The following is a 139202-nucleotide window of genomic DNA, read 5'->3' on the forward strand; positions in this document are numbered from 1 at the left end:
TATTTTTATTAAAAAAGATACAAATAGTAAAAGGAATGTAATTTTCTTTAATAATAAGTGTATTTTGAAGAAAGGAAAAACGTTTTTTCATGAAAATCTGTTCCTCAAAAATATTTTTAAATTTCATCACATTACAGATGTTAAGGGGGCACTTAAGCCGGATAATTATTTCAGATGTATGGGATTGGACGAGGAGGAAGTATCAGTTATTCAAGAAATATTTGCACATACCCCCAGAGAATGGAAAGACAGATTAAGAAGGAATACTTCAGTGGACGGCTTGAATATTGAATTTGTCTTTTATGAGAAAAAAATTCAATTCGACTCGGTTACTTCCAAAAATCTATATAGAGGGTGTATAAAACAAATTGCTGAACAACCAGTCAGTTTTCATAACTTAGCATTATTATATAATCTGTCAAATAAAGAAATTGAGAAAACATTTTATCGTCCTAGATTTAGTACGTTGGATAACAAATTGAGAGAATTTCAATTTAAAATGTTATACAATATCATCTTTCTGAATCATCACTTATACAGGTTTCATTTTATAGCAAGTGATAAATGTTCCTTCTGTAGAAAATACGAAGAAACATATAAGCATTTATTTTTTGAATGTGAAAAAGTAGGAGATTTGTGGGTACGGAGTAGTAATTTGTTTGGCCTTCCAATTCTAAAAAAACTAAGCTGGATGGAAATCCATATTGGTCTCGAGGAAACAACCGAAAACATACAATTACTTAATCATATCATTTTGCTAATCAAATATTTAATATATCAAGGGAGAGGGAAGGGTAAACCACCAACTCCTGAAGAGATAAAGGAAAAGTTACTTATTAGCAAAGAAGAAGAAAAGAAAATTGCATTAGAGCGTAATACGTTAACGCGACACTATAAAAAATGGGAATATTTAAAGGTTTTATAAACATTAACCAAAATAAAAAGGATGGGGAAGGGAGGGGTGCCCCTCGTCTGCCCGTGCATGGAATCGATCGATCACTGTCGCTGTAAACTGACCTCTGTCCTGTCTGTTATTGGTTCGTGTGTGTTTTTTTTTTTTTTTTTTTTTTTTTTTTTTTTTTTTTTTTTTTTAATCCTTTTAATTGTTCCTGTCCTGTCCTTTGCTTTTTTTTTTTTTTTTTTTTTTTTTTTTTTTTCTCTCTCTCCGTTATGTGTATGGTGGTTTTTTTTTCTGTCTTTTTCTCCCGTTTCTTGTTGTTGGTGTGTTTGGTCAGCTTTGGGGTCTGATAGGGGGGGGGGGCTCATGGGACGGGAGAATGCTCATATACATTCATTCTTTAAATTTGCGTAGTTGTTACGTCTTTGTTTTATTATTTGCTTTATAGCTGCATACATAAGTTGTTGAAATGTTATTTTTGCACGAGTTCGGATTATGTCTCTTTTCTGATACAATTTGCCTGCTATGTTTATTACACTGTTATTTAATTTGTGTATTGCACTGCTGCAATTATCATTTTGTTCTATATTTTCTTGATTATGTATGTATGAAATTTATTTGAATGAATAATAAAGATCACTACAAAACAAAAAAAAAAAGGTACCGCGATGTCTATGCCTTTTTCGGACCATGTTGGTGCTATGAATTTGCTTTTTTTTACAGTTTAAATGAATTTTACGTAAGTTTTAAGTGGTTTCACATGATAAATTAGATATTAAGGAATATTTTGATATCATTCTCTCGACAACAAACACATTTTGAAATTCTTGTTGTCCTGCCTACTATAGCCTAGAAGGTTATTGTTACATGTGGCAGCCTTTGCTATGGTTACCTTCTGGGATAGCTAGGGCCCAAGGTTAGGCCGAGCTGAGCCGACCGTGTGGGGCCGGGGAGGTGCCAAAGAGTTTCGCTGGCACTAACCTAGGGCTAGGCTACGGCTACGCAGTGCTCCACGCGCACGTATCAGTACACGGCCCGGTCCAACTCGGTCCAACTCGGTCCAACTCGAACTCATTCCAACCAAGCTTCTCCCTCTCTCAGTCTGCTTCTCTTAATTAAGAAAATATGAAACCTCTTACCTGCAGATACTCTAGAATCTCAACAATTTTATTAGCATTCTCCTTGCTGTTCAAAACATCTTTTGCTTTATGTTTGATGCTTGATACCAGTTCCTTCCTCGCTGCGCGGTTCGCCAGTGGTCCCACACGTGTTTGATCTGTGAGGGCTGCCATCTTGGTTTTATTATCTCGATCTCGTGAGGACAAGGCCCTATTTTTTTTTAGGAGGGCTAGCGCCATCTAACGTTACATGTACTACAACGCAGAGCGAGCGCCTGGCAGTATGAGATGAAATTATCATAAACCAAATATTTCATGGAATTTATTGGCATTTCCCGGACATTTTCTGAAATCCTCATTTTATCAACAATGGTGGCAAAATTATACAGCAAACCTAACTCAGGAATTTTGATTAGGCATCAAAAGGCCTTTGATTTTTTTGTTCTGAATGATTATCATAACAAAGAACTCTCAAAAAATGAAAATAATAGAAGGCTAAATTCTCCCCACAGTGTTGACAATAATACTGTAAAAAAGCAGTAATTATTACTGGCAACTGGGACTCAAAAATGCAAAAATACTGGATAACTAAAAAAAATTAACACCATTGTGGCCGTTAATTTACAAATACGAACACTATTTATACAATAGATGCACTGCATGCAATTAACGTAAAAGCATGATAGTTCGTTGGTATTTTTACTAAGATTATTATATATAGTTTACTTTGTTTCACATTAAACTTTTAATTCTACGTTACATATCACAGCTTAAATACTTTTGATTTGTTAAATCATTGTCTGTTTTAAAAGGTAAACATCTTGTAACTATTTACGATTTTTCTTTGTAAAATTGACTAGTATTTTTACAGTGCAGCCTAATTTACATAACCTTTATTCTGAGGTGAGCAGTGCTCACTCAAGCATAAACAGTTATCTATCTTTTTTTATTTCATTTGAAAGTTGAGTCAAAGATAATACTTTGGTTGAGTGTATTGACTTTCATGATAATAGTAAGCCCCGCCTTTTATAGCAACCATTACAAAAGCGTTTAGTTTATTTTTGTTGTTTGAGAAGCAATGTACAACTTGAGCTCTATAATGGGCCAGATTTTATTTATTGATTTATGTTTACATGCAGTGCCACATATTGATAGGAATCAATTCAGAATGCACTCGCCCATCAATAATCCATTTTTTCCAGCTAGGAAAGTGAAAAGGCATATTATATACATGTTTACAGCGTATTTCCTTGTTAGCGTGATCATTTTACAATCGCTTATTCATTATACAAGGGTAACAAAATCAATATATTTGTCAGTATATTTTTTATAACGGTTCTGACCAGATATTTTTTTTGGGGGGGGGTGCTGTTGATATATTATCCGATGGGATCATGGGAACCTCGCATCATAATGCGAAATGATTTCTAGAAACATCGGAATCATTAAGGCATCATCTATTTTCTCCCGCACTATTTCACGCGTTAAATTCCATTATTTATCGTTTCCACCTCGGTCAATTCATGTAAAAAATCAAGTTCCCACAATATTATTGTCAGTATTTTCCGCAAAACTTGAATGCATGAATACACTAAAGGGACACGATTGCCCATGGGGACAACGAATTGAATTTGAATCCCGCGGGATTTAAAAGCAGGGAGGCGCGAGTCATTTTGTATACAATGTCCCTGATGTTTAGTATATATATTTCAATTTCCCTTTGCCTTTTATAGTTAATGCCAAAATGGTCGGCATGCAGGTGGATATTTTTGCTAAACTAAGTAAATTTTCATGAAAGAATCAGTATTTCATAGCAATTGCTTATATAGTCCAAAATATAAAGCCCGCATGTAGCATGGTTCAAATCCTACTTGTCGAATCGACATCAAGTAGTGGCTTTTCACGATATTCGTTCCAAAATTATGCCTATAACGTGTGGAGTTCCACAGCCACTGGGAAGTATTTTAGGCCCAATTCTATTTTCAACTTATATCAATGACATGTCTATTTGTATAAAAGTTGACTGTAAATTATTATTGTATGCAGATGATAGCGTACTACTTTGTTCAAATCCCAACCCAAAATTTGTTAAGGAAAAACTTAGCGAACAGCTGTCTACATGTGTCGATTGGATGACTGATAATAGATTATCGTTACACTTGGGCAAAACCGCGAGAGCATTCTGTTTTGTTCTAAAAGTAATTATAAAACTTCATTTGAATTTGAAGTATCATACAATAATAAGATAATTCAGAGGAAAGAATCTGAAAAGTATTAAGGCGTTGAGTTGACTATATCTCCCTCTCATTTTCATCTTTAGTATATAGAATCAATCGTGAAAAAGGCGAATGCCCGTTTGAAATTTCTGTACAGGTATCAAAGTTGTATGGATAAAAAAGCAAGGCGTATTCTCTGTTTTGCTCTTATTCAGAATTTATTTGACTATGCTAACCCTGCTTGGTTTAGTGGCATAAGCGAACTCGATAAAAAGAAGTTGAAAATTATACAGAATAAAATGATTAGATTCATTAACTGTTCTGGTCCCAGAACCCATGTTGGCTACACCGAACTCTTTGGAGCAGGTTTTCTTGAAGTCAACAAAAGATCAAAACAGCTTATTTTGCACCACGTGCATAAAATCTATCACAATAGATCGAATCATTACATTGGATCAAACATTACATAACTATATTATACAAGAAACAGCCATTTCAACTTTTGCTTATACCAGAAAGGGTAGGACTTTATAGTATTGGTAACTCCTTTTATTATATTGCTATAAAACCTTGGAATTCCCTTCCCAATGATATAAAGGAAATAGGAAACTTTTTGCATTTTAAGAGGAAATTGAAAGAATATCTTTCACTTGAGAGTCAAAGAGAAGATGCAAATGATATGTTATACGGTTGATTTAGCCTGAATACTGACCACGTTCTTTTCTCTTCTCTATATACCAGGTATTATTATTTATTTTACATAGTTTGATTGAATTTAAGCTTCGATATGTCCTTTCTTGTATTCTTTCTATTTCTTTTATCTCTTCCTTCTATTCTCCTCTTCGTGTTGTTATTGTTGTCGCCGTTTTTGCTGTTGTTCTTCTTATTATTTTTCTTCCTCATCCTTTTCTTCCGTCTCCTTCTCCTCCTTCTCCTAGCTCCTCCTACCCTTTCTTCTTCTATTCCTCCTTCTTCTCCTTCTTTTCTTCTTCTTCTTCGTTATATTCTTGTAAATATTATCTATGTATCTTATTTATTGGTAATAGTAAATTCTGATTTTTTTTCCTTCATTTTTTTAATATGTAAATAGTATAATTTTACCATTTTATTATCTTAATTCTGTATGTCGAGGACCCCACTGGAAATAAGCTTTCGAGCTTTCGTGGGTCATCCTGTGCAAGCCTGTTGTTTTAATGCTACTGTATATAATTTATGTTATGGTGACTTGCCAAATAAAATAAATAAATAAATCAATCAAAAGCATCGACAATGCACCTATTCAAAGGACTTGTACTACACCCCAACAAAAAGTTGATTTGAATAAAAAGATATACAATCATAACACTGAAAACTTTATCAAAATCGGATGTAAAATAAGAAAGTTAATACATTTTAAAGTTTTGCTATTTCACGAAATAGTTCACATCTGTATATGATTGCAAAAATTAATGTGGAAAATTATGATCATCCACTCACTATTTCTTTTGTATTTCATTACATGGAATATGAATATTTTCTCCTCATTATCATGTGAAACAAAGTTTAATTCCCATGAACATATGTACACTCTTAAAAATGTTGGGCAACATACTGTCTACACAACAATCAGTTTAAAACTTTATCCAATTCTAAACCAATAATGTGTGCTTTGGGTGAACACTACACAGTATTGATTGAAAACTATACCCAGAGTTGGATAAATTTCCATAAATTTTTATAACCAATTGCTGTGTGGACAGTATATATGTTGCCCAACATTTTAAGAGTGTAGGCCTAATTATTATTGTTTCAACATTCTGTGGTTCAAGCAACAGGGTCCATATCTTCAATTCTGTAAAAATCGAAATATTGTACAATTCGATCAATAAAAAACGAAAAAAATGGTGAGTGAGGGACATTTATCATCAACTCTCACTGAGTGTATATCTGAGTTGTGCATAATAACTGTTTTGTAAATAAGCGAAACTTTGAAATGCCATAATATTCTTATTTTACATCCGATTTTGATGAATATTTTCAGTATTATGCTTCTTTGATTTTTCTCTTTATATTCGAATCAACTTTTTTTCTGGGGTGGACTTGACCTTTAAAAGAAATCTCTCATAAATAACAAATCATATAATATTCAGTTATAGGCCCATAAATTACAGGGGCACGTTTATATGCAGTTGGTTCTCCCCGTCCCTTGAATTCTCTCTTTAAAAAATAAAAAATAAAACCCTGTCATTTAATTATTGCAATTAATGTGTCTGTTAATTAGCTTGTCCACATAATACTAGTTAAGCATAATTATGATGATCATTGCAAATATGAAAAAGGAAAAAAAAAGAATGATCTTTGACTTTAATAGGGGAAAATATTTTTTTTGAAACCAATGTCACGGAAGGACAAAATGCTCGCTATCTCCATGGAGATAGTTCCAGATCTCTCTTTTTTATCCATGTCATCAGGTTATGTGAATTTGTCGCAGTGTTATGATGACTCATAATGGTGCTCCTGCCCTTCACATATGCCCACCATCACCCCATGTAATACCATAATGTTGATGCGCGCGGGATGATGCGATCCAGCTATATTGGCAATGTTGGAGCGAGTACCGTAGTGATACTTTAGGAGCGAGCGGTAAGCTTTCTCTCGGATTTTTCCTTCTGATCAACCATGACTTCAAAAAATGGTAGGTATTATTTCTGAACTGATATATAATCGACCATTATTTGTTTTAAATAGTGGCCGCCAATGCAATGCAATAAAAATGCATTGTAAAAAAATGTAAGCTAGCAGCCAGCTGCACTCTGGCTCTGCAGCTTGCAACTGGCAGCTACAGCGTTATCGAGTAATCGGCCCATAGCATAGCCGGAACGGCCGGGTGGCAGAGCACGAGTTTCCTGTTCACAATGGGTTGAGTGACCAACCCATTTCTTGAACATGTTGAATCGGCGATTTCTCCCTCTTATCAACCGCCTAATTTTCACAGCCACGTATCTGCGAAAATATTAATGAACATAATTATTATCTTACATTTTTTTGAGGAAAATCATGAAAATGCGGCAGATTAAAATCCCACGCTCGGACTTCATTACATCATTAGACAGGAATAACCGTAGTTTCTGGGGATTTATTTAATCTTTTGGTCTAAGACTACATTCATGTACATGTAGTCACTAGCCAGGATCTAGATTTAATGTTAAACTTGGTTATACAGTGCGAGTCAGAAAAAATGTAACACTTTTTAAATTAAGTATTTTATGTGATTCAGAGAGAATTACTAGCATGTATGGATAGAGTAAATATTCCTTTGTCACTTGGTAATATTTGTTTCAGTTGTTATGGTTGAGTGCACAACAGCCATTGTTTGAAAAAGTGTCGAAACCCATTTGCGCCAAGTCAGGTGATACAGCTCTAGACAAAAGCATTCACACAAACAATGAGCGTAAATTTTATGTGTATGTTTATTAATCAAGAAAAATAAGAACCAGTAAATCAATCAATTATCTTCTCTGAAAATCAATGTTCCTTTCATTGTCGTTTTGGCCACAACTTGGACAAGCTTCCCGCCTTCAATCTTCCACATGTTGTCCATTTCTCTCGATGCACTTCTGAGCTCCATGGAGCATTGCTGCCATGGCCCTGAAAAGTGATCTGCCTGTCTTCGTCTGGGGGTACCTGAAGTCAAAAGTGTACAGCACCCCACCTGCAGATCTGGATGACTTCCAGCAGCGTATTATCAGAGCAACATGGGGAAGATTGAAGGCGGGAAGCTTGTCAAAGTTGTGGCCAAAATGGCAACGAAAAGGAACTTTTCAGTGAAGATAATTTATTCATTTACTGGTTGTCTTGTTTATTTTTCTTGATAAATAAACATTCACATAAACTTTACGCTCATTGTTTATGTGATTGCTTTTGTCTGTTTCAGCATGTAATCACCCGACTTGGCGCAAATTAGCCTCTTGTCGAGGCCCTGTCGGCTGCTTTCCGAGTGAACTTGGCGAAGCAGAGCGCCGCGAGACAGGGCCTCTTGACATCTGGGCCGAATTTCACCGACTTTCTTTTGTTATTTTATTGTTTTTACCAATATACCGACCAAAAACTGGTCGGTGAAAATCATCCAATGAGAGCGCGGGCTGCTATGACGTCATATTGAATATTCATGACTCATCTTGAATGGCGACCCGTGGATTCTTGGCGAAGAGTGACGACGAAAGTATCAAAGAGCATTGAATATGCCTCTAAAATGCTATATATTGACCGATTTAAGGATTTGCAAGTCGATAAAATTAAATCTGCACTGAAGGACGAGATGTTTTTGTAAATCTACCCACAGGATATGGAAAAAATGTTATCTTTCATGCGATTCCACTATGTGTCGATTATCGTTCTCCAGGGTGCAGTGAGGGAATGCTGGATTAGAGTTGTTTCCCCCTGACTGAGTCTGACCAGCGGCTGACCAGTATCTCCCGGGAAGTTTCGGGGCGGTGATTGGTCTTTTACGGCCAGTACTAGTAGTAGTAGTAGTAGTACCACTGCTTGTAGCATTTTGCTGGTTATATCCCCTGTAGTGTCCCGCAATTAATTGAATCCCCTGCAGAATAGTGGACTACTATAGTATTCCGAACCCCGGACGAAACAGCTTTGACATTTCATTGGTTTACTAGGTGACCGGTGATATTACAACTCATGTATATTCATTAGGAAGACGTTCCTCATGAATATATAATTCAGCCCAGATGTCAAGAGGCACTGGCTTGCGCCAGGCCTAATTCGCTTCGCGAATTAGGAAATCCCTCGCTTCGCTCAGGAAGCAGCCGCCAGGGCCTCGACAAGAGGCTAGGCGCAAATGGGTTTTGGCACTTTTTCAAACAATGGCTGTTGTGCACTCAACCGTAACAACAACACTGAAACAAATTTTACCAAGTGACAAAGGAATATTTACTCAATCCATACATGCTAGAAATTCTCTCAGAATCCCACATTTCTTTAAAAATACTTGATTTAAAAAGTGTAACATTTTTTCTAACTCGCACTGTAGATCTAGATCTATATCTAATCCGATATCGGCAACGACCAACATTCACATTTCACTCTCGGTCCATTTCACTTTTTAATCTGAATTCTTGTCATGGCACGGTAGATCTATAGTGAATATACCGGTTTACCCGAATCTTCTTAATCAATTCTATGTTAAAGTGAGATAAGAGCTGCTTGCAGTGAGATTAGAGCTGTTTGCAGTGAGATTAGCATACCACATGCAATTAAATCTAGTTATGAATAGAAAACGTAAAGTTAGACAGGTTTGAAAACCATCTCATTCTCATATATGGGTAGTATTATGAAAAGGGATCTAACCAAGCCTGGATCTAACTATGATATGAACAGCTGTTTTGAAGTGGGGTTCAGATAGGATTACTGTAATTTTAATAGATTAGAACTGTGAATTTCCTTCTTTTTCTTTTCTATCGTCATGATCGTGTAATTAATTCTTATCGTCCTTGTAGTTGTAGGTTTTAATAACTGTACTCTCCCATGTTTAGCATTAACAATATATGCAATGATCCGTTGGCAAATAGTGTGCAAAAGGTGGCCAGTTTTAGATTCAATACATAGTGGATCCATTATTTATACAGTGTTGAAATCAGGTGTTGGTGTTGTTTTGGCAAGTGACTGGCAACTAAAATATGCTGAATTTTGAAATTTCACAACCTTATTTTGCATCCAATTTTGAATTTTGATGAAAAAATCATTTGATGATATGAAACAAAGTGTAAGGATAATCATAGGATTTCTTGTATCTAGATCAGGTCTCCAAAATTCCATATGGGATTAAGTTTGCTTCATGTTGGCATAGTATTCAAGCCCTTGGTTATGAAGATCATTCCTTTTGTGGTATTCTTTCTATGTGTATTACATGTGCTTCCCAAATGAACACTATTCCTGCAATATTTCAGGGGAAGAAAGAGAGAGAGAGGGGGGGGGGGGGGTGGAAGAGAGTGGATCGAAAAGTAAATACCACTGACGGTTTATTATGTTTACAGAATCACATTTAGCTTGCTCACTTATGCATACCTGCCAACCATTCCGATTTTGGCGGAATTATACCGATTTTTATACCTCCATTCCGAATTCCGAATTTTAAAACCAAAATTCCGATTTTGGGGTTAATCAATATAGTGTTGAAATTATTGAAACGGCTGTATGATGCGACTAACGCATGCACGGCTCATATCAAGATGCGACTAACGCATAAACAACTGGAGCGCACGGCTATGCAAATGCGCTAGTTTTGCACAGAGCTAGAGAGCGACGTTAAACGGCGCGCAAACACTGCTAAGTGCGCAGTTCCATTGTAAATGCATGTGAAAATAACGAGCGTACACGCTACGACCGCACTTAGCGTTGACTTCCGGAAAAAAATGGCGGCTGACATCGGCTCGCGAAAGTGCCAGTTTTTAGTGAGGACATGTTTTCATAATCCACGAACATCGGAAAAACCGTGAAAAATACACTTTTTTAGACCCCTTGTTTCCTAACTACGATGTTAAAAATTACCGGTGGTGATATTTTTGACGCGAAATATGGTGATTTAGGTAAGAAAATTTCACCTTTTATTTGAGGTTTTGCCCATGTCGCCGGAAGATTTTGTAGTGAGGGAGTGAGTTAGTGAATGTGCAGTGTATGTCTAGTGTGTTTGGTGATTTCAGTGGTATATTTCTGAGCATCTGCGCTGCCTGCATGCTGCAGCTGCTGCCGAACGGCTGCACACCATACCCCCGCGCCGCCCGGCCAGCCGCGCACCGACGCTACTCTAAGTTAGATCTATCCCAACGCAATTTTAACATTGATCTGTACTTTATTTTTTGAATAGTTGTCAAATTTTTGAGGAAGAAAAGAGATTATCAAATTTCGATCTCAAGTTGAGCCTTCGGAGCCGAACGCCAAATCTACTTGCTTCGCTTGCCTAAGCTCCCGGCGCCCGCCGAGTTGCTGCGCCTCAGCCTCCCCGTCTTAGCTCACCGGCGCACAGCAAGTGCGCATTGCGGGTCGGGCGCATTTTTGTCATGGCTGAAAATCGAAAATCTGCTCTCTTATACCAACAAGCACTTATCCAATTTAGGTTTTGTCCTTAGTCAGTAACCCCTGTGCGGTGAAATAACATGAATATGATTGTCAATGTTTGGCTTATTTTCCCTTGATATAGGCTGGATAAATGTTTGATTTTTTGGCACGTCAGTTTTTCATACAGTAAGTTAGGCCCAACTTAGATCTAAATTCATCATAAAAATAGGCCTATGCCTTGGCCCATAACTCAATTGAATTATTGAAATTAATTTTTTCTAATTAAAAAGAGAATCTGTGGAGATGAAGATCTGCATCAATCTCACTTTCCACCAATAGAGGGCTCTCAAAAATATATTCAAAATTAAAGTTTTTGAGAGCTCTGGTGAACATGAAAAATTCATAGATTTAAATGAAAACAAATCACACCTGCATGAAACTGGGTGTTTTTTGTCACAAAAGTGATATTTAAAGACCTCCTTTTAATTGACAAATGATATTAAATTACATAAAGGTAGATTATGTGGGTATATTTGCTTTAAAAAGTGTAGGGAAATGCGCTACTCTTACATGCTGAAAATGCAAAGAGCCCCTAGGCCTACCGTTAAAACGGGCCGGACACCCACTCGGTGCCCTCGTAGTATTGATACTGATTTTTTATTATCAAAGGTTGGCAGGTATGCTTATGATACCTGGGGAGTGTTCCATCAATATTTCTGTCCCACAAGTTGTCAGATCTGACAACTTTCGTTGATTCTGATTGGCTGAGAGACACTGTTACTATGGTAACTGTCGGATAAATTGGGACTTGTAATACATTTTATCCGACAAGTCCCAACTTATCTGACAGTTACCATAGGAAGTTAGGAACAGTGCCTCTCAGTCAATACACATCAGGGAAAGATGTCAGATCTGACAACTTGTAGGATGAAAATGTTGATGAAACACTCCCCAGGCATGAGGTGGAGGGGGGGGGGGGGGGAGGGGGTAGAATGAAGTAACTGGTATACCTTATGAATCTATCATTAGTATTGACTTTGGAACATAATTATGATTGAATGCCCAAGGTGATACTTTGACGTTTATTTTGTACTGTTATCAAATCACCAAATCACCACCTTCCAGTGGAAATGCAGGCAGTTGATTGATATGGCGCAACGTAAAGGCTTTCCCTTCAATGCTTACAATGCACACAACTACATTGTGCACAGCAGGTAATGTTAGTTCCTGAAAACGGACCACGGAATGGGTGGGGGGGGGGGGGTCGGAGTCTGAAAAATATTTTTCAATAAAAACCTTAGAAAGGCCATCAGATTGTGTTTTATCAGGTATTAAGGCTTGAACAGGTTATTGTATTAGTTATTTGTGATTGAGTGGGTCTGGAAGGTTTATTTCCAATTCGTCTAATGCCAATTCGTCCAATTGCCAACTTGTCTACTGTCATTTGATCCATCAGTGCATCCACTCACCACATGGTCTACTCTCAGTTTGTCTAATGCCATTCCGTCTAATAACCAGTTAGTCCAATAGTCATTTCATCCATATACCATTTGGTCTAATTAAACGAAAGTGTTTATTGTGCAAAATGAATGAAAACAAAATGGGTATTAGACCAACTGGTTATTAGACGAAATAGTAATAGACGAACTGGTTATTAGACAAAATGATGATGCGATGCGACCAAATGGTTGTTAGACGAAATGTTGATGGATGGATGGCATTAGACTATGAAATGAAGGTAGACCATGTGGTGAGTGGACGAATTGGCAATTTACCGTCTGAAAGCACCTGCTTCGTGGTAATAAAACAAGTATTAAATTGTCACCCTTGCCTTTTCATGTTGCTTCTTCATGGATTACTGGTAGTAATAATTGAGTTAAAAAAAAATATATATTGTTTATAGCAAATTTTGACCCAAAAGTCATGAAAAAATCTCATACAGGTCTCCTGTAAACACATCTGAATTCTAAGTAAAATTTTACAAATAAATTATGCTGCTTTCCATCTGGTTTGCATTTCTGGTAGTATTACCACAGTATGATCAAAATAAATGTTAGATTTTAGCATCTCACTCATGTTCTTCTGTTTGTTCATCTCCCAGTAGATATACCAGATGGTAGTCCCATATGTGCCTTGTGCTGTAAGAGAATCACCGATGCAGAATATGTGCAGGCGTTGGAGAGAGACTGGCATTCATTATGCTTCACGTGAGTTCCCTCAGTACACATATTTTAATGGGTTATTGGGAGACATTTACCCTTAAAAGAGATAAACTAGAAAGGGAAAGGAGATGGAGGGAGGAGAGGGGAGGGAAGAGAAGAGAAGGAAAGAGAAAGGAAGGGGGGGGGGGTGAATGAAAATGTGTTTTCCTAATTAACGAGCGCCATTACAAGATGAATTCTGTACGCAGTTCAATGACAGTCAATTCAATTTTGTTCCTGTTTTTATAAAATTATTCATTTGAAATGTGCATGATTTATATGTGTCAAATTAATCACATTGATATGATTCTGCCTAGACATATCGCATTTCCATTGTCATCAAAGTTCACAATAATGTTATCTTCGCTTTAATAGCACATTAGACCAGGGTGAATATGTTTGATATCTGTAGATCTTTCCATTTGGGTCCTGATGGGTAGTCCATGTCTGATACTGTCTCCGTTTTATGGCTTTTTTTTTTTAATTGTAGGCCTACCTGGCAACCTTCTCACCGATGCAGCTGTTTTTATTTATAAAATATTTGTGTCACTTTGCAAGGCTCCACATTAACTTTTTTTGGTGGTGGCCCGTTCGGGCCACCAAAACTATCAAATAATTTTTTTTGGTGGCCCGATATTAAAGTTTGGTGGCCCGAAAAATATAAAGAAACACATTAAAAATTAATAAAACAAACTTCTAAAATATTAATTCTGCAGCCACTACCACTAAGTACTTTCACTTTATCATCTTGTATGTAAACCTTGTTTGCTGTTATTTTACTATAAATTGTTTCTATCGTAAAAATGAAATGATTGAAAGAGAATAAATGAATTTTATTGTTCGCAGGTTGTGTGGACTTTTTTTTTTAATCTCCGTATAGACACACACTCATAATGGTAAAGTAAATAAATAGTGCATAGCAAACTCAGATAGATGTACAAAACAAAAATGGTTTTTCATTTCTTCCTCTTTGAATCCTAAAACCTAGATTATGCAGGCCCCAAATCCAGTTTATTTCCGTTTTCTCTTTTGCAGCATATTATAGCAGGAGAAAATCACAGAAAATGCTGCAAAATTAGAACAATGCATAAAAGTGGGAAACAAATGAAAATAATTTTCAAAAAGTATATTACAAAAAGAAAACAAAAATAATAAAAGAAATAAGTGAAATAAAACAAAAGAAAGAAAATGAAGAAAGAAAAAACAAAGAACGGGGAAAAAAAGAAAAGAAAAACTTTAGAGAGAAAAAAAAAGAAAGTGAAAGAAAAATGAATAAAACAAAATTAATATAAACATGGGGAAAAGGGTAAAATTAAGCCATTACGAATATTTTTTTAACAGCTGTGGCAACAGTCTTTTCTGACTGGAATATAATTAAAAGCCAAGCAAATAATTTTCACTTACCTTCTGGGAATGGCACATTTCTATTTTTATATCCTTTAGTTTGTATTATTTTATTTTCAGTAGAAACATATTTTTTAATCAGGCATATTCAATGGGAAGGGGTATAAATGGTTTAACCACTGTAAAAAAAATGAAAGAAAAAAAATAAGAAGAAAACGACAAAAGTTATATCTGGAAAAAAAGTGTGAGAAAAGTCCTTCCCTATATTTGCCAAAATGTTGGAAAAATTCACATTTCTTATCAATGAAATGCCTTCCCAAAGTATTTACTTTCTCAAGAGTGGTTTAAGAAGTCATTTATAAACAAGAAAGAAAGAAACTGTCTGTTTATTTTTGGCTAGAAAAGACACAGCTTCGAAAGAAACAAAGTATCAACATACATACAAATGCACACGTGGGACTGTGATGTACTTGCCTATGTGTTTTTATGTGTATCAATTCATTTGGAAATCGGTCTTTTGTAGTCAAAAGAGAGGTCATAATTCCTCTTCTTAATGCTTGCAAATAATCAGGGTACACCAAATATTCGTAATATAGACTGTAGAATGTCATTTCATTGGTGTAAAATGTGACTTTGACTCAGATTTTCAAAGTTCTGTGGAAGATTTCTTAGCAGCAACATTTTTTATCGCAGCTCCCAGAGTCTGAATAGGCTGAGCTACATCTAGAGCACATGCAGTGGCTTCATGCAAAGCTCACGCCAGCCAGCCGGCCGGCGCGGCTGGCTGGATATTAGCTACTGTATGCTATAGCTGTAGGCCTAATATGCAAACTGTGTGTGTGTGTATTTGTGTGTAGATCAACAAAAAGGGCGCATGACGAACTGGGTTGCAATTTGAACTGTAGAAAGTTGATAAATGCATGCAAAATCGGGAGAAAAATTGCGCTACTTTTAAAATTATTGGTTGCCCGATTCGGGCCACCAAAACTTAACATTTTATCAATAATGGTTGCCCGAGGTGAATTTCTGGTGGCCCCGGGCCACCGGGCCACCGCTAATGTCGAGCCTTGCACTTTGTGTAATCATGCAAAACCAAACATTTAGTTTTCTAGATGTATGTCATAAAATTGAAAAAAAAAACATTGTGATAAGCTGCCCTAATTAATTGTATTCAATTTTCTTGATTCATTTATAAGTGCCATCAAATACTTTTTTTGTAACAGGATATATTAGTACTCAGTGAATTCTCTTGACTCAATAATTAAACATATATGTTCAACAGAGTAAATGAGAAATTATCTCTACATATTGCTTTAAAAAAAAACTCTTACAAACTATTCAAATAATGTACTTATGTCTATTTTTTATTGCATTGTTTTGTAAGTGGGTAACAAAATATTACAAAGTTTTATTTTTCAAGTGGGGATAAGAATGAAGTCTAAAAAGGAATTGCAAAATGATCCATAAGATGATCTTTTCATAGAAGGTACTAATACTTCACTCAATAATGTATTACATTCTATTACAAGTGGATGCAAATTGCAAATTTCAATTTTTCAAGTGGGCATTGGAGTCTTCATAAATAAGGTGTAGGCTATGTATGTTCACTATGTTGGTGTGAAATTCTAGAGCAAGAGTTGTGAATATAGAAACAATTAAGAAGATTGGTGTGGCTAGGTCCGTCTGGCCCAACACTTGGAGCATAATTAGGCAGATGAGACTCTGCATCTGGGGACAATGGAGTATCATAACAGCTAGATGTTTAATGAGAAAAATCCACCGTCTGCTGAAAGTGACACCTCATGAGAGGCACATGAAGTGTTTGCCATTTTGAGATTCTCCGGGAAGTTGGAGGATACATGCCTGCCATCAAGAAAGAGCACATTATGCATGGCATACATGTATCAAGGATGGGGGGGGGGGGGGAGTCATTTGAGAGTGATAAAGATGACTATATAAAATGTCCAGAGAGCGTGGCGGGGGGGGGGGGGTTGATGAAGTATAACAGAAGGGGTGCAAAAGAAAATGTAAGAAATTTTCAGGGGGCAGAACAGCAGGTTGAAGTCTCAGAAAAAGGGTGCAAAAGATGGCTACAGTCTCAGGGTGTATGACTTTTTTCAAGCGGTAAGGGGGGGGGGGTCTAATTGCTAAAGATGACTGAATGAATTGTTCAGGGAACAGAGTTGGGGAGGGCGTGAAGCCCCCAAATTGGAGACATTCATGCACAATTTAAAGGGATTACTGTATTACAGTGGTCTAAACTTTTGTAATCATTTTGGAAAACCATTTAAATCGTGATAGAAAAGCCATGATAATTAAGATTGTTATTAATTGATCAGCATAAAAATTTTGCTATATTTTTGGTGTTAAGACAATTAAGAAAATATTCTATTGTCGTTGGATCACTTTGCTGGTTGATAGCTAAACAGAGAGATCTAAGATGAAAAAAAATGAAACAATGTGCCAAAATAAATTCACCTATTTGACATGAATAGTTATGACATTTTTATACGCTCGTGTTACGGGTCGTACTATGGTATCATACTCGGTATCCGTCTGTCTGTCCGTATGTTAACTTTTTCAGTTTCACTTAACCTGAGCTCATATAATTTGGTGTGTATGATACTTGCATGGATACCAGGAAGCCTATTGGTATTGAGGTCAAAAGGTAAAAGGTCAAGGTCACACTGACATGTTTTCATCTTACCCTTCAGCAGTCCTTGTAAACATGATAACTTCAGTTTAACTTAATCTAGGCTAATATAAATCCGTGTGTATGATACTAGCATGGATCCCAGGCCAGGAAGCCTATTTATTTTGAGGTCAAAAGGTCAAAGTTCAAGGTCACAGTGACATGTTTTCATCTTACCCTTCTTGAGTCGTTGTAAATGCGATAACTTCAGTTTAACCTAACCTAGGCTCATGTAATGTGGTGTGTATGATACTAGCATGGATCCCAGGAAGCCTATCGATTTTGAGGTCAAAAGGTCAAAGGTCAACTCAAGGTCACATTTACATGTTTTCATCTTACCCTTCTTGAGTCGTTGTTACTGTGATAACTTAAGTTTTACTCAACCTAGGCTCATAAAATTTGGTGTGTATGATACTAGCATGGATCTCAGAAAGCCTATTGATATTGAGGTCAAAAGGTCAAAGGTCAAGATCACAGTGACATGTTTTCATCTTACCCTTCTGAAGTCCTTGTTAATGTGATAACTTTAGTTTTACTAAACCTAGGCTCATTATATTTGGTGTGTATGATACTAGCATAGATTCCAGGAATTCTAGTATTGACTTTGAGGTCAGAAGGTCAAAGGTGAAGTCACCACCTTCCACTTTTCTTGCTTGACCAATAACTCCATTTTCCCGCTACAGGCGGGCATATTATGTGCTCGCCTTATCAACACTCTTGTTATTTATGTTTTTAGATTTGTATCTTTGGATTGTCAATCGTCTAGTATTTTTATAATGATAAAAACTCTTTCTTTGGTTTATAATGCATATATATGCGGTAATGCATCTTTTCAGGAACTATAATGATATGAAATTTGCAAAATGGCAATTCTTTATCAAAACTAACTACTAAACTAACTAACTCTTGGTGAAAACTAATGCTGCTGGAAGAATATGATTAATTAGGTATTAGAATAGGTAATTTCTGTATAAAGATTTTCGTGAATATTAAATGAAGATATTTTTTTCTGTAAATGAGAAATATGTTCACTAAAGATGACAGCAATGGTCTGTATCAGTAATAAAGTAGAATTGATACTGAATTTGATGTACAATATTGTGATTTAGTTTATTGTTTACACTATGATATTGACATTACTGGTATATGTGGCTAACCTCGATTATCATCTTCCTATTATATTAGTTCCCATTAATATAGCAAATGTTTTCATTCTATATTGTGATGTACAATTTAATGTAATTGTACCTGACAGTGAGGTTTAATAATAAATTAAATTAAATTCAATCTGATGTATTTTTAATGTTTCTCATATATTCAAAACAGATTCTTTGGTAGGTTTGAGTCTACAGTTTTAAAGTTATCTTTATTTCAGATTAAGAAAACACATTCAAGGTTTCACCAAAAGGAGAGGAAGCATACATGTAGGCTTGCAAATGGGTGGCTGTGCTGAATTTCATATTGATCCTGGTTTCCAGTTGAGAAATGAAACAACTAGCTCTGATCAAGTTTTAATCACTATCAAGCAAGCTATTAATTTCTGCAATAATGGATATAAATTATAAGCTGTAAATTGTATTGATTACAGACATTGGTTGACATTACACAGATCATTTAAAAAATCATGAACTTTGATGTGCGTTGTATTGTTTGTGCAGTTCGTATTGAAGAAAAAATGCCCAGGAAAAAAAAATCAAATACCGGTATATGCACACATTTTCAAGATATCTGTATTTATAAAAAAACCCTGAAAACTCATGCACTAGGGACAATGATTGACCCCGTTCTCATTACCGCCCTAAAACTAGTTTACTGGAAACTACATGTAGTTTAACGTGTAATGAGAACGGTTAAAGCGGCCTTGGAAGCGATCTTCCAAACCAGTTTGGAAAACCACCTCGCGATGTAGTTTTTAAGATCGCTATGCCTCTTAAAACTGGTTTTGGTGTAAGTGAGGACACAACCGTTCTTCGGGAAGCGACCTTCGCACATTTTTAGAGCGCTACTCCACAAACTGTGTAGAACGTCTACGCTGCGGTTTTGAATTTCGCGTGAAACATGTCACCCGACTGAGAGCATTCCCATGGCAAGGCCACTTCATGTAAAGTGGTTTGTAAAAACCACCTTCGGCTTAATATCAAATGGGAACACTACCAAAGCGATCTTCCAAACTGGTTTCCTGAACCGAGTAAACATGATCATGGAATAAGATTAGGATGGTCCCTTTTAAAGTTTTTATGTTCTGAAACACTGAATGTTTTTCAAGGTGTAATTTTTTAGGGTTTCATTTTTTGCACAAAAAAGTAGGCACTGGTAACAGCTCTTATTTGTGAAAGCCAAATCAGCTGATTTAACCTTGCAGAAAACTTTCCCAAGTAGCCCAAAATGAATCTGACATCAAGGTTTTGTTCGCACTTTCATAAGTGCTGTAAAGAAAAGCATACATGTACAGCGCTTGATGACACACATGTTAAGGTAATCAGTGGTTAACATTAAAGACCAATTAAAGTAGAGGGTGATGATGGTTATGGAACTATAGGCAACTACATTGCTGTTTTCTCAACAAACAGTACATGTCGGAAGAAAATTAAAATGCATGGAGATGCGGTCCATGATTAAAAATGTCGCCTGGAAAACTCTCCATGTACCCAGTAGGTCCATGGTCAGATCGAGACTGGAAATCAGTCAGTTTGGGAATGATGGTTACATCATAGAGCTATTACAGATCTGCAAGTGAATGTTTTATATGAACTGGAATAAGTATTTGATAATTCTCGGTCAGTTTCAGAAACCAGCATACATGTATGATCAGTAATTTCAGGGTTATTGCTTGCCTCCGATGTAATATGGAAGTACAACTTTCTAAAGTTGGCAACATGGTTTGTAGGCTTTGCTATACCAACTTCACTCCAAGAAAAGGTGGATTTGAATAAAAGGATAGAAATCAAACAAGCATAATACTGAGAGTTGAATAGAAATTGGATGTAAAGTAAGAAAGTTATAAAACATTAAAAATTTTGCTTATAGTCACAAAACAGTTCATGTGCGCAACTTAATGATTTTTTAGCAAATGATTTGATGATGTCACTCACTATTTCTTTTGTAGGCCTATTTTATGATATTAAATATAGAATTTAACATTTTAATTTTTGCAGCTTTGACAGAAAGGGAACATCTTTATGAATCACTGGGTTGCAAGAAATGTCAATCCCACATTTTCATTCCCCTCCCTTTAATGAAACCTTGTTTCACAAATAATATGAATTGGAAAAATTAAGATATTTCATACTAAAATGCAAAAGAAACGTTATTGTATTGGGTGATGTCATTCATTTCGTCCTTTGCATACTGCCCAGGATGTGCATTATAAACTGTTTTGTGAAATTAAGCAAAACTGTGAGTTGGAGAAATAACCAGTTGTCTCACGATGAATCAAACGCGATGTTTCGTCTGCAAGCTGCTAGACTACGTCATGAGCAAAGACATTGCTGTGCACGGGTTATATAGCGTCGGCCTAGCCAACGTGCACATGATATAATTTGCTGCATTTATACTGTATTGACAAATACACAAGAGCCATCCAAAGATGGTGGTGACGCGTCTTATACCACACTAGGAATGAAAGTGACATTTTTAGTCACACTTCATTCTCTGTGAAACACCTTTTCTCTCTTTGTTACATTTTTAATTGAACCAAATATCTATTATCTGTATAACTTACAGGGCTCTTTTCAAAATAAAGAGAGTTCACAGCTCTTTGGCATAATCTGGATCAGCGTAGGGAATACATGAGGGTGACGGGCGATTTCGCCCTCATGACAGCCCAAATAGCCCCTAAAATTCCCCCAAAATGCATACTTTGGGAGGACCATTCTTTCTAGAGTCGCCCCAAGATCTGTCACAAAAAATATTCAAGATTATTAAAAATAAATATTTAAACTATGGCAGAATAATGATATTTGCTGTTGTACTGCATAATTACTTGTCACCCCTAGAGAGTAGCCCTTAAATAGTAAAAATGAAAGAAATGGCCCCCAAAATTCTGCAATCGCCCCAAATGTGGAAAAAAAAGATAGACCCTAAAAATAAAAAATTATTTCCTACCCTGACCTGGATTTGTTTTTGAACTTGGGGAAAAATATTGCAAGTTCCATCAGATTCATGCGCAGTAAAAATTTATATTTCTGATTCATTATAACTTTCCTTAATGGCAAATATTGTACATATTTGTATGGCAAATATGCAATATGGTACTTTAACTTTTTAGTCCTTATATAAATACCTAATCTGGTTTCGTTGTCTGCCACATTCTACTACATGTGTACATAATGCAGGTCATTATGACTATTAAAACTTGACATAAACATGCAGCCAGAAACTAAATCTGTTTCTATTCTTTGTGTCCTTATCGTCAAGAGATAAAAGATGTGATGGATTTGCAATAAAAAAACCGCCCTATATCAACCTTAGTTTTGTTTGATTAGTAAACTTAGTAGGTTCACTATGTAAGTACCTGTACTGCAATGCATGTTTACATAAAGTTGTGTTTGTAAGGTCTTTATAGCATACAAGCAATCAGCAAATCATCGTTCTTCTTCCTCGTATTGGACTTTATAAACAAGTCCTTTTCTGCAGATTCTTGGACCGACCGATATAGAAATCATAAATTTTAAGAGTTTGAAGATTGCATTAAGAGGGGAAATAGTCTGATAATTATCATTTTCTTCCATTGTTTGGAAATTACTTCCTTGGATAAATTATTCTCTGGGTAGGAATTAAAATGTGATTCATATGGAATTGAGTTTTGTCTGTAAAATGCAACGGTTGACTTGGAAGTTTGTGTCGTCTGATGGAGTACTGTGTTGCAAATGGATCATAAAAGTGTTATGCCAATGAAGTAGGTGGAGAATGGAATCTGTCGGACTTCTTGCATCGTGTGAATGTGGCTTGTCCATAGACACTGAAAGGTAGTGTGTGAACAAAATGAATGAGAAGAATGAACTGAATGGATTTTGGATCTGCTTTTATCATTTTTCTTCAATTGGTCATTCTTATTTAAATCTACTCTCCAATTTGAAACTAAAATTTGCTGGTCAATAAGCTAGTAAGGCTCCATCATACATTTTTACATTGTGATGCAATTTGCAAGCAGTTCCTTTAAAAGAATAGATATAGAAATATTTTTCTTTGATAAAGAAGAGGCTATGAAATGATATGTGTGGTGATATGATATATCCCCACACTATTATGAAATCACTAAAAATTTTGTGATAAAATTGTATTTTTTAAATTTTGTATCACACAACATATGGAGGAGCTGCTCATCTGGGACATAGAAATAGAAATTTTTAAATTCATAACTTTGTTATTCTTTGACAAATTTTAATCAAATCTTCATCAATATATTTTTTTTAATTTGCTTTTATTACATCTAACTTATTGTCACAGTGAACTTACCTTGTAATGTTCCTGAACAGGGCAAACACAATAACAGGAATGGTCAACATGTATATTGCCTGCTTTTCTTAATTTGATTCTACTACATATTAAATTATAACTAAATATTTTTACTCATTTGTTTCTATTCAGGATTACTATATTAAAGCATGGTTATATTTTTACCTTTTCATTATGCAGTTGCAGCCAGTGCAAGCAGCGTCTTTCTTCTTGGTACTTTGAGAGAGATAAAAAGCTCTACTGTCAGAAGGACTATTGGGCCCAGTTTGGAGAGTCCTGCCAAGGATGTGCACAACTCATTGCTGGACCTGTAATGGTGAGCAATTAGTCCCGTAACACAAAGGTTAGCGATTGATCGTACGCTTGATTTTCACGATTGATTGTACATTGTAGTCAATGCAATCAATCGTAGAAAAATGTTCTACGATCATTGCTAAGCTTTGTGTTACGGGCCCATACAAGTCACTGAAATCCAATTCATATTAGTGTTGTAAAATTGTTGATTGAACAAAAAAGCTTCATGGGCACTTTGAATGATTAATTCAATTTTGGAGATACTTTTAAGATTGGACACATTTCTTTGCTAGGCCAGCTACATTGTATATAGGTCCTTTTAATACCAGCCGTTGTACTTCTGCTTTCACTTGTATTAGGTAAGATGCTCGGAGATGAATGCAAATTGTTATTTGGAGTATGTGCAAAAATGGAAGTTCAATTGCACTTTGTAGCGAGGTACAAGTTTGCTGCTCTGTGTTCTATTTCAGATTGATTTTGAACATGAATGCCAGTTGTGATAGTGTTCTGAGACTGATTTCAAACTATAAAATTACAACCAAGTGATGGCTTGAGATAATTATAGTTTCACTTTCTCTGACTGTGACTACAGATTACCAGAAAAATTAGGGTTGAGTCAAGTCTGTAACATTTGCTGTTGGTGTCTAATGTCGCTTTGTTGATCGCAACCAATATTTCAAGAAGTGGATGTCTACACAAGGAAGAAATCGTGGATCTTCTTGCGATCTCAAGCTGGTTATGAAGATCTCATATATGTTATATAAAGAAGCTTTCAGAACTTCAACCATTCTATGATTTGGTATGTTTATAGGTCAAATATTATAGGAGCCTTCAAAGTACGTCAAAATACCCTTTCTTGCTACTTGGAGGTTTTTCCACATGGTAAACAGTAACATTTCAACTTGCCGTAAGTTCAAAGGTTCTCGCAGCAAGCCATTTTTCTGCTGAAGTGATTTTTCTGAAGCCTGGTATCAGTTTCAAAGTGATTCAATAATTGGTGAATTACAGTATGAATGGTTTCTGTTTAATACTAATAAGATACTATGTCCATCATGTAGTCGATCAAAGAAAGATGAGATCCTTACAAACATTCAGTTAATATTTGGCAATGTTTATTTTCGCACACTTCTAATTGATATCCCCTCAATTTCTGATTCACAATTTTGCTTGTGCATGTTTCCACATTTTTTGTTGTTGCTGTATTTTTGCATTTGAAAATACATGTAGTATAAAATTACAAAGTTGAGGTTGCTCGTGAAATGCATTACAACAGCAAACAGTTGCCAAGGTGATTTTCTGGTGCAGGCGTTTTAAACACTTATATTCTTGCATTCTATTTTAATAGCAGATGCAGATTTGTTGTTGGTTTCGACCATGGGGTCAAAGGAAAGCAGATTGATTCCAAACACCTACCTCCCTGTCTAGATTGTACAGAGCCCTATAAAGTTTTTATTACAAGTTGTTATTAATGTTAATAATGGTATTGTGATTTGGGTTTTACTCTCATCCTGTGTAGTTATGGTTATTCTCTGACATTCTTCACCGCTAATTAATTAATTAACATAGAAATAAATGAACAAAACCAAAAGGAATCAATGACGTTTGTATTATTTGTACATAACGTTATATTGTTGCTAATACTATTAGCAATAGGATTTTTGCTCTCTTGCAATTTATGAGTTCTGATAGATACTCAGGCATGGCGAAGTTATTTTTCTTTGAGGCCGAGGTTTTTTTATCCCATTTTTGTATCATGTTTCATTTTAGTTTCAAGTACATGTGCTGTGCTATTAGTCTGTTGAGAGTAATGTGAGACGTCATTCACCCTAATGGCCTTGAACATTTTGTAAGCCTTTTTGTGATCTTGTCTGGATGCATACCCATTCACATTTAAAGTCAAAATTGCAAAACATGCATTTTGTGTGAAGTTCCCAGAACAGTGTGATACAAATGCTTGAAGTTGTCAAATGTTTCCAAATATTCATACAGAGTCCATGAATAAAAAGTATGGTCTTTATAAAAGAACTGCCCTATTGACGGTTCTAGGACAACTTCCAAGGTAACTTAATAGAATTGTTTTCAAAGGAGTTGCCTTTTTGGTATTAATGAGCTCTATGGAGGCAAATACTTGGGTACGGGGGGGGGGGGGGGTCCACTAATTATTTTTGTTATGCATTCTACAAGAAAACGTTTTTTTGGTATATTGTAGAATGGTCATCATCTTAAGCCTCCTGACGCCATGGAGAAGGAGACAGGCCCAATACTCTGGCGAAGTAGAGAAGATGAAATATCATTGACTGAAACAATTTGACTCACATTTATGATTTCATTTTGATATGCAACCATCAGTATGGCATGCATGGTTATGTTCTTAAGCAAGTATTATTAATATTGGGATTAATGGGATAATGACTCAAGTAGACTGCTCACTGATCAATCAAGCTTGGCGACAATCTATAAGCTGATATCTGATCTTGTATCTCTGCTCTCAAGTTTTTGGCCAACCTCTTTGCTCTTTTCTCTTTTATAATATTTCTTAATCTACTTTGAATTTAATCATTTTTGTTGGAATTGATGACAATTTTTTAGAACTGATTTTGCTGTTTTTATCACTTTGTAATGTTTTTTTTTTACTTGTTACTGAAGAGAACAGAACTTATATTCTTTTACCCTGAAGGATACAGAATTCCCTTTTCAGCAGTCAGGAATAAATACTTACCCACCTATTCGCCAGTTTGTAAAAGCGAAGGACACATGCGAACAGTAAGCCTGTAACATGCTGTTAACTTTTTCAGATACCATAGGCTATGCAGGCAGCAGAGAGAACAAACGTTAGACAAATGGCACCAAGGCGACATTTAAAAGGGCATGAAATGAATTATTTAAAACACTAGTTGTTAGAAAGATCATGACCAAAATAATGAAGGAAACAATATAAAGTGGACTCAACTTTTAATCTGAAGGGAGAGGGCATTGCAGTCAGTAGGTTGAAAATTGTGGAAAGGGTGGAAGAGAGATCTATGGCATTTTCTACCCTTTAAAAATGCTGTTTTTCTTGGCCCTTTCAAGGGGTGATATTATCAGCTTCAACCCTCTCAAACTAATTTTTAGCATGTAAAGCTTTGTCTAGACAGGATATCTGTGAATGATTTATTGAATGTGTTAGGATCTCATGATGATGTTCGAATCTTGGCCAAGGCAAGAAAAAGAACTTGTTTCTTTGGTAAAAAAAGGTAATCTTATGAGTGAAGGCCTAGATAGTTCACCATAAATGCCATGGATTAAAAAGAAGTCCAAGGCCCCGTATTCACAAGGGTTAGTGATTCATCACTAATTTGAAAGAGCGATTCTGATTGGTTCCTAGTCGGTCTACTGAGTAAAATGTGCATGCAATGGTGATCTTGATTGGCCATTTCATTTAACGGTTAATCGCTAACCTTTGTGTTTGATACGGGGCCCTGATTGGCTCTGGTTTGTAACCTGCTGTTGTGGCTTTTGCATCCGTTGATTCTCTATAAAAACTTTCATTTTAAATTATATCTAGCATCCTCTCTCTCTCTCTCTCTTTAATATTTATGGCCTTTTGACCACTTTCAGTCCTTTCTTTGCATGAGAGGTGGTTTGATATCAAAATAGATAAAATATGCAGATAATTAATCTTGTGTGGGCAACTGGGCACCCAATCCAGATGATAAATTGTCCATTAAAACAACATTTTTATTTCATATCCTCCTGATCAAAACTGTTTATAGGAGGCATACATTTTGTAATAAAATAACTTTAAATTGTCCATAAAGGAAATTCCTTTTTTCACTGGTTTACACACATGTAGATACAATACACAGAACAAAACAAAAAATGGTGATAACATATCAACAAATGAAATTATTTTAACTCAGGTATACATGATTCATGCAAAATTTAGTGATTTACAATACAAAAGGATTCGAATAACAGGTCAAAGTTAAAGTATGATTTAAGAATTATTCATATTTTAAACTACTTTATATATCTGTTTTTTTTTATCGACCTTTGTATACTACATCTATTGGATATGTGACATGCACTGAACAGAGGACCAAAATTTCAAAATAATCTGGATTAAATTCAAATGTAAACACAAAATTGATTTCAGTGTAACTCTCAAGAGGTCCCAGGCATCATGCTGGTGGAAGTTTATTCCCCCTCCTAAAAATAGGTAGCCCCATCCTCTCTTCAGTCAGGAAGCAAGATGTGATTATTTATTCCGTTGAGGGATGTGAAGGGGTGCAGGGTCCTGTTTTGTAGGCTTGCTACACCAGGAGTTTTGTCAATAGTTTGGCTGAATTAATTTCTTTATAGTCTTTGATGAAGCATCTTTCACTGTACATGTACAGTAGTTTTACAAGTAGATTCAAGAAAATATGTAGTCCGCATTTTTTCATGATATAGAAAGCAGAAAATTTTCACAGAATTCATGGAATTGCATGAAAAAGGCAGTTTTTTTAGTCACCCCAAATTTAAAAATATTGTTAAAAATCATGAAAATCAAATCAAAATTCCACTTAAAAACATGCATTTAGCATCATATATCCATGTATGTTTACCAAGCCTTTTGTCTGCTGGACACTTAGGCCGATAGATGTTTTTCTCAAATTTTGACTATTTACGATTGATTTTTGAATAATCCACCAAAGAACACAATATGTTTTTAATAGAACACCAAATAACATGGCATATGCATTTTATAACACCCAGGACTTGGGTCTCTAAAATGGTGAAATGCACAATTGATTTAACTGTACCAACAAAGTGTTTTCCAAATCAGATAAAAAAAAGAAGGGCAACCAAGAAAATATACAAAATCAATAAATTACATAACCGTTTGAGAATATCCCAATTTAGCAATGTTAATAGAACAGTTTAAGGGGTTCTTTATTGTGTTTTATGGTTTTTTTTTGTGTGTGTTTGCAACATGGTACTCAAAATGTTTTGAAATCACTTTCTGTATAACATTTGTCCTCCTAAACTTGTACTACTAAGTATCTCTATTGGGGTTGATAACAAAAAGAAAAAGAATCTTGGTTTGAGTCAGGAAGCTTCAATCTCCTTGATAGAACTCAAATTGAAGCTCTGCTCTATTGATAACCTGACTTGAGGTGATAATCATAAATGATAATTAACTCTGTATTATACAGTATCCTGGGGGTTGGTTGGCCTCTACATGTATATATCACAATTTATTATTTCATTATTTACTGTAATGTATTAACAACTGGTGACGAAGCCTAATCAACCTTGGACTGTAAAAATCCAGGCATTTTGAAAATTGTTCACGAATATGATTACTAGCTTTACACACTGATCTAAAAATACTCCCCCTTCGTACGAGGATAGCCCCTTGCACACGTAAACACAAGACTATCAGTCTTATCATCATTCTTCAGGATAGTCCGTCAGTGTGAGTAACTGCAGTATGGGGGCTCTCTCCCAACCCTGACTCGAATCATAGGATAAAACATTGGATTATTCACCATACAGGAAATACATACGTTGCATACAATTTTGCAGTAAGGCTTGTTGCCTAAAGTTTGCCTCTCTTGCTATGTGTTGGGATAGCGGCCATGTTTTTTATGTCGTGCTGCTATTTTTTCTGGAAGCAGGTAAGGTGTTTGAGAAATATTTTCTTTACTAAAATATTTTTTTTTTTGGAATGTGCTTTTCTGCTCACCTGTAATTCTGAAAGGAGCTAGAGTACTAGTACTTGCTCACAAGCTTAACACTCACAGTAAGCCTGAGTGGAATCAATGTTTGTTCGATTGATGGCATCGAGTGCCGGTGCAGATTTTAAAAAGCTGGTGTATTGATAAACATTGAGTGACAATGTGGAGAAAAGAAATACAACCATTCGTTAAAAATGCAGTGATGTCTAGCAACCACTTAATTGGAATTATATTCCCGAAATTTGTAGAAACCTCTTGTGTTTTCCCAAGATAATTTATACCTGACATATCTATCTGAATTCATGAATGGAAATCATCGCCATGGATCACACTTGTGCACTATGTTTCTTTTGTATCAGACAATAATGGCAAAAAAGGAAAATGACAAGACTAACACTTCCATGTAAACATAACACAGCATATTATATTCATGATATTTGCTGTGATGACTATTGCTCCTATTAAAAAATCAGCATTTAAACCAAACTAAAACTTTAACCCTAAACCTTATATACCGGTATACTAACAGTTTCATCACATTATTCTTGACCAAATACCCCATGACAACCCAAACCCTGACCATTATATCTGAATAAATGGAATAAAAGGCACTGAGCAGAATGCTGAGATGTTATCAAACTCTGATAACATTGAAGTTAATGAAATTTAAAATTTGGCAATATTTTGTGAAACAGGCCTACAATACATGTATGAACGTTGTCATGAGTTGGTATTCAATAGGTGGCTGATGATTTCATGTCCCCACTTTGCTTTTTCTACTGTTTTTACTTGAAATCAGAATTTTGTCATGTTTTGATAAATGTGTATATATGATAATTCACTTATTACAGAATAAGTTTAATACGGCAATGTATATCTTACACAGTTAATCAATTGTCAGTCCATTTTTTTCATTCCTGGTGGACAAAATTTGAATGAATATAATTTCATCTAATAAAACACAAAAGAATAAATGGGGATATGACACCATCAGCTTGCTCATGTATATTTGTAGAACTGTTTCACTGAAATAATGTTTAACTTTAACTTTGTTATTGTCTGATTTTGATGAAACTATTTCACTTAAATAATGCTTAACTTTAACTATGTTATTGTCTGATTTTGATGATTTTTCAGTGTTTTGTTTGGCTGATTTTACTTTATAATCTATTCAATTCATATTATTTACAGCCTGGAGTAACCCTTAAAATTATCATGTATGCCGTTGAGATTTGCTTTGCCTTTTTTTGGCCTTTATATTTTTCGCATAAATGTGATGTAATATGGAAAAGGTACCCTTGCAAAAAAAAAGTGACCATGCCCTTCAAATATTGATATTCAAACCGTGATTTGTTTGTTAAAATGATGAAGAAGGTATCCCTTTTCTATTTGATGTACATTACAAAGCACATTTTGGAAGGAATTCACTACAAGCAAATGTGAGTGATTCACTATTAGTCTGCAAAACACATAGTACAGCTGCATACTAGTATGCAACATTTGTATTGTCTGAGTCTGAGAGGTTAAAACTGGACTCCTCCCCTTTGATGCCATTCACTGATCAGATGCAATCACTCAGGTTTTGGAACTGATTCAATTTCCGGCCAGAGATATACATGTACCCTTTATGCACCAGCAAGCTTACAATATTTTCCTTTTTTTATCATATTCTTAAAGTTTCTTTAAAAAATATTCTGTTTTCTGATGAAACAAAAATGAATTAGACAAATTTAAATATTGAGAAATTAGACCTTTGCAGTACTGACTTCAGTATGGATAAATATGGCACAGAGGTTACAAAGGGATCCTAACCATGTCATGGGAAACCCTAATGAGTAGACAGCTCATAGATCATTGACCGTTTATGCTTTCCGTTCTCATTACTTCCCACTCTCTTAATCTCTCGCTTTCTATTAATCATCATCAACCTTGTGAATGAAAGAATTAGTTTTTTGCTGCACAGTTACTAAAAGTGAAGGTTGTGAGAATTCAAATTTTCTGTGTTATCATTGAACTTGATTGGTGGTTATAGCGACCTACAGTAGATCCGTGTGGTACCTGCTTGTTTTCCTCTCATTCAATCTAAATTGTATAGGCCAAGGGCAGGAAGTAAATACTGTAAAGCAAAAGGTCTAAAGAACTGACTACAAAGTGTAAAATACAAGGTCATGAGATGTGATCTCCATACATTAGGCAGAGTGAAATACAGGGTCTATGGAACGGAACTGATCATAAAGTAAAAACAAAAAAGTACTTTGATAATGCTGCACTTTTGGAGTAGAGCTGAACAGCTTCTGAGTGAAACTTAGTATCTAGACTCTAGAGATTAGTAAAAAGGGTTCTAAAAAAATAAAAGGGATCCGGTCGTCAAAGATACCTTTACCAAAATAAATATGAATGCCCCCTTCCCTAGGGTACGAAGTACATGTAGTTATCTACATACATGTATTCCCACTTTACAGAAATTATGTCTAACCTGGGAGATATCTAATCCATAAAATTATAATTGTAATGTCAATATTTTATTACTTGGTGATGTCATTTATGATTTAATTGTTATCGTGTATGCAGGGCCATTGCTATGGAATTCCCTCACACAGAGATCCATGATAGCCAGTCTGTCATAACAGTTAAGATTAAACTAAAAACTTACCTATAATTCTTTTTATCGATGATTTGAGTACAGTATTTCTGTGTTCATTTTTTTGGCGCCATGTGTGCCTTGATGAGCATCTCCATGGCTCCTTATAAATTTCATTTTTTATTATTATTATTAGTGGTGGTGGTGTTGTTGTTGTTATGATTATTGTAATTATCATTAGAGATTAAAATCAAGAGATATGAATGCAGGAGTTTCATTGAGGTAGTCATAAACCTTCATCTGATTTATGTCTGACTTGATATATTTTCTGACAAGGAATGGATGCATTTTAATAAATGATAAAGGATTTCAAATGCAAATTACAGAGCCAGAGATAGACTGACTTTGGCCAGAACTAATTGCAAGTTTGCAACTGAGGATTTTTTTTTACTCAAAGTAAAGGTGAAAGTCCACCCCAACAGGTTATAACTTAATTTTCACAAAACAATAATAAGCACATTCTAGGTGCTATGCAAAGTAGGGAACTTGCAGAGTTGGGATATCGGTATTGAAGTCATTGAGATTCTTACTTAAACTGCGAAAACAAACTTTATATCAAAGTTCTACATTTGATTATCCAAAATTACATCTATTTTTTTTCAAAGTTTGATACCATTACTTATCACCATAAAATTTTTGCCCTCTCCTAGGTTGCTGGTGAACACAAGTTTCATCCTGATTGCTTTGTCTGCTCCAAATGTCAGGCCTATATCGGAGATGGGGACAACTACGCCTTGGTGGAAAGATCAAAATTATACTGGTAAATCTTTAAGGTCATTGCATTTCACATGCATGTCAATATAGAAAAGTACACCAGAACATTTTTTTTAAATATGAAACTGGCCGATGTCATGTCCAGTTGCATGTACATGTATTTCAATTTGTCATAATCTTTACAGATTGATTAAAAATGAATTAAAACTTTTATGAAACATAAACAGGTAAAAGAAAGAAATGGTGAGATTTCCTCTTACACCTTTCAATATTGTCCTCTGTCTAGACGGCCTGCAATATGTCTTCCGAGCAAATAGCATGTTTTGCCAGATCACTCTGCAACTATATATGTTTTTATGCGTGCTCCTTTATTATTTGCGTCACAACAGAATTCCATGTGCATTGTTCAGCTTTTATTGCTTTGACCTCGTAACGAGCAGCAACAATAAAGTTTTGATTTGCTGTTCTATTTTCTCTCAATGAATATGTTTATGATTGGAGTTCTCTGATCTGTATTACATCGCAGATTGTTATCCTTATAAGGGAATGTAGGTCTGTAATTATTAAATTGGGAAGTAATCGTTATTGTCTTGGATGGGCTAAAATGAAAATAATTATTTTGACCTTTTCATCTGAATTTTTTTTATTTATGGTTTGAAACAGTAAAAAAATACAATCCAGTGATCTATACATGTGACAGGATGGGATATTTAAAGCCAGTAGTACTGCTTTTTTGTTGTTTTTTAATGTATTTTACTGTTGAAATGTGTACCCTTGCAGTTTATTATACAAGTTCATACTTTAGGCTTGTTTAAGATGATTATATTTTTGCATGTTATTAACCTTGGCTGGAGCAAGGCTCCCCTTGAACTGGTGCTTGATCAGTCAAGGCATGTCTTTTAACAGGGTAGTCAGTATACATATTTTTGTTTGTTTCATGCTCAGTGGCCAGTGCTACAAAAAGTTGACTGTCCTGCAAAGGGAGAAGAGAAGCACTAGGAAGAAGAAAAAGCCAGCACACACCGTGCAGCTGATCAACATACCACCGACGCCAGAGGGACAGAAAAGATTCTCGCTGTCGCTAGAAGAAATTCAGGGCAAGGAATCAAGCTCGAGTGAAGATGGAACTGCTCCGGGCAAGAGTATCTGTATATCTGAGTGAGTAGGATTATAAGGTGGACAGGGTGATGAGGGGGCTTTCATATCTTCTCTGTCAACCGGTATTGTCTATTGGGGAATTTTACCCAGATCAGGAAAAGCAAAGTACCCATAAAACCCCAGAAAGAGAATGCTCACAAGTAATAGGAGTTACTTTTAAAAAATGCAAGAACTTTTGAAGGAAAGAGTCAGGACACATAGTGTTTTATAGTTTTAATTGGGAAATTGAGAGAACTTTAGATATATTTTTTTTACATACAATTGATCAAAGAAACATAAATACAAATAGATTACATATATACAAAACAATCAAGCTTACACTTTCAAAAAATACAATGAATAAATATCATAGATAAATAAAAACCTTTTTAAAAGTTAAGTACATGAAATAAAGTACATAAATTAAAGTATATAAATAGTTGTCTACGTTTGCTTGATTCTAACTACAGGAACATTATCTTGTTCATGTCAATTTGAACACGTGAAATAAATATAAGTTTTCATAATTTACAGGTATTCTTGTGATTGAGTGGGTATGAAAGGACCTGGAGAGAGTAATAAAGAGGTTCTGCAAGGTCTTTCAGGAGATGTGTGAGAGTGAGAGAGACAGAAAAACAGAGAGAGAGAGAGAGAGAGAGAAAGATACAAACTAGACAGGGGGTGGGTGAGTGCTCAGTGCTCTGCATTAAACATCAATAATGCAATTTCCTCAAGGTGTCAATATCTTAAGTACCGGACAATTAATAGACAGAAACCTATTCACACTTGATGCGCAGTTTAAAAGGGTCTTGTTTCATTAACTAATAGTTGCATATATCCCTAGCAAGAGACAAATAGCACATGATATTGTAATATTTTTCATCTTTTGTTGAAAGAAAGTAACAAACTCTCTAGATCATTATACACTATTTCCCCAGTGCCCCCATCAGCCTCCATACCCTTTTACACCATATGTACTTTGACTATGTGTAATTTTATCGTTTTTTGTGTTGTGTTTGTACAATAAGTCAAGGGGAACAACTTTAAACCTTCTCTGTGTTATAACAGACTTCTACATGTACAATTGATTCAAATCTGTTAAAAACATACCTTTTTAGAAGCATGATATATAGCCTTATTGCAAAATTAAAACAAACTTTATAAACGCATAAAGAGTATACGATCTTCTGCGTTTCTAGGAACTAAATATCGTTATTATTCTATTATACTGTGTGGGTTGTATTTCCTACACCTAATGAATAGCCTCCTGTATTGCTTCCTATAAGGTGTGCGTGTTGGTTCCTTTCGTCATTCCACCAATCTCATCAATAATGATTCCTAATTAAATTTCCTCTACCATGTCTTGGTTAATGCCCCGGGATCTATCGCAGGTCTCGCTACGGTAATTATATTTTACAGTCAAATCTACCCCAGTGGTAGTTTAGGTGAGTTTTTATGTTACCGTAGTGTAGTAGGTTTCACGGTACACCATGTATTCTTTCTTGGGCATATGTTGGTCCTGAAAAGGACCACCCAATCTCGACGTTTCGACAAGTGTGTTTTATGTTACCCTTCTTTATTAGTTATAAAGCAATTGACATACTACACATGTGTTTATGTACAATATCTTGCAACAAGGTTCAATTTTTGTTTTGCTGTGTTTGCATTTGATTTCTTCCTAAATTACTTACATCAATAGTAATCATTTACAATTGTGTGTGGGAGCATGTGAGTACAACTAATAACACTGGCAACCTAAGACTTACACATGAAATTCACATTTATAATGAGGACACACAGCAAATCAAGGACCTTGGTTCATAAGCAGTACGGAATCATATCATGCTTAAATAGAGTACCGGTGAAAAGCCTTTGATTCACAACGAAAAGATGTCCTCAGTTGTATAGTAATTTCATGTACTCCCCAGTTGCCCAGATTCCTACTAACACAAAAGTTCTTGTGTATGTGTTAGAAATGTATGTATTTATGTATTTGATCCGTCATGAGACAACCAATTATTTCTTCTACTTCATCCATCGCCATGATGAACCTCTTTCATATCATCAGTGTCCTTCATTTTGCCATTGTGTGTGTGTGTGTGTGTGTTTGTGCATTTGTACTACATCTAACAACTGAAAGTGGGGGAAAGTAGTGGGAGAAGGGGATGGTGGCTGCATAATATCCCTGATGACATTGAAATTTGAAACTGAAACTTCATTGAAAGAATAATATCGTGTATGAGGTGTAATTATCTTTCATTAGATTTTGACCAAAAATTGGCCCGAAATCACTCACATAAGTGGTTTTGAAAATGGTGTGAAACAATGGTTCATGCACATTTTATTCACTTTTGCTTGATATTCAATGTGTCTATTGAGAAAGATTCCAATGATAAATGTGCGCTTTTGTCACAGACCACTAATTTCATGCTTGTTGATAAAGTTGATGCATTAATTAGCCATCTTTTCATGTAAATCAAATAACACAGACAGTGGGCTCATTATCAAATTTCATAATTTCATTCCAAACGGCCTATACAGGCAGAACTGCTAATTACATAAAATAACAGCTGCTGTTTATCGTTTAAGAGTTTGACGTATTCTATCAGAAAAGGAAAAAGATCAACCATCAACGCCACCTATTAAGACTTAACCATTTCCCCTTGCAAAAAAGTATCTTGCTAATTTGAAAAAAAGGAAACCTTTGTATGTATAGATGGTTTTGTAATTAATAGGACAGAAAAAACATTGTCTCATCTATAAAAGTTTGTGTTACTTGATTACTGGTATTGGGCATCCTGACTAATTATTTCTAACCCCAATTACTTGTTGTGTCAAAACCCTTATGTAGCCAGTTTCTTTTCTGTTTTACAGAACTTTTGAAAAGAATTGTTCTTTGGTCAAAATTGATTATGTAAAATCTGAAGGCAAGATCGACTTATATGGAATAAAGGAAAACAGAGGTTTAAGTTAAGGCTCAAGCATGAAACATGGATACAAGTTTGGATGGATGGATGGATGGATAGATGTAGTTTGTAAGAAATAATAATCTTTAATATTTTATGTACAATGTATAATTTTTTGTGTAGAGTTTCATAGCTTCATACTTTTAAAGGACAAGTCCACCCCAACAAAAAGTTGATTTGAATAAAAAGAGAAAAATCCAACAAGCATAACACTGAAAATTTCATCAAAATCGGATGTAAAATAAGAAAGTTATGACATTTTAAAATTTCGCTTAATTTCACAAAACAGTTAAATGCACATCCTGGTTGGTATGCAAATGAGGAGACTGATGACGTCATCCACTCACTATTTCTTTTGTATTTTATTATATGAAATATTCTAATTTTCTCCTCATTGTCAAGTGAAACAACGATTAATTCCTCCCTGAACACGTGGAATTAGCATTGTTTAATATTATTATGGTTCAGTCAAGTATTGTCAAATTATAAAAAAATGAAATATTGTATAATTCAGACAATAAAATACAAAAGAAATAGTGAGTGATGGACATCATCGACTGACTCATTTGCATGTCACTGAGTTGTGCATATCACTGTTTTGTGAAAAATAAGGGAAACTTAAAAATGCCGTAACTTTCTTATTTTACATCCGATTTTGATGAAATTTTCAGGGTTATGCTAGTTTGATTTTTCTCTATTTATTCAAATCAAAATTTTTCTGGGGTGAACTTGTCCTTTAAAGCAGGGAATTACATCTTTAGTAAATTGAGTGTTTTAAATTTTGACCTAAGCAACCACTCTAAGCTTTATATTACAGACAAATTTGCCTAAGGATTTATTGTGAGTGACATTTGGTTTTTCTTACTCCTACATAGAAGGTATATGGAAGCCATTTCATTTGATGAATCAACTCAACTATCAAGCTTGTTTTCTTTTTGTTACTCTTTATACAGCTTAGAGACGACACCTGAAACACTTTCTCTTGAAGTTGGGGATAGGATTCTAGAAGTAAATGGTACACCTGTCACAGATCATAATATATCAGAGGTATTATCCCTTAAAATCCTAGTTGTACAATAACTACTACACTACTGCTACTACTACTACTTCTACTGCTACTATTACTATAATTACTACTACTACTACTACTACTACTACTACTACTACTGCTACTGCTACTGCTACTGCTACTGCTACTGCTACTGCTACTACTACTACTACTACTACTACTACTACTACTACTACTACTACTACTACTACTACTACTACTACTACTGCTACCACTACTACTACTACCACTACTACTACTTCTACTACTTTACTGCTACTACTGCTGCTGCTGCTGCTGCTGCTGCTACTACTACTGCTACTTCTACTACTACTTTCACTAATATTACTACTACTACTACCACTACTACTACTTCTACTACTTTACTGCTACTACTGCTGCTGCTGCTGCTGTTGCTGCTGCTGCTGCTGCTGCTGCTGCTGCTGCTGCTGCTGCTGCTGCTGCTACTACTACTACTACTACTACTACTACTACTACTACAACTACTACTACTACAACAACAACAACAACAACACTACTACTACTACTACCACCACCAAACTACCACTTAGCACCACTTCTGCATTTCCTTAACACTAAATACTGTAAATATTGAATCTTCCATGCAGATCCTTGTTAAAATTGTGATTTTTAATCAATGAAGATCCAATGTCATTTGTGGTTGATTGGAATAAAAAAGATTGAGAATGTAATTTAGTGCCCAAGGAAGGGTCATCGGTCATTTGTCAAGTTGTGCATAACTTCATAAGACACCCACCGTAATCATCTACATATATATCTAGTGTAATTCTTTTGTGTTTCTGTATAGATCGACAGGATACTGTGCCAAAGAACGTCCCAGCTCCGCCTCACGGTCGAACACGGTCCATCCTCGGATCCAATCCCCGATGTCTGCGAGATCTTTAGTCGATCCAGCAGCGAAGAGAGTAACTCACCATCCACCTCCAATGCACCCGAGTTTCCTTCCTTTAATAACAATGTTCATACTTCATTATCTGATGGTTCACCCGGTGAGAAAGGACGGTTAGGTATGTTCAGCTATGACAGGAGACATATAAAGCTAGACAGGCATGGCTCAGCACCTAAAGGGTGAGTATTTATTTATTTATTTATTTATTCATTCATTCATTGTTTTATTTATTGATTGATTGATTGAATGATTGATTGATTGATTGATTGATTGATTGATTGATTGATTGATTGATTGATTGATTGATTGATTGATTGATTGATTGATTAATTCATTCATTCATTCCTTCATTCATTCATTCATTCCTTCATTCATTCATTCATTCATTCACTCGTTCATTCATTTTCAGTTGTATTTAATCATGTTGCCTTATCGGTTTTACAAACTGCTGTCCTCAAGGGCCTTGGGATAAAAATCAATGTATAAAATATTTACACAAAAATACTTCAACTAAAGTATGAACAGGTAACACAACCTAGAGTTGATGTGATTGATACGAAAATATTAATAAAATAAGGTGCTTGACATATTACGGTATCTTAAATTTATTAATGCTTATCCCTTTACAAGAGAAAATAGATTGCAAAACTAGGAGGACATATGTCAATAAAATCAAGGTGAAATGATGAATTCATATTAAAGAAAATCAGAAAATGAAGTTTCCAGTGGAAGAAGTTGAAAAAAAATATACATGCTTTAATACTAAGAAAGAGAAAAGGGTTTTCCAATTATGGAGGAGCCGTGGTGTAGTGGTTCTGACTCTCGCCTTGTAAACAGAGGGTCATTTGTTTGAATCCCACCATGGTCTGGCGTCCTTTGGCAGGGCGTTAATCCACACTTTGCCACTCTGGACCCAGGTGCTAAATCATTGTAGCTTGTCCAGTACTGTGTGCGCCTCACCAGCATCAACTGACTGGAACACTCTCCAGGGAGTGGAGGATGTGTACACATTGTATGCGGGAATGACTGAATGAATCCGATGACGGGGGTAATAATATATCTGTAAAGTGCTTAGACACGTCGCTCCGATGTAAAGCGCTATATAAAAGCGGATTATTATTAAAAAGGAGTAGATTTAGACTGATATATATATATATTTTTTTTGTGACAAAATGTAAATATTTACAGACATACCAGCATGGGGCAACGGGGGGGGGGGGGGGGGGGGGGGGGGTGTCACTCAATCACAAAAGTGGTAGGTATGTGCCGCGGGCGAGACAAAAAACTGAGATTTTGGAACGGGCTTATTGTAAAAAGGAGGGTCTTCGGAACATCCAATTTGTGAAAATGGGAGCCCTTGGAATGTTTCATCTGCCAGTGAGTGTGTATGCATCCCTACGGAACAGGCATACGTGCATGCAGCTAGCCCGGTGGCATGGGTGCGCTCGTGCAGAGGCGATGGTCGGACAGCACTCTGCGGGCCACTTTTCATCAAAAATGCAGCTCATTGTAGCAGATCAATGCAGCCAGAATGGCGTAACGAAAAATATGCGATGCATTGGAATGGATGTCTTGTTTTTTTCTCGATAACAAGTATTAAAATGCTATGCATTGGAACAGCTTTCTTTGTTCGTTTTCTCAATTACAAAAAAATGCTATGCTTTGGAACAGAAATTTGAGTGTAAAAATGGGGGGTCCTCTCCGCGGCACATACCCGCCACGGGGGGGAGGGGGGAGGTGGGGGCAACACACCTGACTTGTTGATTGAATAGAATGTTGTTAATTTTCTTTTTGTGAAATCACCCCCCCAACCACATAGTAATGATATTATTCATTTTCATCATTATTATCATCATCATTATCATCATAGCATCATTGTCATAGTCATCATCAAAGCTACCGCTTTCACAGATTATTTTGAAACTATAAGTTTGTATGTTTATTCAACTGCAAGTTCCTCAATTGCATAAAGCTGGTTGTAAGTAGAATGTTTAGATTATGACTTTACAGACTTCTAGTGAGTTATTATTTAGGCTTACCCTAAACCTTCAATCACCATGAATCATACACACCACTTGGCAATGATATCGGTATACAAACCTCACACTAGATCAACAGGAACCTGGCTAGAATAAGCCACCGGAAAGGAAGTGAGTGGAATATATAGACTAATAGGAAGTAGCGGATGAGAGATTAGTTTCGAATGGAGTCCTGGTATAGATAGAAACGTGATTAACGGTCCGTAACTTCAGATGGATTTTGTTTGCTGCGTCAGTGCTTGGTCACTTCATCTTTGACTTGTACAGTAGGATTTAGTTTGTTGTTGTATATGTACATGAAGAGTAGGAAATAAGTAGTCATTGTTTATGCTTTTAAAAAAGTTTACCGGTGATGAGAAATGTTGACTCGAGTTTCAGGAAGAATAATGGATAAAAAAGTTTGCCATAGAATTATAGAGAAAAAAAATCCTATCTCCCTCTCTCTCCCTTCTCTCACTACTATACATGTATTTCTGAATCAGTACTTTGGGAAAAGTTCATCTTCCCTTTGGTCTATGAATAAATCACCAATACTACAATTTCTCATAGGAAAAAAAAACTTGATATAGAATTAGAATCAAATGTCAGAATTTCTGTAATGTATTGATTTTTTTATTTCTTTTTGTGGCTTTTGGCTATTTCATTTTATCATGCTCTTATAGTTGGTTGGTTTCACTCTCATTTGAGTCATATTTCCACACACCCATGCGATCAGCATGCTGGCTTTGAGAGTTAAACCTTCTACACAGATGTTTTTGACTTCCTTTAATATCAAATTGAGTTTGGAAATACCCTTTTTAATTCCCCAACACTGTATTTGATACTGATGTTGAAAATCCGAGGTTAGGCAGTTTGGAAATACCCCTAGTTTAGAAATACCCTATTTGATTCTCCTATTTAAGTTCCCTGCCCTATATTGAAATTGATGATTATAATTCCAGGGTTAGTTTGGTTTTTTATAGAGCTATAAATAGGATAAAACACATGGTCTGTTGTAAGCCAGTAAAAGGTCAAAGGTCATATGGGTTAAAATTTATCATTGAAAGATATTAGAATCACACAAAATGAAAACGATGCATTTGGAGTATTATTTGAAGAAGCATTATATTGAACAAACAAGTATTGGCGAGAAAATGTGCCCGTTTTTGTGGTTATAAAATTTGTGTGTATTGCATAAATTAGTAAACAAGTTTCTGGTGTTTTTATTTATTTGTGATTTGTGTCCCAATGTGATATTCTTTTTCCCTTGCAGTTTTCAGTTCACTATTTCATGTTTTTTTTAGCGATTACATGACAATATGAAATAAATTTTGATTTTAATTAAAATTATATTTTCCAATGAATATTTATTAACTCTTACCCAGTAATAAGGAAGCCTTAGCACTTAGCTCCGAATACAGAAACTCAGAGCCTAGTGCAAATCTTTGATCATTCTGTTCATGTGTTAGCACCAGTTGAATCCATCTTTCTCCTTTATTTGAGAATTGATACAAAATGGCATATCTTACCAGCCGCAAGTGATTGATGTGTGCCAACTATAAATGAGTGAGATTAAGAAAAGGAAATGGAATACTTGCGCAAACAGATAGTAGATTATTTGGAAAGCAACTATGAGGTTTTAAGGTTATTTTTGTTCTAACTATATAGCATTGTTAATTAAGGGGTTGTCACACCCAAATGTTTTAGCCAGCGTATTGCAACATACATATGTAGGCTATGGCAGGCCATTTCCTTAATCCAATTTCTTGATATAGGCCTATTAAAAAACACCTTTTGTTATTCATAAAAATATGATTCTATACTGTATTGAGAATCTATATATTTGATATTTTGTGTTGTTAACAAAATGTAAATCTATCAAGAATGGAATGCTTTCTAAATTCTATCAAGAAATGGAACAATAGGAGAATTTCTTGATATTGAAAATCAACCTGTGTTAACAACCAAAATGATTCTTCATATATTGAGAAGTTGGATATTTGATATTATTTGTTAACAAAATGCATCGAAAATGGAATGCTTGATTTTAAAAATGTTATATGACACGGAGATAGATCCTTGTCATTTGATTGGTTGTTTGATATCGATCATTCAGCCCATTTTACAATGACGTTATCAACCATGCAATTTTGGATCCATACGATTTTGTCCATTGCACGCACGCACCGAGACTGCAGGCACCATCAGTAAAACCACTCATGTTTGCAGGGCGCTTGTTGTATGTACTCGACAATCAACAGACCGAGCTCGCACTAAAAAGAATATATTTTTAGGTGTCATATGAACCAAATAATGAATGTTATTTTCATTTGTGCGCTGGACAGAAAGATGAAATGAATGATCTATTGGACTCATAAACATTCAAATTTGTATACTTGATGTCAAGAGATTGAATGAAAGCAGAAAACAGCTTGCCACAATTCAATGGATTCACAATACGGTGCGCCATCAATCAGTTGCTGCGGACAGGCCAGTTTCTAACATTGGGGTCGACATCGTGCGCAGGCAGCGCACAGTGCTAGTGTGACTGTGATGCTTCAAAAATAAAAAAAACGTTTTGCAAAAGCGGAGGAAGAATTCACGGAGAACGGTCTAAAATTTGTATTAATATGCAGCGTGAAATTTCTCTTCGGCCACCTCCTGGACCCTGGTAAACAGCATAATCGCCTGCATGCGCTGCACTAGCGCACTCAACATAGGTGTCGACTTTTTCCCATGAAGCATTGCGAATTTGGGCCTGTCCACTGTAACCAATATGTGGCGCTCCGTATTGTCAATCACTCAATCCATTAAATTACAGTACATTTACATGTATGTCGGCTTATGCTTGTTAAATGTCTGGGTGTGACAGCCTAATACCGATATATATTCTTCTCATGGGTGTATAAACAGAGAGGAAATAATATATCAAGTCCATTTCCTTCTCCCTTTCTCCTGACATGACATTATAATGGTTTTAAGGAGAAACTTTAGAAAATTGCTTCCACTTTCATAAAGCTTAAAGGGGAATCCAGCCTTGGTCATAAAATGTTGTGTTGGGAAGGAGAAAAATAAATTAAACAGAATGGTGACAGTTTGAAAGAAATCGGACAAGCAATAAGAAAGTTATAGCTGTTTTAAAATTGAGATCACTAATACTATGTAGATTTCAAATTGGCAACTGGGGAAGTAAATTATGACAAGGGGCAAGGACAACTTTCCCATAGGCCATATACTTTATTATCAGGGATTTGTGGTTTTCTCCTAAGTACCCATTCCCCTGGGGCAGTAATCTGCATATAATCCAGGTAGTATATTGTTTTATGTCCTCATGAAAGAAAAATATAATTTGAAATAAAACTTTTAGGAAAAATGACATTTTAGCCATAATATGTATTGGAGTACATGAAAGAGTAGTCCTTGCCTTACATCACTATGACATCCCATATGCGGCCAATTTGAAGTGTCCATGGGTATAGTGATTACCAAGATTAACAACTTTTAAAAATTCATATCTTTCTTGTTGTTTGTCCAATATTGTTCAAACTTTCACCTATCAACTTGTCTGATTTTTCTTTTCCTAATAAAAACAAGTTTTCATTTGGGTTGGATTTCCCTTTAAGTGTTTAAGATTTTGCATTATTCCTTTGCTTCATTTACACTGTGGCTTATATTCATTTTGTATTCATTTTGTAGCAGAAGCATGAAACTCTATTTTGTGGTGATACTCACAATAAACTTTCCAGTAGCCAGTAGCTGTAAGTTTGATTGAAAGAGAAACATGTTTTTTCCAGCCTGACAAGCTTTCTTTATTTCAATTCAATTGTTAAGCCTCCTTTCAGTATCATAAGTGGATAAATTTATATGTTTAAAGGCTACCGCACACCTTACGATTGGTCTGCGACTCGATTTCAGAATGAAATGTAGTAGAATTTGATGCTAATATTGAGACTTGGAATATCTTACTGTGTAATGTTCTAAATCATCATACGAATACCTATGTTCAAATCTGTGACTATGCTATCATCCTTCTTAGAATAAAAGCGAATTTAATATCTAGTCGTAATGACGTCATAGTAGTCGTACGATTGGCTACGATTTGAAACTAATTTAGCCTTTACTCCAAAATAAAGGCTTGCAATCTTTCAAAATGGTTTATTAGTATTCTTTCAATTAATTTTAACCTCAAATAAAATGATATGTTCCATTCACATTTTCAGAAAATGAGAAAAATGTGATTTGTTCCAAAATCGGATCGCGAACAGTCGTAAGGTGTGAGGTGGCCTTAGGATTAACTGTGAGAGCAAAGGACGGACTATGATTTTAAACAACTATATATATGTTTCTATTTTAAGTATTGAAAACAATGCGGATACCTACATGTACAGTGGTTTTCGCCGCTGGGAAGGAAATGAAGTCACTGTTTAGATTGTTTCACTCTACCAAAACAAACTGAGGGATTTTTCTGATGTGTGCCAGCAGTAGTTTTTATGACAGTCTACAAAGGATGTGATGACTGGCTGCATGTCAAGAGCATGTATTATTTTGAAAATGGAAGTTTAACAGATGATGCACTGTGGGATATGTACATGTAACAATGGACCATTTCTGTAGGGTTCGCCAACAGCACAGCATCATCCTCCGCTGAAATTTCCATGTTTTGTTTATAGAGAGAACTAATGAATTAGTTCGAATTTTCCTGATTTGCTGTAAAACAGAAGTGGATTAACTCTTGCCTCAAAGATTCTACTTTCATCAATCTGAAAAAAACGCACAGTTGAAATATAAATACCATCGTGGCTACAAAAAGATTGTTTTAAGCATTGAATGATAATTTATTTTGTATCAACCATGCGTTGTGCTGATATTTATTTCCGAAGCCAATCCCATGACCCGAGCATTGGGTCAAAAGCTATGAATGCTTCTTCATGCAACTGGGTTGAAACGTAAGTATAATCTAAGCGAATGACATTTAAAATTTTTCATTTTCTGTTAAATTTGTTAGTACTTTGTTTTCAATAAGGCCTTCCACTTCAGTTAATTGATGAGTACAATATTTTCCCATTTGTACGGATTCTTTTCAGACGCAGTAACTATCCTGGAGTATGTAGTCCTACCTCGCCGTTGTCAAGGACTCAGTCCTACCGTATCTCTAAGAATCAGAGGATATTCAGACCGGCAGATCTTATCAAGGGAGAAATCCTCGGACAAGGGTTCTTTGGAAAAGCTGTCAAGGTGAGTTCTGTTCTGAAATCTGTGATTCATGTAGGCTTTGTACAGGGATCACCTAGATCCAGTAGGCATTGGGAACCAGGGCCGGTATTAAATCCTAAGTTTTGATTTTGTAAGTATTTTACTTATCATTTTACTTGGCTAAGCAAAATACTAAAACTCGTATTCAGATCACCTCTAATTAATTTACTTTATTAAGCTAAATTTAAGCAAAATACTTCAAAACGTCACGTCATGAAGTTTGAGCCCAATAACACGCATGTTTGAATCCATCTGTGCACAGAATGTATGACTGCGCGATTCACGTTTGTAAACTGCACGCAAGCCAGACTTAAGTCTAATAGACTGCTGACTTAGATTTAAAGCAAAATACCGTCCCTGTTGACTACCACTGCAGGATTTGTACATGGATCACCAAATTCGGTAGGCATTAGGAACTTGTTGACTACTAAATTCTGCAATTCCCATAGGCTTTGTACAGGGATCACCAACTCCTGTAGGTATTAGGAACCTGTTGACTACTAAATTCTGCAATTCCTGTAGGTTTTGTATATTGAGGATCGCACAGTTTCAGTAGGGATTAGGAACCCGTTGACTACTGAATTCTGTGTATCCTTAGGCTTTGTACAGGGATCACCAAGTTCCAATAGACAATAGGTTCAGGAACTTTCTGATGATGCTATTCCCAAGCCAATGGTATTAGGGTCAATAATGAGCAGTAATAAACATAGTATTTGACTGATCCTGGTTTTGAGATGATGATGATAGTTTATCAAATACTGGTAAAAAGGGTACAAATCACTATCTTAACACCCAATAATATGGCAAGTCCCCCCAAGTCTGCGCAGTCCCCCTTGTCTGCGCATACGCGTATCTGCGCAATTCTAGTGAAAGAAGATACGCAACAACCACAGACTTTACGCATGCAATTCATAGAAAGTTATTTATTTAAAAATCTGACTCAAAATGGTGGGAAAATAATGAATTACGGGCATTTCATGTGAAGGCCTCAAAATGCAGCCTTTTTCATCAAAATCCCTGAATCGCGTGCAAAGTGAATGGGTGCGCAGACTAGTAATAAGTAATAATGCCCTGACTAATATCTTTTATGTTTTCCAGGTAACTCATCGGTATACTGGTGAAGTAATGGTTATCAAAGAGCTCCTAAGATACAGTGAGGCTGCACAAAGAGACTTCCTCAAAGAGGTGAGTCGTTGGTTTACACTTGTAACATATACATTTTTCTTGTCCTTTCATTCTTTACATTACTTCATACTGTTATTCCATGTACTGTGTCTTGGTGTAATTGTCACTGTACTCAACTTTCCCTTTCACTATCAAATGGAAAAAAGATTCCTGTGATGTTACATTCTGTTTTCATTCTGCTACTGGGTATAGTTTTGGGAGGAAATATTTGTTGTTTCCAAATAGGAAATTAAGACAGATATTATTTCATATTGAGGTCTTTGTGGTATTATCATGAATCCATGTCTTCTTTTCTTATTTATTATCATTTTTGTTGTCTTCCTTTCAATAAACACGTAATGAAACGGGAACATCATTTAACAATAGGCATTTGGATCGTAAACTCATATCTCATTTGATATTGACCACTTTCATTCTCATATTTCATTTTCAAGATTGTGTATAATGTAGCAGGAAGCACGTAGCATGTGGAGAAAAAAAATATTACGTGGGTGAAATGTCATTTGATATTGTTCTGGAGATCATCTACACTATTTTCGTGGGAAGTCCAATGTTTGACAAAGTTCATTGAAATATTGTCTTTAAGTAGACTCTGAGAAAAGTGTGTCAATTGTATTGCCTTATCTCTAATTCTATGTATGAAATAAAGCATCTTATCAACTGCTCGATCAAGGATCTTTATAAAAATTGGTATATACTTGAGGGAAATACCCATTTCAATCAATGGTAAAAAAAGAGTAGTGGTCATTGTGGTTTTTCTTTCTTTTTTGTAACATCCTTTAATTTCTTTAATTTTCATTCACATTGAAATGTTTGTCTTTCTATTCATATAAGTAAATAATTTGTATGTATATTTTTTCTGAATGTGTCCATCAGGTCAAGGTCTTAAGGAGTTTAGATCATTACCATGTTCTCAAGTTCATAGGTGTCCTTTACAGAGACAAGAAGCTCAACCTTGTTACTGGTGAGACTTAAAGAAAGTCATTTTATAATCCATTAAATAAATGTCACATATAGTAATACTTACCTACTACTACAAATGATCCTAAAATACATAATTAACAAGATCTAACAATTGTGGATAATTTCGGGGGCAGTTGTATCGGACCACTACGGACCTATCATATTGTGAGAAAGTTAATTATAAAAAGTACCAAATATCACACAACTACAAGCTTTCTGTGAAACTTAGTTTTCGGTTAAGTTAGTTTTCGGTTAAGTAAGTTTCCAAAAGTCTGTGCCTCGGTTTTAGCAGGAATGCTGTTGTAAAAGCGCTATGCGTCTTTCCATAGCAGCTTTCCTGCATTCCCCGTTGTTATGCCCATGGTGAAATGTGAGAATTACACAATGTACAATTTAGTGTTCCTTGAACTTTCTCTAATAACTGTATTACATACAGTTTTTTGTCTCACCTGCATAGCAGAGTGAGACTATAGGCGCCGCTTTTCCGACGGCGGCGGCGACGGCGGCGGCGACGGCGACGGCGGCGGCGACGGCGGCGGCGGCGTCAACACCAAATCTTAACCTGAGGTTAAGTTTTTGAAATGACAGCATAACTTAGAAAGTATATGGACCTAGTTCATGAAACTTGGCCATAAGGTTAATCAAGTATTACTGAACATCCTGCCTGAGTTTCATGTCACATGACCAAGGTCAAAGGTCATTTAGGGTCAATGAACTTAGACCATGTTGGGGGAATCAACATCAAAATCTTAACCTAAGGTTAAGTTTTTGAAATGTCATCATAACTTAGAAAATATATGGACCTAGTTCATGAAACTTATACATAAGGTTAATCAAGTATCACTGAACATCCTGCATGAGTTTCACATCACATGACCAAGGTCAAAGGTCATTTAGGGTCAATGAACTTTGGCCGAATTGGGGGTATCTGTTGAATTACCATCATAACTTTGAAAGTTTATGGATCTGATTCATGAAACTTGTACATAATAGTAATCAAGTATTACTGAACATCCTGTGCAAGTTTCAGGTCACATGATCAAGGTCAAAGGTCATTTAGGGTCAATGAACTTTGGCCAAATTGGGGTATTTGTTGAATTACAGCCATAAATTTGAAAGTGTGTTGGTCTAGTTCATAAAACTTGGACATAATAGTAATCAAGTATCACTGAACATCCTGTGCGAGTTTCAGGTCACATGATCAAGGTCAAAGGTCATGTAAGGTCAAAGAACTTTGGCCACGTTGGGGGTATTTGTTGAATTGCCATCATATCTCTATAAGTGTATTGGTCTAGTTCATAAAACGTGGAAATAAGAGTAACCAAGTATCACTGAACATCTTGTGCGAGTTATAGTAGTTTTCAAAATCAGCACTGCTGCTATATTGAATCGCGTGATGCAGGTGAGACGGCCAGAGGCATTCCACTTGTCTTAATTTTATTTATTTATTTATTCTATTTTTAATTTATTTATTTTTTCATTTTTTATTCATTATTTTTTTTTTTTGGGGGGGGGGAGAGGGGGGCTAAGCTACCTTATCAATACATCCCTGCTTCTAAATATTACTTATTCACCTGATTGTTGAATTCACACGAGTTGAAACAATATTTTAAAGCCAAAATATGTGTCATTTGCCTCTTCTAAGTCGAATTTCTCCTTAGTTGAACAGGTTTCTGTGGTCCCATAATAATAACTTTGTAGGGAAAGTTACCTGCATCACATATCTGTTAATGTATCTGTTAATTGCCTCTTTAGAGTTCATTGGAGGAGGAGCGCTAGAAAACATTATCTCTGATCTGGTAAGTTTAGATTCAATTTCATTACTTTAAAGAAAAGATGAAATCAATTTGATAACCTTTTATTGGTCTTAAAATTGATTTTCGGCTCCTGATGATCACCTCAAGTGTCTCATTTTACCAATTGACTCAATTAATGAAAATCAATCTTAACTACGGAAAGCCAGTGACACCCACTTGATCTACCAGCAGATGGCCGAACACCATCATGGCTAAAGTCATTAATTCGGGCCAACCATCACTTGGCCTTATAAAGACTTGTTCTAACTATAATAGAGTCAAATGCCCAAAATGGTCCCATTTCCACTTATCTATTTATGATTTGCACTTATATAGTTCATGTAATTATATATGATAATTGCTGTTGGACCAAGTGGATATTAGATGAAATGGGTTTGATCCTCTCTCTTCTTTGTCTATTTTTCTATTAAGCGCATAGAGACGCCCATGGGTAGTGATATGCGCTATATAAGCAACGTCAATGTGCTAAATGGCAAATAAACCAATGTTTTTTGTTTGTTTTTTAATAGTAGGTGAACTGGTTAGAGATAAACTCAGAACTAGGGTAGACCAAGTGGCTCACTGCCTGTAGAAGAGCATAGTGATTGGTCATATCAATGATGCATATGCGAAAACCTTTGTGCTCAGACCCATAATCTACCTTTAATAGTTGACTTATGAATTGAGTTTAATAAAATGGCCCTGGAAATGTACGCAAATATATATTCTCCTTTCTACTTTGTGTAAGTTTTACAGCTCATGATTATGGGTTAATTCAGCTGATAGAATTACACGTCATCTAGTAGTTCCGGTGGGTGTTTCATAAAGCTGTTCGTAAGTTAAGAGTGACTTTAAGAACGACTGGTGATCCTTTCTTGTGGTAAATGGTATATTCATTGGTGATGGTTTAGCGCATAAGAAAGGTTCACCAGTCATTCTTAAAGTCGCTCTTATCTTACGAACAGCTTTATGAAACGGCCACCAGTAATAATAATAATCATCATCATTATTTCTGTATAGTCCAAATTTTAATGAAGTATCTGAGCGCTAAATAGAAGATACATGGGTAGAATGAGAAGTAACATGAATACAGTGATTTTATTATTGGCACCTATAAATACCACAAAAACAAAATCAGATTAATAGAACTACCTGTGTAATGCACCATGAACCTGGAAAATTCAAGGATTATCTTTGGAAGAGGATTGCCTAACAGGCTTAAATAGATCAAGAACATTCTTCCATATTTTATTTAAAGGACAAGTCTACCCCAACCAAAAGTTGAGTTGAATAAATAGAGAAAAATCCAACAAGCTTAACAGTGAAAGTTTCATCAAAATCGGATGTAAAGGAAGAAAGTTATAACATTTTAAAGTTTTGCTTAATTTCACAAAACAGTTATATGCACATCCTGGTCGATATGCAAATGAGGAGACCAATGTCACCCACGCACTATTTCTTTTGTATATTATTATATGAAATATTCTAATTTTCTCCTCATTATCAATTGAAACAAAGAGTAATTCCTCCCTGAACATGTGGAATTAGCAATGTTTAATACTATATGTTTCAGTCATGTTGGTCCTTATTGTCAAATCTAAAAAATGAAATATTGTATAATTCAAACAATAAAAAACAAAATAAATATTGAGGGAGAGACATCATCGACTGTCTCATCTGCATGTCACCGAGTTGTGCATATAACCATTTGTGAAAAATAAGCAAAACTTTAAAATGTCATAAATTTCTTATTTTACATCCGATTTTGATGAAATTTCAAGCATTTTGCTAGTTTGATTTTTCATTTTATTCAAATCAACTTTTTCTGAAGGGACTGCCTGTTGAAATGTCCTGTACCCATATGATGTTGATTCTTAATTTTGAGACTTGGCTTTATGTGCATTGTGTTATTTGACCAGTGAATTTCATCATTTCATTCCAATAATGATTTTATATTCATGACAAATTTGATTTTATTGTGCAGGAGAAACCTTTCCCATGGCTGCAAAGAATAAATGCTGCAAGAGACATTGCTTCAGGAATGGTGCGTATTTTCTGGGTATCACTGATAATTTTTTTTTTATAGTCCATGACATATTCTATGAAACATTGCGAGTGGCTTACGTATATGGTCATTTTCACAATATATGGTGTAACTCTGAAATTTCAATGTTTTTATCTGTAGCAGTCTCATAAAGCCACATAATTTAAAGATGCTTTGGCATATGAGTAACCTCAATGAGTGCTACCTCGGGTAGCATAGACATCTTCACTCATTACTTCGTTTAATTTTGGCAGGCATATAAGTACCCTAAGTTGCACCTTTTTTGTGTACATAAAATACATAGACTTTTTTTGGAATGCCCTTTCTTATTTCTGGAATGTTGATGATTACTTTTGTTATGCAGAATGTGAAGTTAGATGTTCAATGAAAAATACCAGATAGGTTTTTAGTGTGACTGCTTCTTTATTTCTGAGAACGGGGTGGTCCAATTTGTTGTTTCGGAGGCTTCATTTTCCGTTAACAATAGCTAACAAACTTTGTATTCCGAGCATTGGTTTTCAAAAAATAAAATTCTGCTCCCTAGGACCTTTATGCAACATTTGAAGTATTAATATATTAGTAATATTTCCTGGACATGTTCATTGTAAAAATATTGGATATTACTTTAATATGCATGTATATGTTACAGAAACTGTTGGACTATTAACATCATTGAAGTCTCCAAAACATACACTGTTGTTACCTAAAGGCATACAAAAAATAATTGTCAACCAACTTTCTGCATTGAACTTAACATATAATTCTGGATTTTTTTACAATTGGATTTAACATAATAATAAACAAGTGTTAAAATTGAAATAAGCTGTTAGCTATATGATGGAAAACGCAATATGTTAACATGATTGAAGTCTCCGAAACACTCTGGGAACCCTAGCAACGCCACTGAAACACAAGTTTCAGTATTTCATCACTTTGTTTATGCATCATGAATATTCTTTTCTGTATGAGATGTACTTCTATTACTGTATTCCCTTTAAAGCTGAACAATTACCTATCTTGGCACCAAGGCATTGAAATATGATGTCTTTGTGCAGTAGTTAACATTCGTGAATTACATTTTCCCATTCACGAGACATTAGTTTGTTTGATTTTGTTTACATTCAGTCTTATACTGATATGCCATTTGAAAAAAGATAGATTTGTAAAAGTAATCAACTTAAATAAGGGACTTTCATAGTGCTAACATGACTGAAGTCTCCGAAACACATATTTTTGTTAACTGAAGCCTCCGAAACACACTTGGGAGAAATTTCCAACTTTCTTATTTGGTATCTGATTTCCATGGGATTTGTGTTAGTAATAAACCTTCATGGAGAAGTAAATGTACAATAATTTTTGCTTTCCTCTTCCTCTTGGAAGACATGTAATTTTAAACACTTTGTTGTCAAAATCAAAATTTGTGATAAATTTCAAAAACTCATAGAAATTTTTAGAAAACTAATAAACTTTGACTCCAAAACTTTTAAAAACCTCAAAGAACATTTAATTTGTGAATGAAAAAGTGCAAATGAAAATGTTTTCCACGAAAAAATTTGTAATTTTGGTAATGAAATCAAAAGGCTGATTTTATTCAATTTTTCTCATTTTTCACAGTTGCACATAATTTTTTTGAGGTTTCTCAAGTAGATTAAGCTCCAGAACAGACAGAAATGAAGAATTTAGACATTTATTGACCTGTTTTTATTAGAAATGTTTAAGAAAGTCCATTTTGAAATTTTGATCTTGAATTTTGAAAGTTACACCCTTGACCGTGAAAAGGACCATATGTCATACTGCCATGCAACACCATGAGAGTTGCAGTAGTGTGCTTGCCGAAATCGATGTTCTGGGGGTATCTAAAATTAATGCCCTTTCATTAATTTGTGTTCTTATAGATCTAGGGAAATGAAGTATAAAATATCGTAAATCTCATGTGCTTGAATCTCTCTTCTTTTTTTTTTACTCTCATTTTCTGGTTATCTAGGAATGACGTGAAGTATTAAAATCAAGTCTAAAGCTTTTAATTTCATCACATTTTGTATGAAGGATGTTGCATGCACACTATATATTATCCCAAAGAGCACCCTATTCCTTGCTTGTCTGTTTATGATAGTATTTTCTTATGTTCTGTTTCACTCAGTCTTACCTTCATTCGATGGGGATAATCCACAGAGATCTCAACTCAAATAACTGCCTTGTAAGGGATGTAAGTATGAATATAGATCTTAACTCTTTTGATGCAGAGCCATATAATCATAAAAAATACATAACATTTATTAAGAGAGAATGCAGCAGTGATAAACATACCAATGTTGCCAATTTAGAATATGAATCATATAATAATTTTCCTTTTTTTTTAGAAGAAAAAAAAATTGGAGCATAGGGGAACTTAGAAAATATCAGAATTGATAAAGCTTTAAATATTTCCAAGTACATTCTTAGAATTACTATTATTTTTTTTAATGGGAATTTGAACTTTATGGAATTTGTGACCATCACAAACAAACTTGCTTATCATGGAAATAGCTTATTCTATACATATCTGCTGTCTGTTTAATAATGCTGAATTTAATGTTCTAGAGGTTTTTTTTATCCTGAAGCATTATTTTAAGGGCAATTTCTTGAATTATGTCCTGCCCTCCTCCCTATATGTGGGCACTTCCTGAAATGTTTGGTCTCTCTCCGTTTTAGATTTTAGAAAAGTTGTAATGCTCTCAATGTATAGTTTGTGAAGTAAAGTACATATGTACAAAAATATGGATGCTATTTCATTGAAATGACCTAAACTCATCTGCATCTCTTTTCAGGATGGCTCTGTAGTTGTGGCAGATTTTGGTCTTGCCAGGGTATTGATCGATGAGACTGACAGTCGATGTCCAAACTCATTGGGTCCCGGGAAGGCAAGACGCCAAGCAGCGGGTCGTAAGAAGCGTTATACCATGGTGGGTACAGCATACTGGATGGCCCCCGAGATGCTAAAAGGTATCATTCAGAATTCAGCTTTTATGCCCTGTTGTTTCAGCATTTCTCCCTTATGCAATTACTGGTTTGCAAAATTATATCTTGTAATATCAGTAATATTTATGCTTGAGAAAAGCAAAAAATTAGAAAAAAAAGAAGAGGACCATGTTTCCTTAAAACATTTTTACTGTTCATAGGATTCTGAATTGTCACAATATTCAATGCAATTGGCATTGGCATGTTCACAAATTGGTATTTAGTAATATTAGGAATCAAAAGCATGAAAGAAGTGACTAAATGATAAATATTATCATTTAGCATCACTTTCTTAGCTAATCGAGAGTGAATGCAAATGTGTCTTATTTCGGAGTTAGCATGAGATATTTGTATATCAGTATACCCTCTGCTGTTAACTCTAATGTCTATCCATTCAGCATTATTATGTGGTAGCTAGCTCTATGATTTGATGTCCCCACAGGTAATGACTACAATGAGAGGGTAGATGTGTTTTCCTTTGGAATCGTCATGGGTGAATTGATAGGGAGAGTGAATGCCTGCCCGGATGACTTGCCACGGAGGAACGACTTTGGACTGGATGAAGAGGCTTTCATGAAGAAATGTTGTCACAACTGTCCCAAGACGTTCCACCATATTATGCTCATGTGTGTTAGGATGGAATCGGATGAAAGGTTTGTAAAAAGAAGTTGTGGATTTTAGTTGTTTTCTTTTAAGTGCTCTTTTCTCAGTCATTGGCTAATGTTACTTTGTTGCTATTACATTATTTCCCATTACAAAGTAGTATTTTGATATGTACTGCAATTATTACACTGAACATCTGAGTCAGTTCAAAATCATCCACTAGATCCAATTAAAGCCTAAAGTCATTTTGGGGGGTTAAAATTAAACCCCATCCCCTTCAAAACTTTGGCATGAAAGGTCCTGTTAAGAAAAAAATTTGCAAACAGTTGAAACATGTGTAAAGGATACGATATTGTTATTTTTTTTGGGGGGGGGGTTAAGGAGGGTTAATATATGCATTTATGATTCTGTCAGCAATCTTCATAACTTTTTATTTTGTTACAATTGTGATAAATTTGCTTATTGTTAATTACATAAATGTTTGAATCCATAAGTTGCAAAGCTTGGATAACAATTTTGATATGGTTTCAGACATACAACTTGATGTACATGTATAATAGCAATGGTAGGTAGTAATATAATCATGATTTTGTCAAACATTAATAAATGAGCCCCTATAAATAATATACAGCATTATATTCCGCATACTAAGAATCTTGCTATTCGATTGGTCAGAAGTCCGTCACGTGATAAAGGGTAGTTTCCCATCAATCGCAGTGATGGAATTTTTGTGTTTCGCGGATCTTTTCAGCCTATAGGGTCATCACATGTTATGAATTGCTCGGCAAGCTGGATATACTCGCTATCTTTCCTCAGCTTTGCTTTGGAAAGATAGCTACATCCAGCTTGCCTCGTAAGTGATAGTTTGCCAATCACCTCTACCAATGGTGATTACTTGCTTATTGGTCTACAGGTGCATGTATGTAATCAATGGTTTTTTTTTGGTTTGTTTATTTTTGTTAGGCCTTCATTTGATGAGTTGGAGCAGAGACTGACATCCTATTCTCTTCACTTTGAGAGACTTTCACCCCGTGCCAAAGATCAAGAAAGTTATCATATTTCACCTCCTGGTATAGAGTCGGCATCAAACACCTGAACAAGAAGCCAGACATAAGAAGTGAATGGTTACCAGTCTGTGATCAAGGACAATAATGTCACTGTATGTGGAGGAAGACATTTTGAACAAGTTCCAGAAGTTCTCTTTTATCCAGCCTTTACTTGCTGCTGCCTCAAACATTTGGTCATTATCTTACATTTTTTCCATTATCTGGAAAACAGTTGGTTAAAATTTCTGTTATTTATTTTGCTTGTTTCAAGTGTCAGATGATGAATTGAACAGTATGCATAGATAGTATAATCACTGCATTATGCATGATATCATTGTCATCGGTAGAAAGCTGATCAATAACAATAGATATCACTGGAAGATTTCTGCATCTTCAATCCAATTCTGAGAGCAAGGCAAAATAGGTAAGATTGACTTAAACTTTGAAATGACTATTCTAAATTATGGAAATAGAATATGTGATAGAACCTCAAATGAATACAGCTCTTTGAGAAATAATAAGTATTTGTTAAGACTATTTTGCTGCTCCCAGTTATATATAAATATTTCTTTCTTTTTTTTTACACTTTATGGTATTATAACAAGGTAATTTGTAAAATAACTCTCTATAAGGAGGGTGCAACGTTTCCAGTATAATGGTGCAATATTTTTGTCCATTGAGCAGGGTTATTAAAATGAGATGCGAATTCGGGATATTTATTTTTATACCATTCTTGTAGAAAATATCTTGAAATTTGTATGGAATATGTTGTCATAAGCTTTTTTTTACAAAGCACTAGCATGGTTTAAGATTAATTAATCATCTTGAACACAGAAGTACTACTTCCAACTAGATTTGGAAACATTAGAATCATAAATTTTGATACATTATATTTATGTGTATATTTCCATCCACTTAATAAAGGGGATACAAAAGTTGCCAAATGTGGTGGGTTTTTTTAGCTTAGCCCAGCTCCAGTAATATTCAGGAATCTCTGCAGGTATTCAGTAAAACGAGTGCACAATGTAGGATAACCACTTCTGACCTTGCTCTTGAAAAAAAAAGTTGAATAGTCATGATCGTCCACGATCACATGTATGCTGATAAAGCCGTGAGTTTTGGTAAGTCCTATATGAATATGTATGCCCTAAAACAGTTTAATATGAAGGATATGAAATAAGTGTGTTTCAGTGGATAAATTTTGCAACTTTACATGAAATTTTATTTAGATCACTATATGCAAGAGAAGTACTTGCTCAAAGAGTTAAAAGAAAAAAGAAATCATTATTGAGAGAAGGTGCTAGATGCCTAATAAATCTAAATGTAATTTCACAAAGTATAACAGTTGAAGAATGGCCACTACACTCATAAAACAAATTTTCATCTTTTCACAATCAAATTAGTTTTTACCTTGTTTCTGCACGCTTCATCAGACTAGTGCTGACTTGCCATAGAGGGGGTAGTATCAGCTGGGAAGTAGTCCGTGAGAATGGGAATGTACGCAGGAGATAACTTTTATTGTTCAGCGTCTCTGTTCCATGGAATGTCCCATTCTCTTGGACTGCCGCGCAGCGGATACTACCCCATCTACGACGAGTCAGTGCTAGACTCCAGAAGCCTGCAGAAATAGGAAAAGTAAGAGATTTTGAAGTCAACTTTAAAAGGTTTTGTGTCACAATTGGCTATCCATATATTCAAACTGAAGAATAAGTACATGGTACAAGAGTTTTTAATACATAGCATTTACTTATAGTTTATATGACCACACTACTTGCCAAATGAATATAATAATTGTAAAGTGATACAGAAATTTACTATAAACTACTGATGGGGCCAAAATTTGCCAAATTTTTACAAACATATGTTTGTCTTTTTAAGATTTTCCATGTTTCCTACAAACAGTGTGTGTGTGTTTTTCATGCATCACTATAACAGCTGAATTTTTTTCTATAGAATTTCATTTTATTTATTGTGCAATGTCAAAAATGAGATTTATGGTTTATGCTTCTGATAGAATTTTTAATTGCAGTCTTTCAATGAAAATCTTAATAGATATCTTTATTTAGGTTATACACTTTAACTTTATTGGTTTAATGTTCAAGTTATCTAAATGCTTTCATAGAATGAATATATTTAAACTGTCTTGTTAAGTAAAGTGATTTGTGAGAGTATATTTAGCTGCTGCTTTGCACAAAAATAAGTTAGAGAAAAATCAAAAGCTAGTATGTTTATTTCACGTGCCAATTTATCTGTTATCAGGAATACATTCCTTATGTGCAATTGTCAATTATGTTTCATTTTGATTTCTTTTCCCTTGAAAATGAATTTTCAGAGCATAATCAACTCATAAGCATTTTTTTTGGTCAAAATACTCCATGTTGTTATTATTTTGTTGCAGCCAGTTTTGCATGTGAATTTGTGTTTTTAAGGATGTTTCGAAACTGAAATTGCAATTATTTGTTCAACAGTAACCGTTGTTTTGCCAGTTTTCTGATCATTCACCGGATAGAGGATATGTGGAACTGTCATGCTGTAATATTTCTGGACCATTTGCAGCCTGTACCAAAAATATTGATACAGTATGTCCATTATTCATGTCATTCTAAATCTATCCTATATCTCAGTAGCAAATTCTGTCTGTTCAGCCTACTTTATAGCATGTTATGGTATGCTTTATTGAAGGGAAAGACCTATTATGATACTGAGAAAGAATAGTGGAAAATAAATCTCATTTATCTACAATACATAGGAATGTTGGGATGGCGACTTTATGTATGCTTGCTTCATCTGGGTGGTGTTTCACAAAGTTTGACTTCAACGCATGATTGGGAGCCGATGCCCACATGTTATTTAATACGTAATCTCATGGATGGATACATCATACACGTCCCTTGTGCTTCTGGTCAATATAGTGACACATTATCATGCGACTAGGAATTTAAGTGCAGTTTTTAGTCATACCTGTTAATTCATATCTGCATGAAACATTCCCAGATTATGTAAAATCTCTTTCAGGCACAATCTTCTTTATATCTACAGTGTAACGGTAATTAACTTTTGGAAAAAGGATTGCCGAGTAGAATATCTCAATTTTCTTGCTTGACTTTCTCAGGCCTTCATATTATAATATTGTTGCATTATGTATGGCCACGGCTATTTTAGCTCTTTTTGTTTGCAACTTGTCATTACTCTGCTGGTGTTTTAGTGCCGTCCTGGGACAAGGAGCATAGAATCAAATAATGCATCTGGCCCATCTACTTATTGGCCAATGACTTCCTGTCAGAAAATTGAGAAATATTGCAGGGTACAGTAATCTCATATTTATAACCTCACTTGGTAGATTGAAATATTTAATATCGGTATATAAAATTTGTAAGAAATTTAGTTAATTGTCAAAGTCTCTGACACTGATTTTCTGTTTTATCAGCATACCAGTCTGCAGAAAGTAGCATCAGTGTGACACTCGTGGACTGACCTACTGACAGACGCTTGTGCTTTGTTGAAACAAGTAAAAAAAGTCCTAATAAACCTTTAACCCTATCTAAACTGGGCTATTTCGGACCAGAATATACTGGGGGGGGGGTCAAATTGACCCCCCCTCAGCCGCTGATTGCGCTATTGCCGCGAAAATTTGCACGCATGTAAAGCCGGATGTAAACTACAAGACTGTATGGTAAAATTTTCAAAAAATTAATTGTTTATATTTTTTGCAAATGAGCGTATGAAATTTGCCCTAAATTTGATTTTTTTTTTGGGTGTATATTTTTGCCTTTAACTCAATTTATATAGATAGTGGAATGCTAATTTTTGGTGGGTTTATCAATTATTACATTTCTAACAAATACCTACCAAAAAATTGCAAAAATATAATTAATTTCTCATGTATTTTAATGTTTTTTAATTTCTTATGTATTTCTTTGTTTTGCGATGAACTTTGTCGGGGACACTTTTGCGATCATAAATAGCATAAAATGAATCCATTTAAACCAACAAAAGTAAAAATAACCATACATTTATGATTTTTTGTTCAAAAACACAATTTGCATTGACTTTGTACACGGAATCACGTTTTTGAGCAATTTCGGGTCTGACATGCACTTACAAAATGTTGCGCAATTTCAGAACCGCTAAACTGGGCGTCGCAAATTTGGTCTAAAAAATGCGCAAGACTTGAAAGTAAAAAGTCAGCGAGCGACGCTGTCAAAATATTTTGCGCGGCGGTGCAGTGACGAAATTTGTCAAATTGAACCCCCCCCCCCCAGTTTAGTAAGGGTTAAGGTCTGCCTGTTGAAATTTGTATTAATGTGTCATCAGTGTGGTCTTTTTCTGTACAGTTGAGCTACGAGGATCAAATGAAATGCCCCTTATACTGTTGAAATTCCAGATGTTGTCTTTCTTTTAAAGCACTTTGTTGTGTGGAATTATGTACCATGCACAATTTCAATAAATTCAATTCTCTTATGAAATGAATTATCATCCAGTATACTTGTGTAGGTTTTTTACTATTTTATTTTACATAAAATGATAAGTGAATGAAAGCGATTAAAAGGATGTTTGAATGCTGATATAAGAGGACTTCTGATAATTGGAACCCATAATATTACAGTACCTCCTGTATACATATCTAATTATATGGGCATTTTCACAATAATAGTGGCCCTTCATGAATGGGTATTTGTGCAAGTAACCCACCCTATTGGCACAAAAAAAAACAATGGTTCAGCTTAAAAAATCATCCCCACTTCATTTCTTGAAATAAACCGACAGCAAGAAAGACGATGAATGCCAGTATATGAAAAGGCCCTGGATCAACACAACCAGTGCTGTCACAGCTTACTAGCATGGCTAAATGCATGGAAATACAGCCTGCACAAAGGAAATCATGCTGCAGGGTTTTGGCATTAGACACGTAAAATTCGGCTATGACATTGTCAGTATCAATCCATTTTCATAAAGTGGGTCGCCCAAATTCTTCAATGCATTCATCCCAGTGTCTGCCTGAGAGTCAACATGGATTAAAATGATTATATCAGGGCCATGAATGAGTTTGATTTCATATGTCAGTGGGCCTTATAATTTGTCACCTCTCTTCTCTTGGGTGTCGGTTTCTGTGCCATTGCTGTGTACAAAGTCAATGGGACTAGAAAGATGCCACCAGCACTGACGAAATGAACGGAAGTGAATGGACTGGTGACTTATTTCACGATAATGCCCGTCAACGATTTAAAAATAATCCGAGCACTATAACATCCTGCCAATATCCCCCCCCCCCCTCTTTCATGTATCGTACTTGAGTTTTAATCTCTTCATATTTTCCCTGAAGAACCAAGGGACTCTGGTTGATATAAAGTAGTTATGTTTATCAAAGATCTCCGGTATGACAAGCTGTCTGGCATGAAGGTGCATTGGTACCGTCCTAGCTTTAGGCTGGCTGATTCCTAATGATTGTAGTATACCCGGGGTCAGTTTCTAAGTAGAAAGAAAAAAAAAAGAGGAGGGATAATAAATCAAAGCAATAGAAATAGTTGACATTATGCTGAAGGCACACGTGTTTTTAACTTGGGCTAAACAAAATGAAAATATTGTGACATTGATTTGAAATTTCAATGAAGGGAGGATGAGGGGTCCATAATACAATCCCCTCTCATGACATTGTAAAAAGAGATTATCATCGATATCAATAGGTGGATAGAGCTAGAACACGCTCTGTTGAGGCAAAGAGAGTACTCCAAAAAGGTCAAAAGATTAAGCGTACACAAAGTTCAACACTTCTTCTATTACGTGTGCGTGATGTTTCTGATGCATTGGTATGGCCCAATTTGCTTCAAGGCCGTGCGTGCAGCAGTACACAACGAGCTACACCTAGATTACCGATATCGATGGATATTTCAGACCAGAAATCTACTTTGGAAATGTTATAAAACCTAGACATCCACATCACCCCAATTCATCTCACCAGTGTCCAAGGGAAATGGTCAGAAAAATGTAATCTCTAACATATATTTTGTACCCCCCCCCATCTCCACGTCTGTTTCACTGAGCTGATAAAAATGTGGTTTGTGAACACTCCTTGATATTGTTTACAATATATTGCCATCTTTATTAAAGCTATCGATGATCACATACCGAAATATGCGATATTGTTATGTTTGATACTGAAGTTTTCTGTGACTTAGCTGCTTGAAATGTTATTTTAGTTTGATCATTTTTAAAGCCTTTTCTGAATAACTGTTCAAGAGTTTACCTGGGAGGCCAATCTGTTATGATGTGAATACCTCAAGGTGTGCAACAAGGTTCTTATCGGGGGCCGCTTTTGTTCATTACTTTGTGACTATCATGATGTATCTAGCTAAACACATATTAGAGGATGGGCTTACCTGAGGAGCTAATCTATCATGATGAGAATACTTGTGATCACCAAGGATAGGGCAACCTAACCCTTGAGCTAGGTGAACTCTTATCTGATGCTTTACACCTGTGAAAAGAAAATCACAACAATAAAAGTTTGTTAAAATTCTTTAAAAAAAGTTAGAGAACAAATTAGGAAAATATATTGAATCAGTAAGATTTGCATAGCAGTACTATACAAGTCATGCTGTTAGAGTGATTTTAAAGTAATGCATTAACTTTGATGAAAAAAATTATTCTGATTAAATGACAGGTATCGATCTCTCCCTAATGTATAATAAACATTACCTGAACTTTTTAGATGAAATTTTATTATTTAAAAGGCAGCAAATATTAAAGGTTTGCTAATACACTGTGCCCAAGAACACCCAGTTGGCAGACTGCGCGGCTGGCCCAGTGCAGCAGCATAGGATATACAGAGACTACACTCGTCTGAAAAATTCTTAAAGGTACAGTGCTACTGTTGTTAGATATCTTAATGAATAACTGACTGCTTGGCTAAGTTGAGTTACAAAACTTGGGCCATTCCTGTATGACCTTAATTAATTGAAATCATGATTGAATTAGCAGATAAATCAAATACATTATGATTCTCAACCCAAGGCAAAGTTACAAACTGCCCTTTAGTGCTGGGTTGAAATGATAAATTCATGAAGTGATTCGTAGACAAAATAATCATGAAATCTGCTGCAAAATTGAAAAATTCGACTATTTAGTAAATATCATGTCTCACAAATATGAGCACTTTATAAGATCTAAATATTAACTATTATAATTTTTAGTAGTAGTAGTAGTGCTATCATTCTTATAATCATCATTTCATACCACTCACCTGTCTCAGGTTCCAACTGAACCAGGGCACAGTTGCCTCGTTCATTCAACACCTTGTATCTAGTTAAAGCTTCCTGACTATCTCTGTTTCTTCTCCCTGATCTAACCCCAACACTGTCAGGGTAAAGATCAGCCATGTCTGGTCTGATCACCATCCTGTGCTTGCCGTCAATCTCTTTCTCCATCATTGGCATGTCAAGGATGCCTTCCTTGGGGCTAGGTATTCCGACTGTGATAACCTATGAAATCAAATACAGAGAAAGAGAGTGCATTTTGGTGTAAATATGTTTATTATTATTCAGGCCCCCATGGAAGACCAATACTTATTAGTGAAGGGGCTAACCTGACAAAAGATCAGAAATAAATATATCAACAAATGGATGGATGGATGGACGGACAGAGAGAGAGACACACACAGACAGACAGACAGATAGATAGATAGATAGACAGATAGATAAATAAATAAACAAATTAATAAATAAACAAAAGAGGGATAGAGATGGAAAGAGAGGAGAGCAAGAGATGGAACACGAGAAAGAAGAGAGACACAAGAGAGATTTTTCTTCTAGTAAAGTTACTGCAAATAGAGTAATTGCAACTGTTATTTGTCTGGATAGGATTTCATCAATTTTTATTGCCTGACAAGCTGTAAGACCTCACAACTTTCATTGATCTGGGAAGACTGGGGGTCTCACTGTTCTTATGGTAATTTTCGGCTAAAACAGACTTTGAAAGACACAAGCAAGACATATGAAAAATGCTTTCATAGATGCTTTTGAAGAAATATAGTTTAACCACTTTGCAAAGATCTTCTTAAACATCCCATTCTTAATGTGTCCACTCACCAAATATTGTTTGATAATCTGTCGTTTTCTGAACATCTCATGGAGTACCCTTGCGGTTCTTTCAGTCCTTGCTAGCAGAATCACACCAGTAGTCTCCTTATCCAGCCTGTGTATCAGATGAAGCTCTTCAGAAGTCCCTTTTTTGTTGAGTAAATTAGACAGCTTGGGTAGAAGACTATCAATGCTGTGTTTCATCCCAGGCCCTCCTGTACCATGATCATTACAAAGAAAATAAAAATAACTACCAAAGCAAAGCAACACTAACATCGGAGACAGACAGTCTACCCACTCAAATTGAACTCCTCTCGAAAGGGGAAAATATATTGACTTATAAATAATTGATGTAAAGTAACAATTTTATACCCGACCTATGAACCGTGCATTTTGGGTACATCAATGCATATCTGGTACGTGAAGACAAAGATGCCATGATCTGCCCATTCTGTCAAAGAGAAGACTATGGCAAGGATTTCAATGCACGGACTCACGAAGCATGTACAAATGCATCATACTGGCTACACTTGTGATGTCATAATAAAAAAAAGATCTAGGGAATTTAGAGAGATTTTAACAGATTTCCCACTACAATTCATACTGTCTGTCCATTTTATGAGACAAATAATGCACAGATTTGACTTTGTGATGTCAGTGGTAATGCAGGTAACTGAGGTATTCACAATATTACGTAAAAGAATTTGGCGAGTATCTTGAGCTTGTTGCACATGGTGAAAACCCTCAAGTGCTATACAGTGCGTCCCAGAAAAAACGAAACCAAGATTAAGCGATGATTTATCATAACTTAATCACAAATACAATAGACAAATGACCTACCAATGTAAAGCTTAGAATCTCCTCTTTCATCTGATATTACTTAGATTATTCCCCATTCACGCATGAGTGAGCAAAAACAATTTGAAGAAAGGATACCAAAACCTCATTTGGCGGGGGGGTATCTGAATTTCAAAAAGAAAATCACATGCCTAAAAAGTTCAATATCTGCTCTTTCATTTGATACCTTAATCACAAAAAATAGTCAAGAAGTAAAAAAGTTATGTTCCCTCGAAACAATGCTTGTATTTCCGTAATTTCATTAAATAAACAAGTTTTCAACGGTTTCCCACAGAAGCTATCGCATGGTTAACAAAAGACTTAATGCATGGCTGATCGTCAACAAAACGGAGTGTCAAGTGAGTTTCAACGCTAGCCTGCAGAACCTCTTAATTTTATGAAATTATTGAAATTCAAGCCTTATTTCAAAAAACCAGAACTTTGTTATTTCTTGACCATTTTCTGTAATTGAGGTACCAAATTAAAGAACAAATATTGAACTTTTTAAAACTGTGGTTTTCTTTTTGAAACCCAGATATAGCCCGCCAAATGACTTTTTGGTTTCCCCTCTTCAAATTGTTTTTGCTCACTCATGCGTGAATGGGGAATAATCTAAGTAATTTCAGATGAAAGAGGAGATTCTAAGCTTTACAATGGTAGGTCATTTGTCTATTGTATTTGTGATTAAGTTATGATAAATCATCGCTTAATCTCGGTTTCGTGTTTTCTGGGACGCACTGTACATCCCCCAAAATACACTCACAATTACTGTGCATTATTTTGACCATACAATGGGACACAATATTGTGCAGCAAGATTTGTACAAAAGTCTATGGAGAATTTGTCAGATTTCGGGGCTTTGTGCGATATGCTTTAATATTGCACAGGCAAATCTTGCACACCAAAAATCCAACAATAACGAGATATGAAGATTATATGTGATTTCTAGCAGTCGCATATTCTCTTACCATGTACAGGTAGCCCATAAGGTTTGTCCAATGCAATGATATCATCTGAAATGGAAAATAAAACAAATACAAAACAAACATAAACAAATACTGAAAAGAGAAAATTTAATTGCATTGCCTTGCTTTGGGCAGTGGTCACTGGAATCTTGACCCTACCCAGTCTGAGGATCGCCAAGCATTCTGCTCAACTGGACGTCAAATCTTCAATGTACAAAAATTCAAGGTTGGATGAATATCATATCAAATGTTTACGCAGGAGTGAAACTACATCATAATATTCTGTGAGGAATGGTTACCGGTAATCTTTACTGAGAGGTTTTCTGAATACAGAGGATCTTGAACAAATAACACTCTAATACAAGTGTAATATATCGTGACTGTTTATATACCAGTATGTATTTTGATGTTTGTATTCATTTACTCAATTTGTAGAAATAAAATTTGAATTGAATTGAATTCAAAACCCTATAATTTATTTTAATTGTAATTTTCAAATGAGGAAAAAAGAATCCTACAACTGAATTGTCTTTAATATCCTTTTCCATTCTGAAAAAAAAAATTAATGGATACCCTAACAAATTAATCAATGACGAAATTCAAACTTAATTCATCTCTCTCTTGCTCTTCCTTAAATGATTCATACATGTATCTTACCCCCCTCTCTCTCTCTCACCCTCTCTCTGTTGCTCCATCTGTCTGTGTCTCTCGCTCTCTGTCTCTTTCTCTGTGTCTCTCTCTTTCTGTCTCCGTTTTCTTCTGTCTCTCTCTGTCTCACCCTTCTCTCTCTCCCCCCCCCCCTCTCTCACTATCTTCCTCATTCTGTCTCTATCTCTGTCTTCATGTCTGTCTCTGCCTTTATCTCACTCTCCATGTCTTACCTTTTTCAAAGATGACTCTATCTCTCAATATCTCTGCAACCACATTGACACTCAGTCTGCTGAGGTCACGCGTCTGGTATCTCAAGTCACGTCTCTCTGCAAATATGAAAATCATTATGTTATTAACACATCAAATTCTAAATCACATGTGTATTCAATTCTCATAACAGCACCAAAAAATACCTGTTTGCCAAAACACAAGAAACAATTGGGTCAGTTAGTATGTCAAAAAATTTTCTTCCACAGGCAAGATGTACATAAATTGAAGATCAAGGGCCATCAAGGCTGTGCCCTTTATATTAATTAACCTTTTGTAAAAAAGTACTACCTGTATATACTCATCTTTTTATTATTGAATAAACAAATGAAAGTCAACAGATTTCACTGGGGTTACTGCAAACAAAAGTTGTTGCTTTGCCTACATGTAGACGCAGTAAGCACTATACAGGTGACAGTACAAACAGTCACAATTAAGACTATCAGAACTTTGGAAAATCAAAATATTCTAACTGGCAATTTTCCAAACCAGCAGACGTTAAACTGTTGAGTTTCATTGGTTTCAGTTGCATGTTTTCATGTGAAGTCGCTATGTTCCCCTACACAATGGAGGGGAATTAGTAACACAGACCTCCATGTTTGCTATCCCCCCCCCCATCATGAAAAAGAACCGCTTCCCCTGGGTATGAGCATGCATTAATACAAAGCCGGGATTATACATGATCTTACTATTCTTCAGAATGTCTTCCTTCTCTTTCACTGGTTTCTGTGCCTTTATGCTTGCCTTAAGCTGTTTCCTTATCCTAGCAGCAACGACACTAGATTGACTCAGATCTGCATCGGGGGATAGAGCCAACTTTTCCAATTTACGTCTCAACGTTCTCTTTTCTTTAGCATCACCATCAACAAAAACATCTCTCTGGCCAGAAGCAACACTGTCTGCTTGGTTTGAAGGCTCTTGAGGTGGTTTTACAGTCGTTCCATAAAGGCGTCTTTTTGCAGGTGACAATATGATGACTTCCTGAAAGCTGTTACATGTAGCACGAGTCAAGGAGAACACCCTGCCGAAAACATCTAACATTCTACTGAAGTTCATTCTGGATTGAGCCTTTGCAGCCTGATGCTAAAGAGAAGTTATGAAAGTTCTGCAATAAAGAAAACAGATCCAGGGTGAACATTCATACTAAACAATTTTAAACTACATCGCGATTGCAAGTATGCGTGGCCACAGCCGCGGTGATACTTGCGATTGTTAAAGTGATGTTTCAAATCAGCAATGAATATCTAAAGGTCAAGTCCACCCTACAAAAGATAGATAGAGAAAAATCAGACTAGCATAACGCTGAAAATTTCATCAAAATCGGATGTAAAATAAGAAAGTTATGACATTTTAAAGTTTCGCTTATTTTTCATAAAACAGTGATATGCACAATTCAGTGACATGAGACAGTCGATGTCCTTCACTCACTTATTTCTTTTTGTTTTTTATTGTTTTAATTATACAATATTTCATTTTCTACATATTTGACAATAAGGACCAACTTGACTGAACAGTATTAAACAATGCTAGTTCCACAAATTCAGGGAGGAATTAATCATTGTTTCACTTGACAATGAGGAGAAAATTTGAATATTTCATATTTCATATAATAAAATACAAAAGAAATAGTAAGTGGATGACATCATCAGTCTCCTCATTTGCATACTGACCAGGATGTGCATATAACTGTTAAGTGAAATTAAGCAAAATTTTAAAATGTCATAACTTTCTTATTTTACATCCGATTTTAATGAAATTTTCAGTGTTATGCTTGTTGCGTTTTTCTCTTTTTATTCGAATAAACTTTTTGGGGGTAGACTCGTCCTTTAACAGGAAAAAATAGGTACTGGTTTTTAACCAATTTTGAAACTGACAAAATCCAGGGGCCCCGTTTCTGGAAACTAACAAGAAGTTAGTCATATCTACAACCATGCAGTTAGCTCCAATCTTACCAAAACTGTTTCAAGAAAGGCTTCCTAACTATATTTCTTGATATTGATACTGTCTGCAGAAAGGCTAGATGAGACGCCGCCTTAGCCACAAAACTGCCTGATTTTCAAAAAGCAAAACCATTTTAAAATTGCATAGCAGATGCAAAATATGCATCATAGGTAGGTAGGACAACGAAAAAACGAAATGGCATTTCTACTAAAAAGCATTACCTTAATATATTCTTTATTAGCATTATTGTCAAAAACACTGCTCAAAACTTACCATAAAATTTCCTAAATAGTGAAAAAAGGGCTTAAATGCTCCATAAAATGTGTCTGGAAATGCATACAGCATTTTGGCCCATCCCCATAGACTATACTGTGTGGGCTAGTGGCTGAAAATTGGCATTTTAAGTCTTTATGCTGACCTAGACTGTTTGAGCCTCTGTGAGCTGCCATGGAAACATGTCACATTGATAGATAATCAACTTGGCTACCAGAAAATGTGAAGATGTTGCTACATTTCACTACATTGTGCACTCAAAGTATAGAATGAAAATTTGAGGCAAATTCACCCATTGACTTTTTTTACACATGTCTACAGCACAAATCTGGTGCCATTGCCCACCCTATCAAACGTACTGAAACCATGAAGACGAGAGCATTAAGTTGCTTTCAAAATGCAATTATAATTCATTTCATGACTCAAAATCACATGCAGCTAGACGTTGAGATAGGTACCTCTGGGATATTCCTTTTTTTTCTATAGAAGTAAATCATGGAGGTATTTCTTAGTAATATAAATAATAATCACGTATTAAAATTTTAGTATTTGTTAAATAATAATTTTTATCTAAAAATTGTTCTTCAAAACGGCATTTTGTAACATTGCTACGTCATAACGAAGCGGTTCAAGGGTGAGACCTATTGCATTTGCTTTGTTGACAAACGGATCATGGGATCTACACGAGATCGGTCTGGTAAGAAACCTTCAATTTTCCGCTTTTTCATTAACCAATTTTGGAAACCTGGATTCACAGGCTGGAAAAGTGTAAAAATAAATAAAATAAAATAAATTATTTTTCTCCATCCCAATCTCCCCGCTTTCTGAAGTTTCGATTTTTCTCTTCCCCTATCTCTTGCAATCTCTCTCCCTTCCTCTCTCTTTATTAGCACACTCTCTCTGCTTTATGAATCATGAATGAATTGACTCGCATAATGTTCTCGCACCCCCCCCCCATCTAAATCTCTGTTCCTTACTGAACATGTCAGCCAATTTCTCCCTCTCTGTTGCTCTGTCTCTCTCCCCTCTCTCCATTGATTAGGCCTACTTGAACTTTTAGAAATGCATTGATGCCTATACCTTTGGAAATAAAGAATTAATGTTGAATTTATATGTTGATCAGGATTCATGAAATCCGAGCTTCAAGCTAGTAATTTCAGTTAGAGTGATTTATGATTTAGTTATACTTTCCCCGAACCCCTACGTCACATTTCAAAGTCGAATATTCCTTGTAGACACATATAAATCATTTTGTGGGGGCTTACCGAGGTCACTTAATAGTTAATGTTTTACAAATTATACTGTATGATGAGTACAAGCGAATGATTGTCTGAATGGTGCTGTATACAGAAATATGTCTACACTCTAAAAATAGTTGGGCAAAAATTTCCAACTTTTAACCAACCTATTGGTTAAAATCTGTCCAAATTGGGTAATAAATTTGTTCAGTTGGATATAATAATTGCCCAGAATATATATTTTTTATTACCGAACACAGTGGACAGTATGTTGCCCAACATTTTAAGTGTGTATGGTGAGAGAGGAAAGACAAAACATGAGCTAGACAGGAGAGACAAAATCGCTAGGGCGTTATCTCAGAACCTATCAGTTAATGAAACTTGATAATCTGTCTTATTTTGTCTAATAGATGCCTGTAATTTGTTGGACCAAAATAAGAATAAAAAACAATCAGAATTTAATCATTTATTTTTATTTAAAAAAATATCTTTATACAGGATAACAAGCTCAAAATGACTGTTTTTCAGCATGGTCCTGTTAACATGAAATAACAATATATACATACTTTGTATAAATTATTGCAAAAACATCCATTGCACAAAGTGAATGCTTAAGATATTGCATACAAACATTTCAGAGCTATTTGCCAGATAGAATTCATGAAGATATAATATCCTAAAAAATGGCAAGGCTTGCAATCATCATCTGACCATATCGATATTAAAAATGATGAAAAGTGTAAAGTTACTTTTTGTCAAAGACCGAGTGAGGAATTAAAAGTTTTCTGAATAGTTACCCCCAAATGATAATGAACTTGCGACTTTTTATGATTAAAGATATATTGGACATTATTATATTGCGTAATATGAAACAGGTCTATCATAATAGACCCACTGTAAAGCCGATATGATTTTTTTTTTTTTTTTTTGGGGGGGGGGTGTTTTTTAAAGTTGATTTTGTTTTAGTTTTATTAAAGTAGGCTTACTACATGTAGGTGTATCCTTTAGAAAGGGCAGGCTATATCTGTCCCTGTTCTTAAACTTTGGTGATTTTGGTATAGCTCTTGGATATAACCAACCACTTTATCAGTAGAACAACAATCAGTGGCAGCACCAAGTCAAGATCGTTGCCCCTCCCCCATAAAATTATGAAAACTGAAGAAAGAAATGAAGTAAATGCTACAATAAACATCCTACTCAAGCTATAAAGTGCTCCAAAGCAACATTTTTTACCCTTCATCATGCCACTGTTAGCTCCCAACAAATCTTTATATGTAAATTCAAAGTGGCTGTCGATTGAGATGAATGAATGCGCTCAATAGGATAACATGGGACTTTAAAATCCAGTTTTCAAGTCGATTTGCACAAATTCTTCTTGAGATTCGAGTTTTCATTATTTGTTTAAGCAAGATATACGCATCCTGCATGCATGTTCATAATATTAAAAACAAATTGCTGAATGTCAAACTTTTTCAGCTACGCGCTCGCATCCATTGTATAGTGAAATACCCATCCTGTTCATCATTTTACAAAAAAGTGCTTAAATAGCGTCAAGTAATCACATCAGGATGGTTTTTTAGCTACACTTTGCACTCGCATTATATATTGGAGAGGTACATGTATCATCTTTACAGTTCTTAACAAGTCCATTTCCCAGTCAGTAGCGCCTATAATACTGAAATGTTAGCTCGTGCTTCGCGCTCGCGATTATGTGAAATAGGCAAAAAAGGAATATCATGTCCGCATTTGCCCCCCCCCCCCCCTATTTGAAAATCCTGGTGCCTCCACTTGGAACAATAATTTCTTCAATTGGTCAGGAGATAGTCAGTAGGGGGCCTACATGTGAAACAACCCCCCCCCCTTCCACATGCCCACAAGAATGAAAATACATCCCTACATTACATTTAGTAACAATTTTATTAGTAGTGCACTATTATTATTATTTTTTTTTTTTTGGGGGGGGGCTATCATCCATATTCTTCTTCTTAATTGTTATTATTAATATTATTAATGTTGTTATCATTATTATTATTATTAGTAGTAGTAGTAACTACTACCTACTAATAATAATAATAAATAACACTACTACTACTACTACTATAGTAGTAGTAGTGTCATTATTATTATTATCATTATTATCATTATTGTTATCATCAAGTCCTGTTTATGCAGGATATATAGCCTGCAGACTGTTCACTCAGAGGGCCCTGTTACATGTCCACAAATACAAAAAGCGAAGGACAACAACAAAATAGAACGATACAACAAAAGAAAATAGGCCTAGAAAAACATATTGTAAGTTTTCAAACAGACAAAATAAAAATCACGAAGACAACTTATAATTTTCAATAAAAAGAAAAAATCTCATGGTAGCACTTGGAGCTAGGGTTGACAAATTATTAAACTACATCTTGTAAAAGCAAAATGAACGAAAAGAGCTTCATACCTGGAAGATTACACGACTTAAACTGCATGCAAGTATAGCGTATAATATTATGTGAATTGTTTAGGTTTAGATTTGCACAAGAACCTTTTTATCAAATATAAAAAAAATCGAACAACGTGATTGTGTAAACCAATATAGCAATGGAAAATGAGAATCAGAGTGCATAAGAAAGTTGCCTGTGTTTTTCTCGACAGTTGAGGAAAACTTCAGCTGTGCGAATATTTAGCTGTTATCAATTTAGTAAAGAGTAGATCGACAAATTTGAGCGGGGGGGGGGGCGAGGGTGGGTGGATGCCGGAGGGAACAGGCAAGGTGGGATAGAAGGGGTGAGATTGCAAGAGGGAGATTGAGAGAAACAGATAAGAATGCAAGAGGGGGGTGAAACTAGAGGGAGGAGGGGGGTGAAACTAAGTTAGACACTTAGAGGGAGGAGGGGGTGGCAAGGACATTATGGCTTATGCGAGTCCATTCAGTCATGTTTCATAAAGAAACAGATAGAGAGGGATATACAGATATAGCCTAATTAATGCAAGGGGGAGATCGAGCAAAAAAAAAAGAACTTGGCTAGAGAAATAAGGAACAGAAATTTAGATGGAGGGGGTGGCGAGGACATTCAGTGCGAGAGAGAGGAAGGGAGAGAGACTGTAAGAGAGAGAGGGGAAGAGAGAAATTGAAACTTCAGAAAGCGGGGAGATTGGCATGATTGGGATGGAGACCATTCATTTATTTACAACTTTTTAATACAAGACTCAAGAGAGTGCTCTTCCATTCGTTCATGTACAAATTGATGTCTGATGAAGCTATAGAACTATCGCAAAGTCCATGCGCCTGCGCACTTCAGATCTTTAGCTCAACTTATGAATAATTAATGTATGGCAGTGAGTCCAAACTTCGCGCGTGTCCATACTTCGCGGACGGTCATTATCTCAAAAACTAGCCGATATCCTTAAAATCTGACATCATCAACGTGAAAAGCGACCTAAAATTACCCTTTGGTGTAAGTTTCTTTAGGATGAGTTCAGTAATCATGAAAATATTGACAAAAGATCGGCAAATTTGTCACCGTTGGCGCCCGTTTTGAAGAAATCTGATATTCTCAACAAGCATCACGATATCACCATTTTGCAAGCAGAAATCATCAAAAATGTGAGTTAAATGTGGTACTAACTGATTCTATAGCATTTTGCTGTCAATCTGGTATAAATATTTCACTTTTTGAGCTTGAGTTTTTGTTTAAATCTCCACAAAAACTTTGGTCCGCGAAGTTAGGTCACACTTTTCAGAACGGTTTTCCAGCACAGCGCGCATTCGCCGATCGGAATAGAATTTTGAGATAGCGATACCGGCGAAACCCCTTGACCTACTTTACATTTTCGTCCATGATTTTAGGATCTTGACGTCAATGTGGTAATATATTTCTTGAATTGGTTTTGTATAAATTATGAATATTTTGTGAACAAATTTAAGCCTGATGAATATTTTTAAAAAGTCCGCGAAGTTTGGACACCCCATCATACCATACTAGTTTAGCGTTTCCATGTACGGAAAAAAATATTCGCGCCTGGCGAGACTCTGCCTCTGGCTCTGGCTCTGCCCCGACGGTACGGCCGACCGTACCGGTCCCACGATCGCATGGCATGCCCGCACGCCGCGATTGCGAGTCGAGTCAAAACAGTTAACTTGTATTAGGCCTAGGTCTAATCACTGATCACTCTCACTCTCAGTCTCACAAACGTACCAGAAAGTTGTGTTCCAATGTATTAACTACCGTATGGGCACTAGTTTTCAACCCGTTTGGAGAGTTTCCTCAAATATATAGAAATATAGAATTTACCTGAATTTCAGACCCGTCTTATTTCCAAGAGCAAATGCTGGTTATTCTTTTTCCGTTATTTTTTTCTTCAACCAGTTGGCTGTGTGCGCGGGCGATCGAATTATACGGCGACGGATTTTGGTACTAGTATTCAACCCGTCGGTACTAGTACTAGTATTCAACCTAGCGATGAAAGATGGCCCTGTCTCTCAATCTGCCCTTGTCCCATCCGACTATGGACTAGACCATTTGAGATGAGACCAAACAGGGAATTAATCAAAGCCAGAGACTTGCATAGATCTAGATCTAATTTAGCAATCTAAACCCTTTTGAGATTTGCTATCAATCCTCACTAGGTTGAATACTAGTACCATTCAGTGCAAAAGGCCATCGCCGCATAATTCGATCCTCCGCGCATACAGTCGACAGATTGACAAAGAAAATATCGACAACAGATTACCCTGGAAATAACAAAGGTATGAAATTAAGATAAATTCCCTATTTCTAAATATTTTGGGGAATATGTCAAAATCTTTGAATTATGCCGGGTTGAATACTAGTACCCATACGGTACCACCTGGAATTACTCTGTTTCTGAGTCGTTCAATTCCATGTAGAATCTAGGCTAGACTAGGCCTTCCGATCCGTAGTCCATGGGCAAGCGCAAGGGGGCTGCCATGATGAAGCTCTATACAGATATTGCCTACCTAGAGTTTGAATATAACATTTCCTCTCCCCGACGGAGTTATATTTTTCCCAAGGGATTATATTTTGCCCGAAGCGCGCAGCGCTGAGGGAAAATATTCTCCCGAGGGAAAATATAGCTTAGGAGGGAAGTTGAAATGTTATTTATTAAAACGATAGACCAGGCAATATCTGTTATATTATATAGTCTATGTGGATTCGCCATCAGAGATTGCATTCATCATCTGGCTCCAACCCGAAATTCTTGCTACAGCTCTGATCCATCTACGTCATAATAGAAAATATTTTGAAAATACATCAAGCGCGTTCTTTATGCAATCGACGCATTAACACTAGCGCGTACATCAAACTACCTGATTACGCAACTTGTAAGCAGCGAGTGACGTCACCTTAGTGAATATAACGCTGCAATTGACAATACAACGCAGTTATATTCCCTGAGGTGACGTCAAAACCTAGAATATACCAAATGCGATCCTCGCAGCTATGGTCACGTGATGGCGTATTGACCTATCACTGATTCGAATCTACATAACCTATGTAATATATTCATATATGACACTTTATAAAATAGCTGTATTATTTCAAGCATCGCGATTGGTCAATACGCGTCACATGACATCCAACTTTTTTTGTGCACTGCACGGTAGTGCAAAAGGTGTGCAACGAAAATTGACATTGCACGCTCGAGCAAACCAGTGCGGTAGAAGTCCAACAAAACTGGACTGTAACTTTTTTAAAAATTGTTTCTGTGTTGCTATTTTATAAAACAAATAATGCACTTGATCTGTCGTGCGTAAAAGTAAATGCAGAGAAAGCTCGGTTTCTTCAGATGGAGCACACTGGGCACTCGCCGCAAGCGGCTCGTGCACAGTGCGACTCCTATCTAAAGAAACCTCGCGTGCTCTGCATTTCCACTAACGCACTCGGCTGCATGCATTATTTGTATACAGTTGAATTTCACATTTTTAAGTTTAAAAATATATGTTGCCAATTTTATCAATTAAAAAATTATTTTTACTAAATTTGTTATTTAAAGCTAAAAAATGATCAATACAGTTTTTAAAAATCTGTTAGACTTTATTTGCCTTTCCAACTCTGCCTCTGCCTCTGGTTGGCCTGCCGTTTGAATTTGGGTAGGCACTTATGAACCAAGTTTGAAAGGAGACTCGTAAAATTACGTCACTCTCGCCGATGAATATTCATTAGATCGTGGTCGTGCGTGTTCAATACACACTGAGTACAGCTGGCATGCAGAAAGTTATATGCGAGGAACTTTGGCTCCAGAGACAAGTTGTCAAATAACGTGTGTGTGTGTGTACCATCGGCTGGTAGTATTCCATGCTGTACTACAAACCGCGTCGGAGAGAGTGCATGGCAATTCGGTAAAACGAAGTTTCCGATATAAAGAGATAATAACACTATGTACAGTACGTTGAGAGGCAAATGTCAGATCAGGGGAGGCAGGAGTACAATGGGTTTTTTTTTTGAAGGGAAGAATAATGTAGAATAAAAGGTATTATATATAGCCAATTGATCTAGGTGAGGGATTAAGCTTATAGTGAACAATGATGTTTAAAAAAGAGAATGAATATACCTTACCTGAATATTATGGTGAAGCCAATTTAAAAGGAGGTGAGGCAAGTTTCAATGGAGGTTTTTAAAAAGAATAAACTGTACTACAAATTTAAAAGGAGGCGAGGCAAGTTTCAATGGAAGTTTTTAAAAAGAATAATAAACTGTATTATATGGTGAAGCCATGCAATTTAAAAGGAGGTGAGGCAAGTTTCAATGGAGGTTTTTAAAAATAATAAACTGTACTACAAATTATGGTGAAGCCAATTTAAAAGGAGGTGAGGCAAGTTTTAATGGAGGTTTTTTAAAAGAATAAACTGTATTATGGTGAAGCCAATTTAAAAGGAGGTGAGGCAAGTTTCAACAATGGAGGTTTTTAAAAAGAATAAACTGTTCTACAAATTTAAAAGGAGGCGAGGCAAGTTTCAATAAAAGTTTTTAAAAAGAATAAACTGTATTATATGGTGAAGCCAATTTAAAAGGAGGTGAGGCAAGTTTCAATGGAGGTTTTTAAAAAGAATAAACTGTACTACAAAGCCAATTTAAAAGAAGGTGAGGCAAGTTTCAATGGAGGTTTTTTTTTTAAAGAATAAACTGTTCTACAAATTTAAAAGGAGGCGAGTCAAGTTTCAATTAATGGAGGTTTTTAAAAAGAATAAACTGTATTATATGGTGAAGCCAATTCAAAAGGAGGTGAGGCAAGTTTCAATGGAGGTTTTTAAAAAGAATAAACTGTACTACAAATTATGGTGAAGCCAATTTTAAAGGAGGTGAGGCAAGTTTCAATGGAGGTTTTTAAAAAGAATAAACTGTTCTACAAATTATATGGTGAAGCCAATTTAAAAGGAGGTGAGGCAAGTTTCAATGGAGGTTTTTAAAAAGAATAAACTGTTCTACAAATTTAAAAGGAGGCGAGGCAAGTTTCAATGGAGGTTTTTAAAAAGAGTACTGTTCTACAAATTATGGTGAAGCCAATTTAAAAGGAGGTGATGCAAGTTTCAATGGAGGTTTTTTAAAAGAATAAACTGTTCTACAAATTTAAAAGGAGGTGAGGCAAGTTTCAATGGAGGTTTTTAAAAAGAATAAACTGTTCTACAAATTATGGTGAAGCCAATTTAAAAGGAGGTGAGGCAAGTTTCAATGGAGGTTTTTAAAAAGAATAAACTGTATATGGTGAAGCCAATTTAAAAGGAGGTGAGGCAAGTTTCAATGGAGGTTTTTAAAAAGAATAAACTGTACTACAAAGCCAATTTAAAAGGAGGTGAGGCAAGTTTCAATGGAGGTTTTTTTTTAAAGAATAAATCAAGTTTCAATTAATGGAGGTTTTTAAAAAGAATAAACTGTATTATATGGTGAAGCCAATTCAAAAGGAGGTGAGGCAAGTTTCAATGGAGGTTTTTAAAAAGAATAAACTGTACTACAAATTATGGTGAAGCCAATTTAAAAGGAGGTGAGGCAAGTTTCAATGGAGGTTTTTAAAAAGAATAAACTGTTCTACAAATTATATGGTGAAGCCAATTTAAAAGGAGGTGAGGCAAGTTTCAATGGAGGTTTTTAAAAAGAATAAAATGTTCTACAAATTTAAAAGGAGGCGAGGCAAGTTTCAATGGAGGTTTTTAAAAAGAATAAATTACTGTTCTACAAATTATGGTGAAGCCAATTTAAAAGGAGGTGAGGCAAGTTTCAATGGAGGTTTTTTAAAAGAATAAACTGTTCTACAAATTTAAAAGGAGGTGAGGCAAGTTTCAATGGAGGTTTTTAAAAAGAATAAACTGTACTACAAATTATGGTGAAGCCAATTTAAAAGGAGGTGAGGCAAGTTTTAATGGAGGTTTTTTAAAAGAATAAACTGTATTATGGTGAAGCCAATTTAAAAGGAGGTGAGGCAAGTTTCAATGGAGGTTTTTTAAACGAATAAACTGTATTACAAATTAAAAAGGAGGCGAGGCAAGTTTCAATGGAGGTTTTTTAAAAGAATAAACTGTATTATGGTGAATTAGCCAATAGGAGGTGAGGCAAGTTTCAATGGAGGTTAGGTCACAGACATCAGTATACATGTATACCCAAAATATTTCCTATTCGCATGTCGTACATAATCATTTGAGGGTCTACTTCCAATATGGCTTATGACTGGTGAAATGTTAGCCCATGAGGTCAAAGTGCATGGTATAACAGTCATGTCCTCAAAAAGCATATTCTTTCACCCAAGTGATATTTGTGACTACAGAGATTTTGCATATTTATGAGCTTGATGAAGACCAAAACACAAGCCACGAGAGGAATATGATGAATCTGGCCAATTTGCTCATTAGCATAGGGACCTGCACTCTGACTGATAAGTTTTTAATCTCCTGAATTCTTTGAAAGGATCAATTTGAAAATTACCTCTTGTGTGAGTGAAGATTTTTAGTCAAATTTATATTGTCAGCAAGGTCATGTTAAAAATGTAAATATATAATATATTCTTGGTCTAGCAAAGGCAGTGCCATAAATTTTGACTGCATGTAGTTGAGAATCCATCTAGTTAGTCATAAAACATCAACGGCTAAGTGTATCCATTCAACTCAGGCGCGTAGCCAGGGGGGCGGTGGGGGCGGTCGCCCCCCCCCCCCCCAAAAAAAAAAAAAACGTCCCCAAAAAGAAAAAAAAAAGAAGGGAAAAAAGAGAGGAGAAAAGGAAAAGCGAAGGGAGGAAAGGGTAGAAAGGTAGCTTTGTGGGTTTTTCTTCTTCTTTATTTTTTTTCTAAAAAGAGAAACTCATTCACTCTTGCTCTCAATTTATATATATGAATTTTGCTTCCGCGCTGCGCGCGATTAAATGACAACAATTCTTTGTTTCCCTCACCTTTTCTTTAACCCTGTTTTTCCACCTCAGCTATACGTGTTTCTTGCCAGTTCAAGTTCAAATGTATACATGAAGGCATGGAATTAGAGTAAGGTTAGGCCGAAGTGTATGAAGTTATTTTTTTTCTTCAAATTGATCGCGCAACTTCTAGACGGGTCGGCTCCGGGCTGGTCAAATCTTTATATCAATTTCTGCCAACACCTCCATGTAGGCAACTTCTCCCGACTTTCAGCTCATTACTAAACAACCATAATTTGGGGGCAAACAGGTTTCTAATTTAAAAAGAGGAAGATATAAAATTCGTGTCATATTAAATAAAAAAGTACAATATTTTTTAAATCAAATTTTATTTAATTTCATGTCATTTCTCTGCACATTCATCTTTTGTCGTCTTTTGCGCCCTCAGTTTGAAATTTTGAATGACAGTTAGGTTAATTTCTTTATCATTCAAAATGAAGTGCTTCAGGATTAGGCAAAGAAATTATATATCATCCTTTTTTATATAATTTCAATAAATCACAGATATTTCAACTTTTTGAGCGGCATTTTCCTTGTAATGAAGTTCAATAATTTTAGAAAATCAATTGAATTAGAGCCGATGGGGTATTAGAGATATCTGCATTTGATGAAACGTCCGCCCTTTGAAATTTCAGAGTTTCGAATTGCTCTGCACGGGGAGGAATATCTTCCTCGATCCCGGCATAAACCCTTCTTCTCCTCTGTTTTGCGACTTAATTAAATATGCACTGTTACTAAATTGTTTGTAATCAAACCTGATCTTTCCAAGGAAAGCATTCAATATGACTTAGAGAATACCCTTTTCTCGGGATTCTTTTCTTTGCCAAAAAAAATGATAAAACGCTTTAGCTTCCGCGCTTCGCGCGGGGTAATTATTATTATAATTACCTCCATTTATCCCTTTTTGTGCGTTCACAAACACTTTTGAAAACAAGGTTCAAAATCACAATATAGTCAACTGAATTGGAGCTGATATAGGTACTAGAGACAAGAGAGACGGCCCCTTTTCATTTTAATTTATGAAACACCGAAAGCTTCGCGCTTCGCGCGGGAGGGGGAAACTCCCCCTCCCTGCACCCACTCCCTAGGGAGCGCGCTTCGCGCGCTCTGTAAGTGTTGGCACCGTTGGCACGCTTCGCGTGCATTTACCGCCCCCTCCAAAATGAAATCCTGGCTACGCGGTTGATTCAACTTAGGGTTTCTTACGATACTTGCTAATGTTAAATCATGGAAGAATCACCTGTGTAAATAATGATACATTGTTTGTTAGCATTAATCGGCATTGAGGCTGATCAATTTCTTTGATAACTATTTGATGCAAGATTACATGACCTTTTTGTTTTATTCAGTATATTTAGAATGTCTCATAGCATTTTGAACATAATTTGCGACCATTTTTGCTGCCCACTCAACAGTCTTTGTAGATGTTTGTGCAAAAACTTGATAAGAATGCATGCCGTTATCACACAGTACTTGCCAACTTTTAGTATCTTTTATCATGATCCTAGGCCTGCCAGTACTGAAAATAAACGTATTTTAAACTGTATTATAGCGTATATTTTTATTTACTCAAAATGCAGTTGCTTTCAATGATCATGTCCTGGTTTTATAATACTTGCTGTTAACTAATGTAATTGTCACTTGTTTTTTTCTAACAGCGAGAATATATTGCTATATGTGTCCAGCCACCCCAATACCAACAATAAATACATTGATTTAAAGATTCTCATTGATCTTGAACAATCACATCCTAAGCTGTAAAATTATTTATCTTGTTAATATTGATCAATAATATCCCTCGCTAGTACTTGATTGAATGCGAATAAGTTTGGGGAGAGTTTCAACAAATAAGAGAACAAGATTTGGGGTTCACTTAAGCATGCGATGTGTAATATGTAGTTCAACTACTTAGCAGTGAGCAAAACACGGATATCAAAGTCTTGTATTTTGTCTTCAACTTTTACAACCTCACATTTTGACAGTATGAAGAATTTTTTTTTTCGGATAAACCAATATTCTAAATATGCGTTTGGAAAACTGAATTACTATTTTGGTTATTTTTTACGAACCTTCCCTGGCAACTTATTGTTGATATTTGGGTGGCTGGCCACATTTTGTTTTGTTGAGAAAAAATATCAAAGAGTATATGAAAAAAATATTTATGTAAAAAAGCTTGCCTAGCTGTTGGTATTTTCTTCTGTTGTACTTTGTCATGTAACTCTGATAGATTTAATTTCGTTACACAAAATGGGGTTCAGTATTCAGAAAAAACCATTAACCTTGCCTCAACCACAACAGTACTTGCCAAACTGGATATATCAACATTATATCAAGCTGTGTAGAAGAACTTAATGATCATGTAGATACCATTAAGTGCATACATATGTAATGTATTTCAAGCTGTATGACATAGATATTCTTTTCCATCCAACATCAGCTTCTACTATTTTTTTAAGGTTAGTATTTATTCATGTTGGCAAATTGTGAAATAGTTCATGTTGAAATATGTTGCATTACCTGTCATGCATTTCTAATGTTATTTTTTAGAATATATTCTGTCATCATTTTCAGTACATAAAAGTTTATTCAATGTATGCCTTTACCAAAGTTGGCCATAAGCACAGTGGGTACTAACTATCACTAAAGACAACACGACAATTACTCAAAATATATAGCCTTATAAATGTACAAGTCAATAAAATCTACTATGACTACATAGCTTTTCTTTGTGCAACACAGTCATATTTCATTTGGATCAATTCAAAATTGAGTGGTGTTTTGGGGGTAATGCTATGGTAACTGCAGTTCTGTTGTCCTCTGACAGTTGGTGTTGTAATGATGTGATTGGCAGTGTGTGGACGTCATGTTATAAGAGAAAAAAGAAAGTTAAAGTGACAGTGTTGGCTTTGAAATGGACTCAACCTATGAAAGTTAAAGTTTGTGCTGCAGAAACTGGTGTGGTAGTGGGATGATAATGATGATGAGGAACATGGCCGGTATTCAATGCTACTCTTAAAACCACAATTCTAAGTATATTTTACTCAGTATTTTGCAAAAGTAAAGTACTTATCCATCTTTGGTATTCAATTGCATTTTTTTTTGGCTAAATATTTTGCTTAAATGTAAGTCAGCCATCTACTAGTCTTAAGTCTACATATACAAAAATGATACGCACAGAAATACATTCACATATTTGGCACTATTTGGCTCAAAATTTATAACATCACAATGGGTATTAGTATTTACTTCAATTTGGATAAGGTAAATTCTGAGATCTGATCTGCATCAAGTTTAAGCATTTTGTTAAGCCAGCCAAATTGCTAAGTAAAATACTTACAAAATGAAAACTTAGAATTTAATAGGCGGCCGAGGTATTATTTTTTTTCCAGAGGACATGTTCAGATTTCTTGTTGACAAAGGATGACGACGTGATGATTATTTTGCATAACCTGGCTTATCAAAAAATATATTATGTATATTCCATTTCAGTGATAATTGCATTTTTGGGGAGGGGATATTACATATTTGGGGAATAGAAATGTTCAAAATTAATGCATACTTAACCTAATTACGCAGGGGGGGGGGGGGGGGGGGGCTCTGAGCTCTGTGATTTAAAAAAAAAGTCTTTTGCATGTTTTGCGAAGCCCGGGTACTGGGTTCTGAAAATTACCAAACAATTTGAAGGTACATATCAGACAAAAATGACTCAAAATTGTGATATTTGTGTATACCACGTCAATGGAATATGCGTTTTCAACCAAAATTCATAAATGCCTAATTGTTTTTAGTTTTGTTGAACTAAACTGATTTATTTTATGCTGTTACGAGAGTCCCAGCAAAGTTCGTTGAAAAAAAAAACAATGCAATACAAAAGTACAAAACCCAAGAATTATTAAAAAAAACACCACAAAGAGTTTCTAAACCAAAAATTAGACCATTTGGAGCTTTATTTGGGGAGTTAGAGGAATTGGTATAGTATACTAATTATGCACAAATGAGCATAATCAATTAATATCAATTTGCATGAAATAAGTAACTACACAATTTTGTGGATTATTACAAGCAATTGCAATCTATTTCTTCACTATTCATTGTTTTTAGAAACCTCATTGTAGACTTGCCTCATGCACCTCCTCTCAAGTTGGCTTCATCATTTGAATTATATTCTACACTTATCATTCTTTAAAAAAAAATCATTGTAGACTTGCCTCACCTCCTCTCAAGTTGGCTTTACCATAATATTCATTCTTTGTTAAAACATCATTTTACACTTGCCTCACCTCCTCTCAAGTTGGCTTTACAATACCCTTTTCGTTAAAACATCATTGTACACTTGCCTCACCTCCTTTCAAGTTTGCTTCTACATAATATCCATTATTTGTTAAAACATCATTTTACACTTGCCTCACCTCTCAAGTTGGCTTCACCATAATTTGTAGTACAGTTTATTCTTTTTAAAAACCTCCATTGAAACTTGCCTCGCCTCCTTTTAAATTTGTAGTAGGGTTTATTCTTTAAAAAAACCTCCATTGAAACTTGCCTCACCTCCTTTTAAATTCGCTTCACCATAATTTGTAGTACAGTTTATTCTTAAAAAAAACCTCCATTGAAACTTGCCTCACCTCCTTTTAAATTCGCTTCACCATAATGCAGTCTATTCTTTTTAAAAACCTCCATTGAAACTTGTTTCACCTCCTTTTAAATTTGTAGTACAGTTTATTCTTTTAAAAAACCTCCATTGAAACTTGCCTCACCTCCTTTTAAATTCGCTTCACCATAATTTGTAGTACAGTTTATTCTTTTTAAAAACCTCCATTGAAACTTGCCTCACCTCCTTTTAAATTCGCTTCACCATAATTTGTAGTACAGTTTATTCTTTTTAAAAACCTCCATTGAAACTTGCCTCACCTCCATTTAAATTTTGTAGTACAGTTTATTCTCTTTAAAAACCTCCATTGAAACTTGCCTCACCTCCTTTTAAATTGGCTTCACCATAATACAGTTTATTCTTTTTAAAAACCTGCATTGAAACTTGCCTCGCCTCCTTTTAAATTTGTAGTAGGGTTTATTCTTTTAAAAAAACCTCCATTGAAACTTGCCTCACCTCCTTTTAAATTCGCTTCACCATATAATGCAGTCTATTCTTTTTAAAAACCTCCATTGAAACTTGTTTCACCTCCTTTTAAATTTGTAGTACAGTTTATTCTTTTAAAAAACCTCAATTGAAACTTGCCTCACCTCCTTTTAAATTCGCTTCACCATAATTTGTAGTACAGTTTATTCTTTTTAAAAACCTCCATTGAAACTTGCCTCACCTCCTTTTAAATTCGCTTCACCATAATTTGTAGTACAGTTTATTCTTTTTAAAAACCTCCATTGAAACTTGCCTCACCTCCATTTAAATTTGTAGTACAGTTTATTCTCTTTAAAAACCTCCATTGAAACTTGCCTCGCCTCCTTTTAAATTGGCTTCACCATAATACAGTTTATTCTTTAAAAAAAACCTCCATTGAAACTTGCCTCACCTCCTTTTAAATTGGCTTCACCATAATTTGTAGTACAGTTTATTCTTTTTAAAAACCTCCATTGAAACTTGCCTCACCTCCTTTTAAATTCGCTTCACCATAATTTGTAGTACAGTTTATTCTTTTTAAAAACCTCCATTGAAACTTGCCTCACCTCCATTTAAATTTGTAGTACAGTTTATTCTCTTTAAAAACCTCCATTGAAACTTGCCTCGCCTCCTTTTAAATTGGCTTCACCATAATACAGTTTATTCTTTAAAAAAAACCTCCATTGAAACTTGCCTCACCTCCTTTTAAATTGGCTTCACCATAATTTGTAGTACAGTTTATAAAAACCTCCATTGAAACTTGCCTCTCCTCCTTTTAAATTTGTAGTACAGTTTATGCTTTTTAAAAGCCTCCATAGAAACTTGCCTCACCTCCTTTTAAATTGGCTTCACCATAATACTGTTTATTCTTTTAAAAAACCTCCATTGAAACTTGCCTCGCCTCCTTTTAAATTTGTAGTACAGTTTATGCTTTTTAAAAGCCTCCATTGAAACTTGCCTCACCTCCTTTTAAATTGGCTTCACCATAATTTGTAGTACAGTTTATTCTTTTTAAAAACCTCCATTGAAACTTGCCTCACCTCCTTTTAAATTGCATGGCTTCACCATAATACAGTTTATTCTTTTTAAAAGCTTCCATTGAAACTTGCCTCGCCTCCTTTTAAATTTGTAGTACAGTTTATTCTTTTTAAAAACCTCCATTGAAACTTGCCTCACCTCCTTTTAAATTGGCTTCACCATTATAATATTCAGGTAAGGTATATTCATTCTCTTTTTTAAACATCATTGTTCGCTATAAGCTTAATCCCTCACCTAGATCAATTGGCTATATATAATACCTTTTATTCTACATTATTCTTCCCTAAAAAAAAAACATTGTACTCCTGCCTCCCCTGATCTGACATTTGCCTCTCAACGTACTGTACATAGTGTTATTATCTCTTTATATCGGAAACTTCGTTTTACCGAATTGCCATGCACTCTCTCCGACGCGGTTTGTAGAACAGCATGGAATACTACCAGCCGATGGTACACACACACACACGTTATTTGACAACTTGTCTCTGTCCAGAGCCAAAGTTCCTCGCATATAACTTTCTGCATGCCAGCTGTACTCAGTGTGTATTGAACACGCACGACCACGATCTAATGAATATTCATCGGCGAGAGTGACGTAATTTTACGAGTCTCCTTTCAAACTTGGTTCATAAGTGCCTACCTTGAATTTGGGAGTGTGAATTTTACACTTGTTAACAAGTTAAGCACAGCAAGTAGGAAGAAAAAACCGTCAGAATGGGTGTCTGGTTGATGGATCACATTCGCCTCCTGCGAAAGGAAGGACTCTTTGGAAATTTGTCTATTTTGGTAAGGCATGAAGTTTCTGAAGTACTGCACACTCCGGTCTCCGTCTACTACATAGACGTACCGGTAGTGTAGTAGGATTCTAGGAAGCATCCTCAGTCCCATTCATGATTTTTTGTGATGTGTCTGCATATCATATACCCAGTTGTTGTGTGTCCGGACAGGTTGTGTGTCCGGATGATCAATTTTAGAAAGTCATTTGGAAAAAATTACAAGCGAAGTTTCATCAAATTTTAGTACAAAATTTTAGAAAATATTATAGAGAACAAAATAGAAGATGATTACAACTATTGAATTCATATTTTTAGTGTAATCTTAAGACAAAAAAGAAGGCTTCAAAAATATAAAGTGTCCGGACACCCGATCCCCCATCCTACAAGTCAAGAGATATAGGGCCTAGCTAATAACGCTAGAGAGGGCGTACTTCGTCCAATCCCTGTGGGTGTCACGCGTACGCGCGTAAAACATTCCCCATAGTCTTTAGACTTGTGCGTTAAAATGGCACTTTTGAAAAATTCATAAAAAATAAATGTGAAATTTAGAGGGGGTCGAATGTTTACTACCTTTGGCTTTGCCTCTGACTTGAGCCTTGAGGACTCCATGTCTGATATTTTGTAATATTTTGACATATACTTCTACAGACATGGGGCCTGTTGCATGACGAGATGAGCAATACGTAGGAAAGTCCTAGGACCATTCTTCCGAGATAGGAAGATTGGCGACAAATCAGCGCTTTCCGTTTCACGAAGGCAATTTTGTCTTTCAAGTCCGCGACATCGTTTGATATCGATATAGTATCGGAAAAATATTTAGTCTTCATCGTCACCTGAACCTTTTATTTCGGAATGACGACTTTTCATAAAATCATATATTTCAGTAAAATGGGATCAAATAATGTTTTATTTATTACTGATTGTAGAATTTATGGAGCGTACTTTATGAGGTAAAAAGAGGAAAAAAAATCAAGATTCACAAACAACTGGGGCGGTATTCTGAAAACCGTGTTAGCACAAAAACGGTGTTAGCTAACACGATTGGTATTCTGAAAATCGTGTTAGCATGAAAAACACGTGGCCCAACGCGCAACCCCCATACGCGGTGTTAGGGAGGAAGAAAACACGATATTGGTGTTAGCTAAAATTTTGTTCAAAGATAACACGAACATTTAACACTGCATTAAGGAGAGGTTAAGTTGTGGATGACGATGGCTGCACTTTTTCTAGCAGACGCAAACGTCAAAAAGAACATATACGAGCATATGTATATCGTCTGGCAGAATTTACTGTACTTTTCTTTCATTTTCCAGCTTTATTTTCCATCTACCTATCTCTCTACTAACAATGATAAAACAACATTTTCTTTGGAATATCCTGTGAAAATACACTTCAAATGCATCTTTGATTTTGATTAATTGAAATATTTATCATAAATGCTCATAAGTTATTTATTTGGTTACTTTTTGCAATATTATAAAAAAAGACGGATGGAGAGGAAGAAACTTTAAAACGTCTAAAAAACACAAACAGAAATTAAAAAGAATGGAATTGGCGATTTGGGAACTCTTCTATAATATTCACAATTTTTTTACCCTTTTTCAATGGTTATATAGTTCCAATAATTACACCTTTTTAACTCTCAATGCTTCTAGGTTATCCTTAATTCATCTATCCCACCAGTCAATCTATATGCTTCGGATCAGGGGGGGGGGCGGGCAAAAGTGATTTTTTTTTTTGGCTGATCGATCGCTATACGCATCCAATATTTTAATAAAGAAAAAAAATTACAATTTTGTATGTTTGATATTTCTATGTCAGATTTAATTTTTCTTAAGTGCTATTCATGCTTTTCAAAATTTACATTTCAAATATATTTTTTCATGAATTATGCTTGCCCTCATATTTTAGGGGCGATCGTCCCCTGCCTGCTCCCCAATCGACCGAGGCATCTGTCTCCTGTCATAATTTTGTATCCACGCCGTCTGACTCCATTCTGTGTTCTGTTCTGTGTATACACGTTGTATCTACATATGTGTGTAAACCAGTGAAAGAAGAATTTCCTCTATGGACAATATAGTTATTCAATTCAATATTTCAATTCAATTAAATTCTTAATTGTCACAATCACCCCTCCCTGTGTCTATTTCCAGCCCTAACTTTTATTTAGCTGTATGCGCTTACAAAATGATGTCACAATGCAGGTTTCGTGTCACCGAGCGCGCAATTCCCCTTTTCCCTGAAAATTTTGCGCGATTTGTTTCTTTAACAGCGCATTTGATTGGATTAAATAGATGCAGAGTGGGAGGAGCTGAAGATAACACGAAATGAGATAACATGCAGATAACACGCTTTTCAGAATACCGATTTGGGGGTATGTTAGGGGCGTGTTAAATCAGAGAGATAACACGATATTTAACACGAAAATTAACACGATTTTCAGAATACCGCCCCTGGATAAAATCGAAATTTTCATTATTTCCCTTATTAAGAACACGGTGTCCTTTTAGAGACACCTTTCATTGATATTTCAACGAAAGAGACCCTTGTCCGACATAAAAATTGATTTAACTAAGTAATTTCAACATTTTATTAGTTCAATATACTGATTTTTTCTAGAATACATATGCATGTATATAATGATGATTTTGCAAATTATGCGTTAATATGTTATCTGTTGAGGTAAAAATAGGGTTTGAATGGAGTAAATAAAATCAACAGTGTCTGATTGTATGAGACTTAAAAGGAAAATATGAGAGGCTGCCTGTGAGAAATCTAATTTATTTATTTTATTTATCAGATGTAATTCAAGAAATACAAATGTGAGTGTTTAGAGTATAAACATACCTCAGTTGCATGATGAGTAACCGAAGACAAGGAAAATATGAAAATTGCTGCAAACATGTCCAAGTGGATAAAGTAGTGCTTTGCAATAACAATTAAAACATAGAAAAAAGTGTGCAATCCGCAATGGAAAAAATACTATTTACAGAAATAATGCTAAATATTACAATGATCATAAACGTTGGTCATCTTTAAAGTTGATCACTTAATTTATGGAAGCTTATATAAGAATATAAGGTTTAAGAATATAAAAAATATATATGTTCAACATTTCAAAGTTGAGGAGTAGAGACTACATTATTGCTTTAAAGTATACACACAAAGAAAATTCACGAAAGTGATGATTATAGACAAATTATGTATGAATGGAAAGGTCTTGTCTTTTTATACACAAATATGTCACTAAAAAGTCTTATCGATGTCCTGGAAATGCAAGAAATGAAATTATTAGAGACCATTCTAAGCCCCCCAGCCGCCCCCCAGACCGACAGTTCACGCAGTGAAAACAGTCGAGAATAATGACGTCACACAATAATCGAGCTCATCATCCCTCTGTGCATAATACACTGAATCACCTTACTGACCTCTTCAATATCTTCCGAATTTACCGTTTTCTTCATGTAATGTGACATCCGAATTCTGTTTTCGACAACTTCAGACTATAAGGGAACCAGAACTGTGTTATTTTGCCCGTTTTTTATTGAATTGTGAACTGGAAAGATCGATTTTGTCCACTCGACAGTCTTCGTTGTGTTGCTCTACTAACTATTGAAAAACTCCAAGCTGCACGGTCCCATTCACTTGCTCCCGATGCATGTTGCAGGCTACGCTGTTTGATCCAGTCAAAAGTCAAGGTAAGCATGTTTGGAAACTGTACTTGTTCTGACGATGCATTCAGGTCAGATGACAGATACAGATCTGATATAAGTTTAGAATCATGCATTTTGGCATAACTACTATTAAAATTAAAAAGTTTTTATTTTAGAAATAATGTTTTTGTACAATTCCACCCAAGGCAAGGGTTCATTACATGCCGCCACGCACAGAAAAATCAAGCCATAGAAGTCGTGTGTTGTGGACCCAAGAAGTGAGATCCCAGACGCCTCCAGGCTAAGCACGCGCGACCCACTAGTTAGAAATCCACTGCCAAACGCGGTTCGTGGTGCGGGGTTCGTATACTTAATACGTGTGAGTGGCACAATTCCAGCAGATTTTTTCTTCAGATTTCTAAAACTGGTCAGGACTCGGGCAGGCAATTAAATTATTTAGGAGCACTGAGTGGTATGGACTATGGCTGAAAATCTGCTGTTTCAGAGGAATGTTTAAGTTTTTATTATACACAGAATTATATCACCATGATGCCGATGTCATGAAGCCAGACAAATTGTCAGCAGTGATTACCCTGATTCCTGGCCAAAATCACTCACACGTATTGCGAGGTTAGTATTAGTATACTACTAGTACGTATTGCGAGGTTAGTATTAGTATACTAACCACGAACCGCGTTTGGCAGTGGATTTCTAACTAGTGGGTCGCGCGTGCTGGGATCTCACTTCTTGGGTCCACGACTTCTATTGCTTGAATTTTCTGTGCGCGGCGGCATGTAATGAACCCTTGGGTGGGCCAAAATTAGAGTCTGGTGTTTCTTTCTGATTAGAGTGTTGCTGCATATATGTATGCGTAATGCCTTCAACAATGAAGATAAATGCAATCTTTGTAATGACACAGAGACTCAGAGAGCACCGTACCTCAAGTGATGTTTGTGTAGTCTCCACTTCACTACTGGAGTACTGCTACAGCCTACACTACGCTACACACTTACCCGGGTAGGTGTGGCGTACATGTACGGTAGTGTAGCGGTAGTGAAGTGGAGTGGGGCCTACACAAACATCACTTGAGGTAGAGCACCAGTGTTCTGAGTGGAACTTTTCAGGTGTCTAAACCTACTATCATTTGTTGTTGACCGGGAATTACATGCCACCGCACGTCATCAATCATCACGATAATTAAATTCATACTTTGATTTGATTATTTAAACTATTTCTTTTTTTCTCTCTTCTACACACAGATCTGCACAATTGCTAACTCTGGTGACTTCTGGTCTCTGCTTGCTACCTCAATCTGGGAGATTCCATCATGTCCTTTTACTATGATTTGGATATAGCCATTTTTTTCTTCACTCTTTCCAGGACCTACGGTTTGCAAGTTGTGGAATGATAATGATACAAAAGAAAAAATTTCTTTATCAATCTTGGAAACAATTTTGAGCACAGTTTTGGAGAGAACTAAGAAATTTTACTCGGACAGGAATACAGCTTGTCAAAAATAATAACACACAATTTAAAACGAAAGAACAATTTTAATGTTACTAGGGCATTTTGCGAGAAATGTTATACTCAATCACACGTCCCAAATCAAGGGAAAGTCCTTTGATTAAACATGTAGTTGAATTGCGATTGCAACTCGACCTTATTACGCTTAAATTTGAATTTAAGACTTACGCTTGATTTGCAATTGAACATAAGTTTCTTGCAGTGCCCCATAATTATGTTTTGTTATCAGATATTTAACGTGCTGATTTTTCTCGAAAGGTATAATATATTTGTCCTTTTAAACGGTATTTGAATATGGGTACGCCTTTTATTTGTTTTCCACAATATTTATTGCATGTATGAACAGAAGTGAAATATTTATTGTGAAGCACTGTGAATGTTGTGTGATGGTTCATCATCAGACTGAAAGCCTGGTGGGTGTGAGGAAGTGGCTTGGATGAAAGAAAAGTGAACATGTGTCCAATTACTGATTTGCATATTCTAAGACAATTTTGTTTCTGGATAAATTTTGCTATGCATTCCCTACATTAAGAGTAAAGGAGAAGTCCACGCAATCAAAAATTCATTTGAATTTAAAGAAAAATAACAAGATATTGCAGGAAATTTCATAAAAATTACTATTTTAACAGTTCCGTAAATATAACCTATTGTGATCAGATGAAGAGTTTCCTATCGTCAAATCTGCAAAGAATAAAAAACAAAATGCCACAAAAAATAGAAACGAATGTGATGTGAGTGACAACTCTAATTTGCATATCATTGTTTTGTGTATATGACTGTTTTGAGTAAAAACAACAAGGGAAATCACTCTATTCAAATAATTTTTAGTTGATGTGGACTTGACTTTTAACTCTACCCCTCCCATCCCAAATAAGAGTAGAAATAATCTAATCAAGAACTTGAAAATCAAAAGCAGCAATTAAGAAGCAAGATTTGATAAATACAGGTCTGAATAGAATTTCACAAGAAAATAAAAAGAGAAAAAAAAGATGGGTAGGGACGGGGAAGGAATAAAAAAAAAATACCCAGAAAAAAAAATCCGAGTTTCGAACCAGGGTCCTCGCACATGTCAAAACAATGGCCAACGCATTTGGCCACAGACCATCGCTCTAACAGGAAGGCATTTTTAAGATATATGAAAGAAAGTCCGCTCGCCGCTGTTTCCTAATAATGCTTCGGCAATTCAACTGCAATTTCAGTCATTTCGCGATGGATATTGCCGTGTTTTTTTTGTGATTCCTGACTTTGCTACTTAATGAAATTTCATAATTTTTGTTCAGTCATAAAGAAGAATGTCTATGCTTTATATTGACTATAACATTAATGTGACGCAAGTGTGATTTCTACGTGAAAATATGCTTTGTTTATTCACCTATATTTCTTGAAAAAAAAAAAAAATTCTAAGCTAAATATCGGTCACCAAAATACGTTAAATGTGCACTTTTTTTCACTGTTCAGTAAATTCAAACTTTTATCTATATAACAAGACCAATCTTAAGAGGAATAAACAATTCTAAGAGCAAAAAACGCTGATTGGAAAGATCGTCTCCAATGGGCTGCTGTCAGCTCAGCTGCTCACTGCTCATTGTGTGACGTCACTCAGCTGGAGCTCGCAAGAGGACCGGTGGAAGGCAGAAATATGGCATGAAAATAAATCATTTTTGAGAGCTGATTTCTGCAATCTCTGATCCCTATTTTGAAAAGTGAAGTTATATATCTGATTAGTAATACTTCCCCTTTACAATGATGACCACATAAAGTCATTATAAAATACTTTTGATTCTTTGGATGTATACTTTAACATTACATAGGGGCCGAAAGGGGCCTACCCTACGATTATGGACTTTCCATAATCTTTTCTTTAATGAACTAGCTTATCTTCATTTGTAATGATTGTGATGGATTTGTATAAGCTATAGGCCTAATCTGTATCTTAAATTCAATTAGCTATTTTGTTACTGCAGATTTTTTGTTTTGTTTCACTGTTTCACATCTCAATTAGTTAGCCCAAATCCGACAATTAATTTTAATTTATTAAAATTAATCCCAGCAAAAAAAAATAATTGTAATGAAAATGAAATAAAAATAAATGAATGACTTACCATGTTTAACATTTTAGTTTTGTATCGTGTTTTTTTTTGCTGAACGTTATAAACACGTTTTTTACCTTACATAATTTCTTTTAAAGAAATTTGTTTTCATGTTGTTTAATTATCTATAATGAGAAAGCATGAGGGGTCAGAGAGATAGTGCCGCCCATTTCGATATTTCAAAAAAAATAATGGAAATGGGGTGGGGATAGGACGGAGAATAAAAGAAAACATATTAAAAAAAATATTTGGGCCTACATTACCCCCGGACATAATGCCCGGATAAGTTAAAATGACATCTGTTTATGGTCGTCTTGCCGTGCAAAAAGACGACCTGAAATTGATGACAACTAGCCCCCATATAAAAAGAACTTGGCGCCATCCCAGATAAAATGCATCAGTGTGCAACCCCCCAAAATGTTTAAAGGTGATATGTCAGTGTGGCTTGCCGTAAATGCATTTTCTGTCAATGCCGACGGTGGCGGGCGGTGTGCAAAGAAGATCATGCCAACGTAGGACAAGTCTGGAGGTGTCTTTCCAAGGACCATTCTTCGTATCGCCCAAAATCGGCATTGTGAAACAGTTGAGCGATATCTCGTTCTTACGTAGAATGGTTCTACGAAAGACCCTTTCATGCAACAGGCCCATGGAGTCTTGAACCGCCAGCCGTATAAGAGACACATGTACACAAAGATGGATTTCCCTAGGAAATCCATATTTAGAGGTCGAATTTTTTTTTATCTATGAACGTTCAGGCGCCTAATGCGTATAAAGGGATAAAAATTATTTCACTAGATCTATAAATGGTAAAAATGAGACGTTTCTTACCAGACTGATCTCCCGTAGATCCCTCGATCCATTTGTCAACAAAGCAAAGACAATAGGCCTGACTCTTGAACCGCTTCGTTATGACATACATCCGGTTAGCGATGCCATTTTGAAGAACAATTTATAGATAAAAATTATTATTTCACAAATACTTGAATTTAATACGTGATTATAAATAATTAGCAGTATTATACTAATTATTTATATTCACGTATTAAATTCAAGTATTTGTGAAATAATAATTTTTATCTATAAATTGTTCTTCAAAATGGCATCGCTAACCGGATGTATGTCATAACGAAGCGGTTCAAGAGTCAGGCCTATTGTCTTTGCTTTGTTGACAAACGGATTGAGGGATCTACGGGAGATCAGTCTGGTAAGAAACGTCTCATTTTTACCATTTATAGATCTAGTGAAATAATTTTTATCCCTTTATACGCATTAGGCGCCTGACAGTTCATAGATAAATAAAATTCGACCCTACAAACCGATTTCACCCTCTAACTATGGATTTCCTAGGGAAATCCATCTTTGTGTACATGTGTCTCTTATACATATATGGCCGGCGGTTCAAGACTCCATGTCTGTAGAAGTATATGTCAAAATATTGAAATATATCAGACATGGAGTCCTCAAGACTAGGTCCTACCTACCTTTGGATAGGATATATATCTGAGATTCCATATCTGACCAGAGAATGGTATCGTAGCCAGCTCATTTAAAAAATGAATTATGAAATTTATGAAGATAACTATGATGGGATCAAATTCATCAACTGAAACAGTAAAATAGCCCAAATTCTTCCGTCAGTCAAAAAATAGTTCCAAATGATATATCGTCCCAATTTGGGCAAAGGAAGTTCAGTAGTTACCATTTCTAGAATCAGTATTAGATTTTGAATCATATTCATACACTTTTGTCAATCAGCAATATCAAATTGAAAAAAATTTGAATGGGTTGGGTCGAACGAATATCTTTAGCCCTCCTGATGTAATTAGGCTCATGGAACCTGTGATTAAGGGAGACCGGCCGCCATTACTCGATAGGTCTTTGCAGCTTGCCATGCGCGTACAGTATGGGGCATGATGTACATGATGTATACGAATGAGCACAGAACAGGAAAAAATGATGACATATTACTAGCGCGAAAGCAAAATTGTAAATATTGCACTGGATTAAAGTTCAAATTAACAAAAATACTGTCAAAACTGAGGACAAAAATGCCTATATAACTAAGCCTATCTACATTTATGCATCCTTATAATTCCTTATTCAATCTACAAGAACAGCAAAAGGCTAAAACAGAAAATTAACTAAATTTTATGCTTTCTTCCCAATTTGTTTAATGTTTCTTTTACATTTGTTCCAGGCAAACCTAGTGAAAACTGCTAGTGAACAGAATACTGAATTGTTGACAGTGGCGGAGAGATATCAACTATTGGTCTACTATGCAGATGCACTGTATGAAGAACAGGAGTACAAGAGGGCTGAGGTACAGTCATTTGTTCTTATATATGCAAGGGTTGTGATTAAAAAATACTTTTTTTTGTTTTGAAAAGAGTGGGGTTTTTGTTGTTGTTGCTTTGTTTGAAAACATTAGATGATTTTTAAAACATGTTTTGAAACACATTTTTAAACAAAGTGTATAAATGTACCAACCCTGCTTACATGAGTATTATATGAAAGCCTAAACATTCAAGGTCTATCTTGTGATAGATCTCATGTATTAATGTCATCATGCTGCCATCTTACAGGCTGAAGCCTTTACCTTGCATGTGTGTTGCTGATCTTCAGCTGGCACATCCCTTACTGGGGGGGGGGGGGGGGGGGGGGGGCACTGTGAGATTACGATGTCATATGCATAAAGTCTATTGAATTACAAGTCTTATAGAGTGCAATTGATTACAATTGGGTATGGAAAGCCAGCAACATTTTAAATGTATGTCAATTTCATCCAAGCACATTGCTATGAGAAATCTCTTTGCTTGGAATATTCATTGAAAAATTCTGTATTCATTGAATTTCAATAAAAAATATACATGTCATTCTGTCATTAGTAAAATGGAGCAGTTAACAAGGTAAGATATAAGATTAAAGATGAAGTTTGCTTGTACGCGTGTATCATCGATTTTACCAATCAGTTTGATATACATGTAGGGGGTAAGGTGTTTGCCATATAGATGACAAATTATGGTGGTGCTGGCTCTCCATACTTTGAATTGATTTTTATGGATCGCATTTTTTTCTTAAAGATGGGTCACAGTTTGCAAATTTAAAGAAAGAGCAATTTGAAAGAATCAGACTGGAACCATTAAAGAAAATAAATCTTTGGTATGGGATATACAAGTCGGTGTGATCCAGAAATGTATATTTTTTTGTTACCGTGATGAGTTTCATTTTATTCAGGGTATGTACCGGAAAGCTTTGCAGCTAAAAAAGATGATCAACAAGTCCAAGGTCAAAGGCCAAACTCAAAGCAGTCAACAATCAGATGATAACCTACCTTCAGAGCTAGATGTCAGGTTTCGTATCTACCAGTGTCACAACAGTCTTAAAAACCATCGAGAGGCCCTCGCTGTGGTGAGTCACTAAATCTTTGTATAACGGATGCATCTAGCGAATTCTGTTATTTAGTATTGTTATTTCTTTTGAGTACTTGTATCAATAATCCTCATTCTTCCTTTTCATTTATCTTAAGAACCCACATGAATTTCAGAGGGATATAAAAGAATGTAATTGATTACAACATCTCTCTATCTGAAAGTTGTTTATGTATGTTTATCAAATTGATAGTTGAATATCCAAGATCGAAATAATCACTCAGCCTAATACCTTGACTCGGGCTGTTGGTCCTTGGTCAGTATTTTCCCTTTGTGGATGTTTGTGAGTGTCTGCCTACACTGGTGCCCACATTCATCTAGCTATGCTTTTTTTTTCAAATCAAGAATGTTACAAGGTCAATAGCTACAATATTCTTTACCTATGGTCAGCAAAACGTACTCTTTGGTCACTGTTTATAAGATGTGAGGTGGTTTCCAACATCTGCAACTTATTTACTTCCCATAGCTTGATCAACTTCAGCCAAATTAAACTGATGTAGCTTTGGCATGTTTGTGAACAGATCTTTGTTCTTATAAGTGCATAGTTAAAAGTACATGTAGGATTGGATTGTTTCTGAGATATGAAGAGAGCCATGATGGCAATCCTCAGTAAAATAGTCAAGTCCTTTTACAGTTAATGTTCACTTCATTTCCTGTTCATTTTACATTTGTATGATTGGTATTGGTAATCTCTTCTTCTTAAGCTTGAGAGTATTCCTGCTAAGATGCGAGAACCCAAAGTGAACATGGCCCTGGCTAAGCTCTATCAGAAGATTGGAATGGAGAGATCTGCTATCTATGGTTACAAAGAAGTACTGAGGTAATGACTTCATATGGTAGATGGGGAATGTTCATTATCAATTTCGATGAAGGGTGATTCCATACGTGTCGTACAGGACTTTTAGAGAACATTTGACAGTTTTTTGACAAGAAAAACAAAAAATATTCCAGTAACTAAAGGTGATCATCAAGTACTACCAGAGTGTTAGGAAAACCAAGACTTAACATGACTTGAATTCACATCCTGTATAATACATATTTAAAATAGTAATGTGTCGTACGGACGCAGAAAAAGTGGCTTTTTTAGAAACCTGAAGTTTGTACTCTAAAGTCTGTGAGTTGGACAGATAATTTTCATAGAAACTGAACTCAAATTGATATTCAATTACCCAAGAACAAACACATCTATGAAAGAAAGCAAAATAAACATTCATGAATAAATAAAGCAAATTACAATTTTCAAGAACATTGTGGCGTATGGGACACTCAAAATGTGTCGTACGGGACATCTCTAAATTGAAGCCAAACTTTCTTAGTTTATGTCTCTTTGACTTCTTCAATCACTTTATTTGGCTGATGATAATGATAATCCTATCAGACTAAAGACATTCATTATGTTAGAAACTGCTATTGGCTGAATATTTCTGTCAATATATCATAAAGAAAATAATGTGTAGTACGGGACACTTGCGTGTTGAACAGGCACTTGAGTGTTGTACTGGAAAGCCTGAAAAAAACAATGAACTTTTTATCAATCAGAAGGGGAGCATTGCCCCTAAATTCTTCCTTTTTAATGAAAAGCATTTTAATAAGTAGTCATTCAGGACAATATAATTAAGTAACCTCAATATATACAATTGGTAGCAATATATTATCTTTTTTTTTTTCATGATGGGAAATGTACAATGGTTCACAGCATTTTTACGAGCTGAAAACAATGTGTCGTACGGGACAACTTTTAATAGGACAATTATTGAAAAATGAAGGGCAGTAATTAGATCCGTATGGGATAAATCGATCACCCATGGGTCAAAGATAGAGAAACTGATATTGTGAAATTGCATCATCAAAAATAAAATTGTAGGAAAAACTTTTGCATTTTCATGTGACGTACGGGACATTGCCAAAAATAGGTTCGGAAAATCAGGGCTGCCCCTATTATGGATCATGAAAATGTTGTAGATATTATTTGGAACCATCAATGATACATTATTCCATTGACCTGCAATATTTTTAATCTTCTCCTCATTTGCCAATAATCGTTTCAGGTAGTGTTTGTACTTGACTATTTAATTAGCAAAATTATTGAAAATTGAAAATTCCATTGTTTCCCCCCAAAAAACTATATCTGACTTCACTTTTGGGTTAAAACTCATAATTTTCATAGAATTTAGGTATCCTGGTAAAATATTACACTAATTATGACTTATTGAAAGCATGTTGAAATTTATGATATTTTTGAAGTGTTAGTGTGGAATCGCCCTGAAATGATTAAGTGATATTGGTACAATGATGAATATTAAAAAAAATCTTTTTGATTGAGTGATACTGTTTCAGCTGGAATTCTATGTTAGTTTTATTTTCATGAAAAAATTTGCCAGCATCACAAAATTCTCATCTTCTGAACTATTTTCATTTTGAACCGAAGTTGAGGATAACAAATATTGTATGCTGAATTTCAAATGAAAGTTTTACATACATCTTTCTTTCCATTGAATTAAAAGCTCATCATGATGTACAAATATTATGGGGCTGAATCTTCCATTCTTTTACAACAATAAATGAAAAGAATGATTTCTTTTTCTTTTCTTTAAAAATCTCTACATTCTTCTGATGAAAAAGGAAAGGGTATATGTAATTTAGTATTATTAAGGCATCCTCATCAATGGTCAGCCAAGTATAAACACTTGTTTCCATGCATATTTACTGCTACAGGCAATGTCCTCTGGCTCTACAAGCTGTTCTTGGTGTCCTGTCACTAGGGGTCAGAGGAACAGAGATAGCTGCCTTCACAGTCCATAGCATGCCCAGCGGTGCAAACATGGAATGGTAAGAAAGACGGTCAATATAAAATTCCCAACGTAGGACCTATGTGACGGTAAAAAAGGTAGTCAATATAACATGCCCAACGTAGGAAGTACAGAATGTTAAACCCCAGTGCACACTACGCGATTTCACTACGATCCGATTGCAACAATATCACAGTGTGTGTGACAATCTACAAATGCAGCAGCAACTGCGACCCGCTTTGTTGCGCAGGATCGCAGACTGAATCCCAGACATATGATATGTCAAATCTTTCTGCAATTTTTCTGCGAGTTTGCTAATTTCAGCCAATCAGATTTGTCCTAGACGATGACGTCATGGCCAATTTGCTGCGGTGCAGACAACATACACTAAAAAAAAGGTGCCAGGAGATGCTGTGCACTGCAGAGCTTGTTGCAATGTATGGCCTGCGATGCGATTGGAATGGTAAGAAATAAGGTCAATATAACATGCCCAGCATTGCATGCATTATTGGTAAGAATGATGGTCAATTAGATGCCCAGAGTAGCAAGCGTAGAAATGTAAGAATACCGCTCAACATATTAGCATTGAGAACGCTAATAATATCTTAATGTTATAAAAGGCTCGGTGGAGAACAGTTCATAAGGGCTGGGTAAATTATAATTTGTATTTTTATTTTTACCGATAAGGCTCACATCACCATTGTTTATCTGTGCATATCAAAGTAAAGGCAATCCAAATTTAGAAAGGATTTCAATAAATGTCAAAGCAAAATTCAAGTGAAAATCTAATTTCTGGAGATATTCTCAAAATCAATGAAGTTAATAATTGCTGTCAGATTGTCATAGATCTAGATGTAGTAAGTTCTGACATAGTAAGCCAAATTGTGTTTTTTTCCAGGTTATCCTTTTGGTTGAAAGGTCATGCCTACAGCGCTAGTAAGGAGTACAGCAAGGCAATCAGTACCTTCAAAGCTCTTGAGAGTGGGGTAAGTAGCTTTTACAGTGGTCATCTACACCGTCTGGCCCATATTCTGAAGTCGAGTTTAACTTAGGCCATGGTCTTACTCTGTACTAAAATTATGAGAAGCCAAAACTCTCCATACTTTTTTTAAATATTGTAGTTTTCTTTAATATGTTCCCTGTACTCTTTCATTATACTTAAATGGTGAAGAAAACTGATTCAGGCAGTTATGAATGTAAAATGAGCTGATGAATCAAACCTGTAAGTACTGTTAGAGATTTGTTTTACAATTGGCTTTCCATAATTTTTGGTTTTAACTTTAATAAGTATATAGTATATGCGTAATTCAAAGTTGATAGAAAATATCGAGCATGAGCATGCGCAGTTCTGCCCATGAAAGTATATCGAAAAATATACAGAGCTACAAGAAAAGTATACGGAGCTAATTGCAGCGATGTGTTTTCCTATTGAAATTATACTTTGTCACATGATCACGAATTGACCAATCTTTAATCTAGAATACTCATGAATATTCATAAGAGGGATATAATTATGTTTAGCTCTCTCTACATTGATCAGTATAATTTTTTATTACCGCCTTTGTTGTTTATATTACACAGTGTGTTGAGAGAAAACACAGATGTCCTTTGTTGTTTGGCAGAGAATTATTTCATGTCCGGTGATATGGCTACAGCATCTACCATCTACCAAAACTTTTAATGTATATAAATGTTTAGCTCTCTCTACATTGATAAATATATTTTTTTATTACCGCCTTTGATGTTTATATTACAGAGTGTGTTGAGAGAAAACACAGATGTCCTTTGTTGTTTGGCAGAGAATTATTTCATGTCCGGTGATATGGCTACAGCATCTACCATCTACCAAAGGGTATGTACATTTATCACATCATATCATCGCATAGTATGGTGGCTCATTTAAACAAGACATTAATTAAGGTTTATCACTGGTCATCCACCAAGGATTAAGTACATTTCACAGTCCTTGTGCCCTTCATGTGATGTCACTCTCTGCACATTAATCCTGAAAGGTTGTTCTACAGCAGCTTACATAACAACCTGCATCAGTCTCCTATTCTAAGAGATTGCAGACCTCAAGATCTATTAAACACTACCGGTTTCTTGGGATCTCACTGCGAGTTCCGATCCATATTCTTCCGTGTTTTGGAACCCTCTTTCAGTTACATATTTCTTTAATGTATTCATTCTCACTTGCAGTGCATGGTATCTTACAAAATGGGGTTGACCCACACACAGAGTGTATAATGATTTATTGTTTTAATTTAAACTTGCACAGTAAAGAAACTGCTGAGGTATTTTTCATTGTAATCAATATATCAGGGCTCGACACTAGCGCCGGTCCGACGGTCCCAGACCGGTAAAAATCGCTGTCGGGCCAGTAAAATTTCAGAAATAGGAAGATTTACTGGTCCGACATGACCAGTAAAAAATATCATTGTCGGGACAGTAATTTTTCCAAAAATAGCAAGATTTAAGGGTCCGACATGACCAGTAATAAAAACCATTGTTGGGCCAATAACTTTTCTAGAAATGGTCAAATTCACTGCAAACCATTTTCCCCCGTTAAATTCTGTCATTCACACACAGAATACACACAGAATGAATCGCACGCAAGTGTTACTAAAGTGTGCATGTAGCCAGCCACACAACCCACGTGGTAAATTCTCTACTGGCTGCGCGAACGAAGCTTGGCTAAACTCTGGCAGAAATCTCTCACAGAACTGTCAAAATTCACGATTCATACTCATGAAAGGCTCTTATAATGTCCATATTTTCTAAAATTTGGAGTAACTCTGTCATTTGTAAGCAGTAAAAGGAGAAATTTTCACTTCTGTTTTGGTTCAAACAGATCGGGTTTCGGGTGATATCGTCTGAATACATAATAGCCCCACATATGCATTTATGTGTGTGTGTTGATACACTTGGTTTCTTTCTTTCTTTCGTAGCTATTTTAATTGAGCCAAAAGAAACTGATAAATTATTTGATAGTTTTAGCTTTCTTCTTCTGTTTTCTTCCTATCTTTCTTTCCTAATTTCTTTTAAATCTTTCTTTGTTTCTTCCCTCTCTTCTTTCAATTTTTTGTAACTGTCTTTCTTTTTTTTCTTTAATTCGTTCTTTCATTCTTTCTATCCTTTTTAAAAATATTTTTCTCTATTTCTTTTTTCTCTCTCTCTTTCTTTCTTTCTTTTTTTTGGGTGATATTTTCCTTTCTTTAATTCTTGAGTCCATCCATCCTATATTCATCTCTTCTCTTCTTCCTTTCTTTCCTTCCTTCTTTTTACCCTTTTCTTTCCTTCATTCTTTGTTACTTTCTTTGTTTCTTTCTTTCTTCCTTCCATCCATCCATCTATCATTTATTTACCCTTTCTTGTTCTTTTATTTTATTTCTTCCTTCTTTCAGCCCTCTCTCTCTTAAATTCATTTCTTCCTTTCGTCTATCTGTCTTGTTGTTTCCTTTTCCCTTTGTTAAATCTATCCTTTTACCTTTCCTTTTTTTTTGACTGCTTGCTTCCTTTCTCTCCTTTATTCTTTGTTTGCTTGCATTTATTTCTGCGTTCAAAAACACAATACAAAAATATTTACAATTACAATATACAAAATAATTCACAATATAAACAATGTAATCATATTACATGATAAATACAAATAAGAGTGTGAGTATAAATTAATATTTTATAAATGTAAACATATATATATAATGTAATAAATGAACGCAGGAGACCACCATCGTGAGCGGTTAGGCTTGAATTGATGGCTGCCTCATAAAAAGATTCGTGACTTAGATTGATATTTACTGGTCAAGTGGGTGCATTGCAGGTGCAGGTGCTGTATAGCAGTTGAGTAAAATCAGAATGTTAAATAGCGAATGTGGATATTTGAGTGAATGTTTTAATTTGGTGCGAGGGGTTGATAAGATTGAATGATAGTTTTCTTTAGAGTGGCTTTTAATGAGTATATGGTTGAACAAGTTTTAATATTGTTTGGAAGATCATTCCAAATGTCTGGACCATGATGTCGAATTGATTTAGAGGCAATTAACAGTCTGGGGTTAGAAAGATGAAAGTTTCCGGATATGCGCGTTGGGTAAGTATGGACAGAACTATTAAATTTAAACATGTTATCAAAAGACGAAGGGAGCAGATTGTTAATATATTTAAACATAATTATAGCTATTTAGATAGTATATAAGTCGGCAATTTTTAATGTCTTTTGTTTAAAAAATAAAGGATCGGTGTGAGCCAAAAAATGCGATCCTGTACAAATGCGAATTGCTCTTTTTTGTAATTTAGAAATAGAAGTAAGTTTTGTGGAACCACAATTAGCCCAAACAACGTTACAATATGTTATATACGGGAGTATTAACGAATTATACAATAGAAGTAAAGTTTTATGAGGTAAAATAAATTTCAACTTGGAAATTATTCCAATATTTCTCGAGATACATATAATGATATGGTGCAGATGTTCGTTCCAAGACAAAGCTTGATCTATGATGATGCCTAAAAATCTAGAGTGAGTCTTCCGCTCTAATGGTGTACCGTCAATCTGTAAGTTAATTGGAGTATCGGTAATATGAGAATGTTTAAAATGGATGAAGTGGGTCTTTTTTGAGTTCAAGGATAGTTCGTTTGCTTTAAACCACTGTGAAACTTTAATCAATTCAAGATTTAATATGTTGTTTAGGGAAGTTATATTTTTATGAGAAAAAAAGATATTTGTGTCGTCAGCAAATAATACAAATGATAGAATAGAAGATGTGTTGATAATATCATTGACATATAATAAAAATAAAAGCGGGCCTAGAATGGAGCCTTGAGGGACACCACATTGAACTGAAAGTGAACTAGAATCGTTGCCATTAAATGTGACATATTGTTTTCGATTTATTTAATAATCTTTAAACCAAAGGAGTGATTGAACTCGTATACCATAATAATTAAGTTTTGAAAGTAAAATATTATGATTAAGTGTATCGAACGCCTTACTGAGGTCACAAAATATACCAATGACATGCTCTTTGTTAGCTATGGCGTTTGTTATTTTATCGTAAATTTGAATTAAAGCCAAGTTTGTTGAATAATTTTTTCTGAAGCCATATTGATTAGAAATTAATAAATTGTGTTTGTTGATAAATTCATAAAGTCTATTATATACTATTTTCTCGAGGATTTTGGATATACTAGGGAGTAGAGATATAGGGCGATAATTGCTTATTTCATGAGGATTGTCTTTTTTAAAAATTGGATTGACTTTGGCGATTTTGAATAAGTCAGGAAATATACCTTGTGATAGAGATTTATTAAAAACATGACTAAGAGGGTTTGCAAGCGGGTGAATTATTTCTTTTAAAAGAGACATACTAATTTTATCATGCCCATGATATTTTGAGCTATTAAGAGACCTTGTAATGTTGAGAATTTCTGTGGGGTTCGTAGGGTTCAAGAAAAATGAATGTGGATTAGGTTCGGGTAGATAATCCGTGAAATGCGCATTTTGGCTATTGATCTTGCTTGCAAGTTCGGGTCCGATATTTGTGAAAAATGAATTGAATGAGTTTGCATGAAGGGAAGAGTCAACTTTGGTACCATTTAAAGTGATATTATCGGTAGGTGGGGGATCTGCATTTGTTCTCATTACTTCTTTGATGATTTTCCAGGTAGTATAAGTATTTGAACTGGCATCTTTTATTCTATTAGTATAATACATTTTACGTGATAAACGAATTAATTTTGTTAACTTGTTGCGATATACTTTGTATTTTTTTAAATTGGCTTCAGTAGGATTGCGTAAATGTGACTTGTAAAGGCAATTACGTGTCTGTATCGATTTTAATAAACCTTTTGTTATCCAGGGTTGTTTGGGTGTTTTTCGATTATTTTTTACCTTTCCTATGGGAATATTCTTTTCATAATAATGTTGTAATTTATTATTTAGGAGATTATACGATGTGTTTGCGTCAGTTTCATTATAGACATCCTCCCACCCCTCAAGTAATAAGTCTTGCTTCATTAATTCAATATTACGTTTAGATTCTTTTCGATATGAGCGTTGGTTAAATGATTTGGGGCACGGTAATTTCAATTCACAAGTTAAAAATATTGGTAGGTGGTCTGAAACTTCAGAGCATAAAATTCCTCCTATCATTTTGTTATTCATGTTGCTATGTACGTTGGAAAAAATATTGTCAATTTGAGTAGATGAATTTGGGTTGATTCTAGTAGATTTATTGATGAATGAATGGAAGCCGAATGAGTACATTAGTTTCATAAAATTGATTGAGTGATTATTGTCGACTGAGGGTAGGAAATTGATATTAAAATCACCAAGAATAAAAGTATGTTTATTTTCATTTCCTATTGCATATAAATATTGCTCTAGTTCCTCATAAAACAAATCAAAATTAGAGCCTGGTGGTCTATAAATCAAACCTATGATGATATTTTTAAATCCTGTGTTTTCAATTTCAATGAACAAAGACTCTGCATGTAAGAGTTTCACATCGGAACGGATCTTAAATTTCAGTTTATCAATAATATAGAAGGCCACACCTCCGCCTCTTTTTCCTTTGCGGTCTGCCCTTATCAACTTATAATTTGGTAAATTAAACAAATCTGGGGAATTATCATGCAACCATGTCTCGCTAATACCTATAACAGAAAATTTGAAATTATTTAATGTGTGTAAGAGATTTTCAAAATATTCGAAGTTTCTATTGAGACTTCTTAAATTTGCATGTAAAAGGGAAATATGATCGGGATTACTATCAGACATGTTATTAAATTCTTGAGGTGTATAGTATTTGCTGTCATGTGAATTTTCTATGTAATTATCAAGAATAAAAGAGAGGGACTCCATCAAAATTGATAAAATGTAAAGTACCTAAGTAAGGGGTCAACTGCAAGGGTGCTTGTGGTGTAGGTGCATTTGCTAGTGATTGAATGGGTGTTCATGCATATCTGTGGTGCAAATGTGCAGTCAATATCAATGTAAATTACATGTACAAAAATAACAAGACCCATCTTGGTCAGCAAAAACATATCATTGGAAGAGTAGAGCAGAGCTCAACCACCCAAGTACATATAAGATTTGAAATCATTACACACACAAAAAAATATATATATTGTAGCCGAACCGACTTTCTTTCCTGACGAGCTGGTTCGTTTCGGCTGCAATATACAACCAGTTGATGTAAAGTCCGTCTTTCTTCACTTCTGACTCTTTACTCCTTCACAATATCTTATATCATATCTCGTGGAACCGCACAACCATGTTGAAGACCGAATACCCAGCATTCAGTATTTCCGTAATTTCAGTATCTTGGTAAGAACTTTCAAGCATCCTCACTCATCTCGGAATCTCGGTAAGATCAGTAATTCCCGTCTATTCTCTCGACTCAGTACTTTCCGTATCTTCTCTCGAGTCAGTATTTTCAGTATCTCAGGAAAGTCGGTATTTTCCGTACTTCAGTAAAGTCAGTATTTTCCGTACTTCGATAAAGTCAGTATTTTCCGTACTTCTCACTTTTTCCAGTCAGTACTTCCAACACTTTCGTGCTTCTGCTTTTCAGACCATGCATTCTGTAGTTCCGTACTCAATATAATGACAGGCATGAAAACGAAGTATTTCTTTCTTCAAACTTTACTAGAATACATGCTTACCCTGGCGCAGCAGGATCAAACAGAACTTGAGCAGAGTTTCAGGCAGAAAATACTACTTGTAGGCCTAGTAGCCTGGTTTGTGATCGAGCATAAAGAAGACCTACATCGATCTAGCTCCTCGATTGAGGAGGGAGCTTGTCAGCCCATAAAATTTTATCACTATTTAAAAATAGTTAAAGTCATAGAATAAATCTTTTCAGTAAGACAATGGTGATTTTCACTTATTTTGTGTATCCAAACAGTGTGAAATTAGTAAACATAAAGAGCTAAAACAATTATACAGTTGTAAACTTCGATACTTCTCAGCAAAAAGGCATAATTACATTTTTACAGAAAATCACTACATAATCGATTACAAGCGATTACTGAATTTCGCTATACAACTATAAATATGGGTTAAAAATTATTCTACAGTCTTTGCCGTTCCAAAACAACACTGATAATTAAATAAACCTTTCATTTCGTTACAATATATATAAGCGGTCACATGAAAATGAATTAAGAGTATACCCAGAAATATGCCTTAAGATGATGTGAGGGATATTTAATACAAAAGTTAGGTACAAGTCTAGCGAACGATTGAAGAAAAAAAAATATTGTATCAATCAATTTTAAATAGCAGATTCATGCCCAGGGTAGGCCTATCGAATAATCACTTTACTCCTGCTTTGGCGAGCATATATTCGTGATAGTCATGCATGTCGGAGTTGCCACGCCTTCTCTGAACAGACACGGGGCTGAACATGTGCTAGTTAATAATACACATGGATATCGGGCTGATTTGGAAATAATTAAATGTATTAAAGCCGGGTGTAAAGCCCACATCAGTCAGTATTCAAATACCTGACCCGTTGGGCGTTTGAGTGAATTAAAAGCAAAAATAGGTGTGCGTTAATCATGCATGAAATAGCCCACCTTCTCTGATTAGACAACGCATGTACAAGATATCTGGAGATACACTAAATTAACATATTTAACATGGCAATGTTATTGGTATAAAGGCATATTGAAATTAACCCATGCATATAATAGCGAACATATTAGTTGAATAGATGGACGTTTGTTCATGCATGTATATAGCCACACCTTCTCTGGCAAGGTTGCATGCGTGTTTTCGATCATGAAGCGAATCTGAGACACAGTGTATGTACATAAGGCATGCAGGCACGCGACTGGTGTTGAGCATGGAGCTAAAAGAGAGATGCATGAACAACGGAAATAACCACAAGAATTCAATGATTGTCACACAATTGGACTACTAATCGTTTAACATAGTTGGTATCATGAACAATAATAGAGATAATAATAACACATTCATCCATTGCTTAGTCAAAACAAATTGGATAACATCGATTAAAATAGTTGAGAAGGTGATCAAGGAAGGTTCAATAACCACATGAATACATCTGAGCTTCATTCAGTATTACGTTTTAATTATAAAGAGTCTATAGGTGATCGAACGATAAAAAATTACAAAATTTTGATAAAGTGGTTACCAATTCAGAGATTACATTAAGCAGGTAATTTTTTTTAGAAAAAGATACAGAGAACAATGGATTTTACACGCTTCTCTTTGTATCTAGCCATGGCATTGAAATGATGATATTGTTAAGAAACATGAAGGGGATTCAAATGCCATGCTCCCCCTTGAGATTTCTTTTTCCTTCTCCTTTTTTATCCGATCTAACCGATTTTATAAAACATCAACATGCTGTTGGTAAATATTAAATTAAAATTTACAATCCAAACAATATGCCTGGGTTTCTTTGATAAAGAAAAGCAGCAAATTTGATTTCATTGAATGTATACACACAGCAAAAACCAATAAGCGTTCAAAAATGTGGATCATATATTTTTTTTTCCTTAAGAAAAATACAGTGTTGAATGCTTTTTTGAGAATTAGAAGTTGAAGTTAAGTTTAACCTGACATATCAGGGGTAAAAAGAAGGGGAAAAAATCAAAAATTTTCATTTTATATAATCATAGACCTCTAAATTTTTAAGGGTAACCAGGCAATGAAGTACCAATAGGATCTCCCCCTTTTACCATCCTAATATATGTGGAGTGATGTTTGTTTCGAATCCTTTAAAATGGTTTGTGGTTTATTAAATACAAAATATAGGTACAAGTCTAGCGAATGAATAAATATATTTCATATTGTATCAATCGGTTTTAAAATAGTAGATTCATGCCCATGCAGTGTAGGCCTATTAAACAGTCACTTTACTCCTGCTTTGGTGAGTATTTTATGTATATAGTCATGATAGCCATGCATGACGGAGTTGCCACGCCTTCTCTGATCAGACACGGGGCTAAACATGTGCGAGTTAATAATACACATGAATATCGGGCTGATTTGGAAATACATGTAATGAAATGTATTAAAGCCGGGTGTAAAGCCATGACCCGTTGGGCGATTTAGTGAATTAAAAGCAAGAAATAGGTGTGCATTAATCATGCATGAAATAGCCCGCCTTCTCTGATCAAACAACGCATGTGCAAGGGTGTCGGGAGACACAAGTTAAAATTAACATATTTAACAAGCCAATGTTATTGGTAAGGCAGATTGAAATTAACCATGCATATAATAGCGAACATATTAGTTGAATAGATGGAGGTTTGTTCAAACATGTCTAGCCACACCCTTTCATTCCTTCCTTTCTTTGTCTCTCAGTCCTTCTTTTTTCTCCCTTTCATCTTTTCTTTTTTTATATTGCTTGCTTCTTTCCTTCCCTTCCTTCCTTTCCTTCCTTTATTTCTTTCCTTCTGTCTATCATTTTACCTTTCCTTTATTTCTTCCTTAATTCCTTTCTTCCTTCTTTCAATCCTTCCTTCCTCTCTTTCTTTCTTTTGTCCTTCTTTCCATCTCTCCTTTTACCCTTTCTTTTTTATTGCTTCTTTCTTTCCTTTACTACTTTCTGGATTTGTTCTTTCTTTCTGTATTGCTTGCTTCATTTCTTTCCTTCATTTCTTTTTTCTTTTCTTTCTTTCTTATTTTTGTTCCTTCTTTACTCCTTCCTTCCTTTCCTTCTGTAGTTCTTTCTTTTTTTCCCTTCCTTCACATCTATCCTTTCTTTACCTTTTCTTTTTTTTTCTTCCTTCCTTCCTTCCTTTCTTTTATTCTTTCTTTCCTTTCCTTCTTCGTTTCTGTCTTGCTTTCTTTTTGTCCTTCATTCCTTCATTTTATTTGGGGGGGGGGGTAACAAAACGCTAGAAAAATAAAATTGCGCCTTTTTTAATGTTTTCTTTATTTTTTGGGACCAGTAGATTTTAGGTTCGGACCAGTAAAAATTTGAAAAACTGGGTATCTACTGGTCCGACATGAATAGGTTGGACCAGTAGAAAAAATGGGTTAGTGTGGAGCCCTGAGATATATTTTGTAACCAAAACAATTCTTATGCAGAGAGGCTTATTTCTATTACATTTCATACTACAACTGTAATAAAAAAATTGCAATAAAGTAATGTCTTGAGAGTTACGGCTGCAGTAAAAAGGATATTCAGTAATCTCAAGGGATATTTTCGACATAAAACAGTTGAGAAAAGTATATGCACATTATGATTGGAAATTTGATCATGTGTTGGTGAGGTTTTCAATTAAAATAAAATAATAATTGAGCAGATACAAGTATTGCCCAAGCTGGAAGTAAGTTCCCATTCAAAGGAAAGTGAAAAAAATTATTTGATTATTGTCTTTGTATTGATGTGAAATTTTAGGTTCACTCCCTGGACCCGCATCATTTGAGAGGAATGGAAATCTACTCCTACATTCTTTACAAAGAAAAGAAAGTAAAGCAACTCCAGAGGTAGGCTCATAATTAAGAAGAATAGGGTGTATGGAGAATTGGAAGTTTAGTTATGGATGATTTACAATGATGGTGATGATGATGATAGTGATGGTTGTGGTAGTGGAAGTGGTGGTGAAGGAGATGATGATGATGATGTTGGTGATTGTGATGATGATGGTGGTGATGATGATGGTGGTGGTGGTGATGATGATGATCATTTTGATAATGATGATGGTGATGCTGATGATGATTGTGATGATGATGATGACGACGATGATGATGATGATGGAGGTGGTGGTGGTGGTGGTGATGATAATGATGATTGTGATAATGGTGATGATTATAATGGTAAGGAGGAGGGTAATGAATTGATGAAAATGTTGACGATTGCTTAATACTTTTCTTACACTTTAGTTTATATCCAAGTGCATATTGTCAACAGTTGGAGCTTCTGTATATTCTGTGCACTGATATTTCCAAGATTTTGGATTAGATGAACTTACAAATGCTGTCACTGTTGTAATACAACCATAAGCTCTTCAAAATGTAATTTTATACAATCATACCAATAGGCAATTTTATTCCTTGACATTATAATTATCTGAATACCATCCTCTGTAAATCTTATGCTTATACATGTAGGTATTCTTTGTCGCTCCTTCTCTTTCCAGTCTATCCTCAGAGCTTATGGAAGTCACAGATAAGAGAGGTGAACCCTGGGTTGCCATGGGCTACTACTGTCTTTACCCGACAGCAAGATATGCAAGATCTGTATACTTTGCAGAAAAGGTACACATATCCATCAGAGACTTTTGATGCTTTTGTTCTGAGCTGACCCCAAATCCAATAGTTGCTCATTGTCTTTTTTAATGTAATTTCAGTCAGCATGTTCTCTCTTACAAAGGGTAACTGACTGTAGTGCCAGAATGAAACTTAATCTTTCCTCTTCCTCAGTCAGACCAATTTTGCTGCTAATCGTTTTTTTTTTACATCATCTTTTATTATGAATTATCAGGCACTATCAATTTACTTGCACTTTTTATCATGTATGCAAATAGAATGCCTCGAAACATTTTAGATATTTCTTGTAATTATACTCTCTTTACACCTTCACATCAACAGGCTAGTTGCGATAATGTTGATACATAAAAAGGAAAAGATATTGAAGAATGATTCTGGAATTGCAGAACAGGGGAGCCTGTCATGACACAAATCGTGATTTTCACTGACAATTGTAATAAGCTACTGAAATCCTTGCATCTGATTGGCTCAGAGCGAATTTGTCTGAACCAATCAGATGCAAGTATTTCAGTAGCTTATAACAAACAGTCAGTGAAAATTACTATTTATTTCATGAAAAGCTCCCCAGTTGTTTGATTTTTTGGAGGTGGGGATTTGCATAAGATATACCATCTTGTGTGATCAAATCTTTGAAGTCAGCCCTTTGTCACTTTAATGAAGTGATTGATACTAACTCATCTACCAAATTAAAATTTATTTCAATCCTGCAGTGAAGAGTGTTGGAATGTCAGTAATCTTTGTCATGAATATTTTTAGTGATGAAGATGACACCTAGCTTTCCATAGAAATGTGGACTGGAATTGTTTTTGCATTCCATTGGTGTTCATGTCCTTTTATTCTCAATTTATTTGGAATGTGATGTTTTCAACTTTCATACCTTCAGACAGTGCAAGATAAGTTTGAACAAATTAAAAAATGAAATACAAAAAATTATAGCCAGTTCCAGTCATTACAAAGTTTAGCTGGTAAAAGGGTAGAAAGCTTGCACTCCTTTATGGCATTGATATCATGAGAACACTAAACCCTTCTGATTATCTTTAGGCCTATCCACTGAAAGGAGGCAAGGTACAGGCCCTGTTGCTCAAGGGTAAAGGCTTATTAGAGATGAACAAGGTTCCTGAAGCTACTCTTCACTTCAGAGAGGCTGTCAGGTGTGCTCCTAGTAGATTTGAGGCTCATGAAGGTAAAGGTTCCAGTTGATATTCTTTTTGGTGAAATAGAGATTAAAGTGTTATTAAGGACGTTCCACAGTTAAAATGAAGTCCATGTCATTTTCACCAAATTTTGCAGAGAGTTACTTTGGTATCTATGCATTATGAAAATGCAAAAAATAACATAGATTCAAGTGCTTATTTTTTTTTACGGGTCTTCAAAGTCGCCGTATTTGAATGATATGCAATCTTGCGCAATCGAGAGAATTATGCCTCTCTTAGACCTCACGAATTCACCAAATGAGTGTAAAATCATCTTTACTCAGTAGATACCGCATCAAACTTCATCAAATTTTCAAGATATACAACAAAGTGTATACAAAAGAAAGAGAAAGTCTTTTAATTGGTAGAACTATATCTATTTGGAGTCAGCAGCGCCCTCATTTGGCAAGAATGGTGCAAAAACTCGGAAAAAACAAATATTCAAAGACGTGAATCTACTCAAAAATTAAAAAAGTATTTTGTAAGCTGCACTTTTTTCAAAATCCGTGTCATTTTCATCAAATTCGGCTAAATTGTAGAGGAATGCATATCGAAGGTGTAGGGAAGTTGAAAATATGGGGTCCATGTGCTCGTTTTTTAACTATGAGTGTTCAAAGTGATGCGAGTTGGCATTAAAATCGCCCAAATGCGCCCAAAACTTGCAAAAGTCTAATAATGCCGTCTAAAATGCGAATGGTTCTGTAGTTTTGCCCCCAAACATTCAAAATCCATGTCATTTTCATCATACTCTCCAGATTTGTAGAAGAATATATTTTGAAGACATTAAAATATTAAAAATATGGGGTCCATGTGCTCGTTTTTAAACTATCAGTGTCTAAACTGTTGCGAGTTGGCTTGAAAATCGCCTGAAAATCGCCTAAAAAGCGCCGAAAACATGCAAAAGTCTCTTAATACCCTCTAAAATGCAAACGGTTCCATATTTTGCTCAAAAACATTCAAAATCCATGTCATTTTCATCATACTCTCTTGATTTGTAGAGGAATATATTCTAAAGACATTAAAATATTAAAGATATGGGGTCCATGTGCTCGTTTTTAAACTATCAGTGTCCAAAGTGTTGCGAGTTGGCTTGAAAATATTGAAATCCACCTAAAATGCGCCGAAAACGTGCAAAAGTCTAATAATATCGTCTAAAATGCGAATAGTTCCGTAATTTTGCTCCCAAACATTCAAAATCCATTTCATTTTCGTCATACTTTCTATATTTGTAGAGGAATATATTCTGAAGAAGTTGAAATATTAAAAATATGGGGTCCATGTGCTCGTTTTCAAGTTATCAGTGTCCAAATAGTTGCGAGTTGGCTTAAAACAGTCTATAATGCGCCTAAAACGGGCAAAAGTCTAATTCCGTCCCAAATGTCTAAAATACGAATGGTTCCTTAGTCCTGCTCCCAAACAATCAAAATCCATGTCATTTTCATCATACTCTCTAGATTTGTAGAGAAATATATTTTAAAGTCGTTGAAATATTAAAAATATGGGGTCCATGTGCTCGTTTTCAAATTATCAGAGTCCAAATTGTTGCGAGTTGGCTTTAAACAGTCTATAATGCGCCTAAAACGGGCAAAAGTCTAATACCGTCCCAAATGTCTAAAATACGAATGGTTCCTTAGTCCTGCTCCCAAACAATCAAAATCCATGTCATTTTCATCATACTCTAGATTTGTAGAGAAATATATTCTCAAGAAGTTAAGACATTACAAATTTGGGGTCCATGTGATCGTTTTCAAACTATCAGTGTCCAAAGTATTGCGCGTTGGCTTGAAACAGCCCAAAATGCATCGAAAACAAGCAAAAGTCTGTTAATACCGTCTAAAATGCGAGTGGTTCCGTAGTCTTGCTCCCAAACATTGAAATTCCATGTCGTGTTCATCATACTTTGCATATAGATACTTTAGCACCTGAATATTCCAAATATGCAAAAATTAACATGGGTCCATGTGCTTGATTTTTTGTTATAAAGCTTAAAAGTTAACCCAAAATGGATGATGTTCTTAAGAATTGTGCATCCAAAAGAATTCAGCATTTTTAGACCTCACGAGATCACAACATTGAGATTAAAGCCCTATTAATCAGTCAAAATCCATGAAAATTTCATCAAATTTTGCAATATGATTAATAATTGTATCCGTAAGATGGATATTCTATCGATTGCTGTCAATTGTTTGCTCATTTAAGTCTAACAACACTCTCAGTTCTTAGAAATTGCGGGAAAGATACTCAACCTCAAAATTGTCAAATTTCAATAACAAACTTGAGAAGTATAAGTAATGCTGCACTTTATTCAAAACCCATGTCATTTTCACCAAACTTTGCAAAATTGTAGAGGAAGGTATACCTAAGAGGTGCAAACATTAAAAAATATGGGTTCGTGTGCTTGTTTTCAAACTATCAGCACTTTTATTAGAGCAAATTTGCTTCTTAAAACACCCGAAAACGCGCCAAAAGCAGTATCTATGTGAGGAAAAATTCCGAACCACTTTTCCATTTATTCATACTCGGGGGTCATATTCATCATACTTTGCAGCACTACAAGAGAAACTATTTTGAAATTGTAGAGGAATTAAAAAAAATGGTCCATGGAATAATTCTAGTTTATTAGCTTCATAACACATCAGATCTGCAGTTAATGTAGATAAGGAGAAAAATCAGCTCACATTCCCTACAGCTGATTAAATCAAAAGTTCATCCATTGTGACGTCAGCGCGCAGAGTGTAAAATATGCGCAGATCATGATGCGCACAAAAATAATTGTGGAACGTCCTTAAGAGGAGTCTTTTGGCAGCGCTGTCAAAGACAAACCTTGAAAGGAACACCAGTGATTGTGAGCAAAATTGTTAGGCTAGATGATAAAAAGCCAGGTTTAAGTCTTGATTTGTCAGAAAAAAATATGGAAAATTGTGAGATACAACTTATAGGAGCTCCCTTCTTTCTGCATGGTCGGTTATTTCCAGTCTTCTTAATACTTACAAGTCATTTCTCAGTAAGAATGTTGGTGAGAACAAAACTTCACAGAAGTCATGAAATTAATTCTTAAACCGGCTAGGGGGTTTGATTTGTCCCCTCCTCGTCACAGAGTTTGATTGGTTCTGAGACACAAATGATTCAAAGACTGAAAATTCAAGAAAAATGCTGGGACAGTGAGAAAAATTACAAGAAATAATTGAAAGGAAGTCCCCTTTATCACAGGTGGACATTAATCACCACTTTTGCTATGGATAACAAGTTGCAATGATATCCAAATGATGTTACTGATCACCACTGATTAGAACAGGGGCCCGTCTTACAAAGAGTTGCGATTGATCCGATCAATCGCAACTATGGAAAGCCAGCAAAGTCAACATAAAAATGCATGTTTGTTCAAAAAAAAATCTAGATATAAATGTATATCCATAAATTCATTGATTTCTTTACAATTTGGTGTGTTCTCCTTTGTTTACAAAGGACATTTTGCAAGTTTTCTGTCGAAAAAATTATGACACTGATGGATTTCCATTGAGTTACAATTGATCGGATCAATCATAACCCTTTGTAAGATGGGGCCCAGAACTTCCCTTATATTGCACAGAATGCTATGATTTGCATTGTGAAGTATTATACATCAACGTGGAAAAATTGGTCTGTGCATTGTGGTGCACCATACTTCACCATGCTGCCAATAAGGATTATAAAACGTTACTTTAATCGTAAGTGGTGATGATATGAGAATGTCATGTAACTGATTACTAGTGGTGACTGATAACTACATATAGAAAGTGGTGAAATCGTCTGAAAATGCTCACGGTGTAATGGCTATTAAAAAAATTATGGTATAGAGCTTGAATTTGGACAGAACATCACTAACAAATTTTATTTTTTCATGCTCATGAAAAACACAAAGAACTGACTTTCATCAAATTTGAGATAATTTTCTTTTTCTTATTTATATTTTTTCTTATCTCTTAAAAAAAAACTGTGAATCATAAATGGTTCATCAGGTTTGGTTGAGTGCTATGTGAAGGCCAACAGAATACGAGATGCCATAACAACATTTACCAACTCAGTCAAGGTGCTAGGCAACAATCCTCGTACTATCACCTTCCTTGCTTCTCTCCTTGCCAGAGATAGACCATCAATAGATAAGGTAGGAACTCATTATCGATCATCACACTCTACGGCTCATATTCTGAACTCTGGTTTCACTTAAAAGCTGGTTTAAAGTTGTTGATTAATTATGGAAAGCCAATTGTGACATAAATATCTAACAGTACAGGTTTTATTTATCAGCTCATTGGACACTTAAAGGCATTGGCTAACATCGATTTGACTTTTTACAAATCTGAGCTGCGAGGTCCCACTTGTCACCTGTGTCTGTGATATGTTACAAAAATGAAGCCCAGAAAAAATAACCTCCTTCATCATTAAAGTATGAGGAAAGAAAACTTTAAGCCTAAGAAACATACATTGTAAACAAAGGTCTTGAAATTTTTTTGGCTTCCCATAATCTTAGAACAGTTAGACTGTGGGCTAAGTTCAGCTAGACTTTCAGAATATGGGTCTGTAAATTAAAATTACTACATTAGCATGCTTAGGAGAAAAATAACCCAGGCAAGACATTTAAAGAAGAGATGTTTACTTTTCCTCTTTTTTGGTAGCATATCATTATAGTTTTTAGATCTTGTTTGCTTTTGTAGTTTCTTGGGGATCTCAAAATGTTGATATGTCAAAAATACTTCTAATCTCATTCAAGGTTATAGTTTTCTTATTATTTTGTTGGAAATTTGTTTCTTTAAAAAATACAGCACTGACATTCATTATCAGAGTATAGGGACAATATGTTGTTTTTCCAAATCAAAACCTTCTCTTTCCAGCTTGCTAATTGTCCAATAACTAATGTCAATTGTTGTCACATCATGCCAAATCCATGGTCGTTGTGTAGGTCCAGTAGTAATCCACCATTTTGAATAAATGAGCAATATTTAGCATATTGTTTATATGCTGTAATGGTTGTCGCAAGCATGAATTAGTGTGCTGTAATAAAAGCAGCAATTTACTTTCTCAATATATGTACTGATGATTATTATTATTTTATTCGGCACTTAATCAAAAACAAGACAGCATGTACAATGCAAGATTGAGAAATAGTACAAAAATGCAAATAGTGTTTAGACCCTTTTTCACCCAACCAGGTAGCCTGGGTAGGGAATAGGTCAACTTAATGGCCATGGCCCACCGGCCTGATCTGAATTAAAACATAATTAATGCATGCAATCTGCATAAACCATGGTTTCAGACCCCAGATTCAAAACCACCTTTATAAATTTGGGCCTTAGATGTGTCAAACCCCTACAATATTAATATATTTTGTAGTGAGATCTGGTATGACAGACATCACCACTATGATACACAGTAATGTTTCATATTCCTCAAGAAGTGTTTTGTATGTAAATTGTATGTACCTGTGCTGGTGAACCCATTTTAATTTTATGCCTCACATGTTTTTTTTTTCTGTTCCCCTCTTGATCTTTATATACATCTAATGATGGTTAGACTAGGTAGATGGTGCAATAAAGTGCATTGTATTATTGTGTTGGGGGCAGTGGGGGGGGAGGGGGGGGTCAGCAGGAACTCACAAATGGTTCAGGATCAGCCCTTAACCCTAAGAAGACGGGGGGGGGGGACTGATTCAGCCCCCCTCAACATTTCTTGCGATAAATCGACTACGCAAAATTTTTTAACTGCGTTGCTCGCTGACTTTTTACTTTCAAGTCTCGCGCAACTTTTGAGACCAAAATTGCGACCCCCGGGTACACGGTTCCGATACTACACAACATTACGTAAGTGCATGCAGGCCCAAAATTGCTCAAAAACGTGAATTTGTGTACAAATCCAATGCAAATAGTGTTTTTAGCCCTAAATTCGTAAATGTATCATTATTTTTCCTTTTACTGAATAAAATCTATTAATTCCATCTTATTTATTGTCAAAATAAAGTCCCCTACAATTTCCATTGAAAAAACATTAAAAAAACAAAAAGTCGAAAAACAAAGAAATACATAAGAAATTAAGGAATAAAATACACAAGAAAATAAATGTGATGTAATTTTTTAAAAATACATTTGATCAGATCCTTAGAAAGAGTCTATGTACTGAAAATTAGAATTTTAGGGGCATTATTTAGTTAATTAGAGCACACTTTTTATTTTACGCATAAATTAGCATAATTAATTAGCAATGAGATTTTTCGCCGAATTTGACCTTATAGTTTTGTAGATTATGCCATGGGTAACGTGTGTGCCAATTTTCGTCGCGATCCCGTGATCGACAGCCGAGATCATAAGGGGGGGCTGAATCAGCCCCCCTTCAGTCTTCTTAGGCATCAAAATAGCCCAGTCTATTTAGGATTAATATGCCGATTCATAAGTTGGTTTGTGAGATCTAAACACCACATATGAATTCTCTTTGTCAACAGGCTAAATCTCTTCTTGATAAGACGTTATTCCAGGATCCTAACTACCTCCCAGCAATCTATCTCATGGTGGATATACTCAATCAAGAACAAAAATACGCAGATGCCATCAGTCTGTAAGTTAAACTCTTTTAACACTGAATTGTGTATTGAATTCTAATGAGCATGTGTGGAGATCAAATGGGGACTGTTTGAAAGAGCAATTTTTCAGTGATTTCTTGTTAACAGCTGTTCGTGAAATTCTTTCATTTGATTGGCTGAGAAGAGTTGTCAAGATGCCTCATGAAATGTGCCCGTTTTTTTTTGTTTATCCAATTGGTTCATTGTATGTAGATGTGTATGGATTTGTAATCTTTTTTTTTTTTTTCATGTGTAGAGAAACTATTACATGAATAATGCAATTATTCAATTTTTCTCATTTTCACTTTTGAACATTTTTCTCATGAAGTGTCAGATAAGACACAGTAACAGGCCTCGATTTTTATGTCTCTACCGACTGTAGGTGGTTGCAGGAGGCATTATGTTTATGGGTTGTCCATCTGTCCTGTTTTTTATCTCATTGCAGATCAACTTCAATCTTGGTCCAAGTATGTTTATAAGAGTGACAATGATTTGATTAGTGTTGGGGTATCGTAGTTCATTATTTGTTTATTTTAGAAGTTAGGTGTGTGGTATATTCTTGGTGTGGCAATGGTGGGGGTATATGTGTGCAGTCGAGAATCCATCTAGTGTGTTTCATTCAAATTTTTAAAAGATCCCTCCCCCTTTCCTCCAAACTTCATCCATGTGTGATGTAATGCAGTACTAAGATATTCATTTTACTCTAACAATACCATAAGGGTAACACAGCAACTGCTGTGTGAAGTCTGCCTATGAAAAATTCATGGGTAGACCGGGCGGGGTCTTAATCACCCATTTAATTAATTATTCCTTTGATTTGAATGCAGTACTAGTTATGCCTTCGCCCACTGGAGGTGGTTGGCAGAGGCAATCCGTCCGTTCATCCCGTCTTTGTCCTAATCAAAATAGACAAAGTGGCCCGTATTCTGAAGTCTGGTTTGATGTAAACTCTGGTCTAAAGTTGTGGTTTAACTATGGAAAGCCAGTTGTGACATAAATCTCTGACAGTAGAGGTTCATTGAATCAGCTCATTTGACTTTTAAATCATTCTTAACTGTCTGGGAAGGATAAATTAGATAAGTTGTCTTCACTATTAAAGAATTAGGAAAGAGCACAGTGAACATAAGAAATATACCATGTGTACAAATTTTGAAATGTTTGGCTTCCCATAATTGTAGCGCTGAGTTTGACCATGGTCTGAGTTAAACCCAACTTCAGAATGCGGGTCAGTGAGAGTATATCAAGTGTCAATTTACCATTGTTTACTGTTATTTTCAGAATTCGCAAGCAGCTTGAGCAGCAGAGTACAAGTCAGCTCCATCAGATGTTGGGCGATTGTCTGGCACTCAATAGTGAACCACAGGAAGCACTTGATCAGTATAGTATAGCACTCAGGTAAATATTGATAATATCAATAATATATTCATTTACGTAGTGCAGTATGTGGCTATTTAGGTCTGGTGGGTGTTTCATAAAGCTGTTCGTAAGTCAAGAGCGACTTTAAGAACGACTGATCCCGTCTTGTTATAAATGGTATATTCATTGGCGATGGTTTAGCGCATAAGAAAGGATCACCAGTCGTTCTTAACTTACGAACAGCTTTATGAAACGGCCCCCTGGTATACTTTACTGTGCTTTGCAATGTATAATATCATCATTACACTGGCTATAGCTGAGCTGCTATTACAGGTGCTGAAGTATTCAAGTAATGAATCCTACTGGGCTCCCATTTACCTTACGTGGGTCAAGTGCAGCTGATGTGGATTAATTTCTTGCTGAAGGAAATGAACACCCCAAGTAGGACTTAAACCCACGACCCTTTGATGAAAGACAATCACTACACCATGATTCTTCCAAGAAATCCAGTGAAACCTTTACCATGAAATTGAGTATAGTTCATTTTGTTTCAAAGACCACACAAGAGAAGAAAAAAGTTGGAGAGATGGTCATTATGAACTACTTTTTAGTTCAAACCAAGTGACAGTTTGCCATTTCAATTTCCAATTTTTTTCAGTATGGATCCCGGCAACGACAAAGCGATGCAAGGAATGCACAAGGTTGAGAAGTCAAGCGATAGTCTAGAAGCAACAGCTGAAGATGATATGGATGCTATAGAGGAGAGTGGAGAGGATGTAGGGGAGTATGAAAACAGTGACCCTGAAGGATCATGGGTTGACAATGAGGTCAGTCATGAATTTATCTCTTTTTTTATACTTTAATTAGAATTTGTGATTTTTAAGGGATAGGAATCAGTGGTTATGGCAAAAAAAATCATGTGAAAAGTAGTTGTCATATTACTTTGTATGCATAGAAAGATGTGTATGAACTGTGTGATGTTCCTTCAATGAATTCTGACGAGCTTAGTGCTTTTATCTTGAAGGAATGCAATATAACAGCCACTTGGCGATATGCACAGATGCCCACACACCTGTAAGCTTGGCACTAAATGACAAAGGGTTTCCATTATGGAATTACCATTTTTGATGTGTGTCAGTGCTTTTGAACTCAAAAGTGACGTTTTCGACCAAGGAATCCTTGGTTGGAAGAAAAAGAATCTCAAATGCCCCTCATGAAATATATATCTTTCATAGCTACACCTACCTGTAAAGCAAACTGTGTGAACCAAATTTCAAGAGAATTTAAAATCATCTTATTGACTTTGTAAGACAAACTATTATAGAAAAGTCACAACAATTTTTGTGAATAAGCGCCTTGAGTCTATCATGTCTTTCTCTTGTTTTACAGTGGTTAAGCTGATGCGAGTCATGCGGCTGTAATCAGAGAGGGAGCTTTAGAGGAAGCCATTTTTTCTACTGAAGTTAAACATCAGACATTAATGGTCAAGGATGATGGCAGTGTTTATATTTCAGTGAAAAGACATGGACAAAGTGATTGATATACTTTGAGGGTTTTTGCTTCGAGTTACGTGTTCACCAGTGAACTGCTACGTAAATACACCGTAGTAGTCTGCTTAGTGATCGCTGCAGACAGTCATTGGAGAGAAGCAATGCAAGACACTGAGCATGCCCAGACTTGACTGATTGACATTGCCTGACATAGCACCTGCTCATGATGACATGGCTTTCCCCCAAATCACATCCTTCACTAGACAGAATAATGGACAGGCAGCAAATATTTGCGCATGTGGTCTATCATGTTAGCTAACAATTTTGTATTCAGTGAACACGAAAAGGAAGCTATTCTGACGTTCAGGCACTTGCTTATCAATCCATGAGTCAATGTGCAAATCGAAAAGTCCCCCTACTAGTGTTATTGAACCTGAGAATGAATTCCCATTGTGTCCTCTGCAACTTGAAGTCATCATATAGTTCTAGTGTACAATGATATACAGTTGTGCTCAAAAATTAGTGAACCCCATCACAAAATGCACTCCTTCATGCCGAGTCCTGAATGTAGAAAACAACACTACAATGCTCGGCAAGCCCAGGGAAACAAACTTTATTGAATATTATATATTATCACCAGACCTCACAATAAAATATCTAAAACATTGCAGAACCTGAATGCTTTAAATATGGTCATTTTCTGGTGGGGTTCACTAACTTTTGAGCAGCACTGTAATATGTAAGTATGTATAGTCAAACCTGTCTTTTGAAAAGCCACCTAGAGGAAACAGAAAAAGTGGCCACTAGAGACAGGTTTTCATGGTTTATTTCCAATTCATCCAGTTGCCAACTCGTCTACTACCATTTGGTCTATCATCAGTTCATCTACTCACCATATGGTCTTTCATTTAGTCTAATGCCATTCCGTCTAATAACCAGTTGGTCCAATAGCAATTTAGTCCATGTACCATTTGGTCTAATTAAACTGACGTGTTGATTGTGCAAAATGAATCCAAAGAAAATGGGTATTAGACCAACTGGTTATTGGATGAAATGGTGATTATACCAAGTAATGATTGGACCAAATTCTTGTTAGACGAAATGTTGGACGGAATGGCATTAGACTAAATGAAGTTAGACTATGTGGTGAGTGGACGAGTTGGCAATGGACAAATTGGCAATTTACCGTTTTCACTTTAGTCCGGTAACCACTAAGACTGGTTTGACTGCATTGCATTATCAGGGCCCATCTTACAAATCATCGCTGCGATTGATCTGATCAGTCGCAACCATGGCAAGCCAGCGATGCTAAGAACCAAAATGATTTTTTTTTATATGATGCATCTGCAAACATTCGTTTTGCAGACTCCTCTTTGTTCGCAAAAGGATGGGTGAATTTCCTCGATGTGAGATGAATTACAGCTCTTTGTAAGATGGGGCCCAGAGCACCATTTCATGAAAAATCTTTCCATCTATTTTAATTTACAAATTTAGTCTTGGTAATGATTCATTTTATTGCTATTATTATGATGAAAATGATATTTGATAGTAATAACAATGATATATGATTATTTACATGGATCTTAGTTATAGACATAGTTCAAAGTGCTTATAGATCAGTAATATTACAATCTAGGAATAAATATTTCCTGCATACAATGTTTGCACATATTCCATTCCTTGGTAAATAATCCCATTAATTGCTCATAAGGCGCTCACAATGCTAGTAATTACAATTCTAATATTTCAATGTGTGTTTAGATGTCAGCCTAAAAAAAAAGGTAAAAACTATAAATCAGCAGCCAAGATCTCAAGGGGTGTTGATTTAACCCGTCCCCCCACCCAAAAAAAACCTGGTGGGTGTTTCATAAAGCTGTTCGTAAAGTTACGCACGACTGGAACATGTTCTTAGGTCATAACTCAATTACATAGGGATATCACATAGCACAAGAAAAGATCACCAGTCGTGCGTTAAGTCATTTGTATCTTACGAACAGCTTTATGAAACACCCATCAGGTCTGGTTGGTGTTAAAATAATTATTGCCACAACCAGAACTGTCATTCATTATATTCACATTCATCATCATTACCATTAGGCCCATCATCACTACCATTTGGACATCACTAGTATCGTCATCATTGCCAACACATCATCTCTACCAATACAACCATCATCACTAGCACAATCATCATCATCACTAACAATAGGACCATCATCATCATTATAGCACTTCTAAAACATCACCACAATCAATGAGTATCTGTACTGTCCTCATCAATTGCTATCAGTACAAAAGTCACCACCAACCACATCATTATGTAATGCAAGAGAAACCTCTAAAATTGAACTATATGTTCACATCACTTTGTGTAGTTAAAAGAGTTCATTTCTTTCTTGAAGTTTGTCAGCAATTACAAAGAAATTTATGCTATGGTCACAAATACCTTTAAGAATGCTGTACGAACAATTTTTATACATAACAATAAATGGTACGAGATCGTTTGTGTGGCGTTCGTAAAGGTATTTGTGACTGCAGTATAAAGTGAAATCCATGGTTATGACAGGCTGACAAGCATTATGCTCCCACTGTTGCTTATTAAACTGAATGATAACTTCTCAGTACAGACATCTTTCATGAAATGGTCTTCTGTAAAGCTTGATAACAAAATACTATAGTTTAAGAAATGATGAAAAGAAAGAAAGAAATATGTGCCAATATGGATCTTAAATGATTAGAATAGTTAGTTAAAATTCTTGTCAACTTGTGCAACGCCATATTCTTTTAAATTATCGTGCATTTTCCATGGAATTTGGAAGATATATGCCTAGAGATTGTTTCATGAAAGCAGTTTGTAAGTTAAAGGTATTGTTCAACTCTGTGAGCAGCCGATTTAAAAAATTCTCAAACCAAGATGAAACATGTGTACAAGTGCATGTATTAGAACTAATAAACCCTGAAAACAACCATTATTGAGAATGAAAAGCTAAAACTACAAGGCAAATTAAGATGGTGTTTTCGGTCACTTTATATTTCAATTTTTGAAGCACTAAATAATTATTTTCGAATGCAATTTTTTCTGGGCTTCATTTTTGTAACATATCACAGACACAGGTTACAAGTGTGACCTTCTAGCTCAGATTTTTTAAAAGTCAAACCAATGTTAACCAATCACTTTAAGCAGAACTCTCAACATGTCTTGTTACCTGTTCTTTGTGCTTATTTTGAAAAATACATATTAATATTAACAGACAGATTTCAACCTTTCAAAACAAATTTAAAGGAGAATGAAACTCTTGGAGCAAGTTAGCTTTTGTGAAAGCAGAAAAATCAAAGAATAAGATCAACAAAAGTTTGAGTAAAATAGGACTAGCAATAGAAGAGTTATGAGCATTTGAATGTCGAGATCACTAATGCTATGGAGATCCTCCCATTGGCAACGCAACCAAGATCTATGATATCACAGATGAACAACTCTCCCCTTTTGGACACTGAAAATATACCCCAAAACATCTCTTTTTGCTCATTCTAATCATATGACAAACGATTCATCAATGATATAATGTTGTGAAACCTCTGTACTTGTCCTCTCATAAAGAGAACACCTCACCTTGTGATAGATTCTATAAAAGTGAGAATATAAGTGAAATAAGTACTAAAGCAATGAGGGAGTTGTACGTGTGTGACATCACAGATCTTGGTCGCATTGCCAATGGGAGGATCTACATGGCATTAGAGATCTCAATATTCAAATGCTCATAAGTTTCTTATTATTCATTCAATCTTCCTCAAACTTTCAACAATATGTTTCTTTGATTTTTCTCTTTGATATGGATTCAGCTGGTTTCAAGGGTTTCATTCTCCTTTTAGCATCCAATAACACATTCCACTCATGCATTAAGTTGAGCTTAACTTCCAAACATCTTTATGAAACCAACCAGGTGGCATCTGCACTTGTTTGAGATAAATCAAGAGTAGAATATTATGAGGGACAACACAGAAATGTTATCGATTGGTCATTTATTTCATAGAGCCTCATCTCTTAATTTTCAGAGTGAATTTGCACCTTTCCCCATTTCTACCCAAATACTCTATTAGTGTATTATTGTATACATGCATTGGTTGCTATTTACTGTAGTCTCCCAACAATGAGCTCAGTTCAATATCCATGTATGTAAAGCTGTAAATTTCTATGTATATAACACATTTTATGGCAAAGTTGAAATAAAACGTATGAATAAAATCGAGATTTTTGGATTAAGAATTTTTCTTTCCTGAACTCTTGTGTAAGTACATAAAATAATTGAATTTCTCCAAAGGCTGGTTCAAACTTTGCAAGAAGTTATTCCAAAGCATGCATGAAATAGCTTACCGCTGCTTTTAATGTCCCAGTATATATTCACTGCCACCAACTATATGGGTGAACATTTTTGTCAAAAAAATAAATACCAAGATTTACTCTTAAATTTTAACAGCCCCTTTATTAAAATCAGCAATTTTCAACTCTTCTAATATTACCTCCTACAAATGAAAACTAAAATACTGTAGTCTTGTTCTGGTATGTACAGTTATTTGGGTTAATTTCGTAGTTACTTCATGGGCAATTTCGGTCAAGTGACCTACCTTTCATTTCTAAGCAAGATAATATATGTAAGCATGCCTGACATAACAGGATGAAGAAATTGAATAGTCCAGGTGCCTAGAATAGCACACCAATGAACACTCGAAGGTATTCTACGTTGAATGCATTAGCATGTTATTATAACAATTAACTTGGCCAACTGTGAAATACCAGTCGCTAGTGAACGCATTGTCTTGTGGATCTAATGAAAAACAATTCAAAAGAATAAATGAATAATCAAGACATCAAAGTTGGTGCATATCTCATTAAATATCAAACTACCGTGTCACTTTAGTACCAATGACCTTCTGATCATGCGCAGAATGGAACTACAAAATGGCTCATTATATGACCTGTCAAGTGATTTTCTTTCCGATTTCAACAACTTTGCATGCTTCCATTTTGATCGCTTCTAGCAAACATAACTTTTTTTTCAGAACACATATGGAAACAGCAATTTTTCACTGACCCTACTGTAAGAAGGATGCAACTACAATATCAGCCTTCACTGGGAACCCAATGCCAAGGAGTGCTAGATCACAACTTATCCCCTACCATATTTTCCTCTTTCATAAAGCAGTGGAAAGAGTGATTTTTCATTATATTTTTTCTTCTTAAAAAATATGACTTCATTTGATCTGTAATCATATTACGTACACATTTATAACAATTTGATTTCTTGCAAATATTTAGGCATGAATATTGAAAAGAGTAGTAGAATTTTATTAAAATACACGTTTACCTACATGTAGTTCCACAACCAACTTGTCTTTCTTTTGAAAGAAATTGCCAAATTCAAAGTACAACTAGTGTCTACATTTTCTGCATGTCCTGCTAGAGTCAAACCTGGATTCTGTGGCTATTTATTTAGAATCTTACGTCAATTGTATTGACAGCTTTAGATGGGCAATACTGTGGCATGGTTATTAGGGTCAAGCATTGTTATGCGCTTTCGCAAAACAGCTACCCCTCGACTTGTAAAGGTGTATAGCAGTATTTTGGCCAGATAAACATTTCACAGAAATTACATCCCAAATTTACAGCTGACTTCTGAGGGAGTTTATCTTTCAGGAGTTTATCATGAATCAAATCAACATCATTATCAGAGCATGACTGGGTCAATGGTTGTTGTTTGCCCCCCCCCCTCCCCTTTAACTATCTACTTCCCTTAATCAGCAAAATATGAAAATGAATAACAATTAGAGTAAAAAATGATGCAAGGAAATCTGTTGAATTCTTCCTTATTTCAGTATGTATCTCAAAAACATTTTCCATCTGCTCTTTTCAGTTAAAAAGCTCTCATACATTGAAATTTCCTGCTGATCAATGGGTCTCCTTTGTTCACTAAATAATTGTAGAACCTGAATATCCTAATATCGAAAGATTTCATCTCATTCTGGTACGCATTTAGTTACCCACTGCAAATAAGGCAGGTTTCCATTTTCGATGGGAAGACTGATGACCTCTGCAACATCATAAGGATGGTTCTTTCGCATATATTCTGAGAGTTCATCGATCTTTGACCTCCTAGTCTTGATCATTAATAGCACTTCTTGGTCTTTCTCGATCTTTCCGTCCCATTCATAAACAGACGTCAAACCTGGTATCATGTTGACACATGCTGCCAACTTCTGCTTAACAATATCTCTGTAAAAAAAAGGGAAGATATAAGATTTTCTAAAAAATAATGTGACAAACATTACTTTTAGAAATATAGCAAGGATATTATGAGCATGCAGTATATATCAGCATAAATCATTAAAAGGTAAAGTCTACCCCAGAAAATTGTTGATTTGAATCGATGGAGAAAAATCAAACATAACGCTGCAAATTTCATCGAAATCGGATGTAAAATAAGAAAGTTATGACATTTTCAAGTTTCGGTTATTTTTCACAAAACAGTTCAATGCACAACTCAGCGATATGCAATTGAGAGATTCGATAATGTCAATCACTCACTATTTCTTTTGTTTTTTATTGTTTGAATAATACAATATTTCAATTTTTACAGATTTGACAATAAGGACCAACTTAACTTAATCATGAACTGCTAAAATAATGGTAATTCCACATATTCAGGGAGAAATAAAACTGTTTCACTTGACAAGGAGGAGAAAATTAGAATATTTCATATTTCATATAATAAAATACAAAAGAAATAGTGAGTGGATGACATCATCAGTCTCCTCATTTGCATACCGACCAGGATGCGCATATAACTGTTTTGTGAAATTAAGCGAAACTTTAAAATGTCATAACTTTCTTATTTTACATCCGATTTTGATGAAATTTTCAGTGTTTTGCTTGTTGGATTTTTCTCTTTTTTTCATATCAACTATTTGTTGGGGTGGACTTGTCCTTTAAAGATGTAGGCTACATACCCTGAACCCAACAACAGTAATGACATGCTTTGGCTAGGTTACCAAAGATATTTTCAGAATATATTCTCACCAGAATGGAAAATTAGAAGCTCCTATTATAAGAATTGAATAGTGATATTGTTAAAATAGATCATTATTTTCAATATTTGCTCAAATTCTCCCTATTCAAAATTATATATCATTACAAAGTATCTGACTAATTTAATCAAAAGCAAAATATATATATATATATATATATATATATATGGATTTCAGCTTAAATTAAAACTCAGTTTGTAAACAAAAATCATGTTTTTACCACTCATTCAATGAAAAACCTTGTTCTCGGTTAGGACTCCCTGTGTGGTAAAATAAGGTTGGCAATGTTTGGCATATTTTCTCTTGTTCATGGGGACAAATTTATGCTTTTAAAAAAAAATCCATCACAACTATTCTTCATAAAACTTGGCTCTAAGTTAATTGAATTCTTTTAACTATTTTTTTCTGAATTTGGAATAGAGGTTGTTGAATGACAATTGTCTTGCAATTTTACTTTCCTACGATTGAGGGCAGATACAAAATTTTGCTCAAAATTAAAGTTTTTCAATAAACAAGTGGAAGGCCTCTACTCTAGCAGTCTCACCTGCATGAAGCGATTCCATATAGCAGCAGTGATGACTTTGAAAACAGCTATTGAATAATTATCCCCAAAACAAAACATTGATGTGAATTATGATACATATGTCCACTGACTCAAAATGACTTTTGGCCATGATCATATGACCTAAGACGTGTGCAAAACAATCATTCATACTTCATTACCCTTATGTCTGTTTCATGAACTATATCCATATATTTTTTAAGTTATGATGCCAATTCAACAAATACCCCAAACTCGTCCAAAGCTTATTGACCTTAAATCACCTTTGACCATGGTCACGTGACCTGAAACACAGGATATTCAGGGATACATAGTTACTCTAAGCTTATGGCCAAGACCAAGTTTCATGAACTAGATCCATATAGCATAAAATTTGTAAGTTAAGATGACATTTCCATGAATACCCCCCCCCCCCCAAAATAACCAAAGTTCATTGACCATAAATGACCTTTGACCATGGCCATGTGACCTGAAACTCAGGCTAGTCAGGCAGGATGTTCAGTAATACTTGCTTACCCTAATGTCCAAGTTTCATGAACTACCGGGGTAGGTCTATTGGCAGTTTATAATCACTCGCGTCGCGTTCTGGTTCGTAATCACTCGCGTTTTGAATTTTTGGCGATTTTTTTTATTTCGGTGCGATTTTTTTTTAACGGTGTCTTCAATGGGACAGACATGCAGGGAAATTTGAGTTTCGTTTAAGCCGGCAATTAAAGAATAGAAAACAAGCTTGATCCGCCCCAGACAGCTGGCAGCAGTCTGTTTCGAGGAGTTTTTTTCAAACATTTTTAATTTTTTTTTAAATTTCTCTGTATTTGGTGAGTGGAGCCAACGGAGTTCAGCGGAACAACCAACATAATAATTAATAGACACAAAGGCCGAAGCTTTTGGTCAAGATCCGCCCCTGTGGCTGTGCGCGCTCTCACGGTAAAAATTCGTGCGACGATCAAAGCCAAGGTACCGTACCGTCCCGGTGCCTTCCTGAAAACAGAAGTTGTCGGCTACGTCATTTATCCAGGCCCCTTAAACAACTCCAAGCACGAGGTAACTCAGATTGAGTCAGAAATAATGGATTGGAAAACAGAAGACATGGCTTCAGGGAGTCACAGTAGGCTGGATACATAAACATAAATAAAACATTGTGATCAACAACAAATATACACTTGTAAATACATTACAATACAAATTACAATACAGTGTAGATTTCTTGTCCTTGATAACTCCCAAATTTTTTCATATTTTTCACCCTGCAACGTCCTGCAAGATTAATGAAAATCCATTTTACCATTTTTAAATTTTGTTCAGTGCACCATCATTATATAAAAAAAACTTATATCACACACACACACAATTATTTGTATAAAGGAACAATTTCGTTGGTCCCTCGGACTTCTTTATAACCAGAGTGCACTTTACTCCCCCTCCTACTTCTCTTTCTTCTCAGTCTTCTTTTTATTCCCATTATTATGTCATCTTATTCTTCTCCCTGTTCTTCTACTTCTCAATTTCTTCCCTTTCTCCTTATTGTTCATCTCCCTTCTCACTTCTTCCTTTTCTCTTCTCAGTCTTCCCCTTATTTTATCTTCTCTTTCTCTTCTTCTACATCCTCCCCTCAATTTTCTCTTTTTAGTTTCATTTTTACCCCCTTATGTCCTCCATCTTCTTTTTTCTTCTTCTACTTCTCTTCCTCCTTCCTTCTTGCTTTTCTTCTTCAGCACTTTTTTCCTCCCTGATTTTTACGTTAGTGTAGAATAATTCACAAAGAAAGGGAGAAGCAAATAAATAGTGATATTATGAAATTGTAGCACCTCGCTATGCTTTATAAAGAATACCACAGACTTCAGGAAAATCCTCCAAAGGCAAAGCTAAATCGAGAGTAGCCTTTCCTCCTTTTTCTTCTTTATTCCTTTTCTCCTTTCTTTCTCCTTTTTTCCTTGCTTCTTTCTTTCTGTCTGTCTTTTTTTTTCTTTCTCTTTTCTCCCTCTTTCCCTTCCTTTCTCCCCCCTCTCTCTTTTTTTAGGGGGAGCCCCCCCCCCCCCGCTTCCGCCGCCTATGGTTCTAAGATTTAAGATGTGGAATGTGATTATGTTAAAACAGTAGTCAAAATTTGCTTGTTATCTTAAAACAGTGGTCGAGAACGTTTTATTTAAGGCACTTACCAGCTTAAAATAAAACGAAACTCGAATTTCAATTTCATTTTATTTTTTCAGTACGTTTGTCCCATTGAAGACACCGTTAGAAAAAAAATCGCACCGAAAAAAAAAAATCGCCAAAAATAAAAAACGCGTGTGATTACCAACCCGACGCGAGTGATTACGAACGCGAGTGAATATAATAAGCCGGTCTATTTACTTTCTAAGTTATGATGACATTTCATAAACTGGCTTGGTTAAGATTTCATTGTTGCCCTCTGAAAAGCAGCGCCTGTAGTCTCACTCACTCTGCTATGCAGGCGAGACAAATAATGATCCCCAAGTTACTAATGAAAAATAAATCACAACTGTAGGTATGGAAATAATTTTGGTAACTGCATTATCTCGGTAGGCCAGGTCTATCACAAATTAAATCGCTTCCCAAAGAACGCTTTAACAAGGCAAAGCAGTTCTTGAAAACCACATTGTGCGGTGATTTGCCAACTGGTTTGGATGATAAACTTGAAATTTAAATTTCGCCAAGTGTAAAAGTTAGAGTGAAAATTAAATACAGAAAAATACACGCATTAAACAGTGGTTTAGTCTCAGGATAGTTCAAGTTAACTTGATAAGACCCCACACTTCCACCCCGGGTGCGAGGTTTCCTCGCAATCATAATAAGCTAGTTCGTATAGTTCCACTCTGCGCATGATCAGAAGATTCTGCGCATGATCAGAAGATTCTGCGCATGATCAGAAGATTCTGCGCATGATCAGAGGAAGGTCATTTGTTCTAAAGTGACATGGTGGTTTAAAATTTAATGAGATAAGCACCATGCACATTCAATGTCTTGATTATTCATGTTCTTTTGAATTGTGTTTTTCATTCACATCCACAAAAAATGCGTCCAAGACTGACTGGTATATTTCAGTTTGCCAAGTACATTATACAACATCCTCTAGTATGCATTCAAAGTAGAAATGCAACAAATAACTTCATAGTGTTCATTGATGTGCTATTCTAGTCACCTGGTCTATTCAATTTCTTCATCCCGCTATGTAACTTGTAAGGCATGCATCATACGTAATATCTTGCTTTGATTTGAAATCTACCTATCTCAATGAAAGAAATGAAAGATCATTTGACCAAAATTGTCCCAGAAGTAACTACGAACTGGTCTATTAGATTCTAGGCTACAAGTACAACTACTGGACGAGTGACTCACGAGGCTAATTTTTCACCAACTTCTACACCTGGAACTGTCACAAATGCAGCAGTCAACTTGCTCGCGATCTCCGTACTCGACTCGCTGCTTGCCATTTTCCTTGATGTTGATGATAAGAGAACAGAATTCAATTTAAAAGGAAGTATTATCTTAAATACACTTCGAAACATCAGGGACGTACACACGAAACTTGTTAAGCCAATCAAAATTGGAATTATGGTAGCAGTACATCTCACCATAGCCAAATACCATCACGCGCTACCGTCTCCGGCCGCTATAGCTAGCCATCGCAGCCGCCCCGCGACGTGCGGGCCTAATGGCCCGCGCCCGCCGGCCGGCCGCTGCACGAGGCCTTCAATGGTATACCTCCTTCAATCGATCACACCATTCGTTATATAGTACATAATCCTCTATTTTTTTATACTTAGAAGTAGGTCTACCATACGGTACAATGACTAATACCTAAGTATTAGGGTAAGCATTTATCAGTAAGACTTTCATATTTATACTACTTTTGGGGAGAAAAACTGACATAGATCAAATAAAAATAAAAAATCCCACTTTGTTTCAAGCAAATTGCGGCGTTCCATAAGGCTCAATGCTGCCAGCCTGCCGCGTCCCTGGGATAACTGTACTGTACCTGGGATCCGGGATCGACCAAACTCCCAGGACCGCCCAAAGTCAATGCAGTACAGAGCCCCCCCCCCCCCCCCCCCCCCCCACCCACATAAGATTCCGTGACCTACCAAAAAAAAATGAAAAAGGGGAATTGAGAAAGGCAACATAATGAAATATGATATTATTTTTCTTTTTTTATTATTATTTGTTAATATGTCGAATCGGTCACAATTAGAAAACACGAAAAATTGTGCAAGTTTGTGATTAGGGCCTATAGAGTAAACTCTATGCTAGAAATTTATTCACGCAATGATGTGCCCCTAGACATGCATCGGTGTGACTATATATCCACAACCTTTGAAATTTAAACCCATCATTTTAAAAATCTATCCTCTTTCTCTCAAACCCTACTACAAAACAAGTAGGGCCTACAAATATTTATATTAATTAGCCATAAAAGTTAATACTTTGTGTTTCCCAACAGGGCAGCGTTCCATGAAAGGACCTGTCAGACGTTTTATCCAACAGTTACCATAGTAACAGTACTTCTCAGCCCGCACTAAAAATCGGGGAAAGTTGTCGGACAAAAATGTTGATGAAACCATGTAGTAAGTCCATGATGAAACGCTCCCTAGGTCTGAAGGTCCTCCCATTTTTTTGCTAAAAAACGAATCTCAAGATTAAGCTTTCTCTTGCGAAGTCACTCAAGTATATAGCCCTTTAGTCAAAGAGCAGCAAATTACAAAATTTACCTAATCCCCTTTTGTTTTTAAGTAGGCCTACATGCACAGTCCTGAAAGAAGAAAGATTCTTGGAGACGTATATAGTGCATTAATTATGACTGCCCCCCCCCCCCCCCCGGGCTGCCCCCGACCCCCGTTCCCAACACACACACATGCAAAATATAAACTCCATGTTTTGGGTGTTCTAAATCTGAAATGTCTCTCATATTATATACCACGAAAGCCCCTCTTCCATATAAGTTCCATTGAGGGGTGTACCCAAGAATAGTAGCCCCCCTCCCATGCTGGGGTGCTTCGAACCATAATCCCTCTGTTTGACAGATCCAGAGCGTACGAACGCAATCTTTACCAGCTGCTCTTAATTGGATGTCGGAGGACACATGCAAATTGAATTTTTGCAAAGTTTGTTTTTGTCTCAACGATCCCTTTCTCTCCCCCCCCCCCATCCACCCCTCTCTCTCCCTCTCTTTATTTCTTTCATGCAGAAGTTTTACTGTGTATTATTTTGTTACACATCATACGAAACGCCTTTTAACGTATTCTCCCATTAATTGCTATCATGTTCCTATATAGAATATTAGATCTATATTACACAAAGTGTTGATGTTGTAGGGTGGTGCTATTAGAGCTTAACATCAAAATAATGATCCATGTGTGTACACTGCTTTTTATCTTTCTCTCACCCGACATGTAAAAAATATAAACTATGAGTGTAATATCTCTATTTTATGTTGGAAATAAATAAACACAAATTCAAAGATTGTTTTTCAGTTTTTTTTTATTTATCCTATATGTAGCTGTTGCATGCAGTGTAAGAAACGGCAATATCATCCGTATTCATTTTTACCCTCTCATTGTAACTACATTCTTTATACTTTGATTTCTCATGACTGATTTGTGGTAAAGAGTCCAATCTCTTTCTCCCGCTCTATCTCTCTCTCCGTGTTTCTTTGACCCTTTTCATTCTCTTTCCATAACAAAGAGTTACTATTTTCATTAATTGATCATGTTTAGTGACCTGTATGCATACCATTCACAATTTCCCCCATTCACCAATTTTCTTTACCATCCCGAGTTCCCGACATTCCAAATAACCCCAAATCAGGTCAATGTTTACTTTGTGTTTTCTTTTCGATGTATATCATGTATACCTGTGAACTATAGTAAATTATAACTTTGTACATCTTTCTTCCACTCTTTTTCGTTCTCACCCCACCCCCTCCTCCTATCTCTTTTTCTATCTCTATATCCATCCTCATAGGCGGATCCAGCATTTGGCGAAAGGGGGGGGGGCGCACTGCCGAGCGGCGCACATATTTTTGCACTTCACCGGCGCCATAAAAGAAAATGTTGAAAAAGGGGTGAAGTCTGACCCTGTCAAATGCTCTTTTCAAAATGTAGGATTTCCAGTCATGCCATTTTGCATGACCACACGCAGATAATATTTCCAGGGGGGGGGGGGGGCAAGACTCGAACTTATTTTAAAAAATAAAATAAAAACGATAGAGTAAATGGACCGAGCTGCTCAATGGGGCGATTTTTTTTTACAAGTGTGATAAAAGTATTTGGTGCACATCTCACATTTGCAAATTTTTCATAGTTTTCATGAAATGTTAAGGGGAAAAAAGTGTTTTCACAACAGCTGATCGGGAATTTGCCCCCCCCCCCCCTCCCCCTTGCTGCGTACGACCATTCCCTGAAGTCCACTTAAACATATCTCATTATAAAGAAAATATACATAAATTTAAACATATAATCTTTCTAAAACATGTTTAGAGAGAGATTGAAAAAACTTATTAAAGAAAGAAACAAGCAAAAAGTAACACAAATTATGCATGTTATGTGCGATTTCAAAATCTCCTGTACTAACCCTTTTATTGCAATGAGGCCCATACTTTTGTATAGTAATTGAGATACAATTTTGTTTTACTATATATATATATATATATATACACACAGGGGCGTCGATCCTTTTTTCAGATTGGGGGGGGGGGGGGCAAAATCATGAATCAACTTTCCAAAGGCGCTCGATCACACAAAACAAACAAACTCACACACAAACACACACACGCACATTATGCATATAATATAAATATATTTATTTATTTATATGACTCATGAGATAGAGACACATATCTCACCAACAAACTAAGGCGAGCGCGAGCTGAATTTTTTTAGTATACTGACCTGAAAACAGGAAAAAGGTGCCTGTTTAGGACTGTTTGTAGTAACTCATGAGGAGGATACATATCTCACTACACATGCAGATAATGCGAGTTCCGAGGGCGAGCTGAAATTTCTTTATATTCTGACCAGAAAGCTTGATATTCTAAGCATTTTTGGTACCAATGATTAAGATGGGTATCTAAAAAAACAATAGATGCGAGCACGAAGCGCGAGCTTAACATTTTGATATTTCGATCTGAAAAAAATGACAGTTTAATGGAAGTTTTTAATAAAGAACAGGATTATATCCAACAAAAGATTATTGTAAATCGAAGCGGGAGTTCTTTTGAGGTTTAGAACTGAAAACGGGACATTCTATTCACCTATTTAATCATGAAAAGTATGGGGTTTTGCTACAGAAATGATGCGAGCGCGAAGTGCGAGCTGAAATTTGTTTATATTCCAATCTGAAAAGCGGACAATTTGAGTATGATTTTAAATAAAGAACGAGTCAATCTCGCTTGCTGATTTCTGTGTAACATTACCATCTTATTTTATTTTTGCACATGCGGAATCATTGGGGGGGGGGGGCAAAAGGATATGTTTGCCCCCCCCCCCAATATTTTCATTGGTGGGGCGATCGCCCCCCCCCCTTCCCCCCCCCCCCCCAGGATCGACGTCTCTGTATATACAATGATACTACATCATGAATCATTTGGAATACATCACCAATCCAGGTTTATATATTATCATTCAATTTTCATGTACATGATGTATAGGCCTATATACAGATTTGGTATTTATATATATATATTGTGATGCTTTTCACTAAATATAATGCAATTTGTATAATGATGAGTAATTTTTATCTAATTACTTTGATGAAACTGGATATAATGCTTTTAGACCTGAATTCAGAATGAGATCCTTCAAGACAGAGCTTTGGAAATAGTTCTCCAGTTTTACAGGTATCGTTATCTTTTTTAAAAACTTCTTCCTGAGTGATCAGATAAATAATATTTAACTTAATGAAGATGAAAATAAATCAAATTTTGTGGCGTTAACATTTCAACGTTAAAACAAAGGTATTGACAAACTGTATATACATTGAAAATCATATTTAGTGGTTTAAGGTCTAACGAATATACGTCTGGTTGCGTAATTATACACTCCCGGTATTAGCAACGGGTTTTAGCAAAGTTTTGGACTAAAATATCGAATCATCTTCATAAAACACTATAGTCATGATAGTAGGCCAGCTACTAATAGTAGCTGTCTTACACTAAAGGCCATAGAGGTGGCACAATGTGGAATGTGTAAAGAAGAAAAGTGACTGACCTTTTTTTTTTAAGCATTAATTGGAAAATAAGATCAAAATTAAAGGATTTGCTCTACACTTTTGTATGATTCTGGGATTTTTTAAAT

At 35.5% G+C, this 139202-nt stretch overlaps 4 protein-coding genes across 10 annotated transcripts; 2 read left to right on the forward strand and 2 right to left on the reverse strand.

Annotated features, from left to right (window-relative positions):
- Nucleotides 1-6795: 6795 nt before the first annotated feature.
- Nucleotides 6796-60797, forward strand: LOC129254450 (LIM domain kinase 1-like). 3 transcript variants are annotated; one of them, XM_064114933.1, is made up of 16 exons: nucleotides 6796-6906; nucleotides 13387-13489; nucleotides 23157-23292; nucleotides 32264-32373; nucleotides 33273-33485; nucleotides 37384-37477; nucleotides 38308-38588; nucleotides 45512-45662; nucleotides 46779-46865; nucleotides 47742-47829; nucleotides 49584-49627; nucleotides 51609-51668; nucleotides 53809-53874; nucleotides 54476-54650; nucleotides 55108-55318; nucleotides 56232-60797. In XM_064114933.1, exons 1-16 carry the CDS (start codon nucleotides 6891-6893, stop codon nucleotides 56362-56364), a joined length of 1968 nt encoding a protein of 655 aa, XP_063971003.1. In that variant the 5' UTR covers nucleotides 6796-6890; the 3' UTR covers nucleotides 56365-60797. The 3 variants fall into 3 exon arrangements, with proteins under 3 accessions (XP_063971003.1, XP_063970995.1, XP_054748891.2); XM_064114925.1 differs by having other exon boundaries at nucleotides 6806-6906; nucleotides 13384-13489; XM_054892916.2 differs by lacking the exons at nucleotides 6796-6906; nucleotides 13387-13489 and adding an exon at nucleotides 21988-22486.
- LOC129254449 (pseudouridylate synthase RPUSD4, mitochondrial-like) lies at nucleotides 60383-75859 on the reverse strand. 4 transcript variants are annotated; one of them, XM_064114961.1, is made up of 9 exons: nucleotides 75822-75859; nucleotides 75408-75527; nucleotides 67799-68214; nucleotides 67073-67168; nucleotides 66195-66239; nucleotides 64399-64604; nucleotides 63555-63792; nucleotides 62692-62789; nucleotides 60383-61783 (listed from the first exon to the last, which is right to left on the reverse strand). In XM_064114961.1, the coding sequence occupies exons 3-9, from the start codon at nucleotides 68163-68165 to the stop codon at nucleotides 61592-61594; spliced, it is 1242 nt and encodes a 413-aa protein (XP_063971031.1). In that variant the 5' UTR covers nucleotides 68166-68214; nucleotides 75408-75527; nucleotides 75822-75859; the 3' UTR covers nucleotides 60383-61591. The 4 variants fall into 4 exon arrangements, with proteins under 4 accessions (XP_063971031.1, XP_063971020.1, XP_063971026.1 ...); XM_064114950.1 differs by lacking the exons at nucleotides 75408-75527; nucleotides 75822-75859 and adding an exon at nucleotides 74842-75185; XM_064114956.1 differs by lacking the exons at nucleotides 75408-75527; nucleotides 75822-75859 and adding an exon at nucleotides 74746-75045.
- Nucleotides 75860-86724: 10865 nt separating this feature from the next.
- LOC129281865 (anaphase-promoting complex subunit 7-like) lies at nucleotides 86725-125879 on the forward strand. The gene is made up of 15 exons (XM_064114975.1): nucleotides 86725-86899; nucleotides 96354-96476; nucleotides 97391-97564; nucleotides 98289-98404; nucleotides 100300-100413; nucleotides 101272-101359; nucleotides 102130-102225; nucleotides 111752-111840; nucleotides 112494-112611; nucleotides 113665-113806; nucleotides 117815-117960; nucleotides 120289-120401; nucleotides 121684-121800; nucleotides 122420-122588; nucleotides 123151-125879. The coding sequence occupies exons 1-15, from the start codon at nucleotides 86828-86830 to the stop codon at nucleotides 123160-123162; spliced, it is 1689 nt and encodes a 562-aa protein (XP_063971045.1). The 5' UTR covers nucleotides 86725-86827; the 3' UTR covers nucleotides 123163-125879.
- Nucleotides 125880-127256: 1377 nt separating this feature from the next.
- LOC135157874 (protein CutA homolog) lies at nucleotides 127257-134882 on the reverse strand. 2 transcript variants are annotated; one of them, XM_064114989.1, is made up of 3 exons: nucleotides 134812-134882; nucleotides 134251-134349; nucleotides 127257-129519 (listed from the first exon to the last, which is right to left on the reverse strand). In XM_064114989.1, exons 1-3 carry the CDS (start codon nucleotides 134838-134840, stop codon nucleotides 129264-129266), a joined length of 384 nt encoding a protein of 127 aa, XP_063971059.1. In that variant the 5' UTR covers nucleotides 134841-134882; the 3' UTR covers nucleotides 127257-129263. The 2 variants fall into 2 exon arrangements, with proteins under 2 accessions (XP_063971059.1, XP_063971052.1); XM_064114982.1 differs by lacking the exon at nucleotides 134812-134882 and having other exon boundaries at nucleotides 134251-134549.
- Nucleotides 134883-139202: the final 4320 nt, after the last annotated feature.

This window comes from Lytechinus pictus, chromosome 2, assembly GCF_037042905.1.
Source record: "Lytechinus pictus isolate F3 Inbred chromosome 2, Lp3.0, whole genome shotgun sequence".
Lineage (NCBI taxonomy): Eukaryota > Metazoa > Echinodermata > Echinoidea > Temnopleuroida > Toxopneustidae > Lytechinus > Lytechinus pictus.

Bases quoted from the DNA above. Each gene is read 5' to 3' on its own strand.
- LOC129254450 (XM_064114925.1), top strand. The intron at 47,830-49,583 runs GTGAGACTTAAA...TTGCCTCTTTAG, and splicing joins GAAGCTCAACCTTGTTACTG to AGTTCATTGGAGGAGGAGCG. The intron at 49,628-51,608 runs GTAAGTTTAGAT...TTTATTGTGCAG, and splicing joins AAAACATTATCTCTGATCTG to GAGAAACCTTTCCCATGGCT.
- LOC129254449 (XM_064114961.1), bottom strand. From the start codon at position 68,165: ATGAACTTCAGTAGAATGTTAGATGTTTTCGGCAGGGTGTTCTCCTTG. The intron at 64,605-66,194 runs GTAAGAGAATAT...ATCATGGTACAG, and splicing joins TTATGGGCTACCTGTACATG to GAGGGCCTGGGATGAAACAC. The intron at 62,790-63,554 runs GTGAGTGGTATG...TTCTTTTCACAG, and splicing joins TCAGTTGGAACCTGAGACAG to GTGTAAAGCATCAGATAAGA.
- LOC129281865 (XM_064114975.1), top strand. From the start codon at position 86,828: ATGGGTGTCTGGTTGATGGATCACATTCGCCTCCTGCGAAAGGAAGGA. The intron at 98,405-100,299 runs GTAATGACTTCA...TTACTGCTACAG, and splicing joins GGTTACAAAGAAGTACTGAG to GCAATGTCCTCTGGCTCTAC. The intron at 111,841-112,493 runs GTAGGCTCATAA...TTCTCTTTCCAG, and splicing joins AAAGTAAAGCAACTCCAGAG to TCTATCCTCAGAGCTTATGG.
- LOC135157874 (XM_064114982.1), bottom strand. From the start codon at position 134,489: ATGGTGAGATGTACTGCTACCATAATTCCAATTTTGATTGGCTTAACA. The intron at 129,520-134,250 runs GTGAGTCACTCG...TTTTTTTTACAG, and splicing joins GTTGGTGAAAAATTAGCCTC to AGATATTGTTAAGCAGAAGT.